Genomic DNA, 114,655 nt, shown 5'->3' with positions numbered 1-114,655 from the left:
TACCAATGGTACTTAACTCCAGTAAAATTGGCAAAAATTTACAAATTAAAATCGAATACCTGTTGGAGATGTAAAAAAGAAATAGGAACAATGTTCCACATGTGGTGGGAATGCCGACCCATTAAACAATTCTGGAATGAAATCTATGAAGAACTCAAAAGGATGTTTAAAATATCTTTTAGTAAAAAACCGGAGGCATTCCTTTTAGGTTTAATTACAAATGATATCCCCGAAAATCAAAGGAAAATATTCCTTTATGCAACAACAGCTGCCAGGATGCTTATAGCTAAAAACTGGAAAAGCAGAAAAATTCCATCAGTGAAAGATTGGCAAATTAAATTTTGTGAATACATAAATCTGGCAAGACTTACAGCTTACATAAGGGGACAATCGGACCAGAAACTATTAAAAGAATGGGGTTGTGCTAAAGAGTATATGAAAAAACATTGTTCTGGAGTCAGTATATTGGTATGTAATGAGTGATGCTTTACAGGGTTAAAGAACAAGAAAAATGATGTAAAAAAGCATAAAGATGGAAGTAATCTAATTAGACACAACAATACAGTAAGAGTAAATATCTTTGGAGGTCTTAGAACAAAGGAAGGAAGTCAATTTATGTTTATGTATGTTATGATATGGTTTTGCTTTGTAGATGTGTGTTTTTTCGTTTTTGTGTATTCAATGTTTGTAATTTTTGTTACGATTTTGCATTGAAAATAAAAGCTTAAAAAAAAAAAAGAAAAAGAAAAAGGTTCTGTCCTTCTTAAACACTCTCTGGTCTACCATGCCCAGGAGGAAGGCCTCTGGTTTCTTAGGTAAGGTAAATCTCAGTACCTTTTTTAGTTCATTATGGATCATTTCCCAGAAGGCCTTCACTTTCGGGCAGGTCCACCAGAGATGAAAGAATGTCCCTTCCGCCTCTCCACATTTCCAACATTTATTGTCAGACAGATGGTATATCTTAGCTAGCTTGACTGGGGTCATGTACCACCGGTATACCATTTTCATAATATTTTCCTTCAAGGCAGTGCATGCCGTAAATTTCAAACCGGTGTTCCATAACCTTTCCCAGTCTACAAACATAATGTTATGCCCCATGTCCTGAGCCCATTTTATCATAGCGGATTTGACTGTCTCATCCTGTGTATTCCACTTAAGCAGCAAGTTATACATTCTCAAAAGTAGTTTACTTTTTGGCTCTAACAATTCAGTCTCTAGTTTCGATTTTTCCACCTGGAATCCAACCTTTTTATCTATTTTAAAGACCTCCTGAATTTGCGCATAGTGCAGCCAGTCTCGTACCTTAGTTTTCAGTTTTTCCAAGCTCAGCAACCTCCAATTGTCTCCAATTTTTTCAATTATTTCCCAATATTTAGGCCAATGGGCCTCCATGTTAAGTCTCTTACGTGCCTTGGCCTCCACCGGTGAGAGCCACCTCGGAGTCTTACTCTCCAATAAGTCTTTATATTTTGTCCAGACCATCAGAATTGCTCTTCTGACAATATGATTTTTAAACAATTTGTGCACTTTGACCTTGTCATACCACAGATATGCATGCCACCCAAACGCATTGTCAAACCCTTCCAGATCTAGGACGTCAGTGTTCTCCAATAAAATCCAATCTTTCCAACAAAAGATGTTCTCCAATAAAATCCAATCCAACCAGCAGAAGGCTGCAGATTCATAATATAACCTCAAGACTGGCAGGGCAAATCCCCCTCTTTCTTTCGCATCAGTTAATATTTTAAACTTTATTCTGGGCTTTTTGCCCTGCCAAACAAACTTAGAAATATCCTTCTGCCACTTTCCAAAACATTCCACCTTGTCCACGATCTGTAGGGCCTGAAACAAAAATAACATTTTCGGCAATACATTCATCTTTACAGCAGCTATTCGGCCTAACAAGGAAAGTTTCAATCTTGACCATATTTCCAAATCTCTTTTGATTTCTGACCAACATTTCTCATAGTTATCTTTAAACAAATTCAAATTTTTGGAGGTCAGGTACACCCCTAGGTATTTTACTTTTTTAACCACATTCAACTCCGTTTCTTTAGAGAACTCATCTGTTTCTGTAACTGTCAAGTTTTTTGCTAAAACCTTGGTTTTTTGCTTATTTAACTTAAACCCCGCCACCCGACCAAAGTCAGAAATTAATTCTAACACTCTTTTAGTATTGGAGACTGGTTCCTGAAGTGTTAATACCAAGTCATCTGCAAATGCTTTCAATTTATATTGTTTCACTCCGACCTCAATTCCCTGAACCAACCGGTCCTTTCTAATCATGTTTAGCAACACCTCCAGAACTGAGATGAACAATAGGGGGGATAGGGGGCACCCCTGACGTGTCCCTTTTTCAATTTTAAACTCCTCTGTCACCACATTGTTTACTATCAATTTAGCTTTTTGTTCTGTGTAGATTGCTTCTATACCATTTTCAAACCCCCGCCCCACTCCCATCCCTTCCAAATTTTTCTTCATGAACATCCAAGAAATATTATCAAAGGCCTTCTCTGCATCAATAAAAAATTAAAGCCGCTCTAGTATTAAGGTTTGTTTGTAGAAGTTCCAAAATGTCAATAATGTTTCTTGTGTTATCAAACAAATGCCTACCAGGGAGAAAGCCAGCCTGGTCCTTATGGATCACTTCATTTAATACTTTTTTAAGTCTACTTGCCAAAATATCTGCAAAAATTTTATAATCCACATTTAGGAGTGAGATGGGGCGGTAATTCTTAAGTTGAGTCTTTTCAGTTTCTAGTTTAGGTATCAGTGTGATGAAAGCTTCTTTCCACGTTTCCGGTGCCTTCCTTCCCTCCATAATCTGGTTACAAACCTCCATCAAGGGTTGTATCAAATAGTCCTTTAAAACTTTATAATATTTGGAGGTTAGGCCATCAGGGCCTGGAGACTTGCCCAATTGAAGATTTTGAATGGCACTTTCAATTTCTTGCTGTGTGATGTTACAGTTCAGGTTTGTTCTCATTTCCAGGGGTATTTTTTGTAATCCATTAGTTTTAAGAAATTGATCCACCTCGGAAGCTTTTTGCGGCCCTTGTGAGTAGAGTTCTTTGAAGTACCTCTGGAAACACTTTCTGATTTCCTCGGGTTTCTGAACCATTCTCCCTTCAATCTCTAGATTTGTAACTGTATTAAGCTTTTGTCTCTTTTTCAACTGCTAGGCTAGCAGTTTCCCACACTTATTCGCCGATTCGAAGGATCTTTGTTTCATTTGTTTAATTTTCCATTCCACCTCTTGATTTATCAATTTTGAATATTGCGCCTGGAAAAATTTCACTTCTCTTAGCAGATCCTTCGACTTAGGCCTAGATCTTAATTTTTTCTCTCCTTCTCTTATTTTCTCCAATATCTTCTCCTTCTTTTCATTCCAGAGCCTTTTCTTAATCGTGTTTTGTTGTATTAGAAACCCTCTCATAACTGCCTTACTTGCGTCCCAGATTGTTCTTTTTTCCACGGTGGTATTCAAATTTATCTCAAAATAGTCCTTTAAAGTTTTTTGGGCCTTCTTCACAATCTCCTGATCTCTTAATATAGTGTCATTCATTTTCCATCTAAAGGATCCAGTTGTATTAAGTCTCAATTCCACTTTCAAAGCATTATGGTCGGAGCAGGTTTTTGGGCAGATTTTTACTTTTCTAGTCTTAGGTGCCAGTCCTCTAGTTGTCCATATCTGGTCGATTCGTGTCCATGTCAGATGAGCTTCAGAAAAGAAAGTCCCTACTTTCCCTAGAGGGTTCTTAACCCTCCATATGTCGACTAAGTCCATATTGTCTGTCATTTCAAAAAAAGTTTTAGGTAGTCTGCCATCTTTCGATATGTTGGCACTTTGTGACTTATCCATATTTACAGACACAACCCCATTCATATCACCCAACATAATGATGTTATTATAGTCCAAGTAATCCAGCATAGTCTCATGCAGCTTCCTGAAAAATTCCGATTTTCCCTCATTTGGAGCATATATTCCTAATATCAAAAAATTTTCTCCTTGTGTCTGTATTTCAATCGCCAGAATTCGGCCATGTTCATCTTTAAATAAGAATTTCGGTGACAGGCTCTCCTTTGCATATATCACCACTCCTCTTTTCTTAACTTTGTCCGAAGAAATAAATTCTTGGCCTAGTCTTTTATTAATTAACACTTTTCTGTGGAGCCTTGTCACATGTGTTTCTTGTAGGCAGATAACGTCCAATTGTTCCTTTTTCAAAATGTGAAAAACTTTCCTTCTTTTTTCCGGGGAATTTCCGCCATTTATGTTCCAACTGAGAAGCTGCAGAGACATCCTGAATCAATTGACGGGTTCTACAATGGGGTGTCTAAGCTTCCCTCCGGTCCCGGAGGAAGTAGTGCTGGTCCAGATCCAGGTGGTATAACTCTTGAAGGTGGTCCCGGTGGTGGTGGAGGCCAAGAAGCTGCAGCTCCTTTTTGCAGGTCCTCCTCGTGGTCGTGTAGGAACTTCTGCTGGTCTTCAGGTGATTTAATTTTTATTTTCCTTCCTTTGTAAGTAAATGAAAGTCCTTGTGGAAACTCCCACCTGTCAGGGTTTCAGGGACAGAGAGCGAGGGGGAGGGGTCCCAGGGCGACGAGGAAGAGGACGACGACGACCCGAGGTTATCAGTGAGTCCGTCAAGTGAATCCGAGGATTCCCAAAAGGGAGCCCCCCTGGTCAGGCCAAGGGGCAGTAGAGAGGGAAGCAGTCAGAAGCAGGGGAACGAAGAGGGAATCCCCAGTGGGGGTTGGAGATCGGGACCGGCCTCTCCGTCGGAACGGAGTGAAGGGGGTGGAGTTGCAAGTGTGTCAGAAAGAGCAGAACAGGAAGCAGAGAGGGGAAGGAGTTCGGAGCAGAACGTCCTGCCGGAAGGGGAGGAGTGTAGTACCGAGAGTAGCGTAACGGTCGAAAGGAAGGTCAGAGGCAACGTACGTGCGCCAAGTTCAAATGTGGAGGCGCGCGGAAATGAGGAGAGCCCTGAGGAGGAGCCTGGTCCCAAAGCACGAAGGAGGGGGGAGCAGGCGTCAGAAGACTCAGCCTCGGGGGAGTCCCGGAGGGAGGGAGCACAGGGGGGCAGGAAGACCCTGCGGAAAAGGAAGGAGAGGAAAAGGTGGAGCAGTACAAGCCTCTTAAGCTGGTGCAGGGGCGGGACTGACTCAGAGGGGACTTCTAACATCTAAGGGTAACAGATGCTGAGCCACGGAGCTTGGATGTAACGACAACAATGTTCTTCAATAAAACCTTTTGTATATAACTTGGACTGGATTTTGGTCTCTTGTGAGCTGGGACCTCGGGTGGCTCTGTAAGTAAGTAAATGAAAGTCCTTGTGGAAACTCCCACCTATAAGGAATTCCGTTGTGTCTCAGCAATTTAGTCAGGTCTATATAGGTAGTCCTAAGTTCCAAGAGATATTTGGGTATATCTCTGTAAATTTCGGCCCTTTTGCCTTCTATCTCCAAAGATTTCTTGAAATGTAGGCCTAATATCTTATCCCTCTCTTCTCTTGATCTCAGAACAACTAAGCAGTCTCTGGACTTGTCTTTCTTTACAGATTTTCCCAATCTAAAGGCTGTCACAATTTTAAAGTCCTTTTCTTCCTCAATTCCCCAGAATTTGGAGAACAAAAGTGTCAAAAATCCCTCTAAATTGTCTTGCTCCAGTTCCGGGATAGCCCTTATCCTGAGATTGCTTTCTTTACTTTTCAGTTCAACCAATGACAGGTAGGCTTGTTGTTCCCCTACCTGTCTTTTCAGAGGCCTTACTTCCCCTTTAATTTCATCAACCTTTATATTCGCCTGTTCTGCTTTTTGGTTGGCTTCCACAGCTAATTTGTAGTTTTCTGCCGTAGCTCCTTGCAGTTTCTCAATTGCCTGAGTGTGCTGCGAAACCTGTTCAGTTAATTTGCCAATAGAGGATGTAGCTTGGTCAATTTTTTATGTTTGATTGTCCACTTTTTGATTTAAAACTGCCAGTTGTTCCAAAATTTGTTTCAAAACTGTTTCAGATCCTCCAGTTGCCATATCTTCTGCGGCAGGCTGTGCAAGTTCCACCTCCTGTGCTGTCAGCACAGTTGGGACGGATGATCTGCGGTGATGAGTTAAAGTTGTTTGCAAGAGTTGCCCAGATTTTTTCTCTTTTTCTTTATCTTTAGCTTTAGCTGCTCTTGTTCTCCCTGAGCCGCTCATTCCACACCTGCCTCTGTTCAAGGTCAAATGATCTTTTGTCCCATGGGAAAGACAAGTCCAAAGTATAAACAAATTAAACCACAAAGAATTTCAATAAAGTTCAATTCCCAGGCCACTATACTTCCACAGTCCTATAGGGGGAGTATTTCAAAGTTTCAAAGAAGAAAGGAACTATTTTCCGCCATTGAAGTTCCTATATTCCCCATGTTAAATTTTTGTAGTTCCCAAACACAAAAGGAAGGTTTCCAAAGCTTCCAGTCTCTTAAAATCCAGCCACAAGGTGTCAAGATAGGTCCAAGCAACAATGTTAAACATTAATGTCTCAGTCTATGCAACAGTTTAAATTTCTGCAACAATGTCGTCAATTTGACAGCAGTTTGACAGTTCTCTTCTATACACTGGCAGCCCGATGACGGGGTTATCCCTTTCAACTCCGTTTAGCTCAAAGATAGGGGGACAGTTCCAAAAAGTAAAAGTCCATAAGTTTCACAATTCTTTCCCTTTTATCCTCAAAATGCAAAGTCTATCAATGCACTCTTTCTTCCAGTTTTACAGTCCCTTTTAAATACTTCAGCTCGCTTCAGAGCCCTTGCTTTGATCTAATTAGCAGAGTCGGGAGGCAGACTTCCTGTTACTCGCCTCCCGTTTTCAGCCGAATTTCTTCAATTTAGATTAAGAATTTAAACCCCTTACTCACAGGTATGTTGCTCCAATTCCGATATTTTCAAGAAGAAAGGTCAGCGCTCATCAGCAGCAGCAGCGCGGCTTTGCTTCCACGAAAAGAGCGATGAACTCACAGCGCCGCTCCCCCTTTCACGTTCCGGAGCCTCTTACGGGGCTCCTTCTCCGCTTCTGGGGGGGCTCAAGGCGCCCGCCGAGTCCCACGGCCGCAGGCTCGCTCTGCCTGCGGTTTTTCTTGATGGGTCTCCGCTTTGCTGCAGCGGACGACCCTTTTTCGCGGAGCCCCTCTTCACAGCGCGAAGAGGACCGCCATTGCTGTTTCGCGCCGCCTCCGGAAGCCCAGATCCTGTACTTGTCCTTGCCTGGTTTCCTGCCTCGTGTCCTGCCTTGGCCCTGTTGGACTGACTTATAGCAGAACCTCCGGATTCTGGTCCGGTCCTGGACCAAATTTCATGGGTTACCCCCGGACCCAGCACAGTAAGACTTTATGGGTCAAACACCAGCACTTTGAAAAGTAATTTTATGCTCACACCAATCCTGTGAGGTAGCTTTGGGGGAGAAAGAGTGAGTTGTCTAAGGTCACCCAAAGAGCTTCATGCCAAGTGGAGATTTGAACCTGCCAGGCCTAGAGTTAGCGCCTCTCTTGTGTTTTCTCCCTGCCCCCACAAGCACAGAAGAGGCAACGTGAGGCCGCAAACGCTGCAAACAGCCTGCTTCCAATCTGCCACGATCTTTGGTCTCCATTGGATGCATATTAGTCCCGGGACGTGTCATCATGTGATTTCTCCTGGGGCCAAGAATCTCCTTATATGATGAAATGAACATCTGGCGAGCGTCAGATCCAATGGACACTAAGCTCTAAATAAGCTAGGAGCTGAAATAGCAGCCAGATGCTAAGATGCAGGAGGCTCAAACTTGTAACTCCCCATGGCCCAAGAAACGGAGGGGGCTCGGGGCATCATTCAGACTGACCCCTCCGCAAAGCCCACAACGATATTACCTTGATATTACACCTTGAGTTTGGGTGTAATCTTTGACACCTCCCTTTCCATGGAGGCGCAGATTGCAGCTATAACAAAGGCGGCATTTTTCCATCTCCGCCAAGCTAAGCAGTTGGCTCCTTACCTCTCTCGCCCTGACCTAGCCACTGTGATCCACGCGACGGTCACCTCCAGACTGGTTTATTGTAACTCGCTCTATGTGGGGCTGCCCTTGAGACTGACCCAGAAACTCCAGCGGGTGCAGAATGCTGCAGCAAGACTCCTTACAGGGTCCTTGCTGCAGGATCACATTCACCCGGTGCTATACCAGCTGCACTGGCTCCCGGTGGAGTACAGGATCAGGTTTAAGGTGCTGGTTTTAACCTTTAAAGCCCTATACAGCCTAGGACCCTCGTACCTACAGGACCGCCTCTCCTGGTATGTCTCACGGAGGACCTTACAGTCTTCAAATAAAAACATCTTGAAGGTCCCAGGCCACAGAGAGGTTAGGCTAGCCTCAACTAGAGCCAGGGCTTTTTTGGCTGTGGCCCCGATTCAGTGGAACGCTCTGTCACAAGAGACTAGGGCCCTGCGGGACTTGACATCTTTCCGCAGGGCCTGCAAGACAGAGCTGTTCCACCAGGCCTTTGGCCAGGGCACAGCCTGACTCACTCCCTCGGCAATCTTCGCGGAGCTCTGGCCCAATGGTTGCCAGTGGTTTGTTTTGAATTAATTTTATAATGAATGATTTTAGAGTGTTTTGTTATACTGTTGTACGGTTTTATTGTTGTTAGACGCCCTGAGCCCGGCTTCAGCTGGGGAGGGCGGGATATAAATAAAATTTATTATTATTATTATTATTATTATTATTATTATTATTATTATTATCTGTATCAGCTGCCAACTAAATGGGCCTCACTTTCAAAGATGGCCGGGTCAGACGAGGAACCGTAACCGCTTCCATTAAAGAGAACGAACGCTCAGGTGCAAAGCTCCTCATCCGCCACGACTATTCCAGCCAGTTCATAGCAAATTTTGTTATTTGCTGATAAGGAACCGGGATCCCGCCGCGATAATGGAACAGAATTGTTTCTCCTTCTCTTTCAAGTTAAGGAAATCAGAGATGAAGCTATGGGGACTGAGTAATAAAAGATTATTCTCATAATAACAACGCAGAGATTTGCAGGGGGTTGAAACAGCTTCCCAGAATTAGAAGCTGTCAGTAATTATAACCTAGTTCAGTGTGGGTGCTATTTAAAGATAATATGTTAAAGGCGCCTTTGATAGAAATTATTTGATTTGTGCCATTGCGGTGGGGGGGCCGGGGGCTCATTCAGACTAGCAGCCGCAAGCCACACTTGGGTGTCAACGTGGCCTTTTCTAACGGGAACGTTTGGTATGATTACCCACGGATTTTGGATTTCTGTTTTCGTTCGCTCTCTGCATCTGCGTTCCCCAACTGTTTGATAGCTGAGGTGCACACAGTTCTGAGTCAAAACTGGGCAAAACACTTTTTGCAGGGGAAAAGGATGGCGCCTTTGAGAGTAAAAGCAGGAATTACTCAGAAGTCGAGACAGACAACTCGGTCCATTTCTGTTTCTATTTTCCAGTCTTCAGTTCTGTTCTTTATTGCTACAATCACAGATCAATCTCCATATTTTTAACAGCCGAAATTCGGTTATTGAATCACTTTATTTGTTTGTTTTCAGGGTGAATGTGTATTGGGAGTTTTGAGGAAGTGTTGACATATCCTTGGGGATAATAAAATATTCAAACAAGCCAATAATTATATAATCATTTACATTTTCTGGAGTCTTTGCCTTCCTTTGCACAATCCCATTAAGGAAAATATTTCCAGTAAGAGTTGGCTCTGCATGACTTTGCACATTTTATTTTATAAAAAAAGGTCTCACCAAAACTCACCAGCATTTTCGGGCTCATTTCTCCTTCAACGCGTATTTTCTATGCAATTTTGCCTGAACACACACATTTTTTGCAAATGGTTTCCTGTGTTACGATGCCTTTTCAATAACATATGCAACTTGATGCACACATTCCCGCAAGATGTGCATTTTTTGCACACACCCGTGTGGCATTTCGTAATCTGGAAAAGTCTGGATTTGGAAAGAGCTGCGTTTTTTGTTCATCCACTGTTTCAGGAAATGCAAATCAGGAAGGTTCACATTCAAATCCATCTCTCACACTGACAATCTTCTCACACACTCACATTTCTCTCTCTCTCGCTCTCCCATCCACACACAGAGGACCCTAATTTTCCCATCTCCCTGCAACAAGAGGCCCCTCCCCACCAAAAAGAAGAAGAGGAAGAATCTTAAAAGCTGCTGGAGCTGCGATGTGACTCCAAGCAGTGATGGATAGTGGAGGAGGCAGAAAGTATAATTTCGGCAGAAGAAGCTGCGTAGGAAATGTGTTTGCTTCAGAGGCTAGGTGTGTAGGAGATGGGTGAAGTTTCATGCCAAGCTGCTGGTGGATTTGCTCAGGAGCTGCAGGCAAGGTGGGAGGAGCTGGCACGTGCACAGAGGGGGCATCGCCAACCCCCCAGCAAAGCAAACAGCAAGAGCTGTCAGAGAGTCGGAGAGCCAGACCTCGCCCGGCGTGCGGCTCCCAGTATGTTTCCGAGCACAATTCAAAGTGGTGGCGCCGACCTTTAAAGCCCTAAATGGCCTCTGTCCAGTACAGTGGTACCTCGGGTTAAGTACTTAATTTGTTCCGGAGGTCCATTCTTAACCTGAAACTGTGCTTAACCTGAAGCACCACTTTAGCTAATGGGGCCTCCCGCTGCCGCCGGAGCGCCGGAGCATGATTTCTGTTCTCAACCTGAAGCAAAGTTCTTAACCCGAGGTACTATTTCTGGGTTAGCGGAATCTGTAACCTGAAGCGTATGTAACCTGGAGTGTATGTAACCCGAGGTTCCACTGTATATCTGAAGGAGTGTCTCCACCCCCATCGTTCTGCCCGGACACTGAGGTCCAGCGCCGAGGGCCTTCTGGCGGTTCCCTCACTGCGAGAAGCAAAGCTACAGGGAACCAGGCAGAGGGCCTTCTCGGTAGTGGCGCCCACTGTTAGTTTCTGTTTGTGCCACTGTGCAGTGCTTGGAGCCACAAGACTGTTTTGCATTCCAGACATTCCAGGCTGTTGGAAGTCTCACGAAAGACAGGAGACGGATGTGATGTTTACTGGTTTCCTGTTCCTTTGTGTTTCAGTAGCTCTCTGCTTTTTACAGAGAGAGGATGTATATTTCTTTTCGGTCTGCGTAGTTAGAAATAAAACCTAGCAATGTAGCTCAAACTTCTTGTCTCTTCCCTGCGTGCTGGATACTCTGCGTAATGGGGAAATGGGCCTGGAGTCTCATCAAAGGCTCAGGTCATTAATCACGTCGGAGGATGAGCTTTTCCAGCTCGGTCGTAGCGGAGATTCTGACATCCATCCTGTGGAACTCCCTTCCACCAGGTGCCAAAGAGAAAAACAACTACCAGACTTTTAGAAGACATCTGAAGGCAGCCCTGTATAGGGAAGCTTTTAATGTTTGATGCCTTACTGTATTTTAATATTTTGTTGGAAGCCGTCCAGAGTGGCTGGGGAAGCCCAGCCAGATGGGCGAGGTATAAATTACTACTACTACTACTACTACTATTATTATTATTATTATTATTATTTCTTGAGATGAATCAGTGGCAGGATGTATGCTTCGCACACAGAAGGGCCCAGGCTCAATTCTCTGCAGCCCCAGGGTCACAGAGCGAGGATATCATATTGTTCAGAGTGGGTACTTTTTACCACATGTGGTGGACATGTAAAGAGGTAAAAGCTTTCTGGGAGATGATGTATAATGAGTTAAAGAAAATGTTTAAAAACACTTTTGTTTAAAAAACAAAAAAACCAGAAGCTTTCTTACTGGGTATAGTGGGTAAAGAGATACCGAGACAAGATTTTTTTAAAAAAAGTTTTTATATGCAACAACTGCAGCAAGAATTTTATTAGCCCAGAAATGGAAACGGCATGAAGTACCAACAAAAGAAGAGTGGCAGATGAAAATGATGGGCTTTGCAGAGCTGGCGAAACTGACTGGAAGAATCCGGAACCAGCGAGATCAAGTATGCCAAATTTATATTATATTTGAAAGACAACTGTAAGCAATTAACACCATTAGCAGGGTTACCTGAAGATTTGTAAGTTGAATTAGTTACCTATTCGGGTTGAGTAATTTAATATTTTAAGTAAAGATATAACAAAGAAAGGAAGTGAAGTGCAAAAATGTAAAATTTAATTTTGTAAGCCATTAGGGAGGGAAGGAAGTCGTTAAGGCTCGACTAAGCCAAGAGATTTAGTAAGAGGATACGATGTTATGTATTGTGATTATATGTAAGATTACTAAAAAATATTTTTTTTAAAAAAATGAAGTGGGAGTTAACGCTTTACCAACAAAACACGGTCCTCGCAGATTAGTGTAGTGCCAGGCCTAGTGAGCAGAGCAGCTCTTACTCTTGTTTATTTTCATTCTCCTTTAGCAGCTGGCTTTCCCTAGTGGTTGGCCCAGGAAGATGGGAAGATAGTTTTACCAAGTCAGACTACTGGTCTATGTAGCTCAGTATTGTATACACAGACCAGCAGCTGCTCTACAACGTTTCAGATGGGGGTGTACTCAGCTCCACCGGGAGCCAATGCTGCAGAAGGCAGGATTGGTATTCAGTATATGACCTCAACAGAAAGGAGAACTGGGCCCAAACTAACAAAATGACTCTCAATAGGGACAATTGCAAAGTTCAAATGTTCAGTGAATATTCAAGAAGTATCTGGAGATTTGGAGAAAACACGGATAATGAAGTGAGATCAAAACTCAAAATGGGGAGTTTATTGGGAGGAAATTCACTGATGCTCAAGGTAAAAGGTAAAGGTACCCCTGCCCGTACGGACCAGTCTTGACAGACTCTGGGGTTGTGCGCCCATCTCACTTAAGAGGCCAGGGGCCAGCGCTGTCCGGAGACACTTCCGGGTCACATGGCCAGCGTGACATCGCTGCTCTGGCGAGCCAGAGCCGCACACGGAAACGCCGTTTACCTTCCCGCTGGTAAGCGGTCCCTATTTATCTACTTGCACCCGGGGGTGCTTTCGAACTGCTAGGTTGGCAGGCGCTGGGACCGAGCAGCGGGAGCGCACCCCGCCGCAGGGATTCGAACCGCTGACCTTTCGATCGGCAAGTCCTAGGTGCTGAGGCATTAACCCACAGTGCCACCTGCGTCCCACTGACGCTCAAACTACACCCAAAATACGATACGATACGATAATCTTTATTGTCATTGTCCCATACAGAACAATGAAATGGAAAAAATCTACATCAGACATTCAAAAACCAACAGGCCTGCCATCCCAGCTATCCCAGCCTGGTTAGCCCCCTCAAAACTCTAATACCCCATAATTAAATACAATATACTCCCATAGACGCTACCTTACAATGCGTTTAAAACCAACATCGCATTTGGATAGAAACTGTTTCTCAGGCGGCTAGTCCTAGTCTTTATAACCAAATGAATTTCAATAGAAGTAAATGTCAGGTTCTGCCCTTAGGCAGGCAGAACCAGCGGCACAAATATGAGATTGGGGAGACCTGGCTTGACCGCAGTACGTGCGAAAAGGATCTAGGCTAGGGGCCTTAGCTGAACATGAGTCAACAGGATGATGCAGCAGCAAAAAAAGCTAATGCTATTCTAGGCTGCATCCACAGAAGTCTAGTGTCCAGGAAATATCAGTACCATTCTATTCTGCCTTGGTGAAACCACACCTGGAATACGGTATCCAGTTCTGGGTACCACAATTTATGAGGGATGTTGACAAGCTGGAAGGTGTGCAGAGGAGGACAACCAAGATGATCAAGGGGCTGGAAAACAAGCCTTAGGAGAAGCAATTGAAGGAGCTGGGTATGTTTGGTCTGGAAAAGAGGAATCATAGAATCATAGAATCATAGAGTTGGAAGAGACCACAAGGGCCATCGAGTCCAACCCCCTGCCAAGCAGGAAACACCATCAGAGCACTCCTGACATATGGTTGTCAAGCCTCTGCTTAAAGACCTCCAAAGAAGGAGACTCCACCACACTCCTTGGCAGCAAATTCCACTGTCGAACAGCTCTTACTGTCAGGAAGTTCTTCCTAATGTTTAGGTGGAATCTTCTTTCTTGTAGTTTGGATCCATTGCTCCGTGTCCGCTTCTCTGGAGCAGCAGAAAACAATCTTTCTCCCTCCTCTATGTGACATCCTTTTATATATTTGAACATGGCTATCATATCACCCCTTAACCTCCTCTTCTCCAGGCTAAACATGCCCAGCTCCCTTAGCCGTTCCTCATAAGGCATCGTTTCCAGGCCTTTGACCATTTTGGTTGCCCTCCTCTGGACACGTTCCAGTTTGTCAGTGTCCTTCTTGAACTGTGGTGCCCAGAACTGGACACAGTACTCCAGGTGAGGTCTGACCAGAGCAGAATACAGTGGCACTATTACTTCCCTTGATCTAGATGCTATACTCCTATTGATGCAGCCCAGAATTGCATTGGCTTTTTTAGCTGCTGTGTCACACTGTTAGCTCATGTCAAGTTTGTGGTCGACCAAGACTCCTAGATCCTTTTCACATGTACTGCTCTCAAGCCAGGTGTCACCCATCTTGTATTTGTGCCTCTCATTTTTTTTGCCCAAGTGCAATACTTTCCATTTCTCCCTGTTAAAATTCATCTTGTTTGTTTTGGCCCAGTTCTCTAATCTGTCAAGGTCGTTTTGAAGTGTGATCCTGTCCTCTGGGGTGTTAGCCACCCCTCCCAGTTTGGTGTCATCTGCAAATTTGATCAGGATGCCCTTGAGTCCATCATCCAAGTCGTTGATAAAGATGTTGAATAAGACGGGGCCCAAGACAGAACCCTGTGGCACCCCACTAGTCACTCTTCTCCAGGATGAAGGAGACATAGAGGAGATATGATATCTTAAGGGCTGTCACATGGATGAGGGAGCAAGCTTGTTTTCTCCTGCTCTGGAGGGTAGGACCTGAACCAATTCAAGTTACAAGAAAGGAGATTCTAATTAAATGTAGGGATTAACTTTCTGACAGAGCCACTTCCACCCTTCGGAGGAGGTGGAGTTGCAGGCTTCACGGCCCCACCCCCGTATGATTGGGGGGATTCCCGGCTGCGTCACCTCCTGGCCAGCCAATCGGCTGGCTCTGGAGGTGTGGCCTCCCTTATTTAAACCAGGATGCGGCCGGGGATCTCCCTCTTTGCTGCCTGCCAGCTGTTCCTGCTTTTAAGGTTTTCGTTCTTTGACCTTGCTATGGACCTTGGTTGGTCGCCATTGGGGGGCCTGGTAGGAATTTACCACTTGGCAAATTGGCACGAGCCGCTTGGTTTTTGCCTACCTCGTAGCAAATCGTCACAACTTTCTGGGTATTGGCGGTTAGGCATTGGTATAGTTCTGTAGATGGAAGAGGGGAGGTACCCGCATATTGAAGGATAGTCTGATAAAGGATTCTGGGGGGCGTGGCCCTGTCCGAAGCCTGGGGGGTGAGGGCCTAAGGCACGCCCCCTAGTGGTGACCCCGGTGGAGTTCCTAGTTGATGTGCATCAGCAGGACTCCCCCCACTGGTGGTTAACCCTTCCCGGACTTCAAGCGGACGGGCTGAAGTTGGATATAGTCGGTGAGGACCAATGCCTAAGCCAATACCGCTCATCACCTGTAACCAATAAAGCTGTGGCCTTATTTAGCTCATTATTATTTCCACTGGGGGGGCCGGGAACTCACCACAAAATAAGAGCTGTTCGACAGTTGAAAAGATTCCTTCAGAAGGTAGTGGACTGTCCTTCACTGGAGGTTTTTGAAACAGAGGTTGGATGGCCATCTGTCCTGGATGCTTTAGCATTGCAGGGGGTTGGACTAGATGACCCTTGGGTCCCAATTGTACAACTCTATGATTCTAAGGGCTTCTTGATCAGGGCAATCGTCTTTTCAGATGCAGCTAAACTCTGACATGTCAGTTTGAGTTGTATAAATGGGCTTCTTATGGGCTACTCTTTACAGTCAGATGATCAAGGGTCTGGATACCAAGCCTGATGAGGAACAGTTGAAGGAGCTGGGTGTGTTTAGCCTGTAAAAGAGGAGACTGAGAGGAGAGAAGAAAGCCCTCTTTGATATCTCAAGGGCTGTCACAATGTCACCTCCCGCCTTGGCCAAAGTGGCAGCCATCGTTTGTGCTTTTTATTTTGGGTTGGCAACCTCTGATAGAAACTGCCACCAACCTCCTTCAGCCATCTGCTTTTAGTTTCTTCGTTTCTCCTCGGGTCCCTGCAAGGAGAAGGGGGCTCTTAAGCTGAGAACGAGAGAGATGCGCCCACTCTCTGTGAGTAACCACTGTCAAATTGGATCCTGCCGCAGCAAGACAATAAATAGCGTCTCTATTCCCATTTAAGTTGCTATGGACATGGGGACACGGGGAAGCTGCATGGTGCTGAGTCAAATTGCTGGGCTGCATCACTCAGGGGTGGGGAGAATTTGGCCCTCCAGGGGTTGCTGAACCACAACTCCCAACTGCGCCCAGCATGCAAGGCCAAGGATGATGGGAGTTGTAGTTCAGCAATGTGCGGAAATTAAAAGACGCCTGCTTCTTGGGAGAAAAGGAATGACAAACCAAGACAGCATCTTAAAAAGCAGAGACATCACCTTGCCGACAAAGGTCTGTATAGTTAAAGTTCTGGCTTTCCTAGTAGTGATGTATGGAAGTGAGAGCTGGACCATAAAGAAGGCTGATCGCCGAAGAATTGATGCTTTTGAATTCTGGTCTGGAGGAGACTCCTGAGAGTCCCATGGACTGCAAGAAGATCAAACCTATCCATTCTGAAGGAAATCAGCCCTGAGTGCTCACTGGAAGGACAGATCCTGAAGCTGAGGCTCCAAGACTTTGGCCACCTCAGGAGAAGAGAAGACTCCCTGGAAAAGACCCTGATGTTGGGAAAGATGGAGGGCACAAGGAGAAGGGGACGACAGAGGACGAGATGGTGGGACAGTGTTCTCGAAGCTACCAGCATGAGTTTGACCAAACTGCGGGAGGCAGTGGAAGACAGGAGTGCCTGACGTGCTCTGGTCCAGGGGGTCATGAAGAGTCGGACACAACTAAACAACAATGTGTGGAGAGCTAAAGATTCTCTGCTTTAGCTCAGTGTTGTCTACAGCAGTGTTTCCCAACCTTGTGCCTCCAGATGTTTTTGGCCTACAACTCCCATCATCCCTAGCTAGCAAGACCAGTGGTCAGGGATGATGGGAGTTGTAGGCCAAAAACATCTGGAGGCACAAGGTTGGGAAACACTGGTCTACAGTGTCTCTCCTGCTGGATCAGGCCAATGGCCCATCTAATCCAGCATCCTGCGCTCACAGTAAGATGCCCGTGGGACACCAGCAAGCAGGATTCGAGCACAAGAGCACTCTCCCCTCGCTATTCGGAAGCATCACTGCCTCCTACTGTGGTGTCAGGGCAGAGCAATCTTGGATAGTAGCCATTGATAGCTCCCTCCTCCATTAATTGGTCTGATCCTCTGTTAAAGCCATCTGGGTTGGTGGCCCCCACCGCCTCCTGTGGCAATGAGTTCCAAAGTTTAACTATGCACGGCATGAATAAATACTCTTTTAAAATCTGTCCTAAATTTCCCAACCCTCAGCTTCATTGGCAGAGGCACCAGCTTCCCTAGAGGGGGCTGACATGACACCATGCAGTGTCCTCTGAATATTGATGGGGGCAGCCCCCTCAAAAGAAATATTTGAGGCGCCGAAACTGCCTTGGTCCCTAGGATACCCCTGCCTCAAGTTCTAGTGCTATGAGAGAGGGAGAGAAACATGACTTTACTAATTTCTATCCTGTCTCCTCCTTCTGATATTTCATGCATGCTCTCCCAGAATGTGGGCATTTCGGGGGCACCTTTTCTTGGGCTGCCGAATTGCATCGCAAAATTCAGAGGCGTGTGGCTTTCATAGAATCAGAGAATCATAGTTCTTCTTCACTTCACAGGTGGCTTCAGCAAGCATGAATTAGGTAGATTTGCATTAGAAAGCAAATCAAACTGCCCTTACTCACGTTTTTCACCTGTTTTTGCAACCCTGCCTTCCTGGCTCGCCTTGTGCTTTTGACTGTCACATGCAGCTTCTGACTCACCTCAGACTGCTTCTCATCACCTGCCTGACATGTACTGCAGATGTGCAAAGGGGGCATGCACCCTGAATTCTGCCCCACACTTCTGAGTTTGCCACCTCCTCTTGTGCAATGTGTGGGGACCTGAGATGGGTGCAGAAATCAGTGCAAACACCTCTCCCTCCCTCTCTCCCTCTCCTTCTCCTTCTCCCTCTCTCTCTCTCTCTCTCTCTCTCCTTGCTTTGGCTACCTCCATCTGGTTGCAAAAAGGGAGAGAAACCTTCCAGCGATCCATCCCATCATATTCCGGGCATCTAAAGACTCCGCAACGCCCACAAATATCCTCGTGCTTGATGAAAACAGAGCAAATTCAAAAGCCACATTTGGCAAAATTGCATCAACAAGCAGATTCCTAGCCAGGGCGCCGTTCTGACGGGGGTAGATATTTGCAAAGAACCGCCGGGCCATGTGTTTGATTTGGCGCCTTTCTCTTGCCGGGGCCTGCTCCGATCGGATGGCTCGGGCAGGATGCGCTCCCTCGGTGGCACAAATCTCAGCAACTCCTGCTTCCCTTGTCTCATCATGCTTTGGCCTGCGCAGAATGGATGCTCGGATCTATTGCAGATCTGTATAAGGAGAAACAGCCTTGGCTAAGTACAGAAGGTCTGGTGTGTGTGTCCACTAAGCCATAAGGCAGCAGAGCATAGGGAAGGGGGCTGAGCTGGTGGGAAACTCTGTTGGCATCTCCACCCCCATCGCTCAGCCCGGATATTGACATCCAGCACCATTGCTCAGCCCCCATTGACTTTGAGCACCAAGGGCCTTATGGTGGTTCCCTCGCTGCAAGAAGCAAGGTTGCAGGGAACCAGCCAGAGGGCCTTCTCGGTGGCGGCACCCTCCCTGTGGAACGCCTTCCCAACAGATGTCAAGAAGATTAAGAACTACACGTTTCCAAGCACAATTCAAAGTGTTGGTGCTGACCTTTAAAGCCCTAAACAGCCTCGGCCCAGTATACCTGAAGGAGCATCTCCAACACCATTGTTCTTTCCAGACACTGAGGTCCAGCGCCGAGGGCCTTCTGGTGGTTTCCCCGCTGCAAGAAGCCAAGTTACAGGGAACCAGGCAGAGGGCCTTCTCGGTGGTGGCACCCGCCCTGTGGAACGCTCTCCCACCAGATGTCAAAGAGGAAAACAACTATCAGACTTTTAGAAGACATCTGAAGGCAGCCCTGTTTAGGGAAGCTTTTAACGTTTAATAGACTATTGTATGTTAATATTCTGTTGAAAGCCATCCAGAGTGGCTGGGGAAACCCAGCCAGATGGGCGGGGTATAAATAATAAATTATTATTATTATTACAACTTTTATAAGACACCTGAAGGCAGCCCTGTTTAGGGGAGCTTTTTAATGTTCGGTGTTTTATCATGTTTTTAATATATCGTGTTGGGATAGCGTTGCCATACGTCTGGATTCCCCCAGGTTTTCTAATGACAGAATTAGTGTCCAGGGGGAATTTGGGGAATTTGGGAAAATGTCCGGGGTTTTTTGAAACTTTCCCAAGAAATGCTCAACAACTTTTGGAAAAGAAAGCTCGATACGTTTTTACTTCTATAAATATGGCTACATATGGGAGTCATTTTGGACTCACAGCTGTCCATGGAGGCACAGGTCAAATCTGTGTCCAGGGCACAGATTTGTATTTTTGGTTTTTATGGAAGCCGCCCAGAGTGGCTGGGGAGGCCCAGCCAGATGGGCGGGGTATAAATAATAAATTATTATTATTATTATTATTATTATTATTATTATTATTATTATACAAATGGGTGACATACAAATAATGTTGTTGTTGTTGTTGCAGCACTGAAGCAGTTGTCCTGGGTCTGATTTCATGGGTCAGGGAAAGCCTGGATGAAAACCTACCATTTTCCAAGGCATCAGAAGCAACTGGTGGTTGCTGCTTCGCAGATGGCAGAGGGAAGGGCATTGCACAGCTCATGGGCAATGGAAGACTGGAATCATAAATTTTATTTTTTTTTAAACTGCATAATTGGCTAAAGTGTGGAAATATTGGGTAAATATAGGAAGACTAATAATTTGTGTTTGTTTTTTTTTTTAAAAAAGGAAGAATGGAATAAATAAATAAGTTGTAGAGTTGGAAGGGACCTCAAGGGTCATGTAGTCCAGCCCCCTGCAATGCAGGAATCTCAGCTAAAGTATCCATGCAGGGCCTGCAAGATGGAGCTCTTCCACCAGGCCTTTGGTTGGGGTTCAGTCTGATTCTTTTCTTTCTATTTAAGAACAAGTATTAAAGACGCTTCCTGGCCCACTCACAGGTCCTTTATAAGACCAGTGGTAACAGCTGGCCCTGGAGAATAGGAACCACTCTCAGTTTTACCCGTGGACCAGTGGCGTAGCGTGGGGGGTGCAGGGGGGCCGGCCGCACTGGGCGCAACATCTGGGGGTTAGGGTTAGGGGACGCAAATCCATGGGTTAGGGGGCGCAAATTACTTGCCTTGCCCCGGGTGCTGACAACCCACGCTACGCCACTGCCGTGGACTGCTATCTGTCCAGATTTTCATTTGTTCTGAACTAATTTTAAGATGTATTTTAATTAATTGATTTGCCTGTTTTTATGTTCTTTGTATACTGTGTTAGTTTTATGATGTTAACTGCCCTGAGCCCGGCTCCGGCCGGGGTTATTATTATGACAGATGGTCACCCAACCTCTGCTTAAAAACCATCTTTCTCCATCTTATTTGAAGATGGCTGTCATCTCTCCTCTCAGTGTCCTTGCTCTGATCAAGGCATAATGTTGTTTAGTCGTTTAGTCGTGTCCGACTCTTCGTGACCCCCTGGACCAGAGCACGCCAGGCACTCCTGTCTTCTACTGCCTCCCGCAGTTTGGTCAAACTCATGCTGGTAGCTTCGAGAACACCGTCCAACCATCTCGTCCTCTGTTGTCCCCTTCTCCTTGTGCCCTCCATCTTTCCCAACATCAGGGTCTTTTCCAGGGAGTCTTCTCTTCCCATGAGGTGGCCAAAGTCTTGGAGCCTCAGCTTCAGGATCTGTCCTTCCAGTGAGCACTCAGGGCTAATTTCCTTCAGAATGGATCGGTTTGATCTTCTTGCAGTGCATGGGACTCTCAAAATTGTCCTCCAGCACCAGAATTCAGAAGCATCAATTCTTTGGCGATCAGCCTTCTTTATGGTCCAGCTCTCACTTCCACCCATCACTACTGGGAAACCATAGCTTTAACTATACGGACCTTTGCTGGCAAGGTGATGTCTCTGCTTTTTAAGATGCTGTCTAGGTTTGTCATTGCTTTTCTCCCAAGAAGCAGGCGTCTTTAGAGTGGTACAATTATTTCAGTTGATCTGGACCCTAGACTTCTGTTCATGCAGCCTAGAACAGCATTCGCTCTGTTAACAGGCAAGAGTACCTCTGAGCATATGCAGAGTGCATATTCCCACTCCCAAGCAACCATAGCTTGGACTCCCCCCGCCCTAACATACCTGGGCTTAAGGGGGGTTAAAGTTTCCATAGCAAAGGGCTTTCAAGTACCTTTGAGCTCCAGCACCTCTTATCTCCAAAAAATGAAAACAACATGTAATTGTATAATTATTCCCGATCTCCTTGGGCACACACTTAGTGGGCTGTGTGCATTTCTTATTTAAACCCAGTCTCTATAGCAGCGGCGGAACAGCATTAGTCGTGGGAGATGAGAAGAGCTGTCGAAGGAAGTTGAGAGTGACTGAATCACATCGCAGGTCGAAATGGCTTAGAACCAGCGCGGCAAACACAGGGGCCTGGATCCGGCGGCCTGCCAGCCCCCCATCGTTCTCCCATCAGGTGAATGCAACAGAACCACCCCATTGCCTCACTGGGAAAGTTTAAACCCTTTCTGAATTCTTTGGCGGCTGGAGGATGGATGGCGGCTAATGGATTGAGGTTGAATCCTGACAAGACAGAAGTACTGTTTTGGGGAGACAGGAGGCGGGCAGGTGTGGAGGACTCCCTGGTCCTGAATGGGGTCACTGTGCCCCTGAAGGACCAGGTGTGCAGCCTGGGAGTCATTTTGGACTCACAGCAGTCCATGGAGGTGCAGGTCAATTCTGTATCCAGGGCAGCTGTCTGCCAGCTGCATCTGGTACACAGGATGAGACCCTCACTGCCCGCGCACTGTCTCGCCAGAGTGGCGCATGCTCTAGTTATCTCCCACTTGGACTACTGCAATGCGCTCTATGTGGGGCTACCTTTGAAGGTGACCCGGAAACTACAACTAATCCAGAATGCGGCAGCTAGACTGGTAACTGGGGGCAGCCGCCGAGACCATATAACACTGGTCTTGAAAGACCTACATTGGCTCCCAGTACGTTTCCGAGCACAATTCAAAGTATTGGTGTTGACCTTTAAAGCCCTAAACGGCCTCGGTCCAGTATACCTGAAGGAGCGTCTCCACCCCCATTGTTCTGCCAGGATACTGAGGTCCAGCTCCGAGGTCCTTCTGGCAGTTCCCTCATTGCGAGAAGCAAAGCTACAGGAACCAGGCAGAGGGCCTTCTCGGTAGTGGCACCCGCCCTGTGGAACGCCCTCCCATCAGATGTCAAAGCGATAAACAACTACCTGACATTCAGAAGACATCTTAAGGCAGCACTGTTCAGGGAAGTTTTTAATGCGTGACATTTTAGTGTATTTTTGGTTTCTGTGGAAGCCGCCCAGAGTGGCTGGGGAAACCCAGCCAGATGGGCGTGGTACAAATAATAAATTATTAATAAATTATTATTATTTTATTATTATTATTATTGAATCCTTGGAAGTTGCCCTTGACCCCACCCAAATTCTTAGGAATGTAAATTAAATAAAGTCAAGGAACAATCGTCATTGATTTATTATCAACCACTGTGATTACATATCTTAAAGTGTAAAAAAATAAGGAAATGACTATTGAATTATGGAGTCGTCTCAATAAATACAGGGTTTCCTCATTGGCCAAGGAAGTGCCTTCTCTACAAGGCCATCCTCTTTAGTGCTGAAGCTCAGACTTCCCAGTTATTATTTTTTTACACTGTACCTTGCAAACTTCTTTTTCGATCTCTAGGGCTTTAGTCATCCCCTGCACAGTCCTGCCGATCCCAAGAGGATCAATATTGACCCCTTTGGGAAACCCTGCACGGCAACAGGGGAATCTGGACAAAGGAACTTCCATGGGGCAGAATTCGAACACATCACCCCCCCAAATGTGCATTCACCTTCAATAGACTGGGTCCACCATGTCTAACCGCCAATTACATATGCTCTTCGCCTCCACCACAAATTCGTTTCATCTTTTTTAACAGCCACCTTTTAAAGCTTCGCTTTGCTTTTAATATTTGACGTTTTATTGTGTTTTTCTATTTTGCTGGAAGCGGCCCGAGTGGCTGGGGAAACCCAGCCAGATTGGTGGGGTATAAATAATAAAATTATTACTATCATTATTATTACTTGTGGCAGGGAGTTCCATACACTAAAGAAATATTGTGTGAAGAAATGCTTGAGCTTCTGCCACTTAATATTATTGGGCCATCCACAAAGTTCTACTATTATGAGAGAAGGGCGAAAAGCCATTTATAATCATAGAATCATGGAGCTGTAGAGCTGGAAGGGACCCCGGGGTCATCTAGTCCAACCCCCTGCAGTGGAGGAATCTCATCGAAAGCATCCATGACAGATGGCCATCCAACCTGCTTAAGGCGACATTTTTCCACCTTCGCCGCATCAAGCAGTTGGTCCCTTACCTTTCCCGCCCCGACCTGGCCACAGTGATCCATGCGACGGTCACCTCCAGGCTTGACTACTGTAATTTGCTCTACGTGGGGCTGCCCTTGAAGCTGTCCCAGAAACTCCAGCGGGTGCAGAATGCTGCAGTGAGGCTCCTCACGGGGTCTCTGCCATGGGAGCATATTTACCCAGTGCTTTTCCAACTGCACTGGCTCCCGGTGGAGTACAGGGTCAGGTTCAAGGTGCTGCTTTTGACCTTTAAAGCCCTTCACGGCCTAGGACCCTCGTACCTACGGGACCGCCTCTCCCGGTATGCCCCATGGAGGACCTTAAGGTCCATAAATAGCAACACCCTAGAGGTCCAGGGCCCTAAGGAAGTTAATTAGCTTCAACCAGAGCCAGGGCCTTTTCAACACTGGCCCCAGCCTGGTGGAACGCTCTGTCTCATGAGACCAGGGCCCTGCAGGATCTGATTTCTTTCCGCAGGGCCTGTAAGACAGAGTTTTTTCACCGGGCCTTTGGCTTAGAATCAATTTGATTCCCTCCCCCTCTTTCTTTTTTCCTTTCTTCTCCTGTGAAGAGGCTGCAATTTAATATTTTAATGCTGTATTTTAATCTTGTTTTTTTAAGTTGTATTTAAGTTATATTTTGTTTTTATTATTGATTGTTAGCTGCCCTGAGCCTGGCTGGGGAGGGCGGAGTATAAATTATTATTATTATTATTATTAACCTCCAAGGAAGGGGAGTCCACAATTTCCTGAGTTATCATATTTACTCTCTGTCTCCTCTTTTCCAGGCTAAACATATCCAGCTCCTTCAACCGTTCCTCATAAGGCTTAGTTTCCAGACCCTTGATCATTTCAGTCACCCTCCTCTGCACATCTTCCAGCCTGTCAACATCCTTCTGAAATTGTGGTACCCAGAATTGGACACAGTATTCCAGGTGTGGTCTGACCAAGCAGAATAGAGTGGTATTATTACTTCCCTTGATCTGGACACCAGACTTCTGTTGATGCAGCCTGGAATAGTATTCGCTTTTTTTGTTGCTGCATCACCATGTTGACTCACGTTCAACTTGTGGTCCACCAAGACCCCTAGATCCTTTTTAAATGTACTGCTGTCAAGCCAGGTGTTCCCCCATCTTATATTTGAGCAGCTGGTTCTTCCTGCCTAAGTGCAGAACCTGACATTTGCCTCTACAGTACTGTATTGAAATTCATTTTGTTAGCTTGTGCCCAGTTCTCCAATCTGTTAAGATCAATTGATGAATGTGGGTTCAGTTTCCCAATTGGAGGAAACGCTTCATTACTTGCAACTTCTAACCGGCGCACAGAAAAAAAGCAAAATGGGACAATAAAACGTGTTTAAAAAAATAAAAATGCCATCAAACCCAAACATCTCCCATCACGTGTAGACCAGCCCCGACCCTTCCTCCAAGCCTGGGAGCGCTGCAGTGCGGGAAGAGTTAAAAAGGGCAGGCGATCCACCCTCCTCCCGGATCCTGCTCTCCGATAGGCTGAGGCTGTGACAAGGGGGGCGTGGCCAGGGGGTTGGCTGCCGTTTGCCGCAAGAAAAGGGGCAAGATGCGTGTCTGCGAGTGCGCGCGTGTGGATCGGTGACGCTGGCCGGGATGCGAGCCGCCAGCCTGCTCGCCTGCAGCGCCGCTCGCCTCCTTCCTTGCAAAGGCTCCGCGATGCGCCGGGTGGCCGCCTGAGCGCACGCTTTGAATTTGCCCCCCGTGCAATTGGTCGGAGGTCGTCGTTTTCGGTTGCATTTCATTTTTGAACTCCAAGCACCTTCCCCGTCGCGGTGCATGCTTCTCTCCTGCATCCCGAGCCGCCGCCGCCAAAAAAAGAGAGGATTAAAAACCGGACGCCTCCCGGCTGAAGGAGCTGCTGCGCGCCCAGGGCGCATCGCCTGCGTTCCTGCAAAGAGTAAGGGCACAGCGGGGAGGAGGCGAGGTAGCTCTTGCCTACACGCCCGGGAGGGATTTGGGGAGGGGGCGCAGGAGGAGGGAGAGAGGGAGGCGTCGCCACACACTTGGACCGGGGGGGGGGGGTTGCTTGCATGGTGGTGGAAGACTGGTTACGTTTGCACGCGCTACCTTCCCCCCCCCCTTTTGCAAAATCGCTCAGGGTTGAGGGAATCTGTGCACGAAGAGGATTCTGTGGGAGGACGGGAGCGTGTGCAGATATGGTTGCAATTAAAATGTGCTGCACGGCGGAGATGCGGGGGTCCTCCGAAATAAGCCCCGCCACCTCTTCCGATTTATTTTCTGCTTAATTAGTTTAGTTTGCCTTCCCCCACCTAACCCTCCATGAGCTTGGAGACCTCTGCTTCTTGCAATATAATCTGACGCGCCGCGGGAAAATGCAAGGGGATGCATATCCGTTGCAAACGTGTGCATTGCTCCAGAATAAAATATTTCCACCAGTTTTTTTTTCCATTTTGGTCATCTGGGGCGGGGGCATAGCCTCTTCGCTTGCTTTTCTCCACCCCCCGCCTTGCAATGTTGAAGAAGCATCCACCCATTGATAAAGGATGTGCGTGCGTTTGTGTAAGTCAAACCATAAAACCCCTTGCAGGTATGATCAGGGATGGTTGGTGTTAGGGTTGTGTTGTGTGTGTATGTGGTTTTTTTTTTAAGATGATGTCATAAATGGGGTGTCATCCAGAGCGCGAGGTGAGGTGCTGGCATTTGGGTGATGAACAGGGGATGGCTGCAAATTATGTCATCTGCTTTTCTGGATGCTACTGCTGCGTGCCATTTCGCTGGCAAACTAGACGCGTGGGGGGGGGAGGGATCCAGCTCCCCCCCCCTTTTAGGCTAAGCCAAGGTGTAGAAACTGGGAGAGAGGGGTTCGAAATGGCTAAATAATGCCCCTTGGTTTGTTGGTTTTTAAATGTCGGTAGCATTATAGCTGCAAAGCAAGGATGGCCATATACTCCCGGTAAACGTGACATGTTGTCCAGCTGAGCAGAAGGATTAAATGTCCTCTTCCTCGTGTGTGTGTGTTTTCCAAAAACCGAAACATTTTTTTGCTTGCTATAACCCTCCGTCACATCGTTTTTTGGCTCCCTATATGCATGGATACATTATTCTGTGATGATCAGGTCTCTTTGGGCTGTGCATGGATCACCGAACTCGCCAGAGACCTCTCTCGTTTCTTGAAGATGGAGCCTTCGTTTTGTGGTTGTTGTGTTTTTTTAAAGCGGATTTCATTTCAGTCCTGTTGTGGACGGATCCTTTCAAAATGATGATAATCCAGATCCTGCGAATTTGGCAGATCCTTTATTTGGGGCATCTGAAATCCACCCGGTCCATAACCTTCCTTCTCCCACCCCTGCAAAGGTTTCCTAAAATAGAGAGCGAGGGAGAAGAGATTACACATTGCATCTCTTCCAGCAAATGTAGTCAGGTAGACCTGTACTATTAGGGGACAATATTGAGTGTGTGTGTGGGACACACAACACACACACCAAGTGGCTTTGGTCTGCTGAAGCATTCGCTCATTACTGCTCATCTCTAGAGTTGGCCCGGTGCATAACTGGGTCATTGTGCATGCAAATTTCTCCCTCTCTCACACACTCATATATAATTATTATATCCTGAAGCTGGATTTCCGAGCTGCTTTAGGAAGGCATTTTCCTGCTCTCTTCCTCCCGCCTTCTCCCTAGTAAGAGAGCTCAGGGAGCCCTTAGCTGCAGTGCAGTGGAGATAAGGGAGAGAGCTGGGCAGCGTTCTCTGCCCATCCTTTGCTGCCCCTTTGCAACCCTGCACTCGGTCTTATTTTCACGCTGGCTCGGCCGGGCATGATGTAAGCACATTGGCAGGGTTTCACACACACGCATGCACACACACACACACACACACACCATGTCATCTTTCACACTCCAGCAAAAGCTTTGATCTCCCGGTTGCTGGCATGAGAGAGGAGAGCGAGAGAGCGAATGGTTTCTTGCTGGTGATTGGTCGAAGGAGCGGCTTTCCACCAGATCTGTGGTGCAGCTGTTCTTGTGTAAGGCTTCCCTGCCCATTCAGGCAAAGGCGGCCTTTGTCTGGAATGAGTCTCTGCCCCGCTCAGGATGCTCTCAGTCTGCATTTCCACTGTGGGAGACGCCGGAGGAGGAGAAAAGCAAGACTAACAGGAGGTGAATGTAGGGGCCCAGATTTTGGAATAAACCACCTGTGATAGACTCACGGAATTGTAGAATTGTGGTGTCAGGAAGGGATCCAAAGTGTCGTCCAGGCCAACCCCCCGCGATGCAGGAATCACAGCTAAATAATCCCTCAGATGGCTATCCAATCTCTAATCAAGGGAAGTAGAGAACGGGGCCTTCTCTGCAGCGGCTCCCCATCTGGAATGCTCTCTCCAGGGAAGTTCATTATACACCTTTAGACACCATGCAAAAACATTCCTTTTTAACCAGGCCTTTGGCTGATTTGATTGACACCCTAAAGGTAAAGGGATCCCTGACCATTAGATCCAGTTGTGACCGACTCTGGGGTTGCGGCGCTCATCTTGCTCTATAGGCCGAGGGAGCCGGCATACAGCTTCCGGGTCATGTGGCCAGCATGCCTAAGCCGCTTCTGGCGAACCAGAGCAGCGCACGGAAATGCCATTTACCTTCCTGCCGGAGCGGTACCTATTTATCTACTTGCACTTTGGTGTGCTTTCGAACTGCTAGGTTGGCAGGAGCTGGGACTGAGCAATGGGAGCTTACCCCATCACAGGGATTCGAACCGCCGACCTTCTGATCGGCAGGCCCTAGGCTCTGTGGTTTAACCCACAACGCCACCTGCGTCCCTTGATTGACATCCTAGGCCCTTCTAAAATGTGGTTTTTGGGTTTTTTGTGGGAGAAGAGTTATTGGGTTGTTGTTTTTATTTTGATTATATCTTTTGTGCTTTTATATTTTGATTTTGTTTTGTGAACTGCCCTGAGACCTCCGGGTGGTATATATAGTGGTACCTCGGGTTACATACACCTCAGGCTACATACGATACAGGTTACACACTCCGCTAACCTAGAAATAGTGCTTCAGGTTAAGAAATTTGCTTCAGGATAAGAACAGAAATCATGCTCCGGCGGTGCGGCGGCAGCAGGACGCCCCATTAGCTAAAGTGCATCAGGTTAAGAACAGTTTCAGGTTAAGTACGAACCTCCGGAACAAATTAAGGACTTAACCCGAGGTACCACTGTAAATTCAATAAATCAGTGTTTCCCAACCTTGTGCCTCCAGCTGTTTTTGGACTACAATTCCCATCATCCCTTGCCACTGGTCTTGCTAGTCAGGAATGATGGGAGTTGTAGTTCAAAAACTGCTGGAGGCACAAGGTTAGGAAACACTGCAATAAATAATAGTAACAACAACAATAGAGGCACACCACCTTTCAATTTAGTCCACTCCACTGTCAAGCAGCTCTTACAATCAGGAAGTTCTTCCTAATATTTAGTCGGAATCTCCTTCCTTGTAACTTGAATTGGTTCAGGTCCTACTATCTAGAGCAGGAGAGCAGAAGCAACAGCCCTTCAGATCGTTGAAGACGGCTATCCAATCTCCTCTAGGTCTTCTCATCTCCAGGCTAAACAAACCGAACTCCTCAACCGTTCCTTGTAAACCTTGGTTTCCCAGACCCTTGGTCATCTTGTTCAACGTTCTCTGCACATGTTCAGGCTTCTCAATATCCTTCCTAAACTGTGGTGCCCAGAAATGGACACAGGACTCCAGTAGGGCTGGGCGATATATCATCCCAAACTGGTTTGAAGTCCATATTGAGATAATCTGTTTCATAATTTTTGACCTGGCGATATATCGCCAATCATGATGTGTGTGTTTGTGCTGTGCAAAAAATCACAATGTGGGCGAAACCGTGAAGCCAGCCAACAACCTCTGCGTAGCTCCATCCTTATTTCAGACATTGTGATATAAAACGATTAGGCAGAGGGCAGTGGAGGCTGGTCCATTGGGGCAAGAGGGGCTGCCCAGCCAAAGTCAGCCTTCCCCTTAGCCATCCCCCATCTGTCTGCCTTCTTACCTACAACCAGTCTTGGGGGGCGGCGGTGTTGCCTGTTGGTTTCCTCCCCCTTAGCCAAGCGTAGAACTCAGTGGGGAGGTGTCATGGACTGGTTGGAGGTAGAGGAATGGTGGGAGAAACCAGCTGGGGAACCCCCAAAGGAAAAAGGCTCGGAGCCTGGGATGGTGGTGGGACAATGAGTGGTAAGAGGGAGAAGAGGAGGTGCCAGAAGCTGAAGAGGTAACAGGGCTTAGTGAGCGGGGAGAGTCTGTAGCAGAGAGCAGTCCAGAATCAGAGGCAGAAGCTGAAGCAGGAGAGAGGGGAGGCTGGTGAAGAGACATGGGTGTCTCCCGCTCTTGCTGTGAACAGCTCCCCTCCCCCCTGGTCTCCCAGAACCAGAAGAGGCATGAAAAGGGGTGGAGGAGAGGTCGGCAGACACAGTCTCCGATTGCTCGGAAAGAGCCCTGGTGAGGACTCGAGAGCTTTCAGTCTCCGCAACTGATTTTCACTTAGGAAGACCACCAGGAATTAGCCGTTCTGCTCCTTAGGCCTGACACTCCACCAAGTCTGTGGAGGTCGTGTTTATAAAGAGTTCACTCCATCTTTGAACAGTGTGATTACGGACAATGCTTGAGTCCGTTGGATGTGCCTGCCGTGCGCTCTAGCGCCACCTAGTGTCAGTCTCCCCGCCTTCCACCCTATGAGTCCCAAAGGGTACCAGCCTAGCGCTGGTAATGAGAAAGACCTCTCTTCTCTCTCTGCCTGAAACCACAAAGACCTGCTGCCGTTCTGATCAAGACCGTTCCTTGTTTGTTGGGCCAGTGATCTGACTTGCCGTAAGGCTGCTGGCTCCCTGCCTCCAGCCCCCACAAGCCCACCTGTCTTCTGCCGCCGTTTGCTGCCGCTGAGGTTGCAATTTTGGAAAACGAAGTTTTGTGCTGTTTGTTCTATTTAGGGACCAGGGCCACGACCGACTGCATGTCTTCCTCTCTTTCCGTGCCCTTCGGGGCCTCCCACCCACTGCTGATTTGTACGTGCGAAAGACAAATGCAGTTTTAAAACCTGACTTTATCAAGTTCTTAAAACTGCAAGCTCTTGTTCCAGTGTGACCATCTCCGACTTGCTACGCCTTTTGTGTCGCCTGTGAACAGATTCTTTATTTGGGGAAGTGAAATCTTAGACCCGCACCGGCTGGGTTCCTCCCTCCCATAGAGTTTGAGCATGTTTAGGAATGGCTTTTCCACATTTGAACCTCTCCTCTCTCTATGGCACTGTCTCGTTTCATCGCTGTTTAGCAGCAACAGCTAATCTTCCTCACCGGATTCCTTCCTTGTGACTGTTGTCCTATGAGGAAGAACTTTATGAGAGTAAGAGCTGTTTGAGAGTGGGACTGTCTCCCTCGGAAGATGGTGGACTCGCCTTCCTTGCAGGTTTTTAAGCAGAGGTTGGATGGCCATCTGCCATGGATGCTTGAGCTGAGATTCCTGGATTGCAGGGGGTTGGAATAGATGACCCTTGAGGTCCCCTCCAATTTTACAACTCTATGGCCCTCAACATATCCTAAAGCTGCCTCATTCTTCTATCACGACAAAAGTTCCTTCATTCTCCTTCCTTTGCTTCATTCCATGGTGTTCACAACACCATTGGAAAGGGCAATATCTTGTTTGATAAAAAATAATATATATATGATGTAATACAAGCAGGGAAAGAAATTAACAAACTTTTTTTTTCTGAAGCTGCCTGAACAAATTGGGAAGTTACTACTACTACTACTACTGCTGCTACTACAGAGGTACCTCGGGTTACATACGCTTCAGGTTACAGACTCCGCTAACCCAGAAATATTACCTCGGGTTAAGAACTTTGCTTCAGGATGAGAACAGAAATTGTGCTCCGGCGGCACGGCAGCAGCAGGAGGCCCCATTAGCTAAAGTGGTGCTTCAGGTTAAGAACAGGTTTCAGGTTAAGAACGGACCTCCAGAACGAATTAAGTACTTAACCCGAGGTACCACTGTACTACTACTGCTCCTCCTCCTCTCTCTCTTTCTCTCTCTCTTTATATAATTTTTATTAAAGTTTCTGTTTTGCAATTTAAAATACTCCTTTTACATCCTTAAAATATCAGTGACTTACCTTCTTCTCTTTCTATGGTTTATTTTACATATCATAAATCCTTTCATATTTTACAAAACTATACCATTCAGTATTCCACTTTTGCATCCATCAAAACTTATTTGCACTGTTGAATTTATCTTAATACTGCCAGCGTTCTCCCCTCCCTCTGTTTGTGTCGTACTCTAAAGCTGGAAAGGAATTGCTTTCAGTTGCTTCCCAGAACATAAGGTGTATCGGTCAGTTGTACTAAAAATAACTCTCTGTAGACATATTATTTATCTTTTGCATTTATATCCCACCTTTCCTCCAAGGTGGTGACGTACATAATTCTTCTCCCTCTTTTCTCCTCTTAAACAACAACCCTGTGAGGTAGGCTAGGCTGAGAATGAGTGACTGTTCCAAGGGCACGCAGTGAATTTCATGGCTGAATGGGGATTTGAACCCTGCGCCCTCAGGTCCTGGTCCAGCACTCCATCCACTACACCACAGAGTGACCTCATCAGGTCCAGTGGGATTTACTTCTGAGCAGATGTGCATGTTGTTTGTTGTTGTTTAGTCGTGTCCGACTCTTCGTGACCCCCTGGACCAGAGCACGCCAGGCACTTCTGTCTTCCATTGCCTCCTGCAGTTTGGTCAAACTCAAGCTGGTAGCTTCGAGAACACTGTCCCACCATCTCGTCCTCTGTCATCCCCTTCTCCTTGTGCCCTCCATCTTTCCCAACATCAGGGTCTTTTCCAGGGAGTCTTCTCTTCTCATGAGGTGGACAAAGTCTTGGAGCCTCAGCTTCAGGATCCTTCCTTCCAGTGAGCACTCAGGGCTGATTTCCTTCAGAATGGATAGGTTGGATCTTCTTGCAGTCCATGGGACTCTCAAGAGTCTTCTCCAGCACCATAATTCAAAAGCATCAATTCTTCGACGATCAGCCATCTTTATGGTCCACTTCCGTACATCACTACTGGGAAAACCATAGCTTTTACTATACAGTGGTAGCTCGGGTTACAGACGCTTCAGGTTACAGACTCCGCTAACCCAGAAATAGTACCTCGGGTTAAGAACTTTGCTTCAGGATGAGAACAGAAAACGTGTGGCGGCAGCGGGAGGCCCTTTAGCTAAAGTGGTGCTTCAGGTTAAAAACAGTTTCAGGTTAAGAACGGACCTCCGGAACGAATTAAGTTCTTAACCCGAGGTACCACTGTACGGACCTTTGTTGGCAAGGTGATTTCTCTGCTTTTTAAGATGCTGTCTCGGTTTGTCATCGCTTTTCTCCCAAGAAGCAGGCGTCTTTTAATTTCGTGACTGCTGTCACCGATAGGATTGGGAATTCCAATCCGAGGTCGCCATAGGCCAGTCTCTACTCTAGGGGGTTGGACTCGATGGCCCTTGTGGTCTCTTCCAACTCTATGATTCTATGATTCTATTCCAGATTAGGGAAGAGGGATAGATTCGATTCACTTCCCGTCCGATAATGAACTTATGTAAGTCACCGTTTCTGAAACAGTGCAAGAACTGACGGGCAGTTGTCCTTCAAAATCCGATCAGGTGCTCAGGAGAGGAGTGCTGCGAAGTTTCCCTTTCGGATGAGTCCCCTGTACGTTAGAATATCCTGCGGGCAGTAGGGCTGGGCAATATATCACCCCAAACCGGTTTGAAGTCCATATCATGGTATCGGTTTCATAATTTTTGACCTGGCGATATATCGTGAATCGTTGTGTGTGCGTTTGTGTGCTGTGCAAAGATTGCAATGTGGGGAAAACAGTGAAGGCAGCCAATGGCTCCACATAGTCCCGTGCTTATTTAAGACATTGTGGTATTTCAGCATATGACAATCTTTAGCTGGTGATATGTCACAGTGTTGAAAACCAGATATCGCTCTGCCCTGGCGGTCAGGTGGTGCTTCCAAAAGACATTGCTTCTGCCCTTCTGATCATTTGTTCAGGGCTTTCAAAGGCCTCGGGTGGAGCATGGTAACTGTCTGAAAGCCCCTTGCAAGCATCAAAAGGCTTTCAGATAGCACTGGGAACTCCAGTAATCAGTATATCAGAGCTCAACATCACAATACGATACAATAGGTTACTCTTTATTGTCATTGCCTCATACAGAACAACGAAATTGAAAAATCTACGTCAGACATTGAGAAACCAACAAGCCAGCTATCCCAGCCTGGTTATCCCTCTAAAAACTCAGATACCCCGTAATTAGATACAATATACTCCCATAGAGACTACCTTACACTGCGTTTAAAACCAAAATTGCATTTGGATAGAAACTGTTTCTCAGGCGGCTAGTCCTAGTCTTTATAACCCCGTACCTTCTTCCAGAAGGCAGAAGCTGAAAGAGATAATTTCCGGGGTGTGCACTATCCTGCACTATCTCTGCAACTTTCTTATGGAACCTGGAGGCATAGATTTGATCCAAGGTGGGAAGAGTGCACCCAATTATTCTCTCCGCAGTCTTTACATCCCTGGACAGCATTGTTATTTCCCTGACCGTGCAGCTCCCAAACCACACACACAGACCATAAGTTAATACACTCTCCACAGTACAATGGTAAAATGCCATCAACAGGTGACACCAGGTGATGATTGACAGGTGAGCAATCCTGCCCATATGCCAAATCTGGCCCTCCAGGTGGTGGGGTGTTAACAGTCTTGTCCGCCAGCCCAAAGAGGTTCTGTACCCCTGCCTTAAGGCAATACGCTCAATCTAGCTAGCGCTAATTAATATTGCAGAATGTGCATTTTTGGGATCAGTTGGAATTTGTGGGCGCTCTTCAAGGGCAGCCCCACATAGAGCGAGTTGCAGTAGTCCAGCCTATAAGTTACTAAAGCATAAATGTTCGGAGACAAGCTTGTCTGCTGCAGAAACAGTTGAAGCTGGCAAACCAGCCAAAGCTGGCATGCTACCAGCCAAAACCAGCACCTGGTCGACGAGCACCCCCAAACCGAACCGAACTTGGGGTGCAACCTCAATCCAAAGCAGAACTGCACACCCGTCTTGGCCACTCCCTGTAACCTGCAGCAACCACTGCTCCCCACACAGCCAGTTTAAAATACTCTGTGAGCAAGACAGCGCATTATTTAGGACAATATGTACTTGCAAAAGAGACGGGTGAAAGATATTACTTTTGTGGCTGTGAATCATCGTACCTTCAGTTACAACATTCAAGCAATGTGCGGCGGAAAACTGTGATGCTTATCGCTGGTCCCACCCCCACCCCGTCAGCTGAAACCTTTCTCCTGAATCTGAACTCGTGACCCAAATTTCTTCTCCCCTTTCTGGCAGACATTCGTGGTTTGAGAAAACAAACGATGGTTTGGGTGGATCTGAGATTGTGCTTCTGGGCTTAACCTTAGTCCCCAGCTTGAGCTATACCATATTTTTTCGTGTATAAGACTAGGTTGTTTTTACCAAAAAAAGTAGGTTTAAAATTGGGGCTCGTCTTATACATGGGTAGTGCTGAGGGGTGTTTTCTTAATTTGGAGTCCCCCAAAATAGGGGGCATCTTATACATGGGGGCGTCTTATACACGGAAAAATACGGTATTTGCAAGCTTCCATGCTCCCAGTTTGCAGGAGCTACCAATCGGCGAGAATCACTTTGTGGGTGTGTGATTTTATTTGTGTGTGTGTGTGTGTGTGTGTGTGTGTGTGTGTGGAGGTGTGTTAATCCTCCCACGATTCAGCCCAGTGGTTCCTTGACAGTGAATTAAATTGGAGCGATTGGAACAAGGAGCTGACAAGATCCAGCGAAGACTGTGTTCCTTCTCTCCTCTTTCGCTTTGCTCGATTGGAATTGGCTAACGGTGAATCTGCAGCACTTAAAAGGAGCTTTCAGAGTGGAATTTTAGCAGCAGATTAAAAGATTATTAAGAAGGCGGGCTGGATTTGTTGCCATCCTTCCAGCCAAGGCTGTTTAAGAGAAGGATTTTTGCTGTTGTCATCGTCGTTTCCTTGCTTCAGTCGGGCTGACCTGAATGTTCGCTTGGAAGCGAAGATGACAAGGAGGGTCCGAAATGGGAGGAGAAGACTTGCAGCCCAGTGTCTTGGAAAAGCTAATATTAGACTTTCTGGTGCCAACTTTGCAAGAAGGGGATGGGGTGGAGTCTGTTGTTTGGCACAATCTCCTTTCCTACCATGGCAACAACCTTTGCTTTCAATAGGGTATCTGATACACCGACAGTAGGCCGTGTTGAATTTTCCAACTTTCTGCTTCCAGAAATGAGGGTTGCTAAAAAGTTGCAACATGACTTGGGAATTCAAAAGAGATTTTGGTTAAATAACGTGATTTAGGTTTGCTTGGTAAGTAAAATACAGCGGTACCTTGGTTCCCAAACTCCGAAAACCTGGAAGTAAGTGTTCTGGTTTTCAAACGTTTTTCGGAAGCCGAACATCTGATGCGGTTGTCGGCTATTGTTTCCGGGGCACCTGCACCAATCAGAAGCTGCGCCTTGGTTTTCAAACATTTTGGAAGTCAAACAGTCTGGTGCTTTTGCTATTTATTTTGCATTTTTGTTTTTGAGACTTTTTCGGTTAATTTGTTTTTGTGACTGCGTGGATGATAATTTTTATCAGCTACAACGCTGTCTTGTTTATTTTATAGTACAGTACATTGATTATTGCTTTCATTGTATGGATCAATGGTCTCGTTAGGTAGTAAAATTCATGTTACATTGCTGTTTTAGGTGTTGTTTTTAAAGTCTGGAATGGATTAATCTGTTTTGCATTACTTTGTATGAGAAAGCGTGCCTTGGTTTTGGAACGCTTTGGTTTTGGAACAGATTAAGTTTGAGAACCAAGGTACCACTGTATGTATAAAATTGCATAGAAATCACTAAAAATCGTGGAGTTGGAAGGGACAACAAGGATCATCTAGTCCAACCCTCTGCAATTCAGGAACCTTTTGCCTGACATGGGACTCAAACCCACAACTGTGAGATTAACAGTCTCCTGTTCTGCCGATAAATCTATCCCTGGCTTTTGAAGTACTTGCAGTTACATTATACATTATTTATGATTATAATTAATTCTTAGTAGTTAGCATTCCCTGACGTTTTCAGAAGGAAAATTAAAATTCCTTCGTTTTCTGAAAGCAGCGCTTGTTCATCGGATGTAGACTTACCAAGCTAACTCTTGCCCTGTCACAAAAATAATAGCAGATTTGAATTCCTCACACCCCAAAACTTGTTTTTAAGAGCTGAAGAAGTTTCCAAAATTAAGTTTCACCCTCTAAAATGACACACTCTACTGTGACAGGCAGAAAGTCAACTGATGTATCTTCCCCTAGCATAGGGGTACACGGTGTTAGAAACTCAGATATATGAGCTAGGTGCCAACAGTGTTAGAAATTAGCCAGGGGCCAGGCGCATTTTGCACCTAGCTTTCAACCACATGCACCCGGACATCTTCTTGGTTGCAAGTGGTCGAAAGCCACCAGTTATATTTTATCCATCAGTTATATTTTATCTGCGCAATTGGAATGAATTTCAGGAACCAAAATGCTTTTTCTGTGCAACAGGAACAGTCACCGTTAAGAAAAAGAGGCCGGAATAGGCCAATATATATGTGGGCAAGCGACTTTTCATCTTTTAAGTTCTCAAAACTCTTAACCCAGCTCAAGGTTGTCCACTGAACTAGCTGAGAATCAACCACCGTCAGTCCATTATTTGAAAAACAAGACATTACATTTTGGCGACTGTAGCCTTGTTCTAAGGAGCCATTTGGCACCCATGTTAGAAACTCAGATTAAATGGAACTGGAGCTGTGCATTCATCTTTCCAGCTCATCAGTGTCACTCTTTTGGCTGTGTTTAAATTTTGATTTTGTGTGAACCGCTTTGAGCCCAGATTTACTTGTGGGAAAAGCGGTATCTGAATAAATAGACACGGGCAGCAATAAATTCTGCTGGCAGCTGTCTGTCTCAGGAGACAACAGAGGAGTGTGTCTTTGGGGGTGAAGTCAATCTGTTAGAAGGTTACAGCACCTCCTGTGGCTGTAGAGACTGATATGGGAGAGGGCCTTCTCAGTGGTGGCTCCTCCCAGACAACTTTGGAACTCCCTTCCTAGTGAAGTTAGACCGACTCCCTCCTTCTTTATTATTACCGTATTAGCCTGAATATAAGCCTCACTTTCCCCCCAAATTCCGACCATGAAAAGTTAAAGTGTGGCTTTAATTCGCGACCTTACAAAAATTGGCTTTTACGATATCACTGCTGAAACAGACATACGATAAAATGGAATGGGTGTGAGTTCCTGCAGAATTTTAAAGGTGCGGCTTATATTTGGGTGTGGCTTATATTAGGGCCAATACAGTATTCTTATTTATTGAATTTTTATGCCACCCTATACCTGGAGGTCTCAGGCCGGTTCACAGAACAAAATCAAAATATAAAACCACAAAATATATTGTGGTTCTTCCACCAGCCGGAAAAGACCTCCATGTTCCAACAGGCTTTTGGGAACTGTTTTTGTTGTTTTGGAATGTGCTTTTAATAGTGTTGTGCTGTTTATATTTTCTGCATTTTAATAGATTGGTTTTTTAAATACTGTTTTAATTTTATTAGAGCTGAATTGCTTTTTAGCGAGTATCCTTTGCACGCTTTTAGTTTTCTGAACTGTGTGGCTTGTGTAAGCCTTCTTGAGGTGGCCGGGTCTGGGGGAAAGGAGGTTTATACAAATTAATAAAATACTAGTAATATCAGAGGCAGCCCTTTCTCGCTGTCGAGTTTAGGGCTCTGGCCACCCAGATCACCTGACTGCTTCTGGCTGCTGACGGACAGCCAAAACCCACATTGTTCAACTGTGTGAGAGACCTGGGAGAGAGAACCTTTTAATTGCTACCTCCGACAATCCGGCGAGGCATTTAACAGCGATGCCTTTAATATAGTGTTCCCCAACCTTGGGCCTCCAGCTGTTTTTGGACTACAATTCCCATCACCCTTGACCACTGGTCTTGCTAGCGAGGGATGATGGGAGTTGTAGTCCAAAAAATGCAACCTCCCCACCCCCCCAAAAACCCCAAACACTATGAGTTGACATTTTCCCCTCTGCAGAGTATGGATAATGAACGCATTGTACCTGTGTAGAAGAAACAGGGAGTGAGACTAATTGTGCTTGCTTGCCTAATCCTCTAAACTGGAATAGCTGTCTTAGTTTTGGGAGCCAAAGGGAAGCTGCAGGCAGAGGAATTGTATTTCACTGTAAAGCCTACACACACACACACACACACACACACACACACACACACAAACATTTTATTAATTTTCCCAAAATAACAAAAATACAACAACAGCAATACCAAAACAAAATAAAATTGACTTCCCCATAGTCCCTTCCTTGCTTCCATCAATTATCAACATACCGCATATCCATAGTTAAATTTAAAACTCGTTTAATTCACCTATTATCCATTCATAACAAAATTACAAGTAGTTTTAAAAATGCTGCTAATTTATTAACCTGTGTACATTGCTTCTGCATATGCACAATAAACATCTTCCGTTCTTCCTTAAATTCGTTGTCGTCGCTTCCTCTTAGTTTCATTGTCAATTCCGTCATTTCAGCATATTCCGTTAATTTAACTACAGCCAATCTTCTTAAGCTGGGGCACTTCCTTCTTTCCAAAGTTGTGCTAGTAATGTCCGTACGGCTGTAGTGGCTTACATAAATAAATTCTTTTGAGATTTTGGTAAGTCCACTCCTGTAATACCTAATAGGAAAGCGCAAATCGCGTATAGTCAAAACGCATTGGGTTTGATGGCAGGCGGGATTGCCAATGTCTTTTATTTTATTTTTTCTATTTTATTTTTTGCCTATCACGTAACGTGCACAAGTACTCTGGAGTAACATGCATCCGTATGAGCGTTGCTACACCCTTTGTATAGGTTTAAGCCAGTATTACATCTCGGAATAACACAGGGAAACGAGGCAATAAAACCCATGTTGCAGTGTGATTGAGTGACTCACTTCCCCAGGAGCAAAGCCCCACTGTACTCTACTTCTGAGTAGACATGCCTAGGGCTGCGCTGGGAAATGTTACCGGAAAAATCCGAGGGCTCCCTTGGACAAAAAGTAAAGACCCCAAACAGAGTAAATTGGAGCAAATCAGCAGCCTGTAGGCTTGGCCTTTATTGACTGTTGCAACAGGGTGCTCCCCTCACTTGCAGGTGAGAGGAAAGACATAGAAAAATGGTGTGCAAGACCTTATAAAAACTTTTGAAATTCCCATCCTGTAGGTCAAGCCCACCCCCAGAAACATCATGCATACATTACAGAAAGGAGGGGTTGAGGGAGGAGTTGTGGTGGTAACCTGAGTGTCCTGTCACCTGGCTGGTTCCCTTCTCCCCCCTCCCCATGAGTCATTTTCAGAAGACAAAAGGTAGTCGCAGTTTCCTGCCCCCAGAGGGAAGATCTGATCATTGTCCTTTGTTCCAGTCCATGCTGAATCCACTCCCATATGGAAGTTATTTGTGATCTTGATTGTCTTCTGTCTAGGACCATCAGGGTTGGCATAGCAACTGGGCAGGGTTCCTGTGGATGTGCTGGGATGTTCAAGGGATTATGGCTAGCCTGTATCAAACCTTCCCCATTTTGCAGTCCTTCCTTCATGGAGTAAAATAAAAGTGGAACAGTGCAAATCCGATGTATGGTTGATTTTCTATGAATTTATAACAGAAGCGTAGCGTGTGTGAGTGTGAGTGTGAGTGAAGTTTGTACAAACTGAATGATGGGGGGGGGGTTTTCCTGCTACAGAAATGCTCACAAACTAGAGCCAGCGACCATTTGCATTGCCTTAAGACTACAAAAACGCCTTAAGACGCCTGATTCTTAGGAGAAGGGCAATGACAGGCCTAGACAGCATCTTGAGAAGTAGAGACATCACCTTGCCAACAAAGGTTCGTATAGTTAAAGCTATGGTTTTCCCAGTAGTGATGTATGGAAGTGAGAGCTGGACCATAAAGAAGGCTGATCGCCGAAGAATTGATGCTTCTGAATTCTGGTGCTGGAGGAGAATTTTGAGAGTCCCATGGACTGCAAGAAGATCAAACCTATCCATTCTGAAGGAAATCAGCCCTGAGTGCTCACTGGAAGGACAGATCCTAAAGCTGAGGCTCCAAGACTTTGGCCTCCTCATGAGAAGAGAAGATTCCCTGGAAAAGACCCTGATGTTGGGAAAGATGGAGGGCACAAGGAGAAGGGGACGACAGAGGACGAGATGGTGGGACAGTGTTCTCGAAGCTACCAGCTTGAGTTTGACCAAACTGCAGGAGGCAGTGGAAGACAGGAGGGCCTGGCGTGCTCTGGCCCAGGGGGTCATGAAGAGTCGGACATGACTAAACGACTAAACAACAACAACAAGACTACAAAGCCGATGATGCAGTGCGGGTAGGTTACTATCTTTTGAAGGTAGAAAACAGAAGCCCAGGTCCCAGGGTGTGGTCTTTGCATTTGGGAATGCAAGGCCTGCAAACGAAGCGAGAAATTGTTAATGTCTGCAGTATGTCAATGCAAAGGGAACCAGCTGAAATCCACAGGACTTGTGCGACTCTCTGTGGTGGTTTGGCAGCAGAGGGGGAAATCTCCTGCACAACTCCTGTAAACTGGAGCTGTTTAGCCTCTTTCACTTAGGCTTTTCCAGCTCTCGAAGTGGCTTGGAGGCCTAGCAGGAATGAGCGTGTTAACAAAGCAGCAAGAAGAAGAAGAAGAAGAAGAAGAGTTTGGATTTGATATCCCGCCTTTCACTCCCCTTCAGGAATCTCAAAGTGGCTAACATTCTCCTTTCCCTTCCTCCCCCACAACAAACACTCTGTGAGGTGAGTGGGGCTGAGAGACTTCACAGAAGTGTGACTGGCCCAAGGTCACCCAGCAGCTGCATGTGGAGGAGCGGAGACGCGAACCCAGTTCCCCAGATTACGAGACTACCGCTCCTAACCACTACACCACACTGGCTCCTGGAGGCATTGCAGAAAGCAGATGAACTTTCCGCGTCTATGGAAAGACTGTGACTACACGCCATAGATTTAAAACCCATTTGATGGACGTGACTCTCCCAAAGAATCCTGGGAAACAGCAGTTTGTTAAGGATGTTGGGAATTGTAGCTCTGAGCAGGGGCCAGGATTCTTGGGAGGAGTGTTGTGCTTTTAATGCGCTTTTAATGCATATGCAGTCATAGGCTGTGTGATCAATCTGTTTGTGAGCTGTGCCATTTCAGCTTGGCTTCTGGTTTTTTTTTTAATAAAACAAAAAATATAAACTGCATGTAGCAATCTAGAATGGTGGTGGATTTGAGCCCGACTTCCTCCCTGACGTGCTAGCTTTCTACATGCAGGGATTTATCTATTAATTGTACGCAGGAGCATTCTGCCATGTGAGTCCTGGCAAACTGAACTGCTGTGGCCTGGGCATAGGTTAACCCAGAGGGGGGAACTAGGGCCTTGACTTTCAGCTGGAGGTTTGCTGGTAATGGTGAGGTGGAAGAAAATTGAGTGAAACTCTGGATTTAAGAAATGCTTAATGAGACTGACTTGTTGCAACTTACACATGCGCTAGGTTAAGAGTTTGCACAGAAATGAGAACAGGGCCTTTTCTGCTGTGACACCCCTTTGTGGAATGCTCTCCCCAGGGAGGTTTGGCTGGTGCCTTCATAATACACCTTTAGGTGCCAGGCGAAAACTTTCCTCTTCAACCAAGCCTTTGGCCGATTCTCATCCAAGGTTATTGCTTTGTTTCTGTTCTTGTTTTTATTACGCATTTTGTGTTTTTTGTCTTGCATTTCTGTGATGTGAAGCATAGCAAGATCTACGGACGGAGGGCAGTTTACAGATTTAATAAACAACATGTGAATGGAAATAACGTATATAAACGCATTATATATGGGGAAGCCGCTTTGCAAAAGAAATTTTAAAAAAATGTCCATATTAGGGGAAATGGCATGCAAACGTATAAATTGGGAAAAGTTCGAACTAAAAAGTGGGTGGATTTTTATGATGACCTTTAAAAAAAAAAAAGAGTACAATGGACGTTTGGTGTTGCGAACATGATCAGTGCAGGATGCATGTTCGCAACCCGCAGTGGCGCGTCTGTGCATGCGCAGGTTGCGATTCGGCGCTTCTGCGCATGCGCAAAGCACGATTTAGTGCTCCTGCGCTTGCGCGACCCCCAAACCCAGAAGTAACCCGTTCCGGTACTTCCGAGTTTCGGCGGGTCCGTAACCCGAAAAAACACAACCTGAAGCATCTGTAACCCGAGGTATGACTGTAATTGCAAACTCGTGGGAATGTGAAATATTGAAGCTTGGAAAACCGTGGAGAGACAAAAATGGACAGGTGTGCTCATCTGCACCTGGAGAGGCAAATTTGGCCTCCACACCTGGTCAACCCCCCCCCCCCATTCCTCTTTCTGCAGTACAGGAAAAAAGCATTTGCGTTCTCCTGCCAAAATGACTTTCCTTTTATCCACTCCCTCTTTGCAGTGTTGCTTAATGCAATCCCGTTTGGAGATTTGTGGCCGGAGAGCCTTTTCCTCTCCTCTCCTTCCTCTCTTCTCCCCTTCGTTCTCCCTCCTGCCCGGCTGCCCACCCCCCTGTTTGAGCCGCCTGAGGACCTCGCTTGGAAGCCCTTGCCGACTGGCTGGCAAAGGCTGGATCGGAGGAGACGTTTGCACGGGCAGATGAGGTTAAGGAGAGCTGACGTTTGGCCGGGAGCCTCCGAATGTTGTCTCTGAAGTGGCGGAGAGAGGCTCTCACCCGACCTTCTCCTGGGAAGACGGACCCGCACGGCTGTTCCGAAGAGGCAGCCCATTCAGTTGCAACCAGGGCTGATTGTGGAGTGGAGGGAAACAAGCAAAATAGAGACGTCGGGCAGGCTGCCAGCTTGGCTGCCAACAGCAAAGGGAGTTTCGCGGCTTCTGATTAGATTTCAATTACGCTCGGTTTAGGATGCGGAAGGGAGGGGTCTTTGCCGTCCTCCATTGCAGCTCTGTGGACATGGGAAGGGGTTGCATGCACCCGACCTTGGCTATCAGGAGAGAAAAGTAAAGCCTTGGGGTGCCCACGAGTTGTCACTGTTAGCAAGAGGGGTTCAAACCCCTCTTTCTGAGCTGTTCGGCAGGGGGTCGGCCTACCTCAGAAGGTGGCAGGGTCTCCTAGATAATAATAATAATAATAATAATAATAATAATAATAATAATAATAATAATAATTCATTTGTACCCATCTGGCTGGGTTTCCCCAGCCACTCTGGGTGGCTCCCAACAAAATATTAAAATACCATAATGCATCAAACATTTAAAGTTTCCCTAAACAGGGCTGCCTTCAGATGTCTTCTAAAAGTCAGGTAGTTGTTTATTTCCTTTGACATGTGATGTTAGGGCATTCCACAGGGCAGACAAGGAGATAAACAACTATCTGACTTTTAGAAGACATCAGAAGGGAGCCCTGTATTGGGAAGTTTTTAATGCTTGATGTTTTTATGATGTTTGTAGATATGCTGTTGGGACGCGGGTGGCGCTGTGGGTTAAACCACAGAACCTAGGGCTTGGCGATCAGAAGGTCGGCGGTTCGACTCCCCCTGAAGGGTGAGCTCCCATTGCTCAGTCCCTGCTCCTGCCCACCTAGCAGTTCGAAAGCACCTCAAAGTGCAAGTAGATAAATAGGTACTGCTCTGGCGGGAAGGTAAACGGCATTTCCGTGCACTGCTCTGGTTCACCAGAAGCGGCTTAGTCATGGTGGCCACATGACCCGGAAGCTGTACGCTGGCTCCCACGGCCAATAAAGCGAGATGAGCGCCGCAACCCCAGAGTCGGCCACGACTGAACCTAATGGTCAGGGGTCCCGTTACCTTTACCTTGACATGCTGTAAGCCGCACAGAGTAGCTGGGGAAACCCAGCTAGATGGGCGGGGTATAAATATGATGATGATGACTCTGAGGTTGTTTTTGAGAGACAATGGAGTATGCCTCTGGGGGTGAAGCCAAACTGCTGAAGAATCATAGCGCCCGCTGTGGCTGCAGAAACCGAGGACTTGTAACTGCTGCCTCCTGGGTTGTTTTTGCTGTGTTAGCAGCACTGAAATAACCTCCTCGGGGCGCAAGCTTGGGCAGGGTGTACGGAGGTCCTGGGCTGCCCAGAATAATAATAATAATAATAATAATAATAATAATAATAATAATAATAAAAATAATAAATTTTATTTATATCCCGCCCTCCCCAGCCGAAGCCGGGCTCAGGGCGGCTAACAATAATCAAATAATCAAACAATCAAATAATCACACATTCAAAATATTCATTATAAAAATTAATTAAAATCAAATTAATGGCAACCAATTAAGCAATATTCTATGCAGGTTGCCAGAGGAGGGAGTCAGGCTGCGCCCTGACCAAAGGCCTGGTGGAACAACTCTGTCTTGCAGGCCCTGCGGAAAGATGTCAGGTCCCGCAGGGCCCTAGTCTCTTGTGACAGAGTGTTCCACCAGATTGGAGCCGCAGCCGAGAAGGCCCTGGCTCTAGTTGAGGCCAGCCTAACCTCTCTGAGGCCTGGGACCTTGAGGATGTTATTATTTGCAGACCGTAGGTTTCTCTGTGGGGCATACCAGGAGAGGCGGTCCCGTAGGTACGAGGGTCCTAGGCCGTATAGGGCTTTAAAGGTTAAAACCAGCACCTTAAACCGGATCCTGTACTCCACCGGGAGCCAGTGCAGCTGGTATAGCACCGGATGAATGTGATCTCGCAGCGAAGACCCCGTAAGGAGTCTCGCCGCGGCATTCTGCACCCGCTGGAGTTTCTGGGTCAGTCTCAAGGGCAGCCCCACATAGAGCGAGTTACAATAATCCAGTCTGGAGGTGACCGTCGCGTGGATCACTGTGGCTAGGTCAGGGCGAGAGAGATAAGGGGCCAACTGCTTAGAAGATCCCACCCCCCAAAATCAGCCTCATTGATGTGATCCAAAGGAGAGAAGAGCAAGATGTTCGGCACCAGCTTGGCCGTAGAAGTTGCCAGGTAGAGGCGTACAAGGAGTCTTAGGGACTCCACTCTGGATTTGTGTAGGGTTATTTATTTATTTATTTACTTATTTACTTATTTATACATACATACGTACATGCATACATAGGGATGCGGGTGGCGCTGTGGGTTAAACCACTGAGCCTAGGGCTTGCCGATCAGAAGGTCAGCGGTTTGAATCTCCGCAGCGGGGTGAGCTCCCGTTGCTCGGTCCCTGCTCCTGCCCACCTAGCAGTTCGAAAGCACTCCAGTGCAATTAGATAAATAGGTACCACTCCGGCGGGAAGGTAGACAGTGTTTCCGTGCGCTGCTCTGGTTCGCCAGAAGTGGCTTAGTCATGCTGGCTACATGACCCGGAAGCTGTACACCGGCTCCCTCGGCCAGTAAAGCGAGATGAGTGCCACAACCCCAGAGTCGGCCACAACTGGACCTAACAGTCAGGAGTCCCTTTACCTTTACATACATACATACATACATACATACATACATAACTTGCCCATCTGGCTGGCTTTCCCCAGCCACTCTGGGTGGCTCCCAACAGAATAATAATGATGATGATGATGATGATGATGATGATGATAATAATAATAATAATGTGATAAAACATCAAACATTAAAAAACCTCCCTAAACCAGGCTGTCTTCAGATGTCTTCTAAAAGTCAGATAGTTGTTTATTTCCTTGAAATCTGATGGGAGGGCGTTCCACAGGGAGGGCACCACCACTGAGAAGGCCCTCTGTCTGGTTCCCTGTAACCTCACTTCTCACAATGAGGGAACCACCAAAAAGCCCTCGGTGCTGGACCTCAGTGTCTGGGCTGAACGATGATGGTGGAGGCGCTCCTTCAGGTATACTGGGCCGAGGCTGTTTACTCCTTAGTCTTTTCTTCTCCTGAAGATACCCTGCAAGACAGTGGAGGTAGAGGACCAGAGTTTTTCTTCTTCTAGCTGGGCTACCTTCCCAGATGTACAAGCCTCATCTGCCCCTCGCTTCACTCTATATCACGTTCAGAAACCGCTTTCTTGACCATTGGGCCCACTCCTGGTCTCATGTGCTCTATCCACCAGAGCCTGTCTTCACACGTTGAGGAAGCCCCTAACTCACTGGAGGTTTGAGACCCATTGGCTACCCTCACCTGGTTTAGCCGGCCGACCGAAACTATTTTCCAGACAGTGGCATGCTGACAGTTTCTAGGGGCCACAGGTGAGAGCAGAGTGCAGGTTGGGGACCAAAGGTGGACAAACTACCTATGATCGGACAGAACTTCCACTCACCCAAAGCATAAATTGTGGGCTTACTGAATTACTATACATCTTCCCTAAAAAAAACACCCGATTCCAGAAATCTTCTGCTCTGTCCATTTATATTTTTACGCTGCTTAGGGAACAGCGCTTTGTCTGAAGCCACCTTGCGAGAGCCAGGATTCGCACGTGGACCCCGTTCCATCCCTGAGCCGAGAGCTTGCTCTAGCTCAAGATTTTGACTTTCTCGGGGTTTTTTTTTTTTAGTTCTGAGCGGCTCCATCAGGGCTGCCCTGTCTGTTGACAGAGACACTTCATTTGAGTTGATCTTGTTTGCTCATTAGCTGATGGTAGCAATTTGGAACGAATTACCCTGCGATGACAGAAAGTTCAAGCAAATCTCAGGTGGCCGGTGACTCATGTGACTGAATGGAAGAAGGGGGAAGGCTGGCAGCCCCTCTTTCCCCCTCTGGGTTGCTGCTAACGAGAAAACGCTTAGGGAAGTCCTCTCTAGGCCCTCATAATATCAGGGGAGTTTTTGAAAGCAAAGGTGGCAGCAGTTTTATGGTCTGGAGCCCCTTTCTGAAGCTACGCAGTTCTGGATCCGGCTGCCTGCAAACCACATTTATGCCCCTTTGGGTACCACGGTGGAATAAAGACGACATTTAAACATGTGCAGCTTGCATGCAAGTCTGCAAGAAGCAGATTTCGGCTTGCAAAGTGGGATTTCCTCTCCCTCCCCCCGCAATTTTGTGTTCCCCCAAAATCTGCCCCAGAGGTTTTCCCTAATCTCCTGGAGCAAATTTTGAGAGTGTGCCTAGGCCTGCAGGTGAGGGGAGAAGAGGTTTCGTCTCTCGCAAGAAACAGAAGTGCAGCGCTGAACGTTGCCCTGAAAAGAAGGAAAACAACCGTATATAGGGCCACATTCATTATTCTAAATTTGTTACAGTGGTACCTCGGTTTTTGGACGTCTCCGTTGCGGAACGTTTTGGTTTTTGGACGCTGAAAACCTGGAAGTAAATGCTTCCGTTTTCAAATGCACCTCGGAAGCCGAATGAAATTTTCTCTATTGAATTGGCAGACCGGTCTTTGCGCTGTGAAGTCTTATGATATATGGTGATGTTCATAACCGCACATACATAGATCAGCACAGGAAGACTCACCTGGAACCATTTTGATTCCTAAACTGAGCAAATGTTTTCTCTGCAAGGTCAAAGTGGGAAACCTCCCATTGTCTCTTTCCTCACAAATCCTGTCTTAAGGGCACATTTAAGATATGAATAGGGTGTGAACCGGTGACATGGCCCAGGAACTAAGTATTTATCATTACAAAAGACTAGCCAGGCTCCCCAGGCAATCCAATCAAGTAACCTGCCAGACAGGAGATAAACAACAGGAGAAAAAACAATATTCAAATTTCTGTTTTAGACCGCCTTTTCTGTGATGTAGGTATGATGTATCTGAGGGGTGGTCTTAGGTTACACCCCTTCTGTGATGTATGCATGATGTTTCTGGGGGTGGTCTTGATCTACAGCAGGGGAATTTCAAAAGTCTTTATAAGGCCTTGCGTGTCATTTTTGGGGTTCCTCCTCTCTCCTGCGTGTGAGGGGAGCACCCGGTTGCAACAGATCAATAAAAGATCAAGCTTACTAGCTGCTTTGCTTCTCAATATTCTCTGGTTAGCCTCTGTTATTTTCTCCTATCAACAGGGAACCTATGTAAGGACTCTATATGGGCTCTTGGATACCCCATAAGGGAAAAGGGCAATTTTTGTTTACAACAGAGCCTCGGTTTTCGAATGTTTCGGAAGTCGAACGGTCTTCCGGAACAGATTATATTTGAAAACAGAGGTTCCACTGTACAGTACCAGGAAAGCTAGGTTGGAGTGAAGGGTACTTACTGAGCATATATTTAGTGTAAGTGGCGCTGTGGGTTAAAGCCTCAGCGCCTAGGACTTGCCGATCGAAAGGTCGGCGGTTCGAATCCCTGCGGCGGGGTGCGCTCCCGCTGCTCGGTCCCAGCGCCTGCCAACCTAGCAGTTCGAAAGCACCTCCGGGTGCAAGTAGATAAATAGGGACCGCTTACCAGCGGGAAGGTAAACGGCGTTTCCGTGTGCGGCTCTGGCTCGCCAGAGCAGCGATGTCACGCTGGCCACGTGACCCGGAAGTGTCTCCGGACAGCGCTGGCCCCTGGCCTCTTAAGTGAGATGGGCGCACAACCCCAGAGTCTGTCAAGACTGGCCCGTACGGGCAGGGGTACCTTTACCTTTACCTTTACTAAGTTGAATAGGATCCAAAATGCAGCAGTCTGATTGGTCCCAGAACAATAGGATCCAGAATGCAGCAGTCTGATTGGATCGCAGGAGCCACCCAATCCAACTCCAGGTGGAAGTGAATCCGTAACCTGATTGGCCACAGGAGAATCCCGGAATTAGCCAATCACGTGGGGACCATTGTGTAAATAATGTATATAAGGCAGACATTTTGGGGGAACTGGCATTCCTCCTCACCACTATGAGCTGAATAAAGAGCATGAAAGCCACACTCGACTCTGAGTATATTTCATTTAGTCTGTACAATCGTACAAGTCGCACCTCTCTAAGCACCAGGGGTCTTTGAAGGGACTTGGCAGCGTTTAAAACAAACAAACGGAAGCCCAAGAAAAGTTCAGTTTCTTTTGATCCTGGATTTCTATTGGCGGAATGCATTTTTACTTTTATTTGTGGTTTTATGGGTTGTTCTTTTTTACGTTGTAAACTGCTTCTCGACATCAAGATCTATCTATATCTTTAAGACTGATAAAATTTACCGGGAAATAAATGAGAAAGTCTACCCCCGCCTGATCTAGGTGAATGTGAACACATGAGAAACATGAGAAAACGAGAGTAACGGAAGTGGAGGGTCTTGCTTGCTGGTATCATGTTGGGATAAAAAAGGATGTACTATTATTATTATTGCAAAAGCGGCTTTTCCTCCCTCTCCTCCCCCCACCAATTGAAAACCGAAATGGGAGCTTCTCCAATGATCTCCTGCAGAGCATTTAAGGACAGCATTTTTTAGCGTTTGTTTGTTTGTTTGTTTGGGGATGATGGGCTGCTGAGCCTCTGAAGCTTTCTGTGTGAGAATTGAAGCCGGGTTTAAGCTGGAAATAGCTGCCAGGAAGTGCAGTGGGGTCACTAATGCTTTGCCAAAACAATTTCTTTTTTGCAATTGTTTGGTGGGTCCTCTTCCCTTCCCCTCTCCTGTTTCCCAATACCCTTTAATATTTCCACTGGTGAACATTCAAAATCGTGAAAAATCCTTCTGTTTAGAACTGTTTTCCTTTTCGTTTTGTTTTTTAATTTGAATTTCATTTTTCATATTACGCATATTTGCCGAATAACAAGGAAACAATCTTTACATCAGTCCGCATTTTCTTCAACTTCCCTCCGCTCCTTTCTGCGGTTACTTATTTTATATCGTTTTATTACTTCATATACAATTTAAATCTATTTTTAAACTTTCTGTTACATTCTCTTTTAGTTATGTTACTGTGCCGGTTTATTTCAACCCTACTAACATTTTAAGTTGTCTACAATATGTCTTCAAATAATAAATTTTCTCCACTCAGTCATAAAGAGTCTCTCATCTTGATTTCTTATTCTGCCGATAAGTTTCGCCATTTCTGCATATTCCATCAATTTAAATCTTCTTTTGTTGGAACTGTTTCTTCTTTCCAGCTTTGGGAATTTATCATTCGAGCTGCTGTGGTAGCAAACATAAGTCAATTTTTATCTTCCTTGGGTACCTCTACAACAATTATTCCTAAAAGAAATTTTTCTGGTTTTTAGACATAAGTTATCTTTAGCATTTTTCCAATTCATTATATATCATTTCCCAGAAAGCTTTTACCATCTTGCATGACCACCATATGTGGAGAAAGGTACCTTCTTTCTCTTTACATTTCCGACAGGTATCAGATTTCGACTAAAACATTTTTGCTAATTTACTAGGAGCCAAATACCATCTACATGACATTTTCATATAGTTGACTTTTATCGCATAGCATGCTGTGAATTAAAAATCTCTCCCATACAGCTAAATCAATATTATGTCCTATATCCACCGCCTGTTGTTTTAGACTTGGACCGGTTTTGTCTGTTTGTAGGTGAAAAGGGTGTGACAGATTCCCAGGTCACCCCATGAGCTACATGACTGAGTGGGAATTTGAACCCTGATCTCACAGGCCCTAGTCTGACATACTAACCACTACACCACTCTGCCTTCTGCCAGTATTTCTGCTATGGGGCAACTCTAAAAACTCAGTAGGTAGATAAATATGGGGAAAGCAAAATGTCAGAGAAGGATCTGAAATATTTTCCTTGAAGCTTGAATTCATTTTAGTCTGGATTTGTTTGGTTTGATGTTTTAATGTGCTACAAACCGCTTTGAGATCTTTTTTCTTTAAAATATAAAGCGGTATAGAAGTGAAAAGTAATTATAAGTATAATAAACTCCATGGCAAAAATTATGGCGGCCAGACATTCCGTTGTGGTGAACATAACCAAGGTTTAAGGTGCCATTGGGCGGTTAGCTTATATATCTGAATTTCTGGCGTGCCAAGAAACTGGGATTGGCCAATCCTTGCATGAAAGAGAGTGAGGAAAGGCTTGTGCATTTTGAACCTGCCATCGGAGGAGAGTTTGCCCCTCGGCGGAGGCTGTCGGCATTTTATATCGCGCGTTCCGGCTTCACCTCCTACACGCTTCTGAAATGGCAGCTAGCTGGAGGTTTAAAAGTCTCTTGCAAAGTGATTCTGGAGCGCTGGGAATATGATCTCAGTGTCTACCAGACAGCTCCAGCGAAAAATTATTTACACAGCGGCTCGAGGAGTTGTGGACTCCTCAGGAGGCAGCTTAGAATGTCAGCTGCCTCCTCCTTTTCTATTTCTGTATTTATTTTCTTGCCAGGATGCTCAATGCATCCTCAGAAAAGGATGCTAGGGGGGCGGGGGCAGGAGGGATAAAACTTGATTCCATAGAAAAGGAAGCAAGCAATTTCAGTTTAAAGAAAATGGGGTTGCTTTGCCAAACCACTCTGCTGCCCGTCTCATCCTGCTGCCTCCATTGGGGGGCCTCCATTGCATCCATAGCAGTGACCAGAGGGAGGAAGGAGCGCAGAGAGGTGAAAAGCTGTGGTGCATCTGCAGAAGCACAACCGGTTGCCTTCGTCTGCCCCAGCTGCAACAAAACATGTCTTTCCTGTATCGTTTTCTACAACCACAGCAGGCGCTGCAAGTTCCAACCGTTTGGCTTCACCCCCAAAGGCACACTCCTCTGTTGTCTCCCGAGACAGAACAATGCCAACCAAACAGCGGCCGAGGAAGCCACTCAGGTGCCTGGGGTGGCGCGCCCAGGGGCGGGGCAAGCTGCCCATAGGGGTGGGGCGTACCTCAAGACCTCCGGAGCATAGCTGTCAACCGTCCCTTATTTGGCGGGAAACACCCTTATCCCAGCGCCGTGTTCCGCTGCTGTCCCTTATTGATGATGTCCCTTAAATTTCCCGGGTTTCAAAGGAAGCAGCTCCTCTCCCTCCCTTTGGCCTGACCATTTCGGCGCAGTGAATATTTTAGGATGGCAAATCCTGCAAGGACAGAAGTGGTTATCCTGGAAAATTTCCCCACAAAAGTAAAAAAACCCATTATTTCTGCCCCTGAGGATTTTTTATTTTAAAGAAGTAATGAGGACTGTATCATACACTTCAGAGAGAATTTTATAACTTTTTGTTGTTGTTGTTCCCGATTGTTCCTCTGGAGATACCAGCTGTAGAATAGTCAAGTGTGTGTTCTGAGAATGTTATGTAATCTGTTGCCGAGATGAAAAACTGAAAACAAAAACCCATCTTGCCCATATTACTTCACCTTCTTTGTCGACACAAAATCTTTGCTTCTGGTGCCTTTCTTTTTATGAAGATTCTCCGTTTGCAGAGGTCCTTCTTTTGAAGTCACGGATGATCTCGCCCAGGAATAGTGACTAAGAACGGCTGGATTTTGGCTGTTAGGAAAGAGGTCGTGATATACCAGGGAGAACCTGGGGGTGGACCTTTCTAAATCGGACAAAGGATATATTCAGAGTTGACGCTGCAAGCTATTTGGGATCCAGCACAATGCCCAGTTACATTTTCTTAAACCCAAAAGATCTGCTGCCAGTCTCTCTAGGCCAGGGATTGCCAACCCAATGCCCGTGGGCTCCTGCAAATCGTTCATCACCTCCTGTGATGCCCGTGACAGATCTCAGCAAATAATCCCTGAGCAATGCGCAAGAGACCGTTCGCTCCTCCTGCTCAGTTCTGTTTCTACTGGGGCAGCCTCTCCTATATTGAACATGGTCCCTTGAGCATGCTCAACTTCTTCTGGGACTGCCTACCCAGTCTGCCATCCCTTCTGATCAGGGCAGAGGTGCAAAAAGCTTGAGTGCCAGAGTCAGGGGCAAGTCAGCAATAAAACAGTGCCATTGAAGTTAACTCTGTGGTTTTTTTTGTTTTGTTCTTATTTCTTTATTAATGTTGCAATACATATATGAAATCTTTACATAATGATACATATACATTATATTCGTAAATTCACATTTTAACATTTTATTATGTACCAACATTTATCCATTTCCTATTTCTTGCCCTGTGTCTTCACTCCACCCGTACGTGACTTTCTTGTTATTATTTTGTAACTTTATTATGAGATTGTAATTTTGTATCTTAATAATTAAACATCTTATATATCTGCTTAGCTTAACTTAACTTTGTGAAATCAGTCTATACATATAAATAAATTCTTGTTGGAGCATCTTTTGGTCATGTATTCTTCTACACATTTCCATTCCTGTTTGAGATTTTGTTTAGATTGCATTCTAATTGTTGCCATCATTTTTGCTAATTCAATCATTTCAGAAAATTTATGTTGCCAATCTTTCAATGTTCGGATTTCCAATTTTTTTGCAATCAATAGCCTTGCGGCAGCTGTTGCATATAAAAAGATTCTCTTCATGAAGTTAGCTCTTTGTTCAAAGAAACCCAAACAGCACAGGCCTAGCGATCACAGCAATTCTTCCCAGTGGGTCTTGCCCCAAGGAGGCAGTTGCAAGGACTGAAGTTCCCCCTCATTCCCACCTCTCTCTAAGACTTTTCCTCCAGGTACTTCCCCAGCATCACAAGGCTCCTATGTCTTGTCTCTCTTTGCTACAGCCTCTTCATTCCTATCCATGTTCTGGAAGACTGGGGGGGAGAGGAGCTTGTCACAGCAGGAGGGGGAGACCCCCTGGCTTCTTCAGAAGCGTACCTGATCTCTGCCTCTTGGCCCCCTTCCTCTCCAGCCTCTGCTTCTGCCTCTGGGTCTGGTCTTCTCTCTGCCACGGACTCCTCCTGCTCACTCAAGCCTGTTGCCTCTTCCGCTACCAACACCTGCTCTTCCCAGTCTGCTCACTCTGACCACTCATTGTCATCCCACCACTAGTTCCCTGACTCGGAGCCTTCTTCCCTTGGTGCCCCCCCCCCCCCAGCTGTTGCCTCTGCAGCCAGCCAATCCATGACATTGACGGAGCGAACGCAGCGGTCGCTGGCAGTCAGTGCCTTTGCTTTTGTGCATTTAGCAGGCACTTGGCACAATGGGTCAGTGCATCTGGCTGCAATCCTGAAGGTTGGTGGTTCGAACCCACCCAGGGACGGCTGTGCGCAGGATTCCTGCACTTTTGATGCAATGTCTATTTATTACTATTAGATGTCAAAGAGAACAACAACTACCAGACTTTTAAAAGACATCTGAAGGCAGCCTTGTTTAGGGAAGCTTTTAATGTTTGATGCATTACTGTGTTTTGATATTTTGTTGGGGGCCACCCAGAGTGGCTGGGGAAGCCCAGCCAGATGGGCGGGGTATAAATAAATTATTATTATTAGTACCTCCCTGGAAGCAAATTGGAATGGACGCTCAATAAACACAGAAGTGTTCAGAGTCTGGGATCAACCGGAAATGAATGGTTTTCCCCATTGCTTGCTACCTATGATCCCTCTTTGCTTCTGGTGTCTTTTTGAGCTCTTGTGTTCTTCCTTATCTTCTGGAGATGGCTTTGTGACACTGATGCTCACGCGCGCGCGCTCTCTCTCTCTCTCTCTCTCTTTCTCGCATATCATGCATTTTGCATTACTGGCCATATTTCAATTGCCCTTAATCCATCTCAGCCAGGTCAAGGAATAGCAAGGCATTCCCTGCCTCTCTGCTCGCGCCCCTGTTGGCTGGCAAACTCAGCATGCAAAATCCATAAGCGCTACATGGTGCGCACCCAGTTCCGAGAGTTGTGCGACAGCGCCGGAAATCTTGCATTCTCACCGGGCTTTTCCTGATGCAGAGCATCAAGCAGGAGGGAAACATCCGATGTGATGATGTATTTTTCATCTCTGTTGGAAGCCGCCCAGAGTGGCTGGGGAAACCCAGCCAGATGGGCGGGGTACAAATAATAAATTATTATTATTATTATTATTATCGGGGGCTTTCTGTGTGTTTGGTTCCGCCCTGGTTCCCAACCACCCCTCCTTATTTCTTTTTTGCAAGGTTGGGAGACCATTGAAATTATGATTGTGGGAAAATATGGAAGTTATACACAGGTGGGAAGAGGAGAATGTGAGTCTTCAACTTGTTTTAGGTCCCTCAGACCAGAGTCTGGAGGGTAATCCATAGCTGTTATTTGGCGGGACAGTCCCTTATCCCAGCACCATGTCCCGCTGCTGTCCCTTATTGATGATGTCCCTTAAATAAGCTACTGAAGTTAATGGGACCCTTTCTATGTCCAGCTGTCCTTTGTCAACAAAAAATTGTTGCTGTTCTTTTGTGTTGAATATATGCTATATGGTAATTTATGGACCTAATAGGTATCTAAAGCCATTTGCACGCAACAAAATATGTATTTTATCAAAGTAATTGTTGATCCCTTATTTTGGCTGCTGATCCCTTATTTTCGAGGATGCTGGTCCCTTATTTTCGAATCTGTAAGTTGACAGCTATGGGGTAATCGGAACGGACCTTTCCTTGTTATGTTAACTAGCAGGCTATGATAGGGTTACCAGACATCCCCGGGGAAAGTACCCGGATTTGCAAATATGTCCCCGGACAAATTCCGTCCCCGGAATGTCCCCAGATTTTATTAAATGTCCCCGGGAAACGTGGCAGCGGCAGTCTCAGCAGCCTGGAGCCAGGCTTCATTGAAAAAAAAATCTGGTAACCATAGGCGAACTGGATGCAGGAGAGGGGAGTTTAATGGGGGGAGGAAAGGAAGGCAAAAGTTCTCTCCCTCCCCCCAAGCCAGCCCCCCCATCTCCCACTTGCACATTTTCCGGCTGCCTGTGCATCCCTGGCACGCTTTTCTGGACGCAGCAGCACTGGAGCACGGAGAGGAGGCGGTTGCTATCGGCTGCACTCCTAGCCGCCGGAAACTGAGCCAGGTGGGCTGGAGCCTGCGTGCAGTCCAGCTAGGAAGGAATTAGCAGGAAGGACATGATCCTTTCCCCTCTGCTTGCCGTGAGGGCTGGGACTTTCCTTGCTCTTTATTAAGTTTGTCTGTCACCAGTCCCCTTGCTCGGCACGTCTGCTTGCTGCGAGGTGACGCTGCTGCGGCCGGCGCTGAGCAACGGAAGGGGAAAGGATCGTGTCCGCCTACTAATTCCTTGCTATCCGCCGCAGCACCTTGCTGCAAGCAGGCACACTGAGCAAGGGGACTGGTGGCAGAGAAACGCAACAAGCAGCAGGGAAATCCGCTGTGCTTGGCGTGTGTGCCGCCGGGTGTGCATCTTGTTTTGTTGGCGCTTGGTTGTGGGCCTGTGCTTCGCTGAAGGAAAGTGGAGCTCCATTCGCGTTTATTGCCCATTGTTCTGCGGTGGCTTTTCAGCCGATTCCCCACACCTCGCTTTCGATGCGTCCTGCTCTGTGTGTTTGCACCGGGGCTTCTAGAGAGGAGCAGCGCCCTGCACTTGGCATCCCGATCCTCATTCTCATCCCTTCCCCTTTATGTGCCTTTCCTCTTTGGGGCACGTCAGCCGCACTTGAATTCTTTCGAATGTGCCTGCGCGTTTCTTCTGCTGGATTTAATACATTGCATGGTGATGCATGGAAGTGAGAGCTGGACCATAAAGAAAGCTGATCGCCGAAGAATGGATGCTTTTGAATTCTGGTGCTGGAGGAGACTCTTGAGAGTCCCATGGACTGCAAGAAGATCAAACCTCTCCATTCTGAAGGAAATCAGCCCTGAGTGCTCACTGGAAGGACAGATCCTGAAGCTGAGGCTCCAAGACTTTGGCCACCTCATGAGAAGAGAAGACTCCCAGGAAAAGACCCTGGTGTTGGGAAAGATGGAGGGCACAAGGAGAAGGGGACGGCAGAGGACGAGATGGTTGGACCAGCATGAGTTTGAACAAACTGCGGGAGGCTGTGGAGGACAGGAGTGCCTGGCGTGCTCTGGTCCATGGGGTCACGAAGAGTTGGACACGACTAAACAACTAAACAACAACAACATGGTGGGGGTGTGTGTTGTTTTTAAATTAACCAAAGCTCAGTTTTAAAGCAAACTTTGATCTGTGGTGTTGACTTTTTTTCTTAATTTTTTAAAATAACTTTTTTCCCTCTTTTTTTAAAAAAAATACCAATTTTATTTATTTTTTAAAGTGTCCCCGGATTTATTGGAAAAAATCTGGTAACTCTATGATGTTTTGTGGAGTGTCTTTCTGCATTATTTTACATTGGTAGTAACAGCAAAACTTCTACGTTTTACATGCCTCCCCCCCACCCGTGACTTTAAGTCACTGATGACTTCTTTTTTTAAGCAGAAGAAAAGCACAAAACATACAAGGAGATAAATCCAGTTGCTCTGTAGCTCGTGAACTTGTAGTGTTGAGTGTATGGTGCCTGCAGAATTTTAATTTTTAAAATGAAATTTGCTCAGTTGAAAAGAGCAAAGAAGCTTGGACAGCTCCAAGGTGTCGTTACTACGTTCGCTCCCCTGACTTCAGGTTGCAGGATGTTTCGGAAATCGGTTGGGTCGTTTGGAAGTCTGGACATACAAGCCCTCCATTCTTATATGAAACTTCTTTTATACAATGAGCTCCTTCTAGGCTTGTCGCTGTTTTCCAGAACTGCACTGCAAATTTTGGAGAAGTGCGAATTTTGAAGGACCTAGCTAGGTTTCCGTGTGTGTGTTGCTTCTGTGATTGCAAACGCAGTCAGATCTCCTGCTCATCCCTACCCTTAGATGACCGTAATCGACTCTGCCCTACATTGGCACCCTGCAAGGGAAAATCAGCAGGAGAGGGCAAGTGCTCTCGCAAGGAAGCTTATCTCCTGATACTGATCATCTCACCAGGGAGCTGCAAGCTTCTTAGGGATGCCGGAGTTTCTCTGGACACCGTTGGAAAGCCGTCAGTGTGCATGAGTTCCATCCCTTGTGCAAAAACGAAGGCCAAAGCCAGGAATAGGGTTGCAACATCGAACGTGTTAATGGTTAGATCAGGGGTCGTCAACTTGCTCCCTACCGCCTACTAGTGGGCGTTTCAGGATCCTAGGGGGCAGTCGGGGGTTCTACGGCACAAGTTGAATCCTCCTTCCGTCGAGCACAGGTGGACAGTAAGGAAATTTTACCATCAAGAAAGATGCATTAGTGGGTGGTAGGTATAAAAAGGTTGACTACCCCTGGGTTAGATTGACGCCAGGGCTCGGTGACTCTGTCAGTTTTGGTTTCTATGTTTCACATTTTTCTAGTCTTAAATTTAGTTCTCCACATTTCCACATCACTGTAGATTTTTATTTTTATTTTAAAAAAAGACATTCACCAGTGAATTTCTCCCAATATACATGTTGCAATGCAACCTTTCTTCAGACCTTCGGAATGAATTAAGTACTTAACCTGAGGTACTACTGTATATTTATTAAGCAGTATAAAAAGGACAAAGCAACCATGGCGTTCTCTCACTTCTCCAAGAGAGAGAGAGAGAGAGAGAGAGAGAGAGAGAGAGAGAGAGAGAGAAAGAGAATACAAAAGTACAGTACAGCAGAAGAGATAAGACTGACTTCCGTTCTCAGACTTTCCAAGCCTAGAAACTAAAGTGGTACCTTGGGTTATGAACTTAATTCGTTCTGGAGGTCCGTTCTTAACCTGAAACTGTTCTTAACCTGAAGCACCACTTTAGCTAATAGGGCCTCCTGCTGCCACCGTGCCACTGGAGCACGATTTCTGTCTTATCCTGAAGCAAAGTTCTTAACCCGAGGTACTATTTCTGGGTTAGCGTAGTCTGTAACCTGAAACGTATGTAACCCGAGGTACCACTGTAAGCACAGACATGTGATGTAACAATCACACATCCAGCAATGGAGGAGTGAAATGCTAACAGAGACCACCTGGCTTCTGCAGCAGCCTGGCTCATCTCTGCCTCTTGGGCCCCTTCCTCTCCTGCTTCTGCTTCTGCACTGCTCTCTGCTGCAGACTCTCCCCGCTCACTAAGCCCTGTTGCCTCTTCAGCTTCCGACACCTCCTCTTCCCAGTCTTCCGCCTCTTCTCCCTCTGACCGCTCGTTGTCACCCCACCACCAATCCCTGGGCTCTGAGCCTTCTTCCCTTTGGGTTTCCTCAGCTGGTGCCTCCCAGCACTGCATGATTGATGACTGATAGTGGATGCCTTTATTTCTGCGTTTTTAGCAGACGTTTGGCACCATGGGTCCGTGCATCTGGCTGTTACCCAGAAGGTGGTTCAAATCCACCCAGGGATGGCTGTGGGCAAGATTCCTGCACTGCAAGGGGTTGGACTAGATGACCCTTGGGGTTCCCTTCCAACTCTACAAATCTATGATTCTACATTTTTCCTGGACTGTCAGAGTTCAGAGCAACGTGCTTTTGCAAGGAAATTTGAAAGCAGGCTGTTTTGGTTCCCACCTCCCTCTGCAAATGCCTGCAATTTCACATGGTCTGAACCTGCAGCATTAAATTATTCACAGCCTAGGGATCTGTATTCGAAAAGTGCACCCGCGCATGTTGACCGCCGCAGGCTTTCCGAATGGTTGCACACTTGCCGAAAACGTATGCGGTGTGTAAAGGGGCACAAGGTGTTCTGTTTCCAAACGGCGGGAAAATGGGCTTGTGCTGAAACGCTCGTCCTGTGGGGAGTCTTAAAATGGACTCTGGCGCTCTGGTACAAAATTAAGCCTCGAGACTCGAGTTCTCCAGCAGGTACCTTTCGGTTAACTGCGGGCTGCCGGCGGAGGCCAACATTGACCTAGTTTCCGCAGGTGATCAAAAGATTGCCTCCTGCCCAAGTTTAATAGGTCAGCTAGTATCCCCAGTGCAGGAAAGCCCTTTCCGAAAGGAGAAAGCCAGTTGCTTCTTGCATTGAGTGCTGTGTGCCCAAGTTTTGTTGTTGTTGTTTAGTCGTTTAGTCGTGTCCGACTCTTCGTGACCCCATGGACCAGAGCACGCCAGGCATTCCTGTATTTCACTGCCTCCCGCAGTTTGGTCAGACTCATGTTTGTAGCTTCAAGAACACTGTCCCACCATCTCGTCCTCTGTCATCCCCTTCTCCTTGTGCCCTCCATCTTTCCCAACATCAGGGTCTTTTCCTGGGAGTCTTCTCTTCTCATGAGGTGGCCAAAGTCTTGGAGCCTCAGCTTCACGGTCTGTCCTTCCAGTGAGCACTCAGGGCTGATTTCCTTAGGAATGGAGAGGTTTGATCTTCTTGCAGTCCATGGGACTCTCAAGAGTCTCCTCCAGCACCAGAATTCAAAAGCATCCATTCTTCAGCGATCAGCCTTCTTTATGGTCCAGCTCTCACTTCCATGCATCACTACTGGGAAAACCAGAGCTTTAACTATACGGACCTTTGTTGGCAAGGCGATGTCTCTGCTTTAAGATGCTGTCTAGGTTTGACATTGCTTTTCTTTGTGTCTTAGAGCTGAGAACAAAAAAACAAAATGTGTTTATTGGGGTCATCTAGTCCAACACCCAGCAATGCAAAAATTTTCACCAGGCTCGTGGCTCAAACCCACGACCCTGGAAAATGAAGAGTCTTGTGCTCTACCAAACGAGCTATTCCAGCCAAAAGAAAGAAAGAAAAATAAAATCTGGGAGGTTTGCCTCTGTTCTCACCGACCTCAGTTTAAGCAGTTTTCATTTCATTTCACTTTTAATTTGTATAACTCCTTTCTATATTATTGTACACAAGGCGGTTTGCAAGCTGAAGAAATAACAAAATGGACAGCAAAGATCACACAATCTGATCCAATACAAAAAGTCATAATAAAAACAAACAGTTTATATCAAATAAAGCAATATTCAATAGCTGATTAGAGTCTAATAGTAAGCAGCAAAGTTAAATATCACCAAATAATAATTAAACCGTTTACACTTAATCATTACAATAAAGAATTACTGAACGATAATCAATAAAAATAATGGAAAGTCATGCATAAAATACAACAAAACGTACAAAACCACATCAAAGGATCAAACTGAAAAACAAGGACACACAATAATTATACAATTATTTTTTTTAAAAAAAATATCCCCGAACGCCTCTTCTTTCTTCCCAGCTGCTTTTGCTGTTCTCAAAGTTGGTAGAGCCTGCGACTCTTAATCTCAGAGTTGTGGGTTCGAGAACCAACGTTGGACAAAAAATAATAATTGCAAGGGGTTGGACTAGATGACCCTCGTGGTCCCTCGCAGCTCCATAATTCTACGATTCTGTTCCTAAAGTTTACTAAGGTAGGTCAGGGCAAGTTGCCGTCTCGCCTGGGAAGAGTTAATGGAACTTGGCAGGCGAGCGCTTCCTGGTATCGGCCAATCGGAGGGAACAAAGGTTGGCAACAGGTGATGGGTTTGTTTGCGGCAGGTATTAATTTTAGTTTTTTCTCCAGAAGTCCCTGCAGGCGAGGAAGCAGCTTAGAGCCCAGCGAGGGCCAGGATCCGCAGGGAGCACGGGAGCCAGCCTCTCCTGGAGCCTGGAGGTAAAGGACCTGAGGAATTCCTGGTTTTAAAAAGGACTCCTTTAAAAAAAAGAAAAGTAGGAAACTTTGCTTCCCGCCCACCTCCTTTTGCAGGGTAACCTGAAACTCCCCTCTTTTGAATAAGGCAGGACCTGCCCAGGCTGGGCAGACAAGCTGAGAAGCCAGCTCTGTCCTTGCTGGCTGAGGAAGGAGGCTTCAGACAGGTGGGTTTCTGTCCGCAGGTGCAGAGCAGACATTCTGTTGCTGCTGCATTAGAATTTGAGCCGGAATCTCTGACCCTTTCCCTTCCTTTTCCCACTGGAATTGCATTTTTGCGGTTTGTTTCCAAGCCCCTCCACCGATAGGTTTGGAGAGGGGGAAATCTCAGACACAGTGGCCCTCGAGATATCTCCGTCTGGCCCCCGGGGACTCTTCCCCAGGTCATACGCCCCCTCCTGAGCAGCAGCCCTTTTACCAACTATGCTTTGCACCCTCCTCGATTCATGGAATCGGAAGGGACCACAAGGGTTGTCTAGTCCAACCCCCTGCAATGCAGGAATCTTTTGCTCGAACCCGTGGCCCTGAGATTAAGAGTCTCAGGCTCTGCCGACTGAGTTATCCTTTTGCCTGTCTGGAATATGGCAATGCCTCTTGCTTGCTTGGATAGAGGACAGAGGGCTGGGGGTGAGTGTAGGTGTAGCAACAAACCTAGTGTACAGTGGCCAAATTCGCACCCGCTACTTGCCCACATTTTTTCTCTGGCAGCTCCCACTGCTGGAATGTGGCCCCCAGAAGGTTGCTAAGAATGGGAAGTGGCCCTTGAGCTGGAAAAGTGTTCCTATCTCAGTTTTAGAGTACCAGGATCATGTTGCTTTGACATCTGTAAGCTTCTTCCAGCAGCCCTTTCGTGGGGGGAATACTTTTTAAAAATGTAATAATAAATACAAGCCGTCGCCAGGGCTGTCTGCCCTGATCTGCTGCTTTTCCTGCAGAAAATCTCACCCGCCTCCTTTTTGCACCCAGAGGTGCTGTTTGCAGCAAATGTGTTTGGGGAGTTTGCACCTCCTCTTGAGTAAGTGGCTTTGCACGATGTCTCCTTGCTCATCTGACACTCTGCTTTTCATTCCTTTGCTCAGAGCAGATTGCAGGGCTAGACTTTGCCCCCTCGGCATCTAATAAGGCCGGGTTCGAGTTCTGGCAGGGGTAATTTAGCCTCTGCCTTGTGAGTAGGGCTGCCAGGTTTGTTCACCCGCAGAACTCCCAGGTCTTTGAAAACTGCATGGCAGGTTTGGACTGAGCGAGCAAAGCGGTTGCTGTCATGGTGTGTCTGTTGTCCTGCCTAACCTCTGCTTGTTGTGGAGCAGTTAAAGGCATGGGAGCTCTGCTTCCCCTGAGAAGCTGGCAACCCTATCCTCCCATTTGTGAGAATTGGGGTCTGAGAATCAGGGGACCCCCCCCCCTTAAACTTTGCCTGCATGCTAGCACAAGCAAATTGTCGAGAGCTGCCACTGGCACAGTTGTTGGCAGATTCACACATACACACTTCACCAGTGTTCGTTCCAACGCTTGAGATTGCTGCCGTCATATGCCCCATTACTTGTGGGGGGAGTTCTTTTGAGATTGTGGGATGTGTTTGGCCCAAGCTGCACACCTGTTAAGTTTGGGCCTGGATTCCGTTAAAAGCTGCTGGAAAGATCTGTTTCGATTTCTGAAGGCAGAAAAATTTTAAAGGGACTTGATGTCAAGAGACTGCCTTTGAAAAGCGTTCAGAAACATTAGCTAGTCCAGAGCATGGTGGCAACTGGAATTGGCTGCACCCGTTTTTCAAAGGGTTATACTGGCTTCAATTTAGCTTTCAAGATTTGGTATTTAAATCCCAGTACGGCCTGGGACCGGGATACCTGTATAGGGAAGTTTTTAATATTTGATGTGTTTATCTGTTTGATGTTTTAATTTGTTGGAAGCCACCCAGAACGGCTGCGGTAACCCAGTCAGATCCAGCAGGGTTCAACTTATATCCTTACGTTACTATTTTAGGAGACTGGTTTATTTTGATTTTTAAGGACCCTTAGATAGCCCTTTGCAGATCAATCTGCAGTTTTTGAGGAGGGAGAGTGTATTTGCAGTTCTGTATGGTTGCGTCGTGAGCATGGAATGGAACGGGGCTATTTGAGGGGCACCGCTTGTTTGAAAGGGTGGTTGGTTCTGGGGACGGAACTGCTTCTGTGGCTTTGGAGTGGAATAATTGGTCAGCTTTCCTTATACCCCATAGAATACCTTTGCTTAGAAGGAGAGCTATTCCCAGGGGGAATGGTGCAACGAGATAAACAATTGCATCAGGAGCAATGATGGGTTGAGTACAAAACAGAGGAAAGGTATTTTTGCTACTGGAGCAGAACAGATGCTCATGGGGCCTACAGAACAACCCAGGTTCGACTTCAAACCCCAGATCCTCACAGTGTCCCTGTTTTCCAGGGACAGTCCTGGATTTCCAGAAGCCATCTTGGTTTCTGATTTGATTCCGGAATGTCCTGCTTTTCCTTGTTGTTGTTGTTGTTGTTTAGTCATTTAGTTGTGTCCGACTCTTCGTGACCCCCTGGACCAGAGCACGCCAGGCACTCCTGTCTTCCACTGCCTCCCGCAGTTTAGTCAAACTCATGTTGGTAGCTTCGAGAACACTGTCCCACCATCTTGTCCTCTGTCGTCCCCTTCTCCTTGTGCCCTCCATCTTTCCCAACATCAGGGTCTTTTCCAGGGAGTCTTCTCTTCTCATGAGGTGGCCCAAAGTATTGGAGCCTCAGCTTCAAGATGTGTCCTTCCGGTGAGCACTCAGGGCTGATTTCCTTCAGAATGGATAGGTTTGATCTTCTTGCAGTCCATGGGACTCTCAAGAGTCTCCTCCAGCACCAGAATTCAAAAGCATCAATTCTTCGGCGATCAGCCTTCTTTGTGGTCCAGCTCTCACTTCCATACATCACTAGTAGGAAAACCATACCTTTTACTATACGGACCTTTGTTGGCAAGGTGATGTCTCTGCTTTTTAAGATGCTTAAGTTTGTCATTGCTTTTCTCCCAAGAAGCAGGCGTCTTTTAATTTCATGACTGCTGTCACCATCTGCAGTGATCATGGAGCCCAAGGAAGTAAAATCTCTCACGCCTTTTCCTTAGGATGCCCCTATCTTCATCAGAGAAATGTTGGAGGGGATGTCTTTATTTTCACTGGAGAAATGTTGGAGGGTATACAATCCTTGGTAGCTTCAGTTGGAAGGATTAGAGAATGACCTCCATGAGACCCCGGGGAATTGCTGCCAGTCTGAGTAGACAAGATTGGATCCAGTAGGGACTGGTGCCCATTGCAACTGGTGGGCAAGGAGACCAAGAGAAGTTGGAGCCAGACCCATTGGCAGGCAGAGCCACCCCTTGCCTGGCGTCACACAGGTGGGGGCGGACTGAGGTTCCTGGGGGAGCAAGCAGTTCAGCCTAATGGATAGGATTAGAGTGGGGAACCTTTAGCCCTCCAGATGTTGAATTACAACTCCCTTGCACCCTGGGAGCCTGGCTTGCTGGGGCTGAGATGGGCAAATAATTTGACCAGCCATAGTGGCAGTTTTCTGTGTTTCTAAATCCACCATCATTTACCATCTCAGGGATAGCTCAGAGCTCAGCAGCAGAGGCACACGCTCTCATAAAATCCCAGGTTCGAACCCAAGCCTCCCCCGGTTGAGCAAAAAAAGAACTCAAGAAGCAGGATATTTGCGAGAGACTTTGGCTGGCGAGCTTTCTCGCAGGGCTGGGCTGGAACTGCCAGGCTGTTAAGGCAGCTTTGCATTTATGCAAATAGATGTGTACGGCAACGATATTCAAGAGATTGTGCCGCACTCCTTGGCTTTCATTTGCAAAATTCTGCCAGAAGCCTGATTTGCATGGTAAAATAAGGACATGAATGCCGACTTGCTCAGTTTGCATAACAGGTTCAGGTTGCAGGCTGTGATTTTAATAATAATAATAATAATAAATAATAATAATAATAATAATAATAGTTGCTTGGTTTATTTATCTTTCTTTTACATCCTGAAAATGCAGAAATCTCTGAACAAAATAACCAGGTAAAAAGGTAAAGGGACCCCTGACTGTTAGGTCCAGTCGTGGCTGACTCTGGGGTTGCGGCACTCATCTCACTTTATTGGCCGAGGGAGCCGGTGTACAGCTTCCGGGTCATGACTAAGCCACTTCTGGCGAACCAGAGCAGCGCACGGAAACGCCGTTTACCTTCCCGCCGGAGTGGTACCTATTTATCTACTTGCACTTTGACGTGCTTTTAAACTGCTAGGTTGGCAGGAGCTGGGACCGAGCAACGGGAGCTCACTCCCTTGCGGGGATTCGAACCGCCACCCTTCTGATCGGCAAGCCCTAGGCTCTGTGGTTTAACCCACAGCGCCACCCGCATCCCTCTAAGTTATCAAGGCCCATGCTAGTCAATGTTGGCACCCGTCTGTCTCGAGAAACAATGGAGTGTGCCTCAAGGGGTGAAGCCAAACCAGAGAAGCTTTGGGGACTGATGGGAATTATAGTCCAAAAGAAGCTGGAGGGCAGCAGATGAGCGAAGGCTGCCTTAAAAATCACGGCTTTCAAACTGGTTTCAAGGCCTGACATTTGCAGTTTCTGGCTGAATCCCCACCAATGAATAACTAATGTTTTCAGACCCTCCCACGTCGAATTTCTTTTGCCAGTAGCATACCAGGAGGTGAGAGGTGCAACGCTGCGTTTCAGCTTCTTTATGCCAAGTTAATAGCAAATCCGTAATGCGTTCGCTGTCCAGGGTCGCTGGGGCTACTGTGGGGAGATTTGACCTTCTTACATTAGGTATGATTTGCAAATAAACTGCTCCGTCCTGCAAGACCCTGGGCGTTCGGGTGTGGGTATTCGCCTCGCCCTTTGTTTTTTAAGCAGGTGCAATCAGATTGTGTTCCGAAGAGCTATTTGTATTCTTATATATTTGGCCGTCCCCCAGAAGCGCAAGGGTGGAGCAAAGCTCGACAAGGAAATTGGCGTTTGCTGTGGAGGCAGGTATGTGTGACGAATGAAAGTGGAACGGGAGCCAGGCTCACCTACCAGGTACCAAAGTTAAAAAATATGAATCTGTCTTTTGAGGAGCACTCTGTATTCCTCCTCTGTTTACAGCCCTTCTGGAGGGAAAGATACGCTTGGAAACGCATGAGCAACATCAGCTGGAATATTGGAATCCAGCCAGTTGAATACAATTTCCACCCAGGAAGGACTTTGTTATCCTGCACAGTTTCCTGTCGCTTCCTGGGACTAGGAAAACCGGAGTAAATTTTACAAACTAGTTATAAGGCCCACCACAAAATATTCCACCTGACCACCCAATATTCTTTGGCTATTGAGCATGTTAAGATTACCCTGGACTTTTTTGGAGGGGGGCGTGAATTACCCTCATAAATTCTTTTTCAATTGCACTTAGCAAACTTGGGTATTCCCCTTATATTAATAATTTCCTTTCATTTCTGACTAACCCTGTTCTGCCTTCATATCTGCTGACCCGTCAGTACCTGCGTTCGAAGGATTCACTGCAGAATAAATGATGAGGAATTGTGCAGATCAGTTTATGATACTGGCCGCTTTTATTTCCAATGTTCAAATTTGGTTCGACTAGTCAGCTAAACCAGGTGAGGGAAGCCAATGGATCTCAAACCCCCGGTGAGTTAGGGACTTCTCTTGCAAGCAAAGACAGGCTCTGGCGAATTGAGCGGATGATGAAGAAGAAAAGTTTGGATTTGATATCCTGCTTTATCACTATCCGAAGGTGTCTCAAAGCGGCTAACAATCTCCTTTCCCTTCCTCTCCCACAACAAACACTCTGTGAGGTGAGTGGGGCTGAGAGACTTCAGAGAAGTGTGAATGGCCCAAGGTCACCCAGCAGCTGCAGGTGGAGGAGCGGAGACGCGAACTCGGTTCACCAGATTACGAGTCTACCTCTCTTATCCACTACACCACACTGGCTCTCCAGTGGGCCCAACGGTCACAAAGATGGTTTCTGGACATGATGTAGAGGGGGCAGAGGGGGCTTGTGAGCCTGGGGAGGGAGCTCATCTAGGAGAAGAGAAACTCTGATCCTAAACCTCCTCTCTCGTGCAGGATATATTGGGGAGCAGAAAAGGCTCAGGAGTAAACCCTACCCAAATCCAGACTGAAGTCCTTAAGGCGGTTGGATGGCGCTATGTACGCCTCCTTTAAGCAACTCCTGCAGCTAAGTTGGTACCAAAATCTTGCCCTGCTTTCCTTTGGACCCCAATCAGCGAGGCCGAGAGAGGGGTTTTGTCATCTGGGCAGCCCAGGACCTCACTTCGGTGTTGCTAACGCAGCGGTTTGACTTCACCCCCAGATGCACACTCCATTGTCTCTTGACAATGTACAGTGGTACCTCGGGTTACAGACGCTTCAGGTTACAGACTCCGCTAACCCAGAAATAGTACCTTGGGTTAAGAAATTTGTTTCAGGATGAGAACAGAAATTGCGTGGCGGCGGCGGGAGGCCCCATTAGCTAAAGTGGTACCTCAGGTTAAGAACAGTTTCAGGTTAAGAACGGCCCTCCAGAACAAATTAAGTTCTTAACCCGAGGTACCACTGTACAGTGGAACCTTGGTTCTAGAACCGCCTGAGAAACAGTTTCTATCCAAATGCGATTTTGGTTTTAAACGCAGTGTAAGGTAGTCTCTATGGGAGTATATTCTATTTAATTATGGGGTATCAGAGTTTTTAGGGGGTTAACCAGGCTGGGGTAGCTGGGATAGCAGGCTTTTTGGTTTTTGAATGTCTGATGTAGATTTTTTCAATTTCATTGTTGGACGTTTGGCTTCCGAAAAACGCTCACAAATCAGAACACACACTTCCAGGTTTTTGGCGTTTGGGAGCCGATTTGTTCGTTAACTAAGCCGTTCGAGAACCAAGGAATTACTGCAGTTTAAAACTGTTTTTACTATTGTCTTGTAATGCTGTAACCGCCCTGTCACCTTACGGTGAAGGTCAAGTAATAATGATGATGATAATAATAGGTAAAGGTAAAGGTACCCCTGCCCGTACGGGCCAGTCTTGACAGACTCTGGGGTTGTGCGCCCATCTCACTCAAGAGGCCAGGGGCCAGCGCTGTCCGGAGACACTTCCGGGTCACGTGGCCAGCGTGACAAAGCTGCATCTGGCGAGCCAGAGCCGCACACGGAAACGCCGTTTACCTTCCCGCTGGTAAGCGGTCCCTATTTATCTACTTGCACCCGGAGGTGCTTTCAAACTGCTAGGTTGGCAGGCGCTGGGACCGAGCAGCGGGAGCGCACCCCGCCGCAGGGATTCGAACCGCCGACCTTTCGATCGGCAAGTCCTAGGTGCTGAGGCTTTAACCCACAGCGCCACCTGCGTCCCCCATGATAATAATACCATAATACTAAATAATGCCTGATGGATGGACCTTGGGATGATGGAAGGATGTCCCTCTTGTTTGTGTGCGATGTGTCTTTGTCGTTCGTCCCCTTTCTTGTTGCAGCGCCATCCCGTTTCCATCTCGCCTGTCCTTTGTCTTGTGATTACTTATGCAAATGGGCGACGCAGCCCCCATAATGGGCATGTTGTCTTCCAGAACAGAAAAGCCTACAATTATCTTATTATTGGGATGAAAGGGAGAAAAAGAAGCCTGCGCGTTGTGTTCACAACCGTTTGTTTGTTTGTGTTTCCCCATGCCCATAGGAGACGGAGGCCTTGTTTACCACTTTGCCTCAGCTGCTGCCTTTCCAAAATGGATTTTGCATTGTTGTTTTTTTTAAATATTTTTTTTATTGAGTTTGACATTGCTGATTTAAATTCAAACATTAAACATCAAAATCATCCCTGAATCCTTCGACTCCCGTCTGCTCTTCCAGGGTTACCATTATCAATCTTTCCCCCCACAAACTGCTTCTCTTAGTTTCTCAATCAATTTTTACCATAGTTTTTCACATGTTACAAGCATTGTTCAAACCCTGCCAAAGTTTTTAGTTCTCTTCCCTGTTTAGGGAAGCCTTTAATGTTTAATAGACTATTGTATTTTAATGTTCTGTTGAAAGCCACCCAAGTGGCTGGGGAAACCCAGCCAGATGGGCAGGGTATAAATTATTATTATTATTATTATTATTATTATTATTATTATTATTATTATTATTTATATAATACATTATATTTTTCCCATTCCTTCTTAAAGTTCCTCTCTTCCTGGTTTCTGATTTACCCGGTCAATTTTGCCATTTCAGCGTAGTCTTCTTCAGCCATTCATCTCTGGTTGGGACTTTATCTTCTTTCCATCTCTGGGCCAGTAGTCGTCGTGTACATAAATACAGTCATACCTTGGGTTAAATATGCTTCATGTTGAACGTTTTTGGGTTGCGCTCCGTGGCGACCCGGAAGTAACGGAACACATTACTTCTGGGTTTCTCCGCTCGTGCATGCGCACATACTCAAAATGACGTCACACGCATGCGCAGAAGTGGCGAATTGCAACCCGCGCAGACGCGGGTTGCGTTCGCATCTAGAGGTACCACTGTAGTCATTTCTGCTCCTTGGATTTCACATTTTATTGGTGGGGGAACACCGCTTGAAATCTGGGCTTTCAGACACAGCACTTCTCCGGGGGCGGGGGTCACGCTGTTTCTGCAGACAGGCATTCTCACTTGGAGAGAATCTTGTTCGCCCCTGGCAGTTTGCAATTCTGAGGACGAGGCGGTTTTCACACGGGTGTTTAGAGTTGGTGGCAGAGCAGGTGACAGTCTTCAGGAGGAGGACGAGGAGTCCAGTGGTGCAAAGGTTAAATTTCGAAGTGCAAGAGCTCATCATATTGGCCCCATAGCCCTGCTCCGAAGGACACTCCAAAAATGGGCACAGCTGTGTCAATCCATTATTACAGTGGTGGCAAACCTCTGGGCAATGCCCCTAACTGAGCCCGGTCCCAATTCGGCGCGTGAAGCCATTTCCCCGAAGCCAAATCCTTCTACCCCCTGCCCTTTGGGGCCTTGATTTTTAGCGCCACCCTGTGTGACGCCCAAATTGGCACCCTTCTGCCTCTTGGACTCCATCGTAAATCTTAGTTGTGGCATCGCCAGTGGCGATCCTGAGGCTCCGCGCACAGTGCGACCTAATCAGTTGCGCTCCCCTAAATCTGCCTCTGCATAGGCAAAGTCGGCCAGTGCCCAATCAGAAGCCTTGAAGTGTTCTCCCAAGGATTCATTGGTAAGGGAGGCTTTGCATCACTGCCAATCAGCTGAGAGGTGGGGAGTGTGAGCCCATCAGGATTGGCCGCGCTGTGGAAGTCACTGCCGATCAGCTGATGGGCAGCGACTTCAAGTCTCTCTTGCCTTGTCTTTTCGTTGTGTTGTGCAGCCAACGGAAAAATGGGTTGCCTGACCTGTGGAAGAGACCACCGGGGATTGGAGAGTCCAGGATCTGGCCTCCTGAGCGGAGCTAATTCCACAGTCCCTGCATTATTTACACACATCAAAATGTAGCAGCAAATAGCATGGTGCCAGATTTATTTAGGTCAGCATCACTTGCAACCTTGTTCGTAGTTTTGCGGCAGTAGGTGGCATTGAATTCAGTGGTATTTCTGACTTAGAGATGGATGAATCTGTCAATTCTGGTTTCTCACACTTTCTCATTTTCTTCGTCTTCCAGTTGAGTTCTCCACATTTCTGCATCAATTTGTGACTACTACTTCTTAAGTGCTCACGAAAATTCATCAGCATTTTAGCACAGATTCTATCTCAAGATACACATTTTTCTATGGAATATTGCCCAGTATATGCATTTTTGCAGATCAGTTTCCTGTAATATAGTGCATTTTGTATGTTACCTTCGTAACACTTGCATTTTAATGCACCTTTTACCCTAGAATGTGCTTTTTTGTGCACATTACTCAGCCAGAGAATTGCACTGTGAAATTTTGAATTTTTTTAAAAGCATGGCTGTGTTTTGGTTTGTGTATTTTTCCTGAAAGCAGGAATTAGGTAGGTTTGCAATTAAATGTGAGCTGAATTGAATTTCTACTGGATCTCTGCTCCTGACTGCAGAGGTTAAACTTGTAAAACCTGTCGATCTTTGACAAAAGATCTTCATAATTAATGATGTAAATGTCGCAGAGCATGGCGGTCAGTAAATCACATAGTTCAGAGTTGGAGGTAACTCTTTATTAGCAAAAACATAATCCCCACAGACTTGGCTGAGTGTCAGGCCTAATGAGCACAATAGCTCATTCCCTGTGTGTCTTACTCCATGAAATCAGTTGCCGAGACTAAAGGCCCCTGTCTCCCCACAGCCGTCTTAAGTCCCCTCCTCTCTCCGGTTTTTTACAAGCAATCAGAGACTGTGCCTGTGCGAAGCCAACCTCTCCTCCACCCTTTTCATGCCTCTCCTGGTTTGGGAAGACAACAGTAGTAGGGGAGCTTGTTGTGGGGAGCTTGTTGTCATAGGGAGACATCCATGACTCTCCACCAGCCAGACTCATCTCTTCCTCTCGGTCTCCCCTCTCTCCGGCTTAAGCTTCTGCACTTCTCTCTTCCACAGACTCTCCCCGCTCACTAAGCCCTGTTACCTCTTCAGCTTTGACACCTCCTCTTCCCATCCATCTCCCTCTTCTCCCTCTGGCCACTCATCGTTCTCTCTCCACGAATCCCCTGGCTCTCAGCCTCCTTTGGGGTCCCCCAGCTGGTTCCTCCCACCATTCCTCTGCATCCAACTAGTCTGTGACAGTAAACTATATCAGTTAACGTGATTTCACCACTGTGGAATGCAAGGTGAATAGCATGGTTTCTGGTGGAAGCGTAACTGCAGCAGAACGGAAACAGTGGTGCGTGTGATGAATGCAGCAGGGCAGCATGTGAAACGATATCTTCTTTACACACCTGTCTGTCTCTGACACAGGAGACAGAGCTCAGTCTACGTGGCTACAGACTTATCCGCTTTTGTGACCCTCCTGTGCCTGAGAATGGAAGCTTCCCCCAAAATGTCCACATTCCCAAATGTCCATGCTTCCAGTGGCCATGAATGAAGGGTAAACAAGAACACACTGGGCTCCTTTGCTGTTGGTAACTACAAGTTTCCCCCTAGAATAGCACTGATTAAGTCCTCCTGGTGTGTTTTGGGACTGGAAAGATGCCCAGGGATTTCTCACCCGGCTGCTCCCTAGTACAACATTAATGATTAACCTACCAGGCCCAAAATGGGCTTATTTCGTGCTCTTATCTCAATGGAATTCTATTTTCAAATAGTTGGCAGCATTAGCCAACTGAGGGCTGGCTCGCATGACCCTCTCCCCCCGTTCCATGAGATTTCATTAAAGCTTTTTCATAATGCAATACAATAAAAAAACCCAGACTAATCTAAATGAAAACAAAACCTGAAAGAGATGATGATGATGATGATGCAGAGTCCTCTTTCAAGGGTAGATCTGAACCCTTGCTTCACACAGAAATTGGTGGACCCTACTAGCAATGACAAACCTAGACAGCATCTTAAAAAGTAGAGACATCACCTTGCCAACAAAGGTCCGTATAGTGAAAACTATGGTTTTCCCAATAGTGATGTATGGAGGTGAAAGCTGGACCATAAAGAAGGCTAATCGTCGAAGAATTGATGCTTTTGAATTATGGTGCTGGAGGAGACTCTTGAGAGTCCCATGGACTGCAAGAAGATCAAACCTCTCCATTCCTAAGGAAATCAGCCCTGAGGGCTCACTGGAAGGACAGATCCTGAAGCTGAGGCTCCAAGACTTTGGCCACCTCATGAGAAGAGAAGACTCCCTGGAAAAGACCCTGATGTTGGGAAAGATGGAGGGCACAAGGAGAAGGGGACGACAGAGGACGAGATGGTGGGACAGTGTTCTCGAAGCTACTAATATGAGTTTGACCAAACTGCGGGAGGCAGTGGAAGACAGGAGTGCCTGGCATGCTCTGGTCCAGGGGGTCACAAAGAGTTGGACACGACTAAACTACTAAACAACAACACTAGCTCTAACCCAGCAGCTTCTCCGCCACAGAAAGTTTGCGGAAAACTGCCCTAAGCAGAAGTACATCCCAATCGAGGGGAAGGTTGTGACCTGGGACAGAAATGAGAGTTGAAACCAGATGGAGGAGGGAGGCCAAAAGGGAGTCCCTTTGTTTTGTGGCACAGGGCCAGGCCTCTCACCCCACCCTGAGAGTTCAGTCTTAGCTTGAGAATTTCTTCAGGGCTAAGGACATCCCTTATATTACAGCATTAACTAGTTCAATGAGTGTACGTAGACCTCTTCTTCTTTTTTGAAAAAGAGGATTTGCAAAGGACGTCTCCGTTTACCACAGTCCAACCCAAACAAAGAGATTCTTTTCAGCCTCGCTTGAACATGGGGAGAAAAAGGAATTAGGCTAAACAAAGACCGGGGATTCAGCTCCCCGGAAATAGAAAACTCGATCAGCATCGATGATGGAGAAGTTCTCTTTTGTCTCCCCTTTTGTAGTTGCACGAAATCTCTCTTAATGCATGTTTTCAGCTGAGGAAACCAAAACCCTTTTGGAGCCGTGAGGGAGGGGCTGGTTAAATATTGACTGTGGGCTTAGTCAAGTTTTGTAGACTAAATCCTGCTCATGTTCAGCCAAACATAACAAACACATACCAGAACGGGGTGGTAATATAGATGGGAAAGTTCTGTCTCTCTTGCACAAATGATGCAGAAGCAGGGCTTCCAGTCTCTTGTCCCGGGAGCCTGAAATGTTATCTTTTAACTCAGCCTTTAGTATTGTGCTGCAGGATCCAAATAATCTTCATGGTTCCTTTAAGAATTTTTTTTTTAAAAAAAACACAAGCAAGGTGCTGGTCCTCATGATGCAAGGGAAGAATTACAAAGCATATATGATGGTTCTGCTGTTCATATAAAGGTAAAGGGACCCCTGACTGTTAGGTCCAGTCGCGGACAACTCTGGGATTGCGGCGCTCATCTCGCTTTATTGGTGAGGGAGCTGGTGTATAGCTTCCGGGTCATGTGGCCAGCATGACTAAGAAGCTTCTGGCGAACCAGAGCAGCGCACGGAAACGCCATTTACCTTCCCGCTGGAGCGGTACCTATTTATCTACTTGCACTTTTGACGTGCTTTCAAACTGCTAGGTGGGCAGGAGCAGGGACCAAGCAACGGGAGCTCACCCTGTCTCGGGGATTTGAACCGCCGACCTTCTGATCGGCAAGCCCTAGGCTCTGTGGTTTAACCCACAGCGCTACCCGCATCCCACCCGCTATTCATATAGCATTCTTCAAAAGTCAGGGTGGGTCTTCCAGTAGTAAGATAATAGTGGTGACAGCGCTAGGAGTGAATTGAGAACCTGCTAGTTTCGTTGCAATAGTGAGAATGGAAGTTTCCGCTCGTGAAATTTTAAGTTCATTAGCACAGAATTTCCCATTATAGTAATGTCAATTGGGGGGGGGGGGATAGGGATGAGGGAGAAAATTGGTTTCGTTGAATTTTAATGAAAAACTAGCTAATTTGAGCTTTCCATACAAATGCATGAACCCGTTCTTCAAAATTTACACGCCTCTGAATTTCACAATGTAGTTCTCCAAATGCTGTGTACAGAAATGCATATATAAGGATAAAGTGTGCATTAAAATGCAGGTATTAGTGAAAAAATAACATACAGAATTGCATTATAATGGGGCAATTTTTTTGCAGAAGTATGTATCTTAATCAAAACTGAATGCAGAGATTTGCTTATTAGGAGAAATTTGCACTAAATGCACTAGGTGCATTTTCGTGAGGAAAGAATTTGTGATTTGCTGAGGAAATATGGAGACCTGAATTCAAGATTGGAAGAACGGGAAATGGGGAGAACCCGAAACTGATATATTTGCCTGTTCCCTAGAAAGAAATGGGAGCCTTCTCCCTTGCCCTGTCTCAGTCTGTAGGTGAGTCCCCTTCTTTTAAACCACCCATAATCACCCCCCTCGCCCCTCTCTTTCAAAAGCATGGCTTTATCATAAGTAGAATCTGACAATCCAACTCCCAGTGCCCGGCGGGCATGCCAGACTATTGTTAGCTAATGAAACAGGCTTTGTTCAGCAGCCTCAGTGGGTGCCAAGTATTTTATTTTCCTTTACAGGTTCTCAAAAAGTTTGCCTCCTTAGCCAAGCTGCGTGGAGGATGACAGGACGGCGTCAGGAGAGTTGCCATATTTCAAAAATCTGTACTACCAACATGAGCTGCCATGCATCCAGCGATTTCTGCCCGGAAAGGGGGGGGGGAACAATTTAAAATACGGGTTAATGCAGCCTCATTTTAATAGTAGCCTATAGATCAAAACCATAAGGAGGGGGAAACATAAGGATCAGACTGAGTCCAAACCAAAGGCCAGGCGGAACAGCTCTGTCTTGCAGGCCCTGTGGAAAGATGTCAAGTCCCGCAGGGCCCTAGTCTCTTGTGACACAGTGTTCCACCAAGTCGGGGCCAGTACTGAAAAGGCCCTGGCCCTAGATGAGACCAATCTAACCACCTTGCAACTTGGGACATCCAAAATGTTATTTGTGGACCTTAAGGTCCTCCGCGGGGCATATCAGGAGAGGCGGTTCTGTAGGTACGTAGGTCCTAGGCCGCATAGGGCTTTAAAGGTCAAAAGCAGCACCTTAAACCTGACCCTTTACTGCACCGGGAGCCAGTGCAGTTGGTAAAGCACTAGATGAATGTGATGCGATGTGATCTTTTTAGCAGGTCTAAAATGATGCACATCTGGGCAAAAAAACTCCCCAAATTTCTACATAGATGCTCATGGGGCCTGAACTGGCAGTGACTGAACTGGAACAAGACCTTTGGGTCATAAAGGATGGCTCAGTAGAGGTGTTGGCCCTGTATTTGAAGGCTGTGAAAAAGAATGGTGTGCTCTGTGTGGATCATTCGGAAAGGGAATGAAAACAACATTTCCAATATTACGACGCTGTCGAACAAATTGATAGTGCGGCTGCATTTGGAATTCTATCCAGTCACCTCGCCTCAAAAGTCCTTGTCACCTCGCCTCAAAAAAGATATTGCAGAGCTGGAAAAGGTTAAGAAAGGGACAATCCAAACCCATCAAGGAGATGGATTGACTCTCCTGTGAAGGAAAATTGCAGCATTTGTAGCTTTTTAGTTTAGGGGAAAGGTGAGTAGAGGTCTATAATAAATATCAGGATATGTCCAGTGCAGCTGAAGACTGGGAAATTCGGGAGAGGCAAAAGGAGGTACTTCTTCACACAAAAGCATATTTGATGCTAAGGAGTCTCGGCAGCTGCTTAAATTTTCTTGATCAGCTGGTCGTTTCAATGATTAATTTGTATTTGTGGTGTTTAAACATTGTATATGCCTAGGGACGAGGGTGGCGCTGTGGTCTAAACCACAGAGCCTAGGACTTGCCAATCAGAAGGTTGGCAGTTTGAATCCCCAAAACGGGGTGAGCTCCCATTGCTCGGTCCCAGCTCCTGCCAACCTAGCAGTTTGAAAGCACGTCAAAGTGCAAGTAGATAAATAGGTACCACTCTGGCGAGAAGGTAAATGGCATTTCCATGCACTGCTCCGGTTCGCCAGAAGCGGCTTAGTCATGCTGGCCACATGACCCGGAAGCTGTATGCCGGCTTCCTTGGCTAGTAAAGTGAGATGAGCGCCACAACCCCAGAGTTGTCTATGACTGGACCTAACGGTCAGGGGTCCCTTTACCTTTATGTCTATACATTGTAGGCTGCCTTGTTATTTAACTTGTATTTGTGGTGCTTTATGTTTAAATACTGTATATGTGCATATATTGTAGGCAGTGGTACCTTGGTTCTCAAACTTAATCCGTTCCAGAAGTCCGTTCGATTCCCGAAACCATTCGATAACCAAGACGCGGCTTTCAATTGGCTGCAGGAGCTTCCTGCACTCAATCAGAAGCCGCGTCGGACGTTTGTGGTATTTGAGAGCCGATTTGTTTGACTACTAAGCCGTTTGAGAACCAAGGACCCACGGTATTTTACGTGAAACAGCAAAACATAAATACTTTAAAAAATACATACGAACCCGCAGGGACCCTGAGATCGGTATCTGAGCCCCTTCTCTGTGTGCCCCCTCTGCGAGAGAGCAGGGGCCTTTTCTGTAACCGAAGGCTGCTTGAGTTGGAACAGAGCAGGATTTTGCTTCCCGAAGAACATAACTCAGGATCTGTTACGGCGGCGGAAGGAGAGCAGCTTCTGCAAGTTGTCCGTTTTTCTTTATTACAAGGGCTGAACAAACCATGCACCCGCCATCAACGGGCAGCGAACAGATTTATAGCTGGTCTTTGCCACATTGAGAGCTCTGCCGTGCCGCCAGGCAGGGAAGGCAAAATTTAAGGCGCGCTCTGGCCTTGATCCGAGAAAGTCCTTGGCTGCGTCGTCACTCCCTTGCTTTATGGTCTCTTCTCTTGCAGGTGCAAGGAGCAAATTATGGGTCTGTTAGGACCATATTTTTCGAAGCCTGTGAGTCCGGTGGTTCAAAACTGACCATAAGGGAATCTTCATCTACGGTGCTAAGTTCTCTTTTGGGCGGGGAGTGTTGACTCTTTTCTTCCTTTCTCCCACCATTCTTGGTGCCTGGAATTCCATTTATAGTTACATTTCAGAGCCCTGGGAAATGTACTTTTCCCAAGGCAATGGTAGCCATACTGATACCAGGTACCTCCCAGGGCTCCTGGCACTTAGGACATTGACAACAGTCAGGTCAGTGGGTGGGAATAAGGAGGAGTTCTTCTGCGGCTCAGGTTAAATCCAAGTCGGGGCATAACTCAGGATTCTTAATGCTCACCTTGTACAGTGGTTCCTCGGGTTACAGACGCTTCAGGTTACGCAATACCGGCTTGCACACCGTGCCAAACCTGGAAGTACCGGAACACGCTTTGTGCATGCGCAGAAGCACCAAATTGCGACCTGCGTGTGTGTAGACGCGACACTGCGGGTTGCGAATGGTGTAGGTTGCGAACGTGCCTCCCGCACGGATCACGTTTGCAATCCGAGGTTCCACTGTATTGAAAGTAGCATTATGAATAAGTGAGATTTGTATTCGAAGCCAATGAATTATGGACTTCAGTGAAATCTGACATCAGGAATCGCAAGACAGAGAAACCAGTAGGAGAACACTTCAGTCTCCCAGGACATTCTCTACAAGATCTCAAAGTCACTGTCTTGTTGCAAAAGAATTTCAGAAATAGACTGGAAAGAGAAGTTGCTGAGTTGCACCTTATTACCAAACTTAAAACCATGGAGAGACCTGGTCTGAATAGAGACATTGGATTCTTATCTCATTATACATGATAAAACTATTTTTAGCCATCTCACCCCTTGCTTTTTCCTGTAAGACCAATTGCAGTTGTTAACAGTCATCAACAGGTTTACCACATCTATCAGCCAATCACCCATCTCCCACTACCCTTCTGAGTAATACCCCTCCCCACCCTCTCCCTATATATAAGGGTCTGGTGACTTCTGTTTCAGTGTATCTGAAGAAGTCTGCATGCACACGGAAGCTCATACCCAGAACAAACTTAGTTGGTCTCTAAGGTGCTACTGGAAGGAATTTTTTTATTTTGTTTCAGTCATTTATGAGTGTGGAAGGGAACAGACACATCCTGTGTTCAGGTGGTGAAGGGTTACCTGGGCAAATGCTATTTTTTTTGCTCGTATACAACATTTGAGGTGGCTTTTGTGATTCCTGTTTCTCCAGAGGCGCTTCTTGGGTGACGCTTCTGGGGCGAGCGAACACATGTCAGGGTAAGAGGGTCAGAATGAAAATTGTATTGTTTTCAAGACTTTCCAGGCCTTGTTTTAATCTGTTTTATCTTCTTCCATTCCATTTCTTTAGCACCTATAACCAGGCCTGTGAATGAGCGGGGATCGTTTGGGAACCTAGGAGGTGCTGTGTCGCGGCCGGAGATTTAGACCTGAGCCGGCTCATTCAAGTAAATAAAATCACTATTTTGTCTTGTGCAAGGGAGGGATAAGGACACGATGACCTCGAGGCCAACCCACGAGAGCACCGCATCCTAAGCTAATTCCTTTTCTTCCTCACTGCCCTGCAGTCAACCCAATTCGTCCCTTTTGCTGATTGACATTTCCCTGGTCAGAATCTGCACCCCCCGTGGTTGGTGAGTGAGTTTGCATGGGGCTTATAATAGCAATCCCTGCTGGGTGAGGAGACTTGTCATTCCTCTGTGGCCATTGGTTCTTCTGAACATGCCACAACTCAGTGACAGAGGATGAGTTCAGGTATATGGGAATAAGGCATCTTGAATTTTTCAAATTCCCAAAACTAGGGATGCTAAAAAAAGAAACTTGGAAATTTGAAAGATATTTCAGTTAAATTAATACAATTTAGTTTTGTTTGGTAAGTAGTGTGCATAAAATTGCATAGAAATCATTAAAAATGATTGCCAAGTACTTGCAGTCATTTCTTGTTGTTGCTGTTGTTATTTATTTAGCATTACGTGGTGTTTTCAGAAGGTGAAAGCAGTATATGTGCTTCTTCATGAAGTGCAGACTTGCCGAGCTAAATGTTGTCCGGTCACAAAAATAACAGGAGATTTAGAGACACACACCCCCCCCCCGTTGAAGAAATTGGCAAAAATTAAGTTTCACCCCCTAAAATGGCATGCCCTGGTATGGAAAGGTGCCTGAATTGGTCACATGGAACTTGTGACTCCATGCTACCTTGAAGAAATGTCTTACACCCCCCCTCCCATTAACACAAACACACATTTTCTCCCTGCCCCCTGCATATCCATACAGCTATACAGTTAAGCCTTCAACTTCCCCGGTTTTCAAATGGCAGCAGCGAGGAGCTGCAGGCATCACATCTGTGGATCTCGACCTGTTTGGTGAAACATGTCTCCCCTCTCTCTCCTCCAGTTTCATCACCTGCTTGTAGGCACCTGATTAGCTGCTGTGAGCAGGGGATAAGAGACCAGGCGAGTCTATGGCCTCATCCAGCAGCCAAGGCTCTCCTTAGATTATGATGCAATTAACTACCAGCCTCCCTGACATTTAGCAGCTGATACTGGAATGGCATTCATAGGATCATAGGATCGGCGAGTTTGAAGGGACCCCGAGGGTCTTCTCGTCCAGCGTTTCCCAAACTCGGGTCTCCAGCTGTTTTGGGACTACAACTCCCATCTTCCCTAGCTTAGTGGTCAGGGAAGATGGAAGTTGTAGTCCAAAAAACAGCAGGAGATTGGCCTGAGACAACAGCACTTTTCTCACGGCACTGGGGACTAGACGTGTTGTTTTGTGGCTCTCTCTGTGTGTTTGTGTGTAGCTGTTGTGGTTTTCCGAACGCCAGTGCACTTAACATCCTTGCTGCAGGATGCTATTGGTGTATGTGTGTGCATGTGTGTGTGTTGGAAAGGGAGCATGGAGGCGTTGGTAGCTGTGGTTTTGCTGTACGTGCAGCAATCGTAATTACGTCCGGTTTGCTGTTGTGCTACTCCCTGCCGTCTCGGTGTGAGGGTTGCTGCGCTTTGCTAGCTTGCTGCCCATCCAAACTGCCCCTTCGCTGATGCCCCCTTTGCAAGGAGTCAGGGAGACTGTAGTCTGGAACACCCTCCTTTCCCTGACCAATAAAGTCTGAAATTTTACACTCCTGCTGTTTTGATGTGTACTGTTTTTATACCATTCTTCCGTTTTTCGCTGCATTTTATTTCGTACCGCTTATATATTTTTTTAATGTTCGGCAGCTCAGAAACGCTGCAAAAGAGGTGAGCAGGAGTTGCGATGCGCCAGCCCCTGGCCCTTACCCTGGCCCAGAAACAAGAATCGTAAGGATGCAAGTAGAGCCCTGCAGGATCAGGCCCATGGCCCATCTAGCTCTCAGCATCCTTTTTCCCACAGTGGCCAACCAAAAAGAAAAGCTTGCAAGCAAGACCTGAGTGCCCACAGCCCTCTCTCCATCTGCAGTTTGGGATTCCAAGGTTTACTGCCTCCCCCGGTGGAGATGGAGACAAGCCATTGTGGCTAGTAGCCACCGATAGCATGCCGTTGGGTTGAATTGGCTCCCGCAGGACGTAGTAATGGCTACCAACTTGGATGGCTTTAAAGGGGGAGGCGGGGAAACCATGGAGGACATCTGTGGCTGTGAGCCACGATGACTGTGTTCTGTCCCCCAGGGTCAGAGACAATACGCCCTCTGAATCCCAGCCTCTGGGCGGCTTCCAACCAAATATTAAAATACAGTAATGCATCAAACATTAAAAGCTTCCCTAAACAGGGCTGCCTTCAGATGTCTTCTAAAAGTCTGGTGGTTGTTGTTCTCTTTGACATCTGGTGGGAGGGCGTTCCACAGGGCGGGTGCCACTATCGAGAAGGCCCTCTGCCTGGTTTCCTGTAACTTGGCTTCTCGCAGGGAGGGAACCGCCAGAAGGCCCTCGGCACTGGACCTCGGTGTCCGGGCAGAACGATGGAGGTGGAGACGCTCCTTCAGGTATACTGGACTGAGGCTGTTTAGGGCTTTAAAGATCACCACAAACTTGCACACAGATCCTGCGTGGATGCTTCCTGTTGTGGCCATCTCTTTGGCTACTTTGAATGCAGGATGCTAGACTGGCTAGATGGGCGTTTGGTGAGGTCTCCCCATGTTTATTCCCCTTGTGCCTCCACAGCTGGGCTTGTCTTGTGCTCACAGCTGCTCCAAGCAACCTCTTTTTGTGACGTCCTGTTCTTTCCCCCTTTCTCTCTCCCAGTGCCACTGACGTCTTGTGCCTCCCCTACCATACCCTGCCATGGCCAAATTAGAGACCCTCTCCGTCCTTAGTGACACCAGCTACCACAACAAGGAAGCCTTCCACCCTTTCGACCCCAGGCTCACCGAACCCGCCTCCCAGGGCACGATGGGAAGCGTCGGCAGCGGCGTCGCCGGCGAGCAAGAGTTCGCCATGAAGAGCGTGGGTACCAGGACGCAGAGCGGCGGGCGCCAGGTCGATGGGTCCCGGAACAGCTACTCCACGCGGGAGATCTCGAACCGCTACTCCGGGGAGGAGAAGACCTACAAGACGGAGAAGATCTCCCACTCCATCTTCATCAACGGGGACCAGCGCAAGAGCGAGAAAGGGAAGGCGGACCTCTGTGGGAACGTCGCGGCCAACAACGAGAAGAACATCCCACCTCCTCCCCAGTACAGAGAACCCAGTAACCCACCAAAGATATTGCCAGTCTCTGGTAAACTAGACCAGGTAAGACTCAATTTGCATCCTAGAAGAGGGGTACCCAGACCGTGGTCTGTGAACAGCCACACTGGTCCATGGCCTTCATCCCGGTGGTCTGTGGAATGACCGCATTAAATGTTTGCATTCATTCTCAATTGTATTTTCATTGCTTCCTTTATTTCTTCCAGACTGCGTTTCATTGTATTGCAGTTTGAAGGAAGCATTTTTTAAAACACGGTTAAAATTAACAAAACATCTAGCTCTTTGCATGTACAACAGGCAGTGCTTGGTTGTTTGGTTATAAGTCACTTGGAGTTGCCTTGGGCAACATGATGATGATGATGATGATGATGATGATGATGATTTATTATTTATACCCCGCCCATTTGGCTGGGTTTCCCAGCCACTCTGGGTGGCTTCCAACAGACTATTAAAATACAGTGGTCTGTTAAACATTAAAAGCTTCCCTAAACAAGGCTGCCTTCAGATGTCTTATAAACGTCTGGTAGTTGTTTTTCTCTTTGACATCTGGTGGGAGGGCATTCCAGAGGGCGGGCGCCACTACCAAGAAGGCCCTCTGCCTGCTTCCCTGTAACTTGGCTTCTTGCAGTGAGGGACCCGCCAGAAGGCCCTCGGCACTGGACCTCAGTGTCCGGGCAGAACAAAGGGGGTGGAGACGCTCCTTCAGTGACACAAACAAATTTAATAAATCACCATCATCCTCATTAAGTGGTCTGCCAAGACCCCCCACAGTTTTCAGGTGGGGCATGGCCGGGGGTTGGAATTTGAGACCTGATGTCCTAGGAACATAGGAAGCTGCCAAGTCAAACAATTGGTGGAGAAATTCCAGACCCTCAACCATCTTGGTTGCCCTAAACCAGGCATAGGCAAACTCGGCCCTCCAGATATTTTGGGACTACAACTCACATCATCCCTGACCACTGGTCCTGTTAGCTAGGGATGATGGGAGTTGTAGTCCCAAACATCTGGAAGGCCGAGTTTGCCTATGCCTGTCCTAAACTGTACACCTTCCAGCCTGTCAACATTCTTAAATTGTGCCAGAACTGGTCACAGGACTGCAGGTGTGGTCTGACCAAGTCAGAGTAGAGTGGTCCTAGGACTTCCCTTGACCAAGACACTAGACTTCTGTTGATGCAGCCTAGAATAGCATGAGCTTTTTTTTGTTGCTGCATCACACTGTGGACTCATGTTCAGCTTGTGGTCCTCTAAGATCCCTTAGATCCTTTTCACATGTACTACTAGTAATCCAGGTGTTTCCCATCTTATATTTGTGCATCTAGTTCTCCTTGCCTAAGTGCAGAACCTGACATTTGTCCCTATTGAAATTCATTCTGTTACTTTGGGCCCAGTTCTCCAATCTCTTGCGGTCGTATTGACTCTCAATTCTGTCTTCCGCGACATTAGTTACCCCTCCCAACTTGGTGTCATTTGCAGGTCTGATAAGCTAGAAGCAGGTTTCTCATTTCCCAGGTCTTCCGGCGTCAGAGCTGCACCTGTTGGACTGACTTTGGGAAAGTGCACCCTTTCTACCCAGCCATTTTGCCCTTAATGTGAAGGTGTTTTACGTATTTGCGGCCTCTTTTGGCGTGGCAGGATCTGTTAAAACCTGTGTCTGATTTGTACACATCTTTGGGTTGGGAGTTTTAAAAAAAAGTTTTTATGTAGTAATAACAATAATAATTTTATTTTTTATACCCCGCTCATCTGAGCCACTCTGAGCAGCTTCCAGCAGAATAAAAAATATATTTTAAAAATCCACAAAACATCAAGCATTAAAAACCTCCCTATACAGGGATGTCAGATGTCTTCTAAAAATCATACAGTTGTTTATCTGTTTTACGTCTGATGGAAGGGCGTTCCACAGGGCGGGTGCCACTACCGAGAAGGCCCTCTGCCTGGTTTCACTTTTTGCATTGAGGGAACCGCCAGAAGGCCCTTGGAGCTGGAGAAGAAAAATGAGAAACACATATAGCGCAGGAATCACATGCGGACATCGTCTTTTCTTGCCTCATTCTCCCTGTCCCCATAAAGCTGGGTGACTGTCAAGGAGGAGGCGGTTTCCTGCGGGGAGAGGTGAAGAAGAAGGAGGGGAGGAATGTTGTGGGTAGAAGGAGAGGGAAACACAGAAGGCACTCCTCACTTTCAGGGTTAATATTTATATCCCTCCTTATAGACCACACACACCATCAAGATACTTTGTCGTTTCCTTGCATTTCTCAAGATCTCTGTATAATAATAATAATAATAATAATAATAATAATAATAATAATAATTTATTATTTGTACCCCGCCCATCTGGCTGGGTTTCCCCAGCCACTCTGGGCGGCTTCCAGCGGAGATGAGAAATACACTAAAATGTCACATATTAAAAACTTCCCTGAACAGGGCTGCCTTCAGATGTCTTCTGAATGTCAGGTAGTTGTTTATCGCTTTGACATCTGATGGGAGGGCGTTCCACAGGGCGGGCGCCACTACCGAGAAGGCCCTCTGCCTGGTTCCCTGTAACTTGGCTTCTCGCAGTGAGGGAACCGCCAGAAGGCCCTCGGAGCTGGACCTCAGTGTCCGGGCAAAACGATGGGGGAGGAGACGCTCCTTCAGAGAAACAGTCATGCAAAAGTGTTCCCCCACTTTTTTGCCATAGCTTTATTTTGGGCTGCAAGTTAAAGCTGCCGGTTCCTCAGAGAGAAATAGAGATAACGCAGGAAATTATGGGCTGCAAGTTAATGAAAGGATGTGCTGCCCCCTCCCCCAGGCTCCCCTGAACTTTCCTCAAGTAACCCCAGGGTGCTGTGGTACACCGGTTGAAAACCAATACTCAGGATTGGAATATCACTTGTAGTTTAAGGTTGAATTCTGGACATATTGGAAGAGGTAAAGGATTTGGATTATCATAAAAGGAGGAAATGATAAATAATAGGACCCACTAAGGCAGCCTTTCTCAACCTGTGGGTCCCCAGATGTTGTTGAACTACAACTCCCATCAGCCCTAGCTAGCAAGGCCAGAGCTCAGGGATGATGGGAGTTGCAGTCCAACAACATCTGGGGATCCACAGATTGAGAACCGCTGCACTAAGGGGACGATGGAAGTCCAGGAGATTTCTTGGAATCTTGTTTTTATGATTTATGCTTGATATATCTCTGTGAAATTTTAATTTGAAAAACAAAATATATATTTTTTTAAAAAAGAAAACCAGTGCTCTAGCCAACTGAGCTGTGTCAATCCTCTCGTGTTTAATTTGCTGTCCTGATTTTTTTCTTTCCCTCCTCCTTGCAGAGCAACGAGCCCTTAGTTAGACCTTCAGCCTTTAAGCCCGTAGTCCCTAAAAACTTCCATTCCATGCAGAACCTGTGCCCGCCGCAGAACAATGGCATCTCGGAGACCCGGAAGACCTTGAACCACACCAACAGCAATAGCCCTTCCACGGTCAAAAGTGGGATGGAGAAGGCCAGCCATAACAGGACTACCAACCAGGCGGGCGGCCTCTCCGATTCCGGGCGGAACTCTTTGACCAGCCTGCCCACCTACGGCACAGGCTATAGCCAGCACATCGGGCCTATGAGCGCCTCAACCAGCCACATAAACCGCATCGGGACCACCTACGTGGACAAGAACATTGTGGGCTACAATGGGATATCTACCTCAGACAGCGGCCGGTCTTCCAGCAAGAGCACGTCTTCGTTTAGCCGGCTCAACCACCTCAACGAGACGATGCCCTTCCACTCGCCCTCGACGGACGACATCATCCAGGACTTGGAGGACCGGCTGTGGGAGAAGGAGCAGGAGGTCCTTCAGATGAGGAGGAACCTCGACAAGAGTGAGGCGGCCATCTACCAGGTCTTTGAGGAGAAGCAGAAGATCTGGGAGCGAGAGATGGAGGACCTGCGGCAGAATTACGCCAACAAGCTGCAGCAGGTGTCCAAGAAGGCACAGAGGGCGCAGCAGGCTCTGCAGCTGCAGATCTTCAAGCTCCAGCAGGAGAAGAAGAAGCTCCAGGACGACGTGGGGCAGCTCCTCCAGCAGCGGGAAGAGCTGGAGAAGAAGTTTGTGGCTTTCAAGAAGGAGCAGGCCGAATTCCTTCCCAAGATCGAGGAGACCAAGTGGGAGGTGAGAGGCAGTGTCATCCGTGTCACAGACAGCCAAATTGGGGGCCTTCAAAATAATAATAATAATAATAATAATAATAATAATAATAATAATAATAATAATAATTAATAATAATTTATTTGTACTCTGCCCATCTGGCTGGGTTTCCCTAGCCACTCTGGGCGGCTTCCAACTAAGATTAAAAATACATCAAAATGTCACACATTAAAAACTTCCCTGAACAGGGCTACCTTCAGATGTCTTCTAAATGTTAGGTAGTTGTTTATCTCTTTGACATCTGATGGGAGGGCGTTCCACACGGTGGGCATCACCACCGAGAAGGCCCTCTGCCTGGTTCCCTGTAGCTTTGCTTCTCCCAGTGAGGGAACCGCCAGAAGACCCTCAACACTGGACCTCAGTGTCTGGGCAGAATAAGGAGGTGGAGACGTTCCTTCAGGTATACTGGGCCAAGGCTGTTTAGGGCTTTAAAGGTCAACACCAACAAGTTGAATTGTGCTTGGAAACGTACTGGGAGCCAATGTAGGTCTTTCAAGATGTTGGCCTGAGGAGGGGGTGTAATCTAGAAGCGTCCTGAAGGCCCACATTATGTGTGAGCAACCTCAGATGTTGCAGAGCTACAACTCCAATGGGATTTGTTCGTCAGCAATATTTGGAGGGCCAAAGGTGGTGGTTTTACTTTCATTTATATTTATTCATTTATATTTTACTAACAGTGGTACCTTGGTTCTCAAACTTAATCCGTTCCAGGAGTCCGTTCGACTCCCGAAATCATTTGAAAACCAAGGCACGGCTTCCGATTGGCTGCAGGAGCTTCCTGCACTCAATTGGAAGCCACGTCAGACATTCGGCTTCTGAAAAACATTTGCAAACTGGAACACTTACTTCCAAGTTTGGAGCGTTCGGGAGCCGATTTGTTTGGGAGCCAAGCTGTTTGAGTACCAAGGTACCACTGTATTAGTATATGAAGCCCCTAACTGTTGGCAACCAATTTACTTATGGGATTGATTTGCCTCTTTCCGTGTCTGTTAGATCATTTCACTCTGCCAAACTAGCATTCAAACAAGTGCCACATTATGTCTACTACACATTTGCAAGGAGCTTTTCCTTCATGTGTGCTGTGGAACTCCCTGCCCCTTGATGTTAGGTAGATGCCTTTCTGGATTGTTTTAGATGCCTCCTGAAAACATTTCTGTTCCAGCAAGTCTGTCCAGGACCCTGGACAGTTACTTATATTTTTTGTAAAGACTTGCTGGTTTTATCTTTTCATAGTGGTGATATTGATGATGATTCTATGCATATTTCTTTCTAAGTGGTTCATGGGTTTTAGCTATGTTTTCTACATTCTCTTGGATAATTTCTTTCGATCCTGCGGTTTATTATCTAAAGAAACAAATTAAACTCAGGCACCCAAATCTTAGGGCGCTTCGACTTTTGTCAGTGTTTTGGGGTTGGATTCCATTGCATACTGGTAAATTCAGGTTGTTAAATTATAGTGGATTGGGAGGTCTTGTTCAACAATCTTGGTTTTCCCAAAAGACTGGACTTTTTGCGAAAAGGAAGCACAGGAAAGTGTGAGATAATAACACTTGCTCATCTAACCTCCCTGCAAGCAAATTGGAATGAATGCACGTTAAATAGCCAATGGTGTCTAATCTTCCTGCAAGCAAATCTGGGTCCAGCCTCATTAAACTGGTCATCTGGAAGCAAGCCTTAACATTACAAGGTTCTTACAAAAACGCTGTTGTGCCGCCACCAAAACGCAACTTGCAGAATTGACTCTCCGCAGACAGCAGGCTTGGTTAAAAAGTCTGCAAGCTGCTGTTTGAGATCAACTCAGGGTGATCACAGAATGCAGATTCCCTCAGGTTTTGTGCTTCAGGAGACAGTGGGGAGGAGTATCAAGCAGCTTAAAAAGGTAAAGGGACCCCTGACCATTAGCTCCAGTCGTGGCCAACTCTGGGGTTGTGGCACTCATCTCGCTTTACTGGCTGAGGGAGCTGACGTACAGCTTCTGGGTCATGTGGCCAGCAAGACTAAGCTGCTGCTGGCGAACCAGAGCAGCGCACAGAAATGCCGTTTACCTTCCCGTCGGAGTGGTACCTATTTATCTACTTGCACTTTATTCGCTTTTGAACTGCTAGGTTGGCAGGAGCAGGGACCAAGCAACAGGAGCTCACCCCATTGCGGGGATTCGAACCGCCAACCTTCAGATTGGCAAGTCCTAGGCTCTGTGGTTTAACCCACAGTGCCACCTGCGTCCATCAAGCAGCTTAGGCTTGGTCTATAATGACTCTTTTGAGTTGTGCCCTGTTTGGACTAGCAGGAAACCAGCACAATGAACCATGCTCTTTTGTCGACCGAATTGTGGCTTAGGTGCTCCATACGCCCTTTGGAGAGAAATGAAATGGAAGAGCTTGTGAGTCTCCAGGGGCCTTTTAAAAGCGTCAAAGTGTGCCTGATCAAACATGCCTGACCCCCCCTAAAAGACTCCCTCTGAAAAGCACTTAAGAGAGAGTGTGTTAACTGTACCCTTTTATGTTGGCCCAATAGTGTTCTTCCTCAGACTCATAGCTATCAACCTTCCCTTTTTTGGCGGGAAATTCCCTTATTCCAGTGCCATTTCCCGCTGCTTCCTGCTGCTATCCCAGATTATTAGATATCCAGTAGACTGTCCCCGGGACACGTGAGGCTGCTGATCCCTTATTTTCAAATCTGAAAGTTGACAGCTATGCTCAGACTTAGGTGCTCACCCCTGCAAAAAAGACCTCCAGTCTGTAACAAGTAGGCCAATGTTAACCCCGGTGTCTCAAGAGCAACCTTCCCTAACCTGGAGCCTTCCAAATGTTTTGGATTACAACTCCCATGAGTGCCTGCCAGCACGGCAGGGCTGATGTGAGTTCTAGTTCAAGGTCTCTGGAAGGTACCAGACTGGTGAAGTCTGTTCTGGTCGCTTCAGTCAAAGCTATTGCCTTAGTATGGTACCTTCAGGAGGTGCCAATGGCAAATCAAGAGTCTTCAAGGTTGTGGCTACACCACAGGTGGGTATCAATGACCAGGAACTCAATCACCAGCCAAGAGACACATCCTTCTCTTTGATGGCATGAGTTGCATGTGCCATCTGCCAGGGATTCTTTAATAATAATAATAATTTATTATTTATACCCCGCCCATCTGGCTGGGTTTCCCCAGCCACTCTGGGCGGCTCAACAGAATATTAAAAACACAATAAAACATCAAACATTTAAAAATTTCCCAATACAGGGCTGCTTTCAGGTGTCTTCTAAACGTCAGATAGTTGACATCTGATGGGAGGGTGTTCCACAGGCGGGTGCCACTACCAAGAAGGCCCTTTGCCTGGTTCCCTGTAATCTCACAGTGAGGGAACCACCAGAAGGCCCTTGGAGCTGGGCCTCGGTGTCTGGGCTGAACGATGGGGGTTGAGACGCTCCTTCAGATATACTGGGCTGAGGCCATTTAAGGCTTTAAAGGACAGCACCAACACCTTGAACTGGGCTTGGAAACATACTGGGAACCAATGAAGGTTTTTCAGGACCGGTGTTATGTGGTCTCGGCGGCCGCCCCCAGTCACCAGTCTGTCTGCCGCATTCTGGATTAGTTGAAGTTTCCAAGTCACCCTCAAAGGTAGCCCCACATAGAGCCCATTGCAGTAGTCCAAGCAGGAGATAACCAAAGCATGCACCATGCTGGCGAGACAGTGGTTTCTGCATTGCAGGAGGTTGTTAGGGCCCCAACTCTTCATTTCTATGAGTCCGTGAATTTCCGGCAGGGCTACCATTAGGCTACCTTGCTGCCAAGACATAGATGGGAGTTTTCCCTTTAGGTTGTGTTTCTCCTTTCTCTCATTGTTCCCTCACTGTGCTATTTTATCCTTCCCACGATGCTGTCCTCCCACTTCTTGAAGCCAATGGAAGCTTGAAGGAGTGGCAGAGTGGAGTTTTGGTGGAAATCAAGGTCAGTTGAGACTCTTAGCTAATGATAATAATAATAATAATTTTTTATTTATATCCCGCCCTCCCCAGCCGAAGCTGGGCTCAGAGTGGCTAACAACAGTAAAAGCAACACAGTTTACATAAAATCACAATCAATTAATTAAAATACATTCTAAAATCAATTCATTCTAAAATCAGTTCAGAATCAAATTAAAGGCAACCCTTGGGCTAGAGTTCTATGAGGTTTACAGAAGGAGGGGGTCAGGCTGTGCCTTGGCCAAAGGCCATTGCAGGCCCTGCGGAAAGATGCCAAGTCCCACAGGGCCCTAGTCTCTTGTGACAGAGCGTTCCACCAAGTCGGGGCCACGGCCGAAAAGGCCCTGCTTCTGGTTGAGGCCAACCTAACCTCCCTGTGGCCCAGGACGTCCAATATGTTTTTCTCTGAAGACCGTAAGGTCCTCCATGGGACATACCAGGAGAGGCGGTCCCGTAGGTATGAGGGTCCTAGGCCGTATACTTCACATATAACTTTCACAATGAGGGCGTGTGCATTAGAGCCTCTCTCTGCTTATTGGAACAGTCCTTGTTTATCACCCTGGGGCTCATGCATAGAGGTTCAACTACATCCTTTGCTGCAAACTCCCAGCCTTTCTGTCTCTCAGAACTGGCTCATAATCTTCACATCCTAATGAGGGAATGCCTTTATTTGAACAACTATTGGTTTGTGTTGGAAGGCTGGAGGAAGGCAACCACTTTTGTCTACCAACAGCCACTACAGGTAGACGGGTGCAGAATACTCCTGGGACGGGCTTGCAGGGAGAGCAGCTTCATCCTTGGCAAAAACAGGAGCAGTCCTTAAAATTGCTATACATCATTTAGTCTGACACCCTTAGGGCAAATAAAGGTCTCTCCTCCCCTTCTTTTCCCTGAGAGTTCTGTGAGCTCCTCCAGCCTGACTGCCTGTGGTAGCTGTTACTAGATGAGAATTCAAAGCTCCAACACAAAGAGAGCAGGATGTTTAACTAGGCCTGGGAGGTGAGAGTTGTTGGTTTCTGCAGCAATGGGTGTGGTTAGCATTTAGCAAAGGGGCGGGGGAGGGAATTTGATTTAGTTCAGATTTAAAGGTGAACCAACCTTATCTGCATTTTCCAAAACAATGTACATTTTTTTTTAAAAAAAAAGCTCTCGTATGAAATGTGCATTTGTCTGAATTTTGCAATGCAGTTCTCCAGCCAAGCAGTGGGCAAGTAAACTAGCATAAAACGTGTGATATGTAGACTGCTTTGCAAAAATGTGCATATTAGTGAAAACGGCATGCCTTAGAAGAAATCTGCGTTAGGGAGCTGATGAATTTTCACGAGGACTTGAAAATAAATAGGTCACTAGCTGAAATGAAAATGTGGGAAACGGAAGTTACCAGTGGAAAAAATGAGAAACTGAGCAATCCCAAGACTGATAGATGTGTCCGTCTCTAATGGCATTTCTGCGTGTGGAGGGGCTGGGTAAAGTACATTCGGCAGGAATGCTGTGGCGCTTTGTGCTTTTCATTCTGTGGGGCTGGTGCAGCCGCTTAAAGTAGGCCTTAACATTTAAAGCAGTGCTATACCACTTTCACAAATCAATGGCTTCCCCCAGAGAATCCCGGGAACTGTAGTTTGTTTGTTTTTTTGTTTGTTTTTTAAAGATATTTATTGCAGTATAATAAACTTCACAATCAATAACCAAAAAAAAAGAAGAAATAGAAAAAACATTTTCACAATCAATTAAAAAACAAAAAAATGCAGTACAAAACATAGAAAGTAGAAGGAAAAAGACCTAAAAAAAAAAAGAAAAACATATAAATCCAGTTTCTTACTTATTATTTTCATATCCTTCTTTCCTGACTTCCTCGCATCTCCCTTTTCTGTGTTCCCTTTTTACACAGTCCTGTTCAGCAGTGCCTTACCCTTTTTCAAATCTTACTCTCTGGGAACTGTAGTTTGTTGGGGGTGCTGTTAGGAGTTCCCTATTCCCTTCCCAGAGCGACAATTCCCGGAGTGTTTTAACAATCAATCCCTCTTCCCAGGAAACTCTGTCAACTGTAGCTCTGAAGGGGAATAAGGGGTCTTCTAACAATTTCTAGCACTCTTAACAAATGACAGCTCCCAGAATCCTTTGGGGGGGGAGCCATGACTGTTCGGAGTGGTATGATATTGCTTGAAGCATAGCATGCGCTAGAGCAAATGCTGTTTGAGTTGTCTCACGACAAGGCCTCTCTTCCAGGTGTGCCAAAAGGCTGGTGAGATCTCTCTGCTGAAGCAGCAGCTGAAGGACTCCCAGTCCGACGTCTCCCAGAAGCTCAACGAGATCGTCGGGTTGCGGACCCAGCTGAAGGAAGGCAAGAGCTTCCTCAGGGAGAAGGAGGAGCAGATCTTGACCTTGAAAGACTCCTACAGCACCAAGAGCGTCAGCCTGGAGATCTCTGAGGGCGAACTGCAACGGAAGATGGGCGAGGTGCAGATGTTGAGGGAGAAACTTGACCAGTGTGAGCTGGAGGTCTCCAACCTGAAGCAGACCCTCACCAGCCTGGGCGGGGCCCACGGCCACTTTGGCGCCGAGCTGGCAGAGAAGCTGGCGAGGGACCCTTTGGCTTGCGAGAGCGACGAGGCCAAGATGAAGCGGCAGAGCGAGGAGAACTTCAACGCGCTGAAGAAGGAGGTGGAGCGGCTGCAGGCAGAGCTGAAGGCCGAGAGGCAGCAGCGGGAGCAACAGGTCCTGGACTTTGAGGAGGAGCGGCGCACCTGGCAGGAGGAGAAGGAGAAGGTCATTAAGTACCAGAAGCAGCTGCAGCTGAATTACGTGGAGATGTACCAGAAGAACCAAATCCTCGAGCACAAAGTCAGCGAAATGACCAGCAAGGTCACCAGCCCGCCACACACCGACGAGAAGAAAACATGGACTCCTTCCAGGCTGGAGAGGATAGAGTCCACAGAGATCTGAGGAAAGGACTTGAGGCGTTCAAAGTACGTTGTCCCCCCCCCCACCTCCCCAAATTACTGTGCATGTACTTCAGCCGGTGATCTTCCCGAGGAGAATTAATATGCTATATAACCAGCAGTGTAAGTTCGTCGGCCCTGGGCATCTCCCACAATGCTCTGGTGCTTTGCAGGTGATAAAGGAAAAATAGAGACAGGTGTATCTTCTGTGTTTCTAGGGATGAACTGACATCAGGAGTATTGTGGGGTAGATTGAGTGTGTGTATGTGGGGAGGGGTCAGGGGCGCAGTCTTGCACCCAAGATTGGGGGGGCCAGCGTGCATCGCATTGTGTGATGTCATGCTTGGGACGCGCATCGCATGCGTGACATCGTACGTGTGTCACTTGCATGTGCTGTCATACGCACGTCGGCAGGAGGAAGCCGAGTGGGGAGCCCGGCGTGGTGCGGTTCAATGTCTGGCTCCTCCTGAGCGTGAGAGAAGAAGCCGCGCCGCACTGGGCTCCCCACTCGGCTTCCTCTTGACGTGACATGGATGACATCACATGTATGACATCACACGTGTGTGACGTGCATTGTCGGGAAGAGGCCAACTGGGCGGCCTGGTGCAGCCTCCTCTCTCGCACTCAGGAGGAGCCAGCCATTGAACCACGCCGCACTCGGCCTTCTCTGCCCCCCTGGTCCCCTGCCAGCAAATATTGAGGTGGGCCGAAGAGCCCTCTGCCCCTAGGAGTTGGCATGCCTGGTGTGGGTTTTTATTTTATTTTCCCTTAGCCCCATTGACAAAGACACCACAGAGTTTTCTGTGTCTGCCATTACTGCAGCACCTCTCTTAATCGTCTTCTGGCCCACCTTCTTTTCCCAGGGCGTTTTTTAGCCATATTGGCTAGTAGAAGTTCATGCCACACTCAGGCTTGCCTCATCTTCGCCATAACCCAGGGCGGAATCCCTCCGACATTCCTCAGGGGAAAAGGGACGTTCTCTTCCACATCAGCAGAACGTCTCTATTTTCTGAGGAAGCCTTCCAGGTATCAGACTCCCAACTGCCATCAGCCTCAGTCAACGTGGCCAAGATGGCAGCTGCGGGAGTGATGGCAGCTGCGGTCCAGAACATTTGGAGGCCCTTCAGGTTGGGGAAGGTTGTCCTGAAGCATTTCTGTGTCACAACCAGACATAAATCATAATTTCTGCTCCCCAGATAACTCTGGATATTGTCATTCTGAGAGGAGCAGGGGGTGCAGATCGCTTGCAGGCAATTTTCAGCACCTAGAAAACCTACAATTCCCAGGGTCCTTTGAGAGGAGCCATGACCAGTATAAAAGTGATACGAATTCGTAGTGTTGCTGTCTGTCCCCCCTTTTAAGGAGTTCCCTATGAAAACCAATTCTGAGTTCTCAATTACGGGCTTCATGTGTGCCACCTTCAGTCCCAGGCTAAGCCGATTAAAAATTGGAAGCAAGGTGTGTTTATTTACTTCCTGGTTCACACTCCATCTTAGTTTGTGGTGGCGTTCATATTCTGCGGATGGGAGCAGTTTGCAGGTTATCTGATTCTTGCAAGGTTATGCCCTCAGGCATCTACACATACAAGCTGTGAGAGAGGCTGCACAGACAATAGGAGAGGGCAAGACTTTTCCCTGGCATGTACAATCTATGCTCTGCAGCGTGGACTGAACTGAAACAACTCTATCAAAGGCAGTGCTCCAGATATCCCGATGAGAGAGCCGTGAACTGAGGTGGCATCAGTAGGCCTGGATTTATGAAAGCGCGGCCCCCTGAAAAACCTTTATAACATTTTTTTATATTGACTACCATTTTAGATAGGTAAAGGGAGCCCTGACCATTAGGTCCAGTCATGGCCGACTCTGGGGTTGCGGCGCTCATCTCGCTTTACTGGCAGAGGGAGCTGGCGTACAGCTTCCTGGTCATGTGGCCAGCATCACTAAGCCGCCTCTGGCGAACCAGAGCAGCGCACGGAAATGCCGTTTACCTTCCCACCAGAGCGGTACCTATTTATCTACTTGCACTTTGACGTGCTTCCGAACTGCTAGGTTGGCAGGAGCTGGGACCGAGCAACAGGAGCTCACCCCGTTGCGGGGATTTGAGCCGCCGACCTTCTGATTGGCAAGCCCTAGGCTCTGTGGTTTAGACCACAGCGCCACCCGCTTCCCTTTTACCATTTTGGATAGTTGGCACTTAACACCTCGTTCCTTTCCTTTAATGCAACCGGGAGGGCAAGAACTAAGCTACCACATGCAGTTGGCATTGGGGGAGAAGGCAGAAGAACAGGATGGAAAGGAAATTATGTGGGGCATCTAGTCCGACTCCAAACACTAAACACACACACAGTTGGTCATCTGCCTTGTCCAGCATGGTTAAGAAAGCAGGAGCAGGCGTTCTCCTAGGTCAATAGTTCCTAAACATTTCCAAGCCACACACACCCATGGCTCCTTAAATTCATCCCTGGTGCCCCCCTACCCTATAAAAAAACCAGTATTCCAGAACAGCGATTTGCACAACCCACCAAGGAAGATAAGAGCACAATAAAATTCAAAACATTTATTTTTATAAAAGAAAAAATCTAATTACAATTATTACGTTAAATTAATTCATCAAAATGGATGATCCAGTGACCCTAGCTTTTCAAAGGCTAATCATCATTTGCACCTCCACACCCCGGCCGCCCCCTTGTCTCTTAGCACCCCTTTAGGCAATCCCACTAAGCCACTTTGGGAAATGCTGTTCTAGATCATTGCCCTGCTCTTTGCTCAGCCAAAAACTAGAGTGGGTTTGTATTTTTTTAATGGGAAGATGGTTTGGCCAAACATACAGTGGACGCTTGGGTTGCAAACGTGATCCGTGCGGGATGCGTCTGCGCACGCGTGGGTTGCGATTCGGCGCTTCTGCGCATGCGCAAAGCACAATTTAGCACTTCTGCACATGTGCGCCCACCAAAACCCGGAAGTAACCCGTTCTGGTACTTCCGGTCCATAACCCAAAAAAACGCCACCTGAAGCATCTGAAACCCGAGGTATGACTGTATTTAGAATTAGAGATGATCTCAATCGAGAGATGGGTGTTTTTTCTCTCCCCTCGGGGCTTTCCCCCAGAACATTGCTTTTGTGGAGTAGCAGAAACACACACATGTGGAGGCTGCCTTATACTGAGCCAGCCCATTGGTCCGTCTGGCTCAGTATCGTCTACACTGATTGGGAGCAACCCTCCGGGATTCCAGGCAGGATGCATTCCCAGCCCTGCATGGCGGTTCTGGGCGTTGGCCCAGGAAGCAGGTGCTCTACCCAGGGGCGTAGGAAGGGGGGTGCGGTCCGCCTTGGAGGCCACCTTGACCGGGGGGGGGGTGACAAAATGGTGGGTGGCACTCGTCACTGCGGGGCCTGCAGCACGCACAGGCCATGTGTCTTGGTGCCCGCAGGCTCCGCGCTGTCCGTCCACTGCCTCCCCCCCCAGCTGTTGGGCGGCTGAGGCCCCACGTCTCCTTCCCTTGGGCGCTGCCCCCCCCCGCCCCATGGGCAGTTTGCCCTGCCCCTGGGCACTCTGCCCCAGGTGCCCGAGATGTTTCCTCCGCTGCTGGCTCTACCATCCAGTTCTTTTGCATTAATAATAATAATAACTTTTATTTATACCCTGCCCTCCCCAGGCTCAGGGTGGCTAACACCAGTAAAATTACAGTAAAAACATAATGGGGGGGGGGAACCAATTTAAAATCCAGGATAAAATGTAATTTAAAATTCTGCCTCATTTTAAAAGTAGCCCATAAATCAAAACCATAAGGGAAGAGAAACATCAGGGTCAGACGGAGTCCAAACCAAAGGCCAGGCAGAATAGCTTTGTCTTGCAGGCCCTGCGGAAAGATGTCCCACAGGGCCCTGGTCTCTTGGGACAGAGCGTTCCACCAAGTCGGGGCAAGTACTGAAAAGGCCCTGGCCCTAGTTGAGACCAATCTAACCTCCTTGAGGCTCAGGACCTCCAAAGTGTTGTCATTTGTGGACCTTAAGGTCCTCCGCAGGGCATACCAGGAAAGGCGATCCCGTAGGTACGTGGGTCCTATGCCGCATAGGGCTTTAAAGGTCAAAACCAGCACCTTAAACCTGACCCTGTACTCCACCGGGAGCCAGTGCAGTTGGTAACGTTCCTCTTCCCTTGCGAAGGAGCCCCTGCCATCAAGTCCCTGCTGATTCAGCTGCATGCAATTGGATTTATTTAGCAAGTGCTGATTAGGTCCCAGGAATACGAGTTGGGCTCCCATATTTGCAGCAGAGCTTTTGAGTGAATGGATTTGCTCAAAAGTGGTATTTTGCTAGTCTGTACCAATTTAGCCAGTTCCTCCCAGCTTTTCCACACCCTCTAATGGACCTTCTTATCTGCCCTAGGTTAGGAAAGGAATGAATGCTATGCAAGGCCGATAAAAGAACCAATTATTCTTGGAAGCGATTGGGAGCTCAGAATTCCTTACGTGAAGGAGGGGGCCACCTCAAGCATTTCGTGGCTACCATTGTGCTGTTGGACTTGCATTTAAAGTGATTTGAAAAATTAAAAATAAATAAAAGCAAAGGCTGCTCGCTAGCTGGGACAGGAAAGGGCGGTGGCATTTTTCCAATACCAAAACATCGCCAAGTTAAGTTTTTGGAGGAACGTGGCATCCTTGCGATAGGAGGTGCTGCCTGGAAGCAGGAAATCTGGAGCCTGTCTGCACTGCAAAGCTAATCCCATTTCAAGCTCAGGTAGCTGATTTGGCACCCAACCAAACAAGGAACCCATAAAAACACAAGAAGAGCCTTTCAAGGTCAAGTCAGCCAGGAGTCTCTCTCTAGTCCAGCCACCTGCTTCTCGCATTGGCCAACCAAGTGCTCTCAGGAAGCCCAAAAGCAGCCCTTTTGCTCCCCTGCAATGGGAACTAAGGCCCTACATCCGCATTATGCATTTAAAGCAGTGTCATGCCGCTTTAAACAATCACAGCTTCCTCCAAAGAATCCTGGAAAGTTCAGTTAGTTAAGGCTGCTGAGAGTTGTTGTGGGACCATTATTTCCCTGGCAGATCGACAGTTTTCAAGAGTTCTTTGGGAAGGGGGGTAGACTGTTAAACCACTCTGAAAATTGTAGCTTGGTTAGTGGAATTGGGATCTCCCTCACAACTCTCAGCACCCTCCCAGGATTCCTTGGGGAAAGCTATGACTGTTTGAAGTGGCATCATAGTGCTTTAAATGTCAGGCCCATTTAGCTGACGTCCCTAATTGGCCCGTGTCTCGCCAATTTGTGAAATTCCCCTCTCAAGCCCACAGCTGTTATTGCCACATCTTCTGGCCATGAAATATGTAAGCTAGAGTCTACATTCTGTGGTTAAAGATTTTTGGCTCCAGAATCTTATTTCTAGCTCCATTTTATTACCTAATACTAAATCCTGAGCACTCGTATTAAGAGAGGCAATATCACATTTCTCTTTGGGGCTTTGACTAGCCTTCCCGCGATTTATGGGGAAACCGCGATAGTTAAACCCAGTTTTAAGATGGTTTATATTTGGGGTGCAGACGTGCCCTTGCATCTTCCACATCGAATCAGTAACAGCAGCAAAAACTTTGTGCTGGAAGTTGATTTGGCTGCATAAAAGATTTTGGGTCATCTTCCTTTTTGTGGCACAATCCATGGTTTAGCTTGCCTCCAGAATGCCTGATGGTCAATGCCTTCTTCAGAGGGTTTTTTTATGGTGCTTTTTTGTGGGGGGGGGGGGACCTTGATAGATATCGGAGAAGAACCCACAAATTTCCCCAATCTACACCAATTTTCCCAATCGCCCACCACAGCAAGACGCAGGGTCAGGCCTTCTCAGACATTCTGGTGCCTAAGAAACAACACTCTCACAAACGTGCGCAGAGTACCCTCTCTAAATATATATAAATAGGTTTTGGAACGAAATGGTTTGCCGCTCTACGATGGTGCCCAGATTCTACCACCTGAGGCAGAGGCCTTCTGCCTAGTGGTGGCGGCATCGGGCAAACCCTACTGTTGCTAGCATCTGCAGGAAAATCACTGCCGGGTTGTCTGTATGTGAAAGTGCTTATTAACTGAACTAGGAAGCAAATCATTTATTTATATGCTGCTAAGTTATACAGAGACAAGTGTACTTGGATGTAAATAACTTCTGTATATGTATATATGATTATTAAAGCAAAACACGTGTACAAAAAAAAGAGAGAGAAAACTCTTGTGAGTAACTGGGCTTTGCAGAAAGATCAGACTTGGCTGTCGAGAACGGAATTTCTGGCAAGAAGACAACATCTTGGAGGGTTTTCCAAGGCCCCACTGGTTTCATGCGCTCTAGAGATTACATTATACCTTCCTGGGGGATACAAATCACATGGCAGTCTTGTTTTGGTGTGTGTTTTCTGTCTACCTGTCGATAATCTTGTAGGTAGGTGGGGGGAACCTGAGGATTTTAAGCTATTTTGAAGTGTCTGTGTGCTGTTGCTTCTAAGTTGTGGTTTGAAACCAAACTCATTTGAACAAGACCATTTTGATTTCCCCCACCCCTGCTCCTGAGGCACCTCCGCCTGGAAGAAATTCCCGAGAAACACCGCTGCCTGCAGGTTCATTGTGGACAGAAGCAGCCCAAAGGGGCAAAAAACCCAAGAGGACTCACCCGTTGCCCCGTTGAAACAGCACTTTATAATATTTGCTTCCGATTCCTGGCCAGTGTGACCAAAGACCTGCTCCAATGAGCCTTCAGGATGCTACCGGAACCATATTTCTATTTTTTATGCTGGTGCCATGAGGTTCTAGGCTTTGGTGACTGACAGAATCCCTGCTGGGTTTTGCGTGCTGTGGGTTCCCTTGTGAGGAGGTGGCCGCCAGCACATTTTCCAGTTGCTACTCTTTACATCCATGAGGGCTAAACGCTTGCTGTTCTCCGAAGCGAAAAGCTGAGATTCTCAGGTAGTCGGATGCTGCGCAGGATTTCGGTTTAGCACAATCGTTTGTCGCAACCGTTAAGCCACTGCTTGGCACGCTGGGCGTTGCGATACCGAATGGCGAGTTGGCTTTATGGCAAAAGCCTAATCTGGATGAGGTGCTTTGTCGTACAGCACTATCTGGGCGTGGGGCGGAAACCAAGATAGGCAGCCATGCACAGATGCCATGAGAAATGGCCCTTAATAGATGTTTCCTAAACACCAGGGGGAAACTGATAGGCCTGGGTGCTGAAACAATGCCACTGTTTTAAAATACCAGTTTCTGGGAAATAACCACTGTGATTTGGATGAAAGGGGTAGCGAGCTTTTTGTTGCTGTGGATGTCTGAGAGATTTGGGTGTTGGTGGGGAGGCAAGAATGGAACAAGATACCCTTTCCCACCCAACTCCTCTTGTAAATCTTGCTGCTCCCCCTCAGAGGAATTTATTTTTAATTCAACCATTTTTTATTTTTGCAGAAGTGACCGAAACTTGGCTTTTTTCTAGAGGCTGATGTTCTTTGTGTTCAGAGAGATGTTTTTTTTTTTTTTAAACTGTTCCCTGTCACTAACCTGAAGGACATTAACCAGCAAAAGTTGGTAAGAATAAATGAGACAAAACTGGAAATAAGAATAGAAAGAGCCTACAGCTCCCCCACCCTAACAGTTGGGAATAAAATGAGCAGCTGCCAGCTCTGAACTAAAATGCAGTCCTCTTAAGGCCCACTCTCTAGTGCCTTAGATGCCAACGAGAGAAACCTGTATTGACCATTCTGCGTGGTTATGATTTTTTCCCAGTAGCCCACTTTGGGGGGCTGAGTTGCAATCCTTCATTGCCGCCCAGAATCCCTGCTTCAAAATGCTTCTCTCTGCTTTCTGGTCAGCAGTAAAACTACTGACCAGAAGGAATTGGTTCTGTACTTTTCAGTTTACAATAGCTAGCCTCCAACTGGAGATTCCTCAAAAGGACTGGTTGTGTGTGTTTGCACAGTACGGCAGATAACAAAACAAAATCGCAATCGGGCATATTACAAGGATATTTTTATTCAAATCACAAGGAGATTTTGACTGAACATTAAGAAGAACTTTCTGGTGGTAGGAGCTGCCCAACAGTGGAATGGGCTCCCTCAGAAGCAGTTGGCTCTCCTTTGGAGGTTTTTAAACATCTGCCAGGAAACACAGTGGTACCCCTGGTTACATACTTAATTCGTTCCGGAGGTCCGTTCTTAACCTGAAACTGTTCTTAACCTGAAGCACCACTTTAGCTAATGGGGCCTCCTGCTGCCACCGCGCCGCCGGAGCACGATTTCTGTTCTCATCCTGAAGCAAAGTTCTTAACCTGAGGTGATATTTCTGGGTTAGTGGAGTCTGTAACGTGAAGCGTATGTAACCTGAAGCGTATGTAACCCAAGGTACCACTGTATTTGATTCCTGCATGGCAGAGGGTTAGCCCAGATGACTCTTTGGGTCCCGTCCAATTCTATGGTTTCATCATTCTGTATTCAGAGCTAAATAATACAGAGATATATGCAAAAGCCCAGTGTGTGTGCACCTTGCTGCCCATAGCAAAACCACTTTGTAGATATCACACATGGAAAAGGACACAGCAGACAGGGCCAGGGGGCTCACAGCTTTGTGATAAACCAGGGAACTGGGGGAATTCTCTTTTTCCCAATTTGCTGTCTTTTTAAGTCCTGCAAGGCTGTATGCACACAATAATTTTTGCACATACTGTACTGTCGCCCAACGCATGGTCACAGTTCAAAACAATCAACGCATGGGGGAATTCCATTCTACGGCTCATTGTAAGTATGTTACCAAAGAAAAGTCTTGAAAGGCTGTGTCCAGTAATGACTCATTTCTTGCCGGACTTGTGGAATTCTGGGCAATTGAATTATTTTGCACAGGAAGCCTTTGCCGGCCAGAACACCAGAAGCGAGGAAATTTAGATGTCAAAAGTAGGCAAGACTCTATACAAGTTGCGCTGGAGCTGAAGTTTGTTGGGAACGAAATCAATGAAAGGATGCCTCCCCCTGGCTAATTTCTGGTGTGTGTTGCATCAATTTTGGAGAGACTGAATGGAGCTGAGACTTCACTTGCTAGCCTGAGTGACACCCACCAGTCAAAAACAATGACAAAAATAGTTTTGCTTCCTACAGTTCAGGCCAGATCTAGCATCATCTGAGGGAGAAAAGTCAGATGGCACCCCCTTGAGGTAAAAAGCCTAATAAAATTAAATGTAGTCATTAAATAACTGGCAATTTCTTTAATACCTGCCTCCGGAGACCACTGTGCCAATTGTGGTGGCCCTGGCGGGCTGCAAATGGGAGAATCTTTGCTAGATCCTGCAAGTGGGGAAGGTGTTCAGACACCGTTAAATGGGGGACGCAGCACAAAAGAAGCATCATTATTCAGACGACCCAAATAATGACTAGTCATTATTCAGACTAGTCTTTGCCAGAGAGATGACAATCTGGAATAGCCTTCTCCAACAGACAGTCCCTGACTACTGGCTGTGTCGGCATGGGCTGATGGGAGTTGCAGAACAGCAAAAAGCATTGGCGGGGGGCACCGGGTTGGGGAAGTCTGCTCTAGAAAAACATGGAATAACACACGTGAAACTGCAGGATTTTTAATTAGTTGACAGGATAACCCAGTGCGATTTCACCAGCAATAAGAACTCTGCTCATTTGCATGTTTTTAGATTTTGCTGACGGCTAATATCTTTTAAAACACAAAATCTAGACTGGCCCTGGGTCAGCACGTTGGAAGCAAAATGGCTTTGATGTTATTTTTCTCCTCCTTTTTAAAAAAAAATGAAACAAACCACAAGCCTCAATCTGTGTCTGTATATCTGCTCTTACTGTGAATTTAAGCCAGAAGTGTACTGAATCAAAACTGTTAATCTTTTTGTCACATGCTGACTGTTGATGGTTCTTGGAACTATGTCTATCTGAGATTTGCAAACTAAAACCACAAAACCCACAAGAAGGGAGGCGGAAGGGACTGAAACACAATTTTTATTTTTTTAAAGAATCTTTTCAGAACTAACACTCTAAAGTTTGAGGTGTGTATCCTTTCCAACCCTTGCATTCAGACATTGACCCACCAACTTTGCCTTGCTGGTCATTGTGTTTAAAATATTGAACCAACCTTCCCCAACACAATGCTCTCCAGAGGTTTTGGACCAGGCAGCCCAGCTGTGCAGCTGGGGTTGATGGGAACTGTAGTCCAAAACAACTGGATGGGGAAGGCTACAACAAAAAGTCCTTTTCTTTATGTGCAGCAGAGACATAATAGTTTTTAAAAATAATAATAAACTTGTTTCACCATCTCTTTTCTTGTACGTCTTCATTGGTTTTTAAAGACAAGAACAGCTATTGCCATGGGATAGTGTTTTTTTAAAATAATGTAAATATATCTATCTGTAGAGAGGTATGTGTATATGTTGGTGTGTACACGCACACACAATACACACATCTGTCTGTCTATATCTCCATATGACTGAAGGTGTTTTATCTGAGCAAAAATAAAAAATGGAGAAAGACCCCCCCCTTTAAACATTTGAAAGCTGTTGCAGTGTTTTTGTTGATGGAAATATGAATGAATCTGCCTCTATGACTGGAAAAAGTGGCTGCAGTTACCAAAACAGACACTTACGCACGTGTAGAGGGAAGAAGGGGAAATTTGTGTATTGCAGGGAACCTTGGGGCAGGAGCACTGTTTGTGGAATTTGTTACAGCTGTTGAGCAGCTGTATCATATGACAGTCACCCTGCCCAGAGTCCGGCAACCTGGGCATCTACCTCTAAATCCAGTCCACTTTAGAAATGCATTAAGCCCATGGACGATTATAAAGAAGCCCAAACAAAGTCTTGCCAATGTATCTTACAGATGCTAAGGTTGCGCTGCTGTGCACACTTGCTTCGGAGTTGATTGAGATCAGAGGTGGGTAACCTTTCGCCCAAGGTCTGCATTCTCTTCTGGTCAACCTTCCAAGGGCCACTTGCCGGTGTTGTCGCAGCCAGAGACGAAAGTGGGCAAAGCAATTCATATAAATTTTAAGTGCACAGTAGGGACGCGGGTGGCGCTGTGGGTTAAACCACAGCCTAGGACTTCCCGATCGGAAGGTCGGCGGTTCGAATCCCCGCGACGGGGTGAGCTCCCGTTGCTCGGTCCCTGCTCCTGCCAACCTAGCAGTTCGAAAGCACGTCAAAGTGCAAGTAGATAAATAGGTACCACTCCGGCGGGAAGGTAAACGGTGTTTCCATGCGCTGCTTTGGTTCGCCAGAAGCAGCTTAGTCACGCTGGCCACATGACCCGGAAGCTGTATGCCGGCTCCCTCGGCCAATAAAGCGAGATGAGCGCCGCAACCCCACAGTCGGCCACCCCTGGACCTAATGGTCAGGGGTCCCTTTACCTTTAGGCTAGATTTTGTGCACCCACCTGCACACCCTCTTCCTTATCCCCCATTGAGAGAAGCAAGAGGCATCTCGGGGGTTCAAGGGTACATCCCAGCCAGTCAGAAACACTCAAGGAGGGTGTAAAACAAGGCCAGCAAAGGGTGCAGCCTGGGAAGATGGGAGAGACTTCTGAGGGCCAGACAGGACTGCATTTGGCCCCTGGGCATGAGATCCCCTACCCCTGATCTAGATTAACCTTTGGCCTCATTTTTTGGAGCTCTTAGGTTCCTGGGAGGCGATGAACCTCGTGCAGATAGGCAGTTTTCCAGCGTAAGGGGCCTGTCGTCGCAGAGGAAGTGGCAGTTAATAAGAACAACAGACGAGGAATAAACTCTCGTCACAATTGTTCCGGGAGCTTGTCACAGCCCAATTAAGGCCTTTGCTGAACAGCTGATTTAATTAATGGATCTGCCTGGGCATTTGCATGGCATTTAGTTGTGGTCATGTCCAAATGCTTTCATGAAGCTGAGCTAGCTGGGATTATAACCGTGAGCAACCGTTTTATTTTTTTTACATAAACAGCAGCTCTGGGAGCTCTGAAACTGCCTGAAGCAGAAAGGTGGGGTGCCTCTTTTATTTGTTAAGGGTAGGAAATGAACAAATGATTGACCCAGAGGCATAGAGCGACCCCCCTTAGCCACTAGGATGCTTGTAAAAGACCCCAAAAGTAGGGGGGGGAAGATATTTGGCCCTAAAATTTGGTCTGGTGCCCAGGTGTTGAGCTAGCTGGGTCTCTTGGAAAGTTTGCAGTACAGTGGAAAACACCAATAATTCATTTCAACTGGGTTATATATTAGTTTGTCCATTTCCGTACCCTTTGTCCTTCCCCTGATGTTTAAAAGAACAGCAAGTGTAAAATTATGTAAATTTAGGAAGTTTTGATGTTTGCATTTCCTAGGTGAAGGCATACTACTTAACTAACTGACCAATTGCATTGCAGATAACTCGGTTCTGCCCCCTCTAACATAATGCCTGCCCCTCTGGGAAAAAAAAAATCCTGCCTACGCTCATGTTTGCAGCCATGAGGGCTAGTAGCTTAGGATTCTAAAAACAGCCCTTAAACCAAACTTGTGGGCAAGACCAAATTATTCCAAGACAGGAAAATCCCACACAGAGTGTAAATGCCCTGCCGCACCCCTCAGCCAAAGACATCTCCAAGCTGGGTGAAAGGAAAACGAATGGTTGTATGGAACCCTGGAGGAGGAGAGGAGGGGGAAGTTGCAGTGGAAAGCGTACGGTGGGGGCCATGGACAGTAACGAGTCTTCCATCACTGTTTCTCAGCTGCAAAATCACCCCTACGCAGAACTGCAAATTAGCAAAGAACTATCACACCTTTCTCACATTTGGCATGTGGCTTAGCTCCAAATGTAAAGTGATGTCTATTGGAGCAAAAAAATATTCACATCCAGGATACACTCATGGGGTCTGAGCTGGCTCCAGCAAAGAGATATTGGGAACATAATGGTGAGCTTCCACCTTGGTGGTTTTCGGTAGGAACAAATTCTATGTTAGGTATTGCCAGCTGTCTTGATTTCAGTCTTCCAAATATCATAGCAACTTCATTCAAATAGATGGTGGGGGCACATTTGGAATACAGCATACAGCTGTGGTCAACCCCCCCCCCCTAGAATATAAACTGCAGAAAAGGAGGAAAACACCCCAGCACAGCTAAGGGAGGATATATTGCCCATAAATTGCCATAATGGCATAGCTATCACGAGTTTCAGAATTATTCATGGCCTTTCTAAACGTCCATCTGTTTCCCAGTTCATTCTTTTTATAGTTGCTGCTCTTCATAGTTATTGCCTTGGTCAGCAAGCGTGAAGTACAGATGGATGTGAACAACCGCTCTCAAATATATATGCTACATATCCTCCTCTGTTGCTAAGGACACTGTTTAATGGCTAGCACAGAAATACTCAGCCTGATTCTAATCTGCATTAAAAGTCGTGGTGATACTTCAAAGAGTAATAGATATACTGTGGCATAAACTTTCACATGCCCAAAAGTGCATGGTACAGATTATCATAAAACATTTTTATATGGCCTGTTGACAAGCTCAAAAGCAGTTTACACAAAAATTAGCGTGTCAACAAAACAATAATAAAAGCACACAATGTAAGGTGGCCTTAGAATCTGTAAAAATGAAATGAAATACTTTATTGTCACTTGTACAACTTGTATACAATGAGATTACACAAGCACCCCCCACTCAGCTCTCTTAGTCTTAATTTCCCTCGTTTACTGACACACACACACACCAAATCCGAAAGTCAGTTGCCCTGTTGTTATCTTTTCATTCAGCAGCCTAACAGCCCACGGATAGAAGCGGTTCTTTACCCTGTTGGTGCAACTAATCATGCTTCTAGATCTTCTGCCTGAGGGCAAAAGATCAAGAAAGTGCCGGCCAGGGTGTGAATCATCCCGGAGAATGGTTTGATGTCAAACCAGCATACCACACCTTGATGAAAGGACACTTTCTATTGTGGACTGGTAGAAGATCATCAAATGTTGATTGACATCAACATTTCGCAATACTCCGAGGAGATGAAGTCTCTGTTGGGCTTTCTTAACCACCTGGGTTGTGTTGATTTTCCAAGTAAGGTCTTCACTGAGATAAACCCCTAGGAATTTAAAGGAAGAGACTCTCTCCACACAGCTCTCCCCCATGTACAGCAGGGCTAGTTCTCTCTTCCTCTGAAAGTCCAACACCATCTCCTTTGTCTTGCAGATATTAATGTGCAAGTTGTTCCCTAGGCACCATGTAGATATTTTTTGGATCTCCCCTCTATACGCTGATTTGTCTCCTGTTATTAAACCTATTATGGTGGTGTCATCTGCAAACTTAATAATTGCAGTAGAAGAGTCAGATGATACACAATCGTATGCATACAATGAGTAAAAGTAGGGACTTAGCACGCATCCCTGTGGTGTGCCAGTGCTGATTTTTAAGGAATTAGATGTTACATGTCCAATCCTCACTGTTTGTGTCCGATCTATCAGAAAGTCTTTAATCCAGTCACAGATGGTAGAAGAAGGGTTCATGTCAACTTTTTAATGAGGGTGTCCGGAAGAATGGTATTAAAAGCTGAGCTATAAGCTCACTGGAAGGACAGATCCTGATGCTGAGGCTCTAATACTTTGGCCACCTCATGAGAAGAGAAGACTCCCTGGAAAAGACCCTGATGTTGGGAAAGATGGAGGGCACAAGGAAAAGTGGACAACGGAGGATGAGGTGGTTGGATAGTGTTCACGAAGCTACCAGCATGAGTTTGGCCAAACTGCGGGAGGCAGTGGAAGACAGAAGTGCCTGGCATGCTCTGGTCCATGGGGTCACAGAGTCGGATACGACTAAACGACTAAACAACAACAACAAATAATCAATAAACAACATCCTGACATAGTTCTCCGGTTTCTCTAGCTGACTTGCTGCAAGATGAAAGGCGGTAGCTATTGCATCATCTATAGTTAAACTGATGTTTATCAAAGTCCTGTGGAAAGCAGGTTCTAAGGTGTTGAAGGACCAGTCTTTCAAAGCATTCCATCACTACAGATGTCATACAACATCTAGCACAGGGCATTGCAAATGCAACAACAGGCATTATTTTTAATAATAATTTTACTAATTATACCCCACCCAACTTGCTGGGTTGCCCCTGCCATTCAAGGCGAAATCATTAAGTGGTCCCCCATGTGGCCCGTGGGGGTGGGGGGAGTTTGAGAACCATTGGTCTAGAGCAGTGGTTTTCAACCAGTGTGCCATGGCGCCATGGGGTGCCTTGAATGATGGTCAGGGGTGTCGTGGGCAACACTGGCTTCTGTCTCTTTCCTTTCCTCCCTCCCCTGATGCCTTCATGCATCTCTGCCTCCCCATGGCTTGCACAGCTGTTTATTGCAGCAGCCCTGGCCATAAGGTCTGCAGGCAAATACTGCCTCTGGGAAGTACCGGGGGGGGGGGCAGCTCAGAGACCAGGGGCAGCAGCAGTGACTGCCCAGAGGACTCCTAAGGAGCAGAGGGGACATTCCACAAGGGAGGGTATTCGAAAAAGGGTGGGAGGCTGCCAGCTCTGCAGGCAAGAGGTGACATAACTGGGCTCCTGAGCCCCACAGGGGTTCAGCAAAAAGAATGCAGTTGGCCAAGGAAGCCGTGGAGTCAAAAAAGGTTGAATGCATCTGGTCTAGAGGAAAGCAACAAGAAAACACACTGGAAAGCATGGGCTGTTTGTTTGATGCAACCACATCTATTTTTTTTTATATAATATTTTTATTAGTTTTAAGAAATACAGAAAAAAGAATAAAGGATAGTTATAAGAAAATAGAATAGAAGAATAACAAATTTCCATGTTCTTTTTCCATCAAATCTAAAGGACTTCCCCACATCCTCCAAACCCTGCGTTCTCTGTCATATAAAACATCAGCAATTTGTTAACTTATTTCAAAACTTAATGTATCTTTCATTTTATCATGTTCCCTGATTTCAATTTTACTATAACCCAATTCTTGTATGTTTTGTATTAAACACAATAAAGTTATTTCGTTATTTTACCTCTATATTCTTGTGTCTTAATTTTCATTTCATTAACTTATATTTGCTGAAGCTAGAGTTTCCTAAAAGGTGCATTTTTTTTAACATTCATACAGCTTATAGTGTTTTTTCAAATAGTCCTTAAACTTTTTCCAGTCCTCCTCAATTGTTTCTTCTCCCAAGTCTCAGATTCTGCCAGTCATTTCAGCCAATTCCATATAGTCCATCAACTGTGATTGCCATTCCTCCAGCGTGGGTAAATCTTGTGTCTTCCAATATTTTGCAATCAGGATCCTTGCTGCTGTGGTAGCGTACATGAAAAAGGTTCTGTCCTTCTTAAGCACTCTCTGGTCCACCATGCCCAGAAGGAAGGCCTCTGGTTTCTTAGGTAAGGTAAATCTCAGTACCTTTTTTAGTTCGTTATGGATCATTTCCCAGAAGGCCTTCACTTTTGGGCAGGTCCACCAGAGATGAAAGAATGTCCCTTCCGCCTCTCTACATTTCCAACATTTATTGTCAGACAGATGGTATATCTTAGCTAGTTTGACTGGGGTCATGTACCACCGGTATACCATTTTCATAATATTTTCCTTCAAGGCAGTGCATGCCGTAAATTTCAAACCGGTGTTCCATAACCTTTCCCAGTCTACAAACATAATGTTGTGCCCCACATCCTGCGCCCATTTTATCATGGCGGATTTGACTGTCTCGTCCTGTGTATTCCACTTAAGCAGCAAGTTATACATTCTCGAAAGTAGTTTATTTTTTGGCTCTAACAATTCAGTCTCTAGTTTCGATTTTTCCACCTGGAATCCAACCTTTTTATCTATTTTAAAGACCTCCTGAATTTGCGCATAGTGCAGCCAATCTCGCACCTTAGTTTTCAGTTTTTCCAAGCTCAGCAACCTCCAATTGTCTCCAATTTTTTCAATTATTTCCCAGTATTTAGGCCAATGGGCCTCCATGTTAAGTCTCTTACGTGCCTTGGCCTCCACCGGTGAGAGCCACCTCGGAGTCTTACTCTCCAATAAGTCTTTATATTTTGTCCAGACCATCAAAATTGCTCTTCTGACAATATGATTTTTAAACAATTTGTGCACTTTAACCTTGTCATACCACAAATATGCATGCCACCCAAACGCATTGTCAAACCCTTCCAGATCTAGGACGTCAGTGTTCTCCAGTAAAATCCAATCTTTCAACCAGCAGAAGGCTGCAGACTCATAATATAACCTCAAGTCTGGCAGGGCAAATCCCCCTCTTTCTTTCGCATCAGTTAATATTTTAAACTTTATTCGGGGCTTTTTGCCCTGCCAAACAAACTTAGAAATATCCTTCTGCCACTTTCCAAAGCATTCCGCCTTGTCCACGATCTGTAGGGCCTGAAACAAAAATAACATTTTCGGCAATACATTCATCTTTACAGCAGCTATTCGGCCTAACAAGGAAAGTTTCAATCTTGACCATGTTTCCAAATCTCTTTTGATTTCCGACCAACATTTCTCATAGTTATCTTTAAACAAATTCAAATTTTTGGAGGTCAGATACACCCCTAGGTATTTTACTTTTTTAACTACAATCAACTCCGTTTCTTTAGAGAACTCATCTGTTTCTGTAACTGTCAATTTTTTTGCTAAAACCTTGGTTTTTTGCTTATTTAACTTAAACCCCGCCACCCGACCAAAGTCAGAAATTAATTCTAACACTCTTTTAGTACTGGAGACTGGTTCCTGTAATGTTAATACCAAGTCGTCTGCAAATGCTTTCAATTTATATTGTTTCACTCCGACCTCGATTCCTTGGACCAACCGGTCCTTTCTAATCATGTTTAGCAACACCTCCAGAACTGAGATGAACAATAGGGGGGATAGGGGGCACCCCTGACGTGTCCCTTTTTCAATTTTAAACTCCTCTGTCACCACATTGTTTACTATCAATTTAGCTTTTTGTTCTGTATAGATTGCTTCTATACCATTTTCAAACCCCCGCCCCACTCCCATCCCTTCCAAATTTTTCTTCATGAACATCCAAGAAATATTATCAAAGGCCTTCTCTGCATCAATAAAAATTAAGGCCGCTCTAGTGTTAAGATTTGTTTGTAGAAGTTCCAAAATGTCAATAATGTTTCTTGTGTTGTCAAACAAATGCCTACCAGGGAGAAAGCCAGCCTGGTCCTTATGGATCACTTCATTTAATACTTTTTTAAATCTACTTGCCAGAATATCTGCAAAAATTTTGTAATCCACGTTTAGGAGTGAGATGGGGCGGTAATTCTTAAGTTGAGTCTTTTCAGTTTCTAGTTTGGGTATCAATGTGATGAAAGCTTCTTTCCACGTTTCCGGTGCCTTCCTTCCCTCCATAATCTGGTTGCAAACCTCCATCAAGGGTTGTATCAAATAATCCTTTAAAACTTTATAATATTTGGAGGTTAGACCATCAGGGCCTGGAGACTTGCCCAATTGAAGATTCTGAATGGCACTTTCAATTTCTTGCTGTGTGATGTTACAATTCAGGTTTGTTCTCATTTCCAGGGGTATTTTTTGTAATCCATTAGTTTTAAGAAATTGATCCACCTCGGAAGCTTTTTGCGGCCCTTGTGAGTAGAGTTCTTTGAAATATCTCTGGAAACACTTTCTAATTTCCTCGGGTTTCTGAACCATTCTCCCTTCAATCTCTAGATTTGTAACTGTGTTAAGCTTTTGTCTCTTTTTCAACTGCCAGGCTAGCAGTTTCCCACACTTATTCGCTGATTCAAAGGATCTTTGTTTCATTTGTTTAATTTTCCATTCCACCTCTTGATTTATCAATTTTGAATATTGCGCCTGGAAAAATTTCACTTCTCTTAACACATCCTTCGACTTAGGCCTAGATCTTAATTTTTTCTCTCTTTCTCTTATTTTCTCCAATATCTTCTCCTTCTTTTCATTCCAGAGCCTTTTCTTAATCGTGTTTTGTTGTATTAGAAACCCTCTCATAACTGCCTTGCTTGCGTCCCAGATTATTCTTTTTTCCACGGTGGTATTCAAATTTATCTCAAAATAGTCCTTTAAAGTTTTTTGGGCCTTCTTAACAATCTCCTGATCTCTTAATATAGTGTCATTCATTTTCCATCTGAAGGATCCGGTTGTATTTAGTCTCAATTCCACTTTCAAAGCATTATGGTCGGAGCAGGTTTTTGGGCAGATTTCCACTTTTCTAATCTTAGGTGCCAGTCCTCTAGTTGTCCATATTTGGTCGATTCGTGTCCATGTCAGATGAGCTTCAGAAAAGAAAGTCCCTTCTTTCCCTAGAGGGTTCTTAACCCTCCATATGTCGATTAAGTCCATATTGTCAGTCATTTCAAAAAAGGTTTTAGGTAGTCTGCCATCTTTCGATATGTTGGCACTTTGTGACTTATCCATGTTTACAGACACAACCCCATTCATATCACCCAGCATAATGATGTTATTATAGTCCAAGTAATCCAGCATAGTCTCATGCAGCTTCCTGAAAAATTCCGATTTTCCCTCATTTGGAGCATATATTCCTAATATCAAAATTTTTTCTCCTTGTGTCTGTATTTCAATCGCCAAAGTTCGGCCATGTTCATCTTTAAATAAGAATTTCGGTGACAGGCTCTCCTTTGCATATATCACCACTCCTCTTTTCTTAACTTTATCCGAAGAAATAAATTCTTGGCCTAGTCTTTTATTAATTAGCACTTTTCTGTGGAGCCTTGTCACATGTGTTTCTTGTAGGCATATAACATCCAATTGTTCCTTTTTCAAAATGTGAAAAACTTTCCTTCTTTTTTCCGGGGAATTTCCGCCATTTATGTTCCAACTGAGAAGCTGCAGAGACATCCTGGTTCAATTGACGGGTCCTACAATGGGGTGTCTAAGTTTCCCTCCGATCCCGGAGGAGGTAGTGCTGGTCCAGATCCAGGTGGTATGACTCTTGAAGGTGGTCCCGGTGGTGGTGGAGGCCAAGAAGCTGCAGCTCCTTTTTGCAGGTCCTCCTCGTGGTCGTGTAGGAACTTCTGCTGGTCTTCAGGTGATTTAATTTTTATTTTCCTTCCTTTGTAAGTAAATGAAAGTCCTTGTGGAAACTCCCACCTATAAGGAATTCCGTTGTGTCTCAACAGTTTAGTCAGGTCTATATAGGTAGTCCTAAGTTCCAAGAGATATTTGGGTATATCTCTGTAAATTTCTGCCCTTTTGCCTTCTATCTCCAAAGATTTCTTGAAATGTAGGCCTAATATCTTATCCCTCTCTTCTCTTGATCTCAGAATAACTAAGCAGTCTCTGGACTTGTCTTTCTTTACAGATTTTC

The 114,655-nt window shown here is 46.4% G+C and overlaps 1 protein-coding gene across 6 annotated transcripts; it reads left to right on the top strand.

Annotated features, from left to right (window-relative positions):
* The first annotated feature begins 25,145 nt into the window (after positions 1-25,145).
* On the top strand, positions 25,146-100,602 carry LZTS3 (leucine zipper tumor suppressor family member 3). Of its 6 annotated transcripts, none has more exons than XM_083756537.1 (5): positions 25,150-25,715; positions 80,019-80,115; positions 82,888-83,376; positions 86,645-87,475; positions 93,688-100,602. In XM_083756537.1, the coding sequence occupies exons 3-5, from the start codon at positions 82,927-82,929 to the stop codon at positions 94,402-94,404; spliced, it is 1,998 nt and encodes a 665-aa protein (XP_083612663.1). In that variant the 5' UTR covers positions 25,150-25,715; positions 80,019-80,115; positions 82,888-82,926; the 3' UTR covers positions 94,405-100,602. The 6 variants fall into 6 exon arrangements, with proteins under 6 accessions (XP_083612668.1, XP_083612663.1, XP_083612666.1 ...); XM_083756540.1 differs by having other exon boundaries at positions 25,150-25,742; XM_083756538.1 differs by lacking the exon at positions 25,150-25,715 and adding an exon at positions 62,030-62,148.
* The last annotated feature ends 14,053 nt before the right edge of the window (positions 100,603-114,655 follow it).

The sequence above is a fragment of the Podarcis gaigeae genome, assembly GCF_964106915.1.
Source record: "Podarcis gaigeae genome assembly, chromosome: 9".
In the NCBI taxonomy this organism is placed as follows: Eukaryota; Metazoa; Chordata; class Lepidosauria; order Squamata; family Lacertidae; genus Podarcis; species Podarcis gaigeae.
Note: the sequence above shows the minus strand (reverse complement) of the source record. Positions and strands in the feature narration are given on the sequence as shown.

Excerpts from the sequence above, each read along its gene's own strand:
- LZTS3 (XM_083756542.1), top strand. The coding sequence starts at position 82,927 with ATGGCCAAATTAGAGACCCTCTCCGTCCTTAGTGACACCAGCTACCAC. Across the intron at positions 83,377-86,644 it reads TCTCTGGTAAACTAGACCAG|AGCAACGAGCCCTTAGTTAG; the intron begins GTAAGACTCAAT and ends TCCTCCTTGCAG. Across the intron at positions 87,476-93,687 it reads TCGAGGAGACCAAGTGGGAG|GTGTGCCAAAAGGCTGGTGA; the intron begins GTGAGAGGCAGT and ends CCTCTCTTCCAG.